A 144,179-nucleotide genomic window follows, 5' to 3' on the forward strand; every position below is an offset into this window, starting at 1 on the left:
CGCGGAAGCCGGTTGTTTGTGGCTTTTTTGAGGCGTGGCAGTAGGCTGCGGTTGGCTGGGTTGAGGCACGGAAAACGGTCGTTTTTGTCCCGTTTGAGGCGCGGAAGCCGGTTGTTTGTGGCTTTTTTGAGGCGTGGCAGTAGGCTGCGGTTGGCTGGGTTGAAGCACGGAAAACGGTCGTTTTTGTCCCGTTTGAGGCGCGGAAGCCGGTTGTTTGTGGCTTTTTTGAGGCGTGGCAGTAGGCTGCGGTTGGCTGGGTTGAGGCACGGAAAACGGTCGTTTTTGTCCCGTTTGAGACGCGGAAGCCGGTTGTTTGTGGCTTTTTTGAGGCGTGGCAGTAGGCTGCGGTTGGCTGGGTTGAGGCACGGAAAACGGTCGTTTTTGTCCCGTTTGAGGCGCGGAAGCCAGTTGTTTGGGGCTTGTTTGAGGCGTGGCAGTAGGCTGCGGTTGGCTGGGTTGAGGCACAGAAAACGGTCGTTTTTGTCCCGTTTGAGGCGCGGAAGCCGGTTGTTTGTGGCTTTTTTGAGGCGTGGCAGTAGGCTGTGGTTGGCTGGGTTGAGGCACGGAAAACGGTCGTTTTTGTCCCGTTTGAGGCGCGGAAGCCGGTTGTTTGTGGCATTTTTGAGGCGTGGCAGTAGGCTGCGGTTGGCTGGGTTGAAGCACGGAAAACGGTCGTTTTTGTCCCGTTTGAGGCGCGGAAGCCGGTTGTTTGTGGCTTTTTTGAGGCGTGGCAGTAGGCTGTGGTTGGCTGGGTTGAGGCACAGAAAACGGTTGTTTTTGTCCCGTTTGAGACGCGGAAGCCGGTTGTTTGGGGCTTGTTTGAGGCGCGGCAGTAGGTTTTGGTTGGCTCGGTTGAGGCACAGAAAATGGTTGTTTTCGTTCAGTTGGGAAACTAAAATTTGTTTGTGGTTGGTTACGTTGAGGCACGTAAGCAGGTTGTTTTCGGCTTTTTTGAGGTGTGGAATTAGGTTGAAGTTGGCCGGGTCGAGGAACGGGAAGCGGTCGTTTTTGTCCAGTTTGAGGCACGGAAGCAGGTTGTTTGGGTCTTGTTTGAGGTACGGTAGGCAATATTTTGGGAGCAGTTTGAGGTACGGAAACAGGTTGTTTGCGGCTTGTTTGGGGCGCGGTTGTATAGGGTGGTTGGCTGGATCGAGACGCGAAAGAAGATTGTTTTTGTCCAGGAGGCGTAGCAGATTTTTCTCTCGGTTGATTAGATTGGGGCAAAGAAGCAGGCTGTCTTGGGCCAGTTTGAGATGATAAATTTGATTGTGGTTGTATAGATGGAGCAACGGAAGACGGAATTATTCGTCCAGTTTGAGGAGCGGTAGATGGTCCGTTTTGTCTTGTTGGTGCAGACGGCGGTTGCTTTTGTTTATTTTTAAAAACTTTAGAAGATACGTTTTGTCCAGTTTGAGGAGCGGAAGACGGTAGTTTTGGTTTAGTTTGAAGAGTGGAAGACTGTTGATTTTTTCCAGGTTGAGGAGTGGAAGACGGTAGGTTTCGTCTAGTTTGAGGAGCGGAAGGTGGTAATATTTTGCTAATTTGAGGCATGAAAGTAGACATATTTTGCACAGTTTGAGGAGCGGAACTTTCTTTTGATCGCCTAGAGCGACGTCTCGAGGGCTGGTTTAGCTCATCCGTTGATTGGTAAGGAGATGTCGCGTTAACTATGGAACTTAAATTCTTGAAATGCAAATCAATTGACGTTATTTCGACGTTGGTGGTGTCGTTGTCCTGGTTTTGGCCGTCCCACAATCCATATCCAGCGAGAAACAGCGAGCTGCAGAGCCAGAAAATGCGCCTCATAAAACATACGCGGAAAATCATTTTTCTCTCAAAGCGAAGTCCGATACTTCAGTAGATTACTTTTTATGACTTTGCGACGATAAGATCTTTTGTTTCTGGTATTGAAAGGCAAGCCCAGTCGTTACACCGAATCTACTGAACATACAAATCTAATATTGATTTTAGAAAGCTTTCTTTCAACGTCCCCAAAGAGCTCTTTGCTGACAGACATTTTAGACAGGTTACGTTATTATACACTATTTAAACAAATTTTTAGTAGGCTTTTACTTGCTGTTACATCAGTTAAAATTTCACGAAGCTTATTCAAACAAAATCACTTTTCAGACATATAAATGGATGTAAATATTTTACCATAAAGACATATTTCAAAATATTAATCCAACATTTTACATAAAATAAATTATAGGCCGAGATAATGTATTGAAAATGGAGAAGTTTAGTAAACCACGTAGAATGGGAATACCAATTTAACTCGAAACATCAGGTAACCCAAGATAACCAAATCAAGAAACAATTAAACAGTTGTGAATTAATTGGGATTCAGCAATTTAAAATGAGAACGGAAATCATACCTGTTTTGAAATAGCAATAAAGCTTTTTGGGATAAAATATTTCGTTTCAAGCAGTCTTAATTTTAAAATTACTCCAAGATTTCTCCAAAAGTCTTTTATCTTTTCATTAAAATTAGTTTTTACTAATTATCTCATAGAAAAACAATGTTAATAGTTAATTGAAAAAAAAAGGTAAAACAGACCTATACCAAAATGCTGTTCAGCGTTCTCGTTTCAGAAAGTTGAATATTTATAAAGACCCTTTTTATAAGTCACATTATTCCTGTTATTAGGGGCCAGATTTCCGAGTTAATGTACCATGAATATGCATTAGCTTCCTATTAATTTCCGAGATTTGTTTTTTTCGAAGTTCTAATCGGAACTAATAAGCACACACCTACACTAATGCCCATTTCTTTAAAATGAAAGCCTTATCTTCGAGGGCAGGATAAAATTAGAAAATTTGGAAAATGAAGATGACGGACTTAGAAAACCCAATACCGTGGAGGAAAAGCATGGAGCCGTAACGTTGCCAGCTCATCGATCTAGCCTCGTGATAGCAACATCTTACTGCAACGGGACTCGTAATGTTATTACACGCTTTCATAGAAAAATTCACCTCGTAGAAACGAGGATAACGTATTGAAAGTGGAGTGATGAGACATTTTTTGTAATTTTTTTTTAAGCTTTGAAGGTACTCACAAGGAGATATCCCGAGGTGTTTCTCTCCGATTTTGTTCAAACTCGGGGGTTAAGTAGACCTTCACGTACCTTGAAAGTTCCTAAAGGGAAAAGTTTCAATGGCCATTCATTCATTTCATGTGGGATGGCGGAGTCGTTTGCACTTTCACCTCGCAACAAGAGGAGCCGGGTTCGATCCCAGCTTGTGGCACTGGGTGAAAACTCGGAACAACCCCTTCTGCGTTGAGTGTGCAAGTTCATTCCACACTAGTTTAAGAGCTTTTCCCCCAAGCTCTTCGGTTTCCCCTTCCACAAAAACTTGTTGAGGTTAATGATAATAGTTAGTGTAGGGAGCTGTCGGCTCGCGTGGCATAAAGGGCTTGCAATCACCCTCCTACGCATTGTCACCCGGCCATCTGAATTAATGGCTTTAAAAGTCGCTTGATGACTTAGGCCTAAGGTGGTGCCTTGGGTATTAGCCTATCTGATTATCGTTATTGTTTGCATGGCAACCAAAAATATTTTTCACAAGTTGTGAAAAACATTTTTGGTTGCCATGGTAAAGCGAATGGCTATTGAAACTTTTCCCTTTAGGAGCTTTCGAGTTCGAACAAAATCGGGGTGAAACACCTCGGGATGTCTCGTTGTTAGTAAATAAATATTTCACGCATTATTATGAATAATCATATATAAAAGAATCCTTAAAAGTTTCCTTTAACGGTTAAATGATGGCGCCACCAATTTCTATCCGTTGTAGCATATGTAACATAATCACTCATAAGTATGCCATAAAAGCATTTTCGTTATTGAAACCTTGTTCACGGGATATGACGTAAATTACGTCACTTACAACTCCGTGACGAAATACGCGTCATCAAATTTAATGATGGGAAACGGAAGTTAGTGAGAATTCCTCGCGCGTTTCTGGCTTTGCCCTTGTCAAGTTTTTGTTATAGTTTTGTTTTGTCAAGTTATAAGCATTTTTGCATTTTTGGGTCCGCTCAATGTATGTTCCGCGTGAAACAAGGTCTCCTTGAATTTTTTTCAATGGAAATATTATACAGAGGCATACTTATAAGTAATTATGTTACATATTTTTGTAGTAAGATGACAAACGTGAAGATTCTTCATAAACGTCTACAAGTGGCATCCCTTTTTACCTCTTCGAGGGGACTTTGTACCCTTGGAGGGGTTATACAACCACCGTGTCAGTCTGTCTGTCTGTCTGTCTGTGGGTCTGTGGGTCTGTCTTTCAGGCCTGCGAACGCGTTCGCATTTGTGTAGCAAAGTGTAATCATTGCGTACGCATTATCTCGAAATCCGCGTTCGCAATGGCTTGGAATTAGGGACCGAAGTCGAAAGATTGGCAAAAACATCGTGTGACGGTGAGCTTTAACGGATACATTTGCGGTTGGGTTGGGTTTGGTTTGGTTGTTGCTTTTCGTTAACGTTCACCGCAGTTTGATTGTATATTTTTTGTAATGTTTATGTGTTGGGTGAGAATGTGGAGTTTGTGTTATGACGGTTGTGTTTGTGGTGTTTGTGTTTTGTATGTATGCGCGTTTTTTCTCCAACTTCTTCTTATTCTTGACTTTTGGGACAGATCGATTGCTGAGTGTTATGGCAACCTCTGAACATCCAATAGCAGGGTTTCCACCAATTGTTCACGATATTCGTCTTAGTGTCAATTTGCGATCGTATCGATCGGGGTTTGAACCCGAGACCTCCTGCTTGACAGGCGGACGTTCTACCACAGAACCACCGACACTTGTTACGCTTCATTGAAAATTAGACCTTCAGCTTTATCGGAAGCGTATTTAATAGAGTACGAAATTTTAGTTTAATTGAAATAGAATTGAAATTGAAATTATTGCATCGAGGAAATTCTAATTTAGCGTTTTCTCTATTGATTAAAAACAAATGCACCACGCAGGTTTCGAACCCAGGTCATTCGGCTTGGCAGTCGAGCGCTCTACCACAGAACCACCGATAGCTGCTTAGCTTCACTGAAAATAAGACACTCATCGTAAGCATAATAGCTAATAAAGTCTTGAATTTTTTTATGAATGAATTTATGAAGGCCTAATCTGGTTTTTTTAGGAATGAAATTATGTTGATTTAATCTTGTTAAAGTCTACATTTTTTACGTATGAAATTTTAAAGGTCAAATCTGGTTTTAAAATAAAAAAAGGATCTGGGTTTCAGGCAAAGTAAGGGTTTTATGTTATTTTTACTGATCGAGATAACGTTGTTTTTTGTCTATTCTTGGGTATTGTTGGTTTTTTAAGCTTATTTTTCGAAATCGTTCAGTTTTAGTGGAACCTTTAAAGTGGTTACATCGTGGCTTAAAGTTAATCCAGTTTCATTATAATAACGTCGAAAATTCGTATGTGTGAATGGTAAGGTGATGCGCTTCTTGATTTTCTATTGCTTGGTTTTGAATTAATTTATTACTCGACTGCGTAATAATATTTTTCTATGAGCTATTTTGATCCTGAAGTCTGATTGATTGGGATATTATTATAAATTTTTTATATTCGTTATTTTTGCTCTGAAGCCTGATAATTTGGGTTATTATTAAATATTTTTCTATGCGTTATTTTTGCTCTGAGCCTGATCGATTGGGTTGTTATTATATATTTTTCTATTGGTCGTTTTGGCTCCAAAGTTTGGTCGATTGGGTTTTTGTATTTTAATTTTTTGATTGTGTTGAGCTTTTGGGCGGTATTGTTGGCTTTAATTATAATTTTTTCGTGTGAAGTGGTTTAAAGAAGGCTTTTTGTGTTGTTATTTCGTAAGCGAGAAAAATACAAATACCCACTGTAGATATATCTTTCATTAAAATTTGCTTCGTATTACATTTAACGGATCAGCTTGTTCTGTAAATAGGGTTATATTCTATATTGTTGTGCATTGTTTTAGTACGTCTAACTCACTGTTGTAACTACTTAATTTATAATATTCTGAATAAATTGAACTCGGTTGTTTCGTCTCAATTATTTTAATTATAATTAAATTGTATACCGTGCGCGATTGAATCGGGATCACGTTTTTAGTAAATAACTCTGAATTGTGGAGATATATCTTTAAGGGTTATCTCGAGAGATTAATATATTTTGGCTTGCCAACTTGTTTCTTTCTCCTCTCACCAATTGTCAACACGTTATTGAAGCGCTGTTTAGGCTCCTTTCGCTTTCTCCATGCTATATACTCGATATTCAAGGAGAGACAAGACTCCTTTCAAACGAGTGATTGTTACGGTAGCGATTGGCTTTTTATCAACTTTTAAAAAACCTCGTACCATGTTATTGTAGCTTCGAAAATGATCCCTGGAAAAATAAAACAATACGTTTCAACGAGACCAAGAACATACTTAGGTGCCTAAGAACATTGAACTGTTAAATTGTCTGCTGCTGCGATGCTCTTATTCTTTTCAAAATGGTCGCGTTATAAAATATACAAGTTGTAAAATTAACATATTTCTTGTTATTGAATGTCTCAGATTCAAATTGCCAGGTATAAACAATAAAAGTTTATTATTCAAACACTTCTTAAAAAGCCTTCAACTAATATTTAGTTCTTAGACACCTAAATACGTTCTTGACGAAACCTATACAACAATGTCGTATTTCGTCGACACGGCACGAAGGGAAGTCGGAACTAGTACAACGCGCCGGATATCCCTAGAGTCGCACTGTCCTGCCTGAACTCGTCTTCCGTATCTTGTACGAATTAATTCAAAGCGAAAACGCTCTAAGTACAAATAATAACATACAGTCACAGACCCTGCTATACGACTCGATAAGAACAAATCTGGGAGAGAAATTTATTCAAGCTTATCACTTCGACCAAAAAGCCACGATTGGTTTCCCCATAAGTAACATAATGGTGTTTATTCAATTTTTTTGGACACTGACATTCTACCCAAACTCCGACTTGGACTCGCACTCGAACTGCGTAGCGTGTTATCATCCTTGGTAGTAGTACATTTCGTCTTGGGTATATTTAGACACTAGGGGGTTCTGTGCTGAGAACTAAACCTAGGTTGCGCAATAGTTCTGAAAACCAGTTCGTTGATAATTTATTCTAATTGAGATACTTATTGTTATTATGTTACTTATGGCTTCAATAAGGCTAAAAAAAAAAGCCGCAATGACGAGCGTCGTCACAAAAATATTTTTCGTTTATCAACTTCGTCTTGTACAAAACTTCAACGCGGGTGAGAAAATTCACGTAAGTGAAAACTAAGGTTTCGACCTAAACGAAATATTTTGCGTCAACTCTCGCCATCACGTCGTTTTTTACACAAATGAAAAACCATTTTGCTGAGAGATTTTCACACGGTGGATTTTACTAAGATAAAGATACGTGATTTCTGCACGCATGGTCTCGTATTCCCCGTATAACGCCAGCAGTATTTGTCTTAGATTACGCAGTGGGCTAAAATTGGAAAGATGATGACCCGGGGGGGGAAGGGGGTGTGATCGATAAAAATAGACGGCCGATCCATCAAAACCACGACAGATTTTTGTTACATAAAAAAGCGAGTGGCAGATCCCCGACCGAAACAGCAAAAAAGGAACTATCTAGAAAAACGTTAGCCCGTCGTCAAGCTTTAAGTTATCGTAGTAAAGGAAGAAGGCTTACTTTTTTAGACCTAAAACCGGTTATTGGTGTAGCCCCTATTCCGAGTTTGAAAGTTTATATCGTCTACTGTGTTTCTTGGCGATGTTTGCCTGGCTCGTTTCGCCCATTTCGTGTTTTTATCCGGCGCTGATTCCAGAAACGGAGGATCAACAATTCAAGATGATTCCTTGAACAGTTCTGGATTAAAGACGGATGTTTGCGCGATAGTGTGCCGACTTTACTGCCTCCTCGCCTTTCATCCGTACTGTAAGGACCCTTTTGTCCCGTTCGAGGGTTTTAGGAAAAGCTTGATGTATAGGGGCCTAATTCGGAAGACGCCGAAAACTCGGTGAAATCTCTTTTAAGAAAATGTATCTTTTAGGAGGGTGTCTTACTTACGGTTTGAAGGAACAGAACGGTAGAGCTATCCATTTCTCTGTGCAGCTATAGTTATTCGCTTGAAACACGCATCTTCACAGGATCCGGTTGATTTTTCAAAAACTTTTTCCGGAAGAAAAAAAGAGTGCAGTACTTTCCAAAACTATTACTTTGGGAAATTGTTGTTATTAAGTGATATTTTACATTTTAAATCGTTAGGTGGAGTAATAAATGATGTAGATATTGATCCGTAAATATTGAGATGTTATTTTATAATTCTGACAAACGAAGAGTTCAAAATTCAAGAGCCAGTAAACCTCATAATTTGGAGAAAAAACAAGCATGCTCATGCGAAACTAAATTGACAAAATAACTAAGCGAATGTATCTTTTAGAGTGTCACCATAAGTCTATAATGATATTCTATAAGTTTGTCACTTTGGGGAATATTTTACTGAGAGCTAGTAGCGGAGTGACGTCATCACATAGAAGGGGTAGGGGGAATACCTATATTGAAAATGTCGATGACCTTGAACCATGTCTTCAAAGTTTATAGATATTTATAAACTATAATTTTTTTTAAATCTAAGAATTATTCGCATCTTTACACTTTTTAAGACCAACTTAGATTTTAAGTATCCATAGAAAGAGCTAAACTTATTTTTTAAATTAGAAAAATATTTAAACAATGCGCCAAATAACATAGCCTAAAAATATATATAACATAGAAGTAGTTGGTTTTAATTTATGGTTTTTAGTATACAAGAATTAGTTAGGATCACAAAACGTATGCAAGTTTTGTCAACGAGTTTAGTCACTTTAACAGGTTCTATGGCCTCCGCAGAATAAAATAAGATTTGTACACCGAAAAATTAGGTATTACAGTATGCCATCGATATAAAATCATCATAAAATACGAACAAAGTAATTTTACATCGATATGAAATTTTGCTAAAAAGCCCACTTTTTTCCCGTTTCGTCCCACTGTGCGCCGCCTAGCAACCGAGTTTAAAATCGAATGAACACTCATCCAAATTTATCTGTGTATAACATCTGAAAGTTTCAGAATAAAAACATTGAAATCCTAAAGTTATCTGCTATTTCCTTACACATTTTAGTTGACAGGTATTAAAGAAGATGGCGCTATTTTTGATAAAAGTGAAGTGTATTGGTATAGTTTTGTTGTATTTGGGACTTCTGCTCAGTATTAGGTGGATACCTTTTGCTTGTTTTGGAACACAAGGTGTACACCTTTTATTCTAAATGAAACTATTTGCTCGTTCTGGTTTGAGATAATTACTCTACACCTTGAACTATTCTTCAAGGTCATAGTACTTTTTACTCCTTCTCAAAAGCGGTAGTAAAGAATTTATCTGCTAAAATGGCCACAGGCAGCCCTTTTAGGAAAATGTTCATACCCTGACTCCACAGAATCTGCGGTAGAATGACGTCATAGGGTACCTGTTCTTAACCTACACCAAAATCCCAGCGCTAGCCAAAAGAATCAACCTATTAGGAGCCATCGGTGTAGGAAAGAGAAAGGTGTGATTTATAAATTAGTTTGCTGCTTCCAATTAGGTTGATTAATGAGATAAAATAACACTTTTACGAATTATTCGACATCTTGAAATATATCTTCACTCTCTATTATACTAACATGAAGTATTTTACTAACATGCAGTATTTTACTAACATGAAGTATTTTACTAACATTAAGTATTTTACTAACATTAAGTATTTTATTAACATTAAGTATTTTACTAACATTAAGTATTTTACTAACATTAAGTATTATACTAACATTAAGTATTTTACTAACATTAAGTATTTTACTAACATTAAGTATTTTACTAACATGAAGTATTTTACTAACATGAAGTATTTTACTAACATTAAGTATTTTATTAACATTAAGTATTTTACTAACATGAAGTATTTTACTAACATTAAGTATTTTACTAACATGAAGTATTTTACTAACATGAAGTATTTTACTAACATTAAGTATTTTACTAACATTAAGTATTATACTAACATTAAGTATTTTACTAACGTTAAGTATTTTACTAACATTAAGTACTATACTAACATTAAGTATTTTACTAACATTAAGTATTTTACTAACATTAAGTATTTTACTAAGATTCAGTATTATACTAACATTAAGTATTTTACTAACATTTACTATTGTACTAACATTAAGTATTATACTAACATTAAGTATTTTACTAACATTAAGTATTTTACTAACATTAAGTATTATACTAACATTAAGTATTTTACTAACATGAAGTATTTTACTAACATGAAGTATTTTACTAACATTAAGTATTATACTAACATTAAGTATTTTACTAACATTAAGTATTTTACTAACATTAAGTATTATACTAACATTAAGTATTTTACTAACATTAAGTATTTTATTAACATTAAGTATTTTACTAACATTAAGTATTTTACTAACATGAAGTATTTTACTAACATTAAGTATTATACTAACATTAAGTATTATACTAACATGAAGTATTTTACTAAAATTAAGTATTATACTAACATTAAGCATTATACTAAAATTAAGTATTATACCAAAATTAAGTATTATACTAACATTAAGTATTTTACTAACGTTAAGTATTTTACTAACATTAAGTACTATACTAACATTAAGTATTTTACTAACATTAAGTATTTTACTAACATTAAGTATTTTACTAACATTCAGTATTATACTAACATTAAGTATTTTACTAACATTTACTATTGTACTAACATTAAGTATTATACTAACATTAAGTATTTTACTAACATTAAGTATTTTATTAACATTAAGTATTTTACTAACATTAAGTATTTTACTAACATTAAGTATTTTACTAACATTAAGTATTATACTAACATTAAGTATTTTACTAACATTAAGTATTTTACTAACATTAAGTATTATACTAACATTAAGTATTATACTAACATGAAGTATTTTACTAAAATTAAGTATTATACTAACATTAAGCATTATACTAAAATTAAGTATTATACCAAAATTAAGTATTTTACTAACTTTAAGTATTATACTAACTTTAAGTATTATACTAACTTTAAGTATTATACTAACATTAAGTATTTTACTAAAATTAAGTATTATACTAACATTAAGCATTATAATAAAATTAAGTATTATACCAAAATTAAGCATTATACTAAAATTAAGTATTATACCAAAATTAAGTATTTTACTAACTTTAAGTATTATACTAACTTTAAGTATTATACTAACTTTAAGTATTATACTAACTTTAAGTATTATACTAACATTAAGTATTTTACTAACATTAAGTATTATACTAACATTAAGTATTTTACTAACATTAAGTATTATACTAACATTAAGTATTTTACTAACATTAAGTATTATACTAACATTAAGTATTTTACTAACATTAAGTATTATACTAACATTAAGTATTTTACTAAAATTAAGTATTATACTAACATTAAGCATTATACTAAAATTAAGTATTATACCAAAATTAAGTATTTTACTAACTTTAAGTATTATACTAACTTTAAGTATTATACTAACTTTAAGTATTATACTAACATTAAGTATTTTACTAAAATTAAGTATTATACTAACATTAAGCATTATACTAAAATTAAGTATTATACCAAAATTAAGTATTTTACTAACTTTAAGTATTATACTAACTTTAAGTATTATACTAACTTTAAGTATTATACTAACTTTAAGTATTATACTAACATTAAGTACTAAATATGTTCTATTGTTTTCATGCTTAATTTAATACCGAAATTTTAGGACACTGACACTCTTGCCAAGTTCCGACTTGGACTCGTAACCAAACATAGTCATATATTTTCGTCGTTGGCCATATTTACATTTAGGCACTATAGGGTCTCGGTGCTGAACGGAACCTTGATTGTTTAAAAACGCTGAAAATTAGTTCGTTGGTAGTTTCAATTTCAATTTATTAATTTACCATAATTTTTGTTTACATTGGTCTTCGCTAATTGTCATACTTATTGGTATAACGTTACTTATGACTACAAGTAATCCTAGGCGAGGGATGGGACAGTGGGCGAAATTAGGAGGAGATTGGAGACATCCCCGGGTGCCTGAAGCCCCCACCTCAGTAACGCTCGATTTGGCTACAGAACATTGCACAAAAGGAAACACAGCGGGGGAGGGCGCTATAGATATCTACGTCATCGACTCAGCGGCCTCCGATTGGTTGGGGCTGGCTCACGACAAAGAGTGGAGCTGGAGGAGGCGGGCGGGCTCACGTGGAGTGCAAAAGCGCGCTCGGACGATGTCAGACACTGCGCTCGCTTCCGAGACCGTTGTCTCTCGCTCTCGATCGCGGCCCAAGAAATAGCAGCCTGATAAGCCACTGAAGAGAGAAATTCGCGAAAGCGGTCAAGTATCGCCTTAAGTACTCCCAGCGCTCACATTTCGCCAACAGCCTTTTCTCGAAAAATAACAAATGCTCTAGACAGCTTGAGTGAAATGCTCAAATCCCCGACTGGACTATTAACCGAGAAAAATTAAATTTGCTCCCTGAACAATTCCATTGTGAAATGAATACAAGCTATCCTGGGATTTCGCGGCTCTCTTGAAACGGTTTTCAATTAGGTAAGTCATAACCCTTTATTTGGTTTGCGTTTGAAACATTTATTAACTTTATTAGCGTTTATAATGTATGATTTATATTTAATAACCTTAATTAAGGTCACGAAGAGTGTTAATAACTATAGTAAATTAATTAATTACGCGGTCAAACTTGAAGTTTCAATGAAAGTGTTTAATTTATCTAATTGGTTCCGTGGGAATAATAGTTAAAAAGTGTAAGAGTGGCGATTTCTACACCAAAGGTTATTCCACAGGTGTTAGTTTCGTTTTTCTACCTGTTAAAAAAGTCGGATATCGGTACATTGCCGCTATGCACGCTCCACTCAAGATGGCGTTAGTAGTATATTCCCCGTACGTTTCACTTCTCCCTGAACACCGATGCAATGCGTGCGGAACACTTCTACAGGCGCCAGTAGACCATATAAATATTAATTATTTACTGTTGTACGTAATATTTTTTTTTAACATTTGGTATTAATAACAAAATTTAATTATAGGAAAATATAGACTATATTTCAAAATTGTTCAGCATTTAGGCTAATCATACATCAATCATACAAATTTATAAATTCAAAATATTCCTTGGCTCGTTATTCAAAATATTTGCAAATTTGTAATATATAATGATTCCCTGGAAAGCTCAATAAACTGAAGATTGAGTTGGCTAACTTTAATTCAATAAGAGCTATAGGTTGAGGCGAGCGACTTGGAGTTGATAAATGGGACAAACAGCTAAGTTCTGTCGAACGACGTATCGACTTCGGAGAGCATGAATAGCTAACAGCGATTTAATAATTCAATTAGCTCCGGGAAAGGGAGGGCACTAGACTGCGTCGAAAAGCCCGGACTTTTCCGAGGATTTCCGATACCTGAAACCTCTCCTCTTCGTCATCGACGCCACCTCCAGGCGTTCTCCTCTGAAACCTTAATGAAGCTAGCTCGCCCCTCGCACTATCTAGAAACATTTAAAGTTGGCAGTGACTAGCGGGAGTGGCAGAGGGTAAACACTGTGGTTTTGGAGTACGATTTATAAAAAGTAATGGAATGACTGCAAGATATCAAAACCATTTGAGTTATCTTAATTGACAAAGTACGTCTACGGAGAACCTCTATACTATAAAAACTTTTAGAGGTGAACGGTAATGGTTAGTGTAGGGAGCTGTTGGCTCGTGTGGCATGAAGGGCTTGTCACCACCCTCCTACGCATTATAACCCGGCCACTTGAATTAAAGGCATTATAAGTCGATAGAGGAATTGGGCCTAAGGTGGTGCCAAGGGTATTAGCCTAGCTGATTATAATAATAATTATTATTATTGTTATTTTGGCGGGAACTTAAGGGGGTGGAATTCCGATAGATTTTAATATCCCCAGGTTAAGGAAAACGCATTTTAAAATATTGACACTTTCCAATATCCTCGGTTCATTTACTTCTGACAATATTAATAATTGAAAATTATAGGTCAAATAGTTCATGGGGGCAGTGGGTTAAATTTTCACTCGCACTATTTCGTGGAGACTTTTCCCCAACGTCATAACGTCGTCTGTTCCGTCGTCTAAGCGGCGTAGCAACCAAGGGGACAATTTCCACTGCTATATTTGTCCCCCCTGAAATATTGTGAATTGGTTTTTACAACCATTATGAAAAAGATAAATTTGTCGTTTAAAACTTTTAACAATAAAGTAAGATTTTTGGTCAAAAATTTTTTTTTCCAAATATTTGTCCACTTTTATAATATCATTTATGTGAGGCTCGCTTCACTCACAATTACCGGTACGCTATAAAATAAATTTTAATAAACAAATGAAAACCGTGTAACGGTAATAGTGAGTATCAAAAATCTTTTAATATTTAACGGGTTAGTTAGAGATAGATAAAATCGAATATGGTTAAAATAAACGTTACCTGAAATGAAACGCTTAGAACTACAAATATACCTAGCCTTAGAAAGTTTCCATAAATCAAGTTAATTCCTTGCATACTTTGAATAGAATTAATAGAACGAGGTCCTCGAAAGTTATTTCAAGCAAACGTCCTTTCTCAAGATCATTCATTTGTTGGTTCCCATCCGCTCGAATGAGAGCTCGATAATTGTCGGACACTGACTCGATCCGATTCAAAATCTATTTGGCATTGCGAGAATAACGGCCGATAGAGCAACATTAACCCGCCAGTGTTTTAGCTTCGATAGGGAGAGAGTGCTTAGGACTTGGCGATTTGGAGACTACGTCGCTACTTGTCCGTGTTTTGGAGAATTTGCCATTCGATCGGAGCCATTTGCTTAATTGCTATCTCGAGTTAAATAAGCGGGTTGAGAAGTGTCCCTTCCATCAACATCTCGTTTAACTAAGTCCCCCCAACTAGCTAAAGTGGGAAATATAATTAGAGTTCTTAAAGTTATAACAAAGGTAAATAAAACCCAATTCCCATTTATAGAGATCTTAATTAAGAGTTTTATTTGGGTCCAAAGAGCTATATTTGGATCTAAAGAGTTATATTGTGATCCAAAGAGCTCTATTTGGGTCTAGAGAGTTACATTTTGATACAAAGAGTTATATTTGGGTCCAAAGAGTTATTTTTGGGTCCAAAGAGTTATATTTTGATCTAAAAAGTTATATTTTGTTCCAAAGATATATACATTTGGGTCCAAAGAGTTATAACTAAGTCCAAAGAGTTATACTTTGTTCCAAATAGTTATATTTTGGTCCAAAGAAAGGATTAGCAGATATCTAACGTCAAGAATGTATTTTATTGCACCGGAAATAGGTCAGCAGAAATGGTCGTGCTTAGCTTAGGTCTTCAGCGACCCTGGATGAACTTGATTTGTATTAGTATACGATCTTTAGTTGACTCTTTAGGAAATAAAATGAGCTATAATCTTGCTGGATTTTAAAAAACGGAGCCTTCTTTAAATACGGTTGAGAAATTAATGATACTTAAACATTTATTAAATGTTTTATTGTTACTTTATCAACGGGGATTTTGTTAATCTTAATTACGTTTTTATCAATTTCAATTTTGAAAATGATGGCTCTTAACAATAAAAGTATATTATCATGTCTTTAAAAAATACTTCATGTGTTGTTTAATTGGCATTTATCTCGTTTTTAATTAACGTTTTTGTGTGTTCGTAAAGAACGTTACAAAAAAATTCATAGTACTAACGTTAAAAGAGTTTTGGTTTTTAAAATACGAAATATTTGTAATCCCCCCTCCTGTCGTGAATACTTAGTTACGGCCTCGGTTATTTAACTAAACCAGGGTAGATCATGCAAATATTACCGCTAGGGGAATTCTTGAAATGAGCAAGTACAGAAATCAACTAAGAGAATACAAGTCGCTTGATGACTTTGACCTAAGGTGGTGCCTTGGATATTAGCCTAGTTTAAAAGTATCGAGTAACTTTGAAAAACAGAAACATTTAAAACTAATGACTTCAAGATCTTTCTTATTCAGAAATTCATTATCATATACTAAGATAGATAAAACTAGCATATAAGTCTCAAATAGGCTAGATATATAGAAGTCTCAAATATTCTAAATATATAGAAGCCTAAAATGTTTTCGATATGTATAAGTCTCAAATATTCTAAATATATAGAAGCCTAAAATGTTTTCGATATGTATAAGTCTCAAATACGCTAGATATATAGAAGTCTCAAATATTGTAAATATATAGAAGTCTCAAATATTGTAAATATATAGAAGTCTCAAATATGCTACATAGAAGTTTCAAGTATGCTACATAGATAGAAGTCTCAAATATGCTACATAGAAGTTTCAAGTATGCTACATAGATAGAAGTCTCAAATATGCTACATAGAAGTTTCAAGTATGCTACATAGATAGAAGTCTCAAATATTCTAAATATATAGAAGCCTCAAATATTTTCGATATGTATAAGTCTCAAATACGCTAGATATATAGAAGTCTCAAATATTGTAAATATATAGAAGTCTCAAATATGCTACATTGAAGTTTCAAGTATGCTACATAGATAGAAGTCTCAAATATTCTAAATATATAGAAGCCTCAAATATTCTAAATATATAGAAGCCTCAAATATTTTCGATATGTATAAGTCTCAAATATGCTAGATATATAGGAGTCTCAAATATGCTACATAGATAGAAGTCTGAAATATGCTAGATATATAGAACTCTCAAATATGCTACATATATAAAAGTTTCAAATATGCCAGATATATAGAAGTCTCAAATATTCTAAATATATAGAAGACTCAAATATGCTAGGTATAAAGAAGCCTCAAATATTTTCGATATGTATAAGTCTCAAATATGCTAGATATATAGGAGTCTCAAATATGCTACATAGATAGAAGTCTCAAATATTCTAGATATATAAAAGTATTAAATGGGCTAGATATAAAGAAGTCTCAAATATGCTAGATATAAAGAAGTCTCAAATATGCTAGATATAAAGAAGTCTCAAATATGCTAGATATAGAAATCTTCCCACAAATCTCAGATTAGGGCCCCTTCTCAACATTTATTACTTTGAGGGATCTGAGACGCCGTTATTTAAGCCAAGTTCTGTTGTAAATCATGAATATAAATACTGTAGTCACGCATAGATATTCTTTGTTAACCTGACGTAATTTGGTTCTCATTTATTTGCCATTTTAATCGTAGAGGAGCACGCAAATTAAATAATTGTCATTTCTTTTTTGGAAAGATGCTCTTTGGAGAAATAAATATATAAATGAGTTTTGTTGAAGATTTTGGCGTTATGCAACGAAAATAAATTTATTTTTCCGTGGAGAAATAATAATGAGTGAAGTGGGATTGGTAGAGAAATGGAAATCGTATAAACTATAAGTTTCGACGATACAAAGCAGAACGTAACTTGGAAATCAGCCCCAAAAATCGGAAGCCAAATAAAGACAAAAGTAGCCCACGGGCAGAAGTGATATAGCCTTTCAATGACTCTCATCGGAGTGAGAGGAAGCCAGTGGAAAATGGTTTGGAAGATCGAGCCGCGTATATCAGGCTGTTACGCATCGCGTGAATGAATTTGACAGCACCCGCTGAAAAATGGACGAGAATGGTTCCGGGGAATTTCGCACTTTCAAGCAAGCACACTCTCCGCTTCACTTCGCCCAGAACCAACCTCCGAAAGTGCGTGAGACTGCGCAAAGGGCACCAGAAGTTGATAGAAACTAACTCAGAGGTGTTTCTTTCTTCGAAGATTTTTGGCAAATATGTTTTCGTTTTGTATTTTTGTATTTACAACCGCCTGAAATCGAGATTAAACCTTGATTTGGAGACCATTATGAAATCTCAAGATTTTCAAATCTAATGCATCTATGGAGATAATTTCTTCTTAGTTCCGGCAGAGTTTTAAATACAATATGTTCATTCTCGGTACAAAGGCTGAAAGCTTCCGCTTAGAAAAACTGAAATCCAAAAGTCATCAGCTATTTCATCACACATTTAGGTGGTAAATATGAAAGCCTATATAATTAACAATTTTCTGGGAGACGTACGAGATTTGATGCATCTCGTTCAACGATATTCTCTTAAATATGGCAAACAAAAATAACTAAATTATCTTGAAACAAATAACCAACTATATTTACTAAAACAACTAAATGAGTTCGAACTAATTAATATCTACATTCTTATGAATAATGAATAATAATTCCAATTTTCGAATCCAACTGGAATCTAGGTCTACATATCCAGTTTGAATCCTGATCTGTTTTGAACCAATAATTTCAATGATAAAATTGGAATAAAATTTAATTTCATACAACGTCACTCGATCAAATATAGCACATTAAGATCTGTAAAATTTTCAATTTAACATTAAAATAATTTTTTTATTCTTAACGAATACTAAATGAAAAAGAACCAAAACATTATCTCTAAACAAACGTCCAACGATATTTAAACAAATTGACCAACAAAATGTTTATAAATTCATATCGCAAATCTTCGCAAAAATACCGCGAACTTCCAAATAGATATTAATAAACTTCTGTGGTTACTCGTATCGGAGAGAGACAGAGAGATTGGGAAGAATTCGTAGATTTTAAAAGAAGCGACGGAACGAGTTAAATGCGCGGAGAAGAAAGCGGATAAGAGAAAAAGTAGTTCGCTTTTAAAAGATATCGGCTCAGGAAGAGAAAAAAGTTAACAAAGCAAAACTAAAAGTTCTTATTTCTCCAAATCCAGCTGGAGGGTGGTCCCGGCCCACTGGGGGGTTGCAGAAAGGATCTCGAAGAATTCGACATGAACTCGATTGGCGAAATAGCGACGGTACTTAAAGGAACTCTAATGCCATTATGAAATAAATTGGCGTTACTTACGACCCCTAAATAAAACACGACGCCATATCTTCCCTCTCGGGCTCTTCTTTCGGGCAGCAAAAGAACACGAAGCCTGGAAATAAATGGCCTTCCAGCCATTTAGAAATGACGGAAATCGGGAACACAGCCTTCGGAGCCGTGCAGAAGTATCGCGAGGAAAAACTGTCTTACATTCCATTGATTTCTCATAGACCGGGGTCCGCGCTATCGGAGGGGGCTGAGTTCGACGGAACCCCTAGACTGACCAAAAGAAATCACCAGTGATCCAGACGCAATCTTAAGTCTACAACGTCCGGCGCGCGCCAAACAATGTCATCTACAATCGTGTCCGAAATGGTCCGAGCGCTTGCGAATTGACGTTCAGCATTCAAATGATTCCAAATCACACCCTGATTAGATTTCAAAATATATTTTAAAATAGGCTAACAAAGAAAATAATTATGTCAATTTGTTTGAAATGGAAAAACCGAAGATCATGGTCACTGCGGTGTGACGTTAAAGTAAAATACTTATTTCAAGTTAGGCAGAATGACTACTTTGCGTTGCTCCTATTTCCCTCCTGCCTAAAATATTAAATCAGGCCCATAATCTCATTGTGTCCTTAAAACCGACGTTTTGGAGATTTTATCTCACTCTGATGCAAGGAAATATTCGACTTACTTGTAACATAGTCGTTTCACTTAAATTTTACTACATTTTAATTTTATGATCAACAACAAGAATTATTTTCAAAATAAAAAGAAGTTTATTATCGGTGTATGTGGCAACAAGGCCTTAACACCATACAAACCTTGTTACATTCAATGTCTTAAAGAAAATGTTAAATTATGAGAAAACAACAAAATTTTATGCGGCATACATGACAGATAAAATAAATATAAAAAAAGACACACATAATCACAAAAACAAAAAACGTATAAAGACATTTTAGCTGCCATGAAAATATCACTCACACCCGAAATAATTGCCAGGTCGCCGATGTGAATTGCAGTCAGAGAATGGTTTCGTCGAAACACCCTTTACGTAAGGCACAGAAAAGCTTATGTCTTATGATCTTATGATGTGACTGGATCCGCGGTCGAAAATCAAATGGTCAACAGTTTGCACCGAAGATTTTTACCGAAACTGTGCTGTAGATGGCGCTAGACGATGCGCGCAGTTACTACTACAGCCCAGGGCCCCCAGCCAGTTTTGGGGCCCCGAAAAGGCCAGCCATACAGCCTCTACTCTAGGGATAACGGATAAGGGTTTAGTTGAGGTTAACGGTAATAGTTAGTGAATTAAAGGCTTCAAAAGTCGATTGATGACTTAGGCCTAAGGTGGTGATTATTATTAGTTGATGAAATATTATTTATGCTCATTTAATGTTATGTATATTTTAGTTACGTTTAAAGTAATTTGACTCATCACCATATCGCGTATCATACGATACTTACAATTTCTAAACCTAACAGCGAGTCACTGTCAGTAAAAATCTTATTTTCAGTAGGCCTATGTTATACTTTTGAAATTAAAAGTTTTGGTTTAATTATTGCGTAGTTGAATTTAGACAACGGACATACAAAGGCTGACCGTTGGGGATCACAAAGGTCTTAAGAAATAATTTAGCCCAAGGCCCCAAAAGGTCTTAACTAGAAATCTCCACTGCGCTGTCTAGCGCCATCTACAGCAGAGTCGCGGCAAAAATCTTCGTCTCGCAACTTCGGCATCAAGCTGTACAAAATGTCAAATATCGTCTGTCTCAGCTTTTCCCGAAGAGTATATAAAAGCGAACGTTCAGATATAGAGAGAGTCAGGAGCCATAAATTTTCATTTTGTTCCTTGGGACGTCTCGTTAGGCTGCTTATATATCTATCTAGAATTTTTTTGTACAAACAAAAAGATAAAGAGCGGTCACGGGCGATTAACTTTACAACAGCACCAGTACAAACCTAATTCAACTCTACTCTGGCAAAATGTGTCCAATCTCTCAGCAATGGCAGGAACGATAATATAAAGATGACTGAAAAGTATTAAAGATAATTACAGCGGAAGTGGGCCCTAAACGATGGAACACTAATGGCGACGAGCCCCGGAAATCTAAAGTGCTTCCATATTTTCCAAGACGTTAATGTATTCGCCGCTTACTCAACAAGTTTTTCCCCGCGTTTTTTCCCAAAAATAAATAACCACCAATTTTATTCCGAATGGCGAATTCCGCATTAACATATGGCCAAGGCGCTTAGGGTTAAGTAGAAAAAGCGTCTTCGAGATTATTTTGGGAAATTTATTCGCTCGTGTTCCACTTGAAACGGTGACCTATGTACACGTACGCGGGTTGAGATATTAGAGAGCTTAAGCCACCTTTCGAAAACGTATAGAGCAAACTTGCATGCAGGTTTATTGCGTACAATTTACAATTTCCCCCGTTCATGTTTCAGATGGTTGAATTAATTTGTCTATCAATACGGGCTTGGTGTTGCTACAATTGTTTCAGATTCAAATATTCATTTTTAGCCACTATTTGATAATTTTAAAATTATATTTTAGAAAAACAAATTTAGTAAATAATTTCCTATCAATAATTAAATTATCTGACCCGAAACCTTGATATTTTAATAAGTTCCTAAAATTATTTTCACTGATTTCCCTTAAGTTAAATTCTCAGGGCAAAGTAACGCGTTGGACCGCTAACAAAATAAGGTCTGTGGAAGAATCCCCTAATGGGGTTCCTAGAATAGCGGAGACCCTGCGAATTTCCCAATCTAAACCCCCATGTAAAGATAAACAGGCCTGATTCCCTGACTTGAAATGGATACCTTAAAAGTAATGGGAAACCGAAGAAATTGGGGAAAACCCCCCTTTAACCAAGGGGGAGATAACTTGCAAACTCAACGACGAAGGAGTAGTTCCGAGTTTTCACCCAGTTCCGCAAACGCCACTCCTCTTGCTGCGAGGTGAAAGTTTTAACCACTTAGTCACCCCAAGATAATGATCTGAATTGTATTGTTTATTTTTTACTTTTCTTTATCTAAGCCTTCCCACCACTAAGCGAATTTACCGATAAACTTTATTATCCTCGCGATTTTATATATAATAATAATTGACCCGTCTCTTTGGACTTTCCGATACCCCAAAACAACGTTTAACTTTAGAGTTAAACTAGAAGTATATGAAAAAGGCTTTCGAGAAAACATAGAGTAGAGGAGAATCTTTAGAAAGCGTTCGATCATAAAATAGTCACGAGTGAGTAGAGTGGTTGGTCGGAGAAAAATTCTCAGATTTGGAACTAATTACGGGGCTGCTTCGATGAAAAATCACTTTTGGAAAATCCTCTCCCTCCAATTTCTTCGGACACCGCTGAAAGGTCGTTGAAGTTCAGAGTCGGGTGGCCGGGCGAAGGCGAGAAGTTTGCCGTAACGAACCTTCATTGAATGGATGAATTGGGACCTAATAAATCATCGCTTCGGGGTACGCCTTCCCCGTTCGCGCCTCGCAGCCAAAGTTCATTGACCCAAAAGGGTTCCCACATTTCGGACACAAAGGCCAGAAAAGGACAGTGTCGCGCTATGAGAATATCGCGAAAGGGAAAGAGCACCGGCAGGATTTCGTCGTGTCCGGTCTGATATTATTTTCGTCTTCGAATGGTGTCTGCTAGGGTCCTCATTGTCCGAATAACTATATTGACCCCCAAACAGTTGAGACGTATGGTGAGGAGAATCATATTGCTATACGAAGTCCAGATAAAGGCTTTCTGGTTTTTTATTTACAATTTTCGGCTACGTCTAATACGTTTTTGCGAAGATTATATTACGCGGTCAATCTGACAACAAAGTTCACGGCCAGATGAATTTAATAAGACGCCGACAAAGCGAAATAATAGAATTTACCTCGGCGAATGTCCGGTTGGATGGTCAGATTGACGAGAAAAAAGAAGCGACCGTCCACGGTCCAAAGATCTCGGATTAAAGAACAACGTCAAATTATGGTCCAAATTGTTTATCACCCGCGTAGACAAAAGGAAGCTTAACTTTATACAATATAGGACCGAATCAAGTACAAAAAAGGTCATTGGCGCCGAAACTCCGGACTCTCAGTCGATTTTATTTTAGAAGAAAAAAACACAGTGGGATTAATCGAACTTTAACGCCGAAAGAAACGAATCAAACTAAGTCAAAAGATTGTATGAAAAATGGTAATATTCGAAGGATTCACTTCGATTTGTGAAGCATCGGTACGCCATTTTTTACCGTTTTTTATCATTTAAGTTTCAGGCGCGGTAGCTTAAAGTTATCTTGATTAGTGAGTTCTAGCCTAATGATCTTTGGGAGCACTTTGGGAGCATTCATTAACTGCAGCGCCGACGCTTTTTTTAGCCTCTCTCGCTATTCTATCAGAGAAATAACTCTTCCATCCCGAAAAAAGAAACCAACTTTCGCATCTTTCTTCATGGCCGAATTTGTTCTAGTGGAAGAAAAAATGTCAGCAGGCCTAATTGTCTTCCTCCCAACTCCACATTTTCCGATTAATTAAAGAGATAATTTAAAGGAGATAGAATTATGACATTATCGACAAATTTTCTCTCCTCCCAAATAATTATCTCCGAAAAATGGGACAAAAATTTTATATTTCCACTCTTTATTTGGTTTTAATTACTGGTACTAAATGACCAAATTGAGTAGATACTAGATTGCGGTGGACTAGTTTACACCTTAATTTAATTAAAATTAAAATTAACTTGGTCTATTTTTGATATATGAACGCCTGTAAAAGTGTTCCACACGCGATACACCGATGTTCAGGGAGAAGCTAGCCTCTATATTTAGCTACGGCAAAAGAACGCGCAAACAGTTCGCCTAACAAAACGAGATTTTAATTAACAAAACTCGGAGGTATTCGAGACTAAAACGGAGAATGGTACCTCGGAGACGTTGTCAGTTCAGTCTAAAGTGAAATGGGCATCTCAGGAGGGAAACGCTTCGAAGAGAAATTACCTCGGCTCCTTTCAGAAAGAAAAGCTCTTCGCGTTATTACAATGAAATCCACCACTGTACTTGACATTTTGCTTACGAGAGAAATATCGAGGAATGTACCCTCCTCTCGGGTTCGCTGGAACTAGCGGGTGAATTAAGAATGTAGCGAAAAAGACAACCTATGTCTACCGGTTCCGGAAACTCAACAGTAAAAGCTGGTCTATTCCCCGGAGATTTCGAGCTTGGATCGTAACAAGCGTACTTGTTCCTTGGTAAATACGTGCCTTCAGTTCGAAGTCCTTCAGCGGTCCAACCTCGTCTAATTCCTTACCGCAGTTGAGCGAGAAAGTTTCTTGGAACGTAACCCCGTTTATTTGGCACATTGGGGTGTAAGCTAAAGGAGAAAATCGGCCCGTCTAGGTCAAATAGTCGGTACCACGTTGAAACCGGGCAGCGATAGCCGCCGTTGAAATGGGCCTAAATAACTGTCAAGGCTAGGTTTCGTTTTACATAACGTATCACCTTTGAGACGTCCCATCAGTGAATAAGATGTTCACTTAGATACTGTCTGGCTTTGATAGTCTCCACAAACCTTGGAATTTTTTTTAACAATTCGAGGAACCCTTCAATTCCCCGTATAAGTCTCAATAAAAAACTCTAGCAAGGGCACGTCAAATTGATTAGAATTCTGGCGAAAATCATAGGTCAGCAACAGTTTTGATCTCCAGTCTCCATACCGACTAGAGGCCTCCAGTCTCCATAGAAATCCTCCGTCTCGGAGACTGAAACTGGAGGCTGGAGCCACCAATGTATGGTCGACCTCACTTTTGGTCTCCAGTCTCCACTGGAAGGTTGGGCCTCCAGTCTCCAGGTTGCCAGTCTCCAGGTCACCAGTCTCCTTCCCGACTAGAGACCTCTAGTCTCCATACCGACTAGAGGCCTCCAGTCTCCATAGAAATCCTCCGTCTCGGAGACTGAAACTGGAGGCTGGAGCCACCAATGTATGGTCGGCCTCACTTTTGGTCTCCAGTCTCCACTGGAAGGTTGGGCCTCCAGTCTCCAGGTTGCCAGTCTCCAGGTCACCAGTCTCCTTCCCGACTAGAGACCTCTAGTCTCCATACGAATCTCAGGTCTCTGGTCTCGGAGACTGAAACTGGATGCCAGAGCCTCCAATGCATGGTCTCCAGTCTCCTGTCCTCCAGTCTCCACTGTAAGGTTGGGCCTCCAGTCTCCATAGAAATCTTAGGTCTCGGAGACTGAAACTGGAGGCTGGAGCCGCCTATGCATGGCCAGCCCCCCTTTTGGGCTCCAGTCTCCTGTCTTCCAGTCTCCACTGGAAGGTTGGTCCTCCAGTCGCCATAGAAATCATAGGTCTTCGGTCTCGGAGGACAGACACTGAAGACTGGAAGGCGGAGCCGCCGAGGTATCGCAAGAATAACAAAATATCTCATCAACTTGACGGTTTTTGAACCGCTAAAATAAAGCCTGTCGTAATTATTCTCGGAAGATTTATAATATTGTTTTCTAGATAGATTGAAACAAGAAATAAAGATGGCCGCCTTTTTGAAACGTAAAGTTTGTAAATTAGGGACCACATTTTTACTTAAAAGTTTACTTTTATTTAATTTTATTAAATATTTTTACTAAAAGCAGTTTTGCATTTATCAAAGTTAATATAGAATTCCGTATGTCCATGTTTGGTTTTCCCCTTTCAGCCCCATCCTCCATTACGGATACCCAAAGAGTGGATGCTAGACTCCCCGCTGAGGGCAGAGGCAATGGCCGACGAGCGGGAGGCAAGTAAGAGGGGTTAAATAAAGGCGCGAAAAAAAGTGTATACCCTATAGATTCAAATTTAGATAACTTTCCGAGTGTCGGTTTGGCAACGAAACGATTGCCTACTTCCGACACGTGATCTTGGAAAAATATGCCTCTTTCGGTTCGGAGTTCCGGCAGGAAGTGGCTAAGCTGACTTCTCACGAGACAGTGATTTCTAATCTAGGGTACTAGGTCTAAATTATCCTTGCTTTTATCAACTGAAGTCGTTTAAGCTAAATCAAAGGCTTAGGGTCAGGTTATAAAAAGGCGTAACGCGGAATTTACGTCATACTCTAGCGAGCAACATGCGCAACTTAAAAACACACTATTTTTTTATTTCTCATCGTTCTGTGCAGATGCTATCGCCATCTACCTACGATATAATACCATAGTCTAAAAAATGATCCAGAAAGGCGGCAATAAATAGTCTTTTGTGTGGTTGATCTCGAGTCGAGCATTCATTAAACCTTTAGCATACGAAAGTACAGGGATTGTCACACTTTTGGTAATTATGTCACTTTTGCTATCATACTATGCCCGTTTAATAGGCGTACTGCAAATGTGGGATCATTTAGTAAAACGGGAAATGTAATTAAAAAATTTTCTTAATTTCTTTCATAGCGACATTTCGAAGCCTCGATTTTTGCCCTTCCCAAGATCACCCCTCACCCTTGGACCCTTTTGATCTTTAGAAAAAGAGGTAGTTCGAAACTTTGGGAGTTGGGACAGTAAAGCTGTCTTTTCCAAGGATTTATTTTTCTTTTCGGAACACTTTGACGCCATTGTCTCTTTTTATTTACTTTTTAGTGTGGCGAATATTTTTAAATTCTCGAAACCATGGCGCGTTATTTTGCAAAGTAAAAAAATGAAATGGAAGGGTCCTTTTTAGGTGGCAAAAAAAGATGCCATATTTTATAAAGAACAATTTTTCGGATGAGGCGTCGGGAAAGCTACGAATCCAGCTCCCGACAGATGCCCGCCTTCATTGCTTTTATGTTACCGGTTTTTACACACAATCCTAAGGATTTGTGTGTATTAGTCTCACGTACAGTGTAGCCGTTGCCGCCGATGCCGCCGATGCCGCCGATGCCGCCGTGTCACGCATACCTCTTCAACGGTTATAACTAGAAGAGTCAATGATATCTCGTTCAAAAGTACATATATTACCATTGATAGCCTTTCATAAAGTTTTCAAATCGGAGCCCAAGAAGTTGGGAATTTGCCCAATTTACTTTTTTCGGTGATTTCCTTTATGTGGTAGATATTTTGTTTAAAATTAGGTCCGATAACGTTAAAAAAAATATTATTGGATAGGTTAGGATTCAGCGGACCTACAACTTCGGTCATATCAGTAAATATTAAATTTAAGTATAGTTTTCAGGGTAATTTACGGGACCCCAATTTTCGTGGTTTTATATTTCCGCCTAAAAATCTACATATTTAAGTCCGATTTTCATGAAAGTTATATTTTTGAATAGCTGTGGTTTACATATAACCTAGAATTGTAAAAACGTTCCTTAAATTTAATTCTAAGTAAGGTTTTTTGGGCAGCGTATACGGACCCCCGCAATTTCCAACATTGTAAATCCGCGTTTTTATAGAGGTCTACGCACCCGTTTCCCTCTGGCGTTTTTCAAGGCCGTTCAGAGTGGGCCGCGCTTTCAACGTATGACCAGAAGTAACAATTAAGTATGACACTGATCTACCTAGTCTTCGGCGTATGACCAGAAGTGTTAAGTGTGACACTCAACGTAACAAATAAGTGTGATCAGAAGTAACAAATAAGTGTGATCCAAAGTAAAAAATAAGTGTGATACGAAGTAACAAATAAGTATGAAACTAATCGAACTAGTCTTTGTCGTATAACCAGAAGAAATAAGTGTGACACTCAACGGCTGACTAGTAACAAATAATTGTTATCAGAAGTAAAAAATAAGAGTTACACTTCAAAGTATGACTAGAAGTAACAAATAAGTGTAAATTTATATATATGTGTGACCGTGGATATATTTTGGTTGTGATAACGGCGCTGCAGGTTGCTGTGAATAGCTCAAACAAACTTAACACATTAGGAGGATTGTGTGTATTCTGACCGACGTACGTCTTGTTAAATATTCAGTTTGAAATAAAAAATTGTGTATGGTTTTGTATTAAACTTTGAATGAGTTGTAAAGTTGTACAACTATCTTTAGACCATAAAAATTGTTATTTGTCTACCACAAAGTTTGAGACTACAAAGAGAGACCCCTCGCGTGCTTTTCAGTAGTACAGAAAAAACACCTCGTAAAGTATCGCCCCCTATCGTTGCAGCAGCGCGAAATGTTTTAATTTTAACACCAGTCAAGGAGCTAGAGAGGTTTCTCAAGTTAGTCGGCGAAGAAACTACTTATAATTCTTCAAAAATTATACAATTTCTAAATTATTTATATTGTTAAACATATTATACATTTCTTAATTTTTCTATTCTTTAAAAATTTTGGATCAATCGAAAAAATGATTTAATTATAATTTACAAAATAAAATTTTTCACTAAGAGTTAAATGCGAGATACTAGCACTTAAAAGCGGTTCCGTTGCAAATTATGAAAATGGCCGTAAGTCGGTTTTAGAAATCTCAACCAATCAAACCATAAACCAAGAATCTAGGGGGACCCACTGTTCCCGATATTTTGACACGGTAGGCGAGGCCTAAATCGAAAGGCTTACTGGTGTACACCAACCGCTAAGGCGACCGTACGTGCGAAAAAGTTAGGTTAGGCTTAGTTCATTAAATTTTTGAAGTTTAGAAATGAAATGGATTCCTGTGAATTTGATAAGAAAAACCTCATCCATACGCATCTTACTGGTTATTTTTACTTAACACAATGGTTAATTACCTTTACTTAAACTTATAAAGAACTAATTTCCAAAATAAAAGGTCTAAAAATTACTAAGCCTAATCATTTAACCGACAAAAACGGCGCCATTTTGTCAAAATTGAAAGTGAACGCTCCATCTTCTCTACGAAACTACGCCGGAAATCGACTTCAGCTTCGCCAAGTTTATCCACATTAAACTAAGATTGACCACGGTTTTCCTATTAACAGTGTTCACGCGTGCTTTTTAAAGTGAGTCCCTTTTGATTCTTGGTCCATGATCAAACACTAGGTCAGACTCACTGCCGAAAACGACATCTATTGAGCCGTCGAGGAACTAGTCTAAGACGCCACTTTCTCGCACTTTCTTTAATTTATCATTATCACGGAAAACATTTATCCCATCGGATTACGCGATAAATAAAATAGCTGTGAGTAGGGCAAAAAATTGAAGCAAATGACCGTCAGGTTGAAAAGTAATCTTAGATGAAAAATCGAAGGTCAAACGATGTTTTTCCTGACAACAACTATCGCTCTGAAAGCCTTATTTTGTACAACATTTTTAAAAGTTTGTAAGCGATCTCGGAAAGTGCGAATTTCCCGTATTTTCGTTAAGGGAATAACAACGCTTAAAGGCCTCTCGAGAAAAATGGAAAAAATATCGAAACGTAAACGACGCGATGCCTTCTATATATATAGGGGTTATCAAGCTGGGAACAGGCCAAATACAGTCCGGCGTTTATGGCGACATCTACATTCGTGAAAACTAACAGTTAAGGAGAAAAAGACAGTTCTATTTAAATATTAATTTAATCCTCAAATTTAATTTAATATCAATTTAATTCTCAACTTTAATCTAATATCAATTTAATTCTCAATTTTAATTTAATATCAATTTAATTCCCAATTTTAATTTGATAACAATTTAATTCTCAATTTTAATTTAATATCAATTTAATTCTCAACTTTAATTTAATATCAATTTAATTCTCAATTTTCATATCATATAAATTTCATTTATTAAATTCTTAATTTTCATATCGTATAAATTTTATTTAATACATTCTTAACTTTCTTATCATATAAATTTTATTTAATACATTCTTCATTTTCTTATCATATAATTTTCATTTATTTAATTCTTAATTTTCATATCATATAAATTTTATTTAATACATTCTTCATTTTCTTATCATATAATTTTCATTTATTTAATTCTTAATTTTCATTTATTTAATTCTTAATTTTCATTTATTTAATTCTTAATTTTCATTTATTTAATTCTTAATTTTCATTTATTTAATTCTTAATTTTCATTTATTTAATTCTTAATTTTCATTTATTTAATTCTTAATTTTCATTTATTTAATTCTTAATTTTCATTTATTTAATTCTTAATTTTCATTTATTTAATTCTTAATTTTCATTTATTTAATTCTTAATTTTCATTTATTTAATTCTTAATTTTCATTTATTTAATTCTTAATTTTCATTTATTTAATTCTTAATTTTCATTTATTTAATTCTTAATTTTCATTTATTTAATTCTTAATTTTCATTTATTTAATTCTTAATTTTAATTTATTTAATTCTTAATTTTCATATCATATAAATTTTAATTAATACATTCTTCATTTTCTTATCATATAATTTTCATTTATTTAATTCTTAATTTTCATTTATTTAATTCTTAATTTTCATTTATTTAATTCTTAATTTTCATTTATTTAATTCTTAATTTTCATTTATTTAATTCTTAATTTTCATTTATTTAATTCTTAATTTTCATTTATTTAATTCTTAATTTTAATTTATTTAATTCTTAATTTTCATATCATATAAATTTTATTTAATACATTCTTCATTTTTTTATCATATAATTTTCATTTATTTAATTCTTAATTTTCATTTATTTAATTCTTAATTTTCATTTATTTAATTCTTAATTTTCATTTATTTAATTCTTAATTTTCATTTATTTAATTCTTAATTTTCATTTATTTAATTCTTAATTTTCATTTATTTAATTCTTAATTTTCATTTATTTAATTCTTAATTTTCATTTATTTAATTCTTAATTTTCATTTATTTAATTCTTAATTTTCATTTATTTAATTCTTAATTTTAATTTAATAATAATTTGAAAATTAATATTAATTTAATTCTTCATTTTAATTTAATAATAATTTGAAATTTAATATTAATTTAATTCTTAATTTTAATTTAATAATATTAATTTGAAATTTAATATTAATTTAATTCTTAATTTTAATTTAATAATAATTTGAAATTTAATATTAATTCAATTCTTAATTTTCATTAAATACTAATTTAAAATTTAATATAAATTTAATTTAATTTTCACTAAATACTAATTTAAAATTTAATATAAATTTACTTTAATTTTTATTTAATATGTAATTCTTAATTTTTATTTAATATGTAATTCTTAATTTTTATTTAATATGTAATTCTTAATTTTCATTAAATACTAATTTAATTTTTATTTAATATGTAATTCTTAATTTTTATTTAATATGTATAATTCTAAATTTTTATTTAATACGTAATTCTTAATTTTCATTAAATACTAATTTAATTTTTATGTAATATGTAATTCTTAATTTTTATTTAATATGTAATTCTAAATTTTTATTTAATATGTAATTCTTAATTTTCATTAAATACTAATTTAATTTTTATGAAATATGTAATTCTTAATTTTCATTAAATACTAATTTAAAATTTAATATAAATTTAATTTAATTTTTATTTAATATGTAATTCTTAATTTTTATTTAATACGTAATTCTTAATTTTCATTAAATACTAATTTAAAATTTAATATAAATTAATTCTTAATTTTCATTAAATACTAATTTAAAAATTAATATAAATTTAATTTAATTTTTATTTAATATGTAATTCTTAATTTTTATTTAATATGTAATTCTAAATTTTTATTTAATATGTAATTCTTAATTTTCATTAAATACTAATTTAATTTTTATGTAATATGTAATTCTTAATTTTTATTTAATATGTAATTCTAAATTTTTATTTAATATGTAATTCTTAATTTTCATTAAATACTAATTTAATTTTTATGTAATATGTAATTCTTAATTTTCATTAAATACTAATTTAAAATTTAATATAAATTTAATTTAATTTTTATTTAATATGTAATTCTTAATTTTTATTTAATATGTAATTCTAAATTTTTATTTAATACGTAATTCTTAATTTTCATTAAATACTAATTTAAAATTTAATATAAATTAATTCTTAATTTTCATTAAATACTAATTTAAAATTTAATATAAATTTAATTTAATTTTTATTTAATATGTAATTCTGAATTTTTATTTAATATGTAATTCTAAATTTTTATTTAAAATGTAATTCTTAATTTTCATTAAATACTAATTTAATTTTTATTTAATATGTAATTCTTAATTTTTATTTAATATGTAATTCTAAATTTTTATTTAATATGTAATTCTAAATTTTTATTTCATATGTAATTCTTAATTTTCATTAAATACTAATTTAAAATTTAATATAAATTAATTCTTAATTTTCATTAAATACTAATTTAAAATTTAATATCAATTAATTCTTAATTTTCATTAAATACTAATTTAAAATTTAATATAAATTAATTCTTAATTTTCATTAAATATTAATTTAAAATTTAATATCAATTTAATTTAATTTTTATTTAATATGTAATTCTTAATTTTTATTTAATATGTAATTCTTAATTTTTATTTAATATGTAATTCTTAATTTTTATTTAATATGTAATTCTTAATTTTTATTTAATATGTAATTATTAATTTTTATTTAATATGTAATTCTTAATTTTTATTTAATATGTAATTCTTAATTTTTATTTAATATGTAATTCTTAATTTTTATTTCATATGTAATTCTTAATTTTTATTTCATATGTAATTCTAAATATTAATATGTAATTCTTAATTTTCATTAAATACTAATTTAATTTTTATTTAATATGTAATTCTAAATTTTTATTAAATATGTAATTCTTAATTTTCATTAAATACTAATTTAATTTTTATTTAATATGTAATTCTCAATTTTTATTTAATATGTAATTCTTAATTTTTATTTAATATGTAATTCTTAATTTTCATCTATTAATAATTTAACTCATAATTTCCATTTAATATTAATTTCACTTTAAATATTCATTTAATATTAATTTAATTATAAAATCACGCCTTGTAAGTTTAGCCTCCAGATGGCAGACAGTGACGAAGCGAAGCGAAAATCCCTCTACATAATATCCCTCTATGCCGTGGGAGGCAGTTTTAGCAAATATCCAAGGGTCATTCTACCTTTAGCAGTAATGTCACCCAAATCTACATTTTTGAAATCTATCCCTTAACCAGAGTATAATTCTGACGCCATCTATGATGCGCCGAACTAAAAAGGAGAAAAAGATCTCAGAGTTCGTCGTTTTCCTTTTGCCGGAAAAAGGAAAGTAGAAAAATTGTGATCCAACAAAATTCTGGCTCGTTTTTTTGCCCGTGAAATATTTTGGCCACGGATTTTTCCACACAATTTTTCTTCTTTTAAAAAGATGCGAAATCCTTCAAATGAGGAAACGACGACTTTTGATAAAAGGAAAGAAACCGAATGGAATAAAGATGGAGTTTACTGATAAAAAACGAATTTTAAACCAGGGCCATCTTTTGCGCAATTTCACCGGATCTAGAGAAATGGTTAAACGTATATATCCAATAAATTCAATGAAATTGAATTTCAATACTTTTATACTTGGTTCGAATGGTTTATGTTGTAGAGCAGTGCCATTTTTATTCACACACGCTGCATATTTTCAAATCCTGGGCTAGTGCTTTTATCAAATAAAATATTCTTCGCCAATACCAGAATTTAAATTTTATATTTCTGTAAATTTATATAACCATTTTAATATTGAAGCGAGGAACTAACTCTGAAAATAAGAACAACAGGATTAAAATAAGGAAATCGATTTCCTTGATTTTTCCAGTTTTCACTATTTTCTAGACATTTCTAGCACTTAATGTTTTTAAATAGCATCTAGTGATTTTATATAGCCCCTATTTTTTACACAGCAAATAATGATTTTTTATATAGCACCTATTTTTTACATAGCAAATAATGATTTTTATTTAGCACCTATTTTTTACATAGCAAATGATGATTTTTTATATAGCACCTATTTTTTACATAGCAAATAATGATTTTTATTTAGCACCTATTTTTTACATAGCAAATGATGATTTTTTATATAGCACCTATTTTTACATAGCAAATAATGATTTTTATTTAGCACCTATTTTTTACATAGCAAATGATGATTTTTTATATAGCACCTATTTTTTACATAGCAAATAATGATTTTTATTTAGCACCTATTTTTTACATAGCAAATGATGATTTTTATTTAGCACCTATTTTTTACATAGCAAATGATGATTTTTTATATAGCACCTATTTTTTACATAGCAAATAATGATTTTTATTTAGCACCTATTTTTTACATAGCAAATGATGATTTTTTATATAGCACCTATTTTTTACATAGCAAATAATGATTTTTATTTAGCACCTATTTTTTACATAGCAAATGATGATTTTTTATATAGCACCTATTTTTTACATAGCAAATAATGATTTTTATTTAGCACCTATTTTTTACATAGCAAATAATGTTTCTACATAGCACCGAATATTTTTTATTGCACCTAATGATTTTAAATAACAAATAATGTTTTTACATAGCACCTAATATTTTTACATATCACCGGATGTGTGATATCCGAAGGTCGATCAAGTACGAATAAAGATATATTTAATGGTGAATGATTACATGGCAGCGGCTTCGACAACCGATTATAACTAAAACTAAAACTAAAACAATTATCAGAAACTAAGAGACGTCTGCTACAAATAAAACAGGGCCGATAATAAGTTATTTATTATTCTGGTTTTTAGAACCTTACAGTTCTCTTTTCTTAAGAAAATGAACGCTTACATCTCTTCGATTAAACGCTTTGGCTTGATGATTCGAGATCAAAGATTATAATGGGTTGGTTCTGGAATCACTGTTGCGACTATGTTTTGGGGCACGTGTTGCTCCGGTGGGTGAACGTTTTGAGCGTCTGTTACAGAGGTGCTTGTAGAAACATCAGGACCCAAATGAGACTTTTGTGTTGTCAGTGTTAGAACCGGTTTGTAAAAACTAATGTTTCGGGTTATATAATAGAGGGATAGTTCATTATCCAGTGGAACCTCCACAAAAACTTTATCTCCAACGCGAAAAGCTGCGATGTTTGACATTGTGATTGCTGTCATGGTATTGCTTCATTTTGACCTTTGATGACTCGTCCATGACTTGCATCTTGACAGAAAGGTTGGTAGGTGGGTGTTTGACACTATCCACTGAAGGAAGCTTACTGCGAAGTTTGCGACCAAACATAACTTCAGATGGAGTGCGGTGTGGGGCGAGACGATAGTCACTTAGAAACTTTTGTAGTTGCTCTTTCCAATTCTGTCCATTGAAATCTGAGATTCGAAGTGATTTGTTTAAAGAGGTCATAAACCGTTCTGAATTTCCGTTGGCTTGGAGTCAAATAGGAGTGATCTTACGGTGTGCTACTACAAGGTTAGATAGATATTCACCAAATCTAAGCGAATTAAATAGCGGACCATTATCGGTCCTTAGTACAGACGGTAGACTAAATATCGAAAATATCAATTAAACGTTGGCGTCGGGGGAGGTTGAGGACACAACTTCGACCACATGATATCTTGACCGTTCATCCATTACAACAAGGAGATATTGACTATTCTTAAATGGTCCAAGATGGTCTGCTGCAAGGTGAGACAAGGTTTCGGTGGGTATAGTGGAGTCATATTAAACGGTTTTTTACGTGTTGAGGCGTCACTGCTAAGCAGGGAATGTACGATCGTACTTCCTATTCGACCAACTGGTCTATCTAGGGAAACCAAACTTTAGTTCTTAGTAGTTGCTTAGTTTTAACTAGGCCTAAATGTCCTTCATGAGGAATCGAAACTACTCGTTGTTGTAGGATTGGCGGTACGTAGATTCGATGGCCCTTTAAAATGACATTGTCCTCAACAGTTAGTTCATGTCAAACTTGTTCCAGTGCCTTTATGATATCCCAGTTGATCTCTCAGTTTAAGTGATCTGTAATCCAGTGGTTCTTCATTAAACAGGAAATCGCGTGTTGAATGGTTTTGTCACTGGTGGATTCTTGGGCAATATCCTCATAGGCAACAGCCTTCGGGATCGCGTGGTAAACCATTCGAACGTGACATTTAGAAGCAGGAGAAAGTCATTTCTGAGATGTTGTAGACTCGGATGACGCGAGAGATAATCTGCAGGATTACATCTGCCCGGTTGATACTCCAAACTTAGATTGTAAGGAGCGAGTCGCAGGTTCCATCGCTCTATCCTCGCGGAAGTCTTCACATGTGGCTTTTCAAGTAATGCCAATAGTGGTAGGTGGTCTGTGACAACCTTAAAGGCAGCTCCATACAGGTATAGATGTAAATGCTCACAGCCCCATACAACGGCTAGCGCTTCTCGTTCTGTTTGAGAATATCTTGTTTCGACGTCTGTGAGTGCTTTGCTTCCAAACGAGATTATGTAGTGGTTACCTTGAGCATCAATCTGTGCTAAGATTGAACCTAAGCGAGTAAGACTAACTAACACAACCGTGTATACAAGTTGTGTTCATTGTTCAATCATATCAGACTGAGACTATGAGACAGCACATCGACTTAATAAAATTTACTTATTAACAAAAGCGAAATAAAATTTATGTGGCTTTAGTGTAGTAAGAACTTTTGGCGGCTAAACGCGTTAGGCGCTTAAACCCTTGGCGAGTAAACGCGTTTAGATTTTACACATGCTTAAAAAAGCGTTTCAAGCTAGCGTTTAGGAAAATATTTAGATTCTAAACGTTTTTTTTTCTGTGTACACAAGCAAGACGTCAGATGCGTTAAGCGATTGGTCAATGTTTTGAATTAAACATCTAATGGTGTGATGAAACACCTCGGCTGCAGAAGACAAGCTAAAGATGAGACGTTTGTTTCTGAACAAGCCTTTGTGAGTGCTGAAGGTCGTGATAGGTCTTGAAGACTCATCCAGCTCCAACTGGTGGTATCTCTAATTGAGATCTAACTTCATAAATAGTGTGGAGCCATTGATCTTGTGAAAGATGTCGTCGATTGTGGGCATCACTTGTCTCTTATTATTGCAGTGTTCGGTACACGCATGTCCACATACACAAATTTATCGTTGTTGTTCTGAGTCTATATCAATACGGTTATAGACGTCAGCGAGATCTCCAGTGAAATCAGTCTTCTTAGGAAGAATAACGATCGAAGAAACACATAGCGTTGGACCAGATACGGGTTCAATTATATAATAACGCCAGAGTTGATCTAATTCCTTGTACAGAGCTCCCCGAAGATGGAACTGGATTCTTCTGTGAGGCTGGGCTACCGGTTTGACAGCAGAGTCGATTGCAAATTTGATTTTGATACCCTAGCTTTACCAATACCTTGGAATAGCTTTGAATGCTTCTGAACAATAGCATTCTGGGTTAGCAAATTAACAGATGCGCCGAGTTGATCAGTATTTAGAAGAACATTCAAATCTCGAAGAGTGCGATATGCAATTAAAGAAGAACGTGGCCTGAGTAGATCCAATAGATGCGGAGACAGTAGATGTGAATTTTCCTAACTAGTAGCTCCAACAGTTTGTGAGACCCATATGGAAAAATGCCCAATTTGGTTGACTCCAATTGTGGTTTATTGATAAGTTGATCGATTCAATAGGTTCACACTAGCACCAGTGTCCAATATCAACTTGACTAGATAAGTGCCTATGTTTACAGTTAGATAAGGTAGAGCATTTGAACTAGGTGGGTTTTGTTCAGTTTCATAACAGTCAATGAGGGTAAAAATAAACTCTGTGGCGGTTACAGAAAAAACTCAAGGGGGGGGGGGGGTGCTAAAAGACATCTTGAGCTATGGGTGTAATAACAAATCATCAAGTCAGGGGGTGGGGCATGTATAACTCGGCCAGATAACCTTGACCAAAGATTGTTACAAAATATTAAACGTAAGGTAAACGCTAACATATATTACACCTCAGAAATTAACTGCAGACATCTCCGTCGCCAATGTGATATATGTAGGTTGATTAAATACGAATAATTATAAAACTTAAAGATATATTTAATGGTCAATGATTACATGTCCGCGTCCTCGACAACCGATTAAAACTAAAACTAAAACTTTTTCAAAAACAAAGAGACGTCTGCTACAGATAAAACAGGGCAGATAATAAAATATTTATGATTCTGGTTTTTAGAAATTTACAGGATGTTTTTAAAAAGCGCCTAATGTTTCTACATAGTACCTAATGTTTTTAAAAAGCGCCTAATGTTTCTACATAGCACCTAATGTTTCTACATAGCACCCAATGTTTTTAAATAGCACCTATTGTTTTAAATAGCACCTAATGTTTTTAAATAGAACCGAATGTTTTTACATAGCACCTAAGCTTTTAATAGTATGTAGTGTTTTTTCATGCATCACAGCACCTACAATTTTAAATAGCATCTAGTGTTTTTACGTAACACCAAATGTTTTTACACAGCACCTAATGTTTATACATAAAACTTAATGTTTTAAAATAACATCTAGTGTTTTTACATAAGACACAGAAGTGGCTCATTGTTAATTTAAATTTCCGGATTATTTTTTTCAAAATAATCCCCTGATATTCCTCTGATTTTTCTGCCAACAAAAATTCCCTGATATTGACCGGATTATTTTTTCAAAATAATTCCCTGATGTTCCTCTGATTTTTCTGTCAACAATCTAATTCCCTGATATTGACCGGATAATTTTTTTCAAAATAATTCCCTGATATTGACCGGATTATTTTTTCAAAATAATTCCCTGATATTGACCGGATTATTTTTTCAAAATAATTCCCTGATATTGACCGGATTATTTTTTCAAAATAATTCCCTGATATTGACCGGATTATTTTTTTAAATTATTCCCTGATATTCCTCTGATTTTTCTGCCCACAATCCAATTCCCTGATATTGACCGGATTATTTTGTCAACAAACTAATTCCGTGATATCCCTCTGACTTTTCTTTCAACAAACTAATACAATATATTCTTCTGATTATTTTGTCAAAAAAATTAATTCCCTGACATTTACCAATTTCCAGATTTGTACCAACACTGTTATTATAAAATAAAAATCGTTGCGAAACGTAATCTGGAACAAGGATAAAAGCAATATTAAGTTTCGATATTTGGTTTTGCCGAGAAACCTGAGATGAGTATTAGAAATACAGGAATTTTAAAGATAAAGCAATAAAAGATTGGCTCGCTCGAGTAAATACGCAATCTCTTCAAACGAAATACTTTTAAGTTATACAATATCACGGGAAGTGGTCCAAACCAGAATTTCTTTTATAGATATATTTCACCGATATTAAAGTTTTGCGGCGTACAAGGCGACTTAATAACGTATCACCACCTTCACGAGTGATATTTTTCGCCGTGTACGAGAGACGATATGAAATAGCGGATATCGCCACTTTCAAGAATCAATTTCCACCGGAAACGAGTTCGAAGTGAGTTCTCCTTTTGGTGGCGGGGAAAGTCGGAAAGACAGATTTAATTAAAATCTGTGAATAAAACCCACCGAATTCCTGCCCTCCAAATAAAGGAAATAAAATTGGCGACCTTTTTCTCGTGTCATTCTAATTAGAAACCAAAGCGACAATCGCATCTTTGTAGGCCTTCTTTTTCAATTTATTTATTTTTCGATTTGAAATTTATTTATATCAATTAATTATTCCGAATATTTTACAATGAGAACTTAGAAGCGGGTTACGAAGGGAAGGAGTTATGTATTACCATAAGTCTATAATATTGTTTCAAAAGTTTGTTACTTTGGGGAATATGGTACTGAGAGCTAGTAACGGAGTGACGTCATCGCCAGAAGAAAATCTCCCCCTAGCGAGGCGCTGTCCAAGATTACGTGTGACGAGTTAGCTAGAGGACGCAAAACGGCGGCGAGGCCCGTAATGCAGTCTGTCTTGTGAATAGCTCTGAGTAAAACTTTTGCGTGTGAAGAATAGGAAGTGTCACACTTATGTAACAATATTGTACAATTATCGTATTACAAATGTGAAAGATATACTGGGTTGGGATATTTTTCTCCTGAAATGTATTTTGAGAAATCAGCGGGAGCTTGCGAAGATACATATTTCAAGCGCATAAAAATTAGAAGTAAAAAGGAAAAGTTAAAATAGATATATATTATGGTATAGTTACTTTAAGTCTTACTGCTATCTAGGAGCAACAAACACAAGGAGAACGCAGCTAGCCTTTAAACACGCTAACGCTGTGTTTTGTACAAATTTCATTGGACGAACTTTTACGCTGAATGTTTTACGGAAAGGGGGAAGACAATTTCTGATTTTTTCCCTTCCGACGGCAGCAGACACTAAAGCGTCTAACCAATGAAAACTGTAAGAAAATCCACGACTTTTGACGGATTGCGTTCTCCTTATGTGGGGTGCTGTGTTTGTTGCTCCTAGCTGCCATGAAGCCCTATAACTTGCCAAGAAAATATTCACGTGAACAGGCAATATTTAAGCAGCAATTAACTAGTGATTCCCGGAAGAAAAGCCACGCCCCTCCTTCCTCCGTCGCTGAATCTTTTTCCGTTTCTCCCGGCCAGGAGGGAAGACACCACAGTAATATTGTAGACTGTCTCTCTCTGTGTAGGCGGGGAATATCTTCCGGGGATCATAAAAACAGAAACTGTAGACCTGATATTAATGTTCCTATTTAGTGATAATGAATATGTCAGAGGTCTATTTTCGCCGTCAAGAGAGGGCGTAAGCAAAAACGTCACTGGCGTGAGATACATCAACGTCAGTTTTAAGGAGCCAAGGAATTATCGTCCCATTTGATGAGCATTTATGGGAGTATGACCTTTAGTTCAGAGTTATATTAAAATTATGGTCTTACTTTAACCAATACTGAGAGGCGTAGATTAAACGTAAGCAAGAATAATAATCAGCTAGGCTAACACCCAAGGCACCTAGAGCTCGGGGAAACGGATAAATTAACAGCCAAAATTTCAATTATTCATAAAAAAATCGATTAACTGTTTATTTATGGATATTATTCGCGACTATTATACGATTTAATATGCAAGTTTTTTTCGGATAATTTTCGGATATGGATATAAAAGTATAATGAACGGAAAATTTCTTATCCGATCGCCGAGCCCTAAAGGCACCACCCTAGGCCCAAGTCATTTAGCGACTTTCAATGCCTTTAATTCAGGTGGCCGGGTTACAATGCGTAGCAGGGTGGTGGCAAGCGCTTCATGCCAAGCGAGTCAATAGCTCCCTACACTTACTATTAATGTTAACATCTACAAGTTTTTATGGAAAAGGGAAACCAAAAAAACTCGAGGGAAAAACCGTTTAGACAGTGCAAATTCAACGCAAAAGTAGTTGTTCCTCTTACTGCGAGGCGTATGTGTTAAGCACTGCACCACCCCACAATACACTTCTGGTATATGGGAATTAACGCGATTTCATTTTTATTCCAAAGTTGAACAATGGATTTGGGTAGAGCGTCTAGGAAATAAACCCAGTTCGAGGATTGTTGGTATCTCTTGTACACGAGCGTTATTTTTTATGGGTCTGCGTCTAGGAGGATGCGAATAAAGGACATTTGTTTTACGACAAGGCTCGGGCTGGTCAACAAAGTTTAGTAGATCCCGGCGCGGGGCTCTTTGATGGTCAGCAGGGGAAACCTCCCCCCCCTGGCTACAAAGAGGCCGAAAACCTCATAATCCGTCCCGCATTTCAAAGGAGGACGTAATATACGACAAATTCTTATCGCTCAAAACGCTGAAACGATCCAGCTCCGGAGGCCTACTAGCCCCTGGTGGAGACTCTTCAACGACAGCACCGATAAATTTCAAGATCTATACCCGCCGTATCCGTAGAAATTATATCAAAAAAGACAAAATTCTGCCGCAACGATGTAAAATAAGAAATCAATACAAATAATCGAATTTTAAAGTTCGAAAATCGGGCTTATCTGACGCGTGTTGCATCAAAACAGTTGTTATCTAATTCGCAGCATTTCGGCTATTCTTGACAGAGCAACTGACCTGCGATGCTATTCTGTAAAAATCTAAAATGACAAAAAAATCATGATTTGTCAAAAATGACAATGCGCGTGTGTAGAAGAGGCTAGTATTGAAATGTCAAACTATCGATAGGATTGGGCAAATTAAAAAAAGTGGCGGTCTGTATTGCCGACGTAAGTGATTTTAATTACCACATGACGTTTATTAAAATGCAGAATACCTAAGTACTGAGATTCGAATCTGTGACACCAGATGGAGTTAAGATTTTTAAGAAAAAAATTGTATTAGTTAATTTTTGGAAATTTCCAAGATCGGTTAAATACAAAAACGTCAGCATGTATATTATCAAAGGCGTAAAGAAAGTGAAGTTTATTCATCGGGTAACAACTCGGAATTTATTCAAGCACATTTTTAACGGCGATTTGGAGGGAAAATGGCTGCAATTAAAGCCTATCTTGAGTCTAAAAAGTTTCCTTTTATTGTTCTGGATGGATACTTTTACTTTTAAGATATATTTCATATATTTCTGTTAAAATTAATTCTTCTGGAGAAAAAAACATATTAAGAGTCTGGTCTATTTCTGACCTTCAAAACCACGCTAGCAAACTATCGGTGATGGACGATAATAGTAAAATAATAATAGAAACGTCCTCGATGAGTAAGAAATCAACTGCGGGGATATTAGATTAGACCTTGCCAGAATTAGACTAAAAATGAGCATCCTTGCGGGGAGATTTACTGGAATCAGATGGGGATTAAATATCAATCCAGTTGGCGTCAGCGGACGTGGTAAAAGCCTTGAGAGATACTCTAAGACTGTCAAAAGAGAGAGAGAGATAGAATTGTAAATTCTTCTCGCGAGTCTTTTCCAAATCCCTCGGCTCAATGTCATCGGCAAACGGATTAAAGAGACTCCCGCTCGTGGCGAAAAAGGATCTGCGGTTACTTCTTATCTCCCACCGCCCATCGGAGACAGACTTCACCAATCCGAGAATGGACACCGTTTAAGGGTTCCGACTGACCTCGATTCCTTAATATCTATTCTAGGGAATTTACAAATAGGCGTCAAAGTCATTTTCAGTAGCGTGTTCCGCTTATTATAGATAACATTTCGCAATACTAGAATTTCCCGATGGGGTGGCGGAGTGGTTAGCACTCTCGGTTCGCAGGCAGATTCCAGCTTGTGAAAACTCGGAACAGCTCCTTCCTCAGTGAGTTTGTAAGCTCTCTCCTCACTGTTTAAAAAGGATTTCTTCCCAGTTCTTCGGTTTCCCCTTCCCATAAAAGCTTGTAAAAGTTAACGGTAATAGTGAGTGGAGGGAGCTTGTGGCACTGGGTGAAAACTCGGAACAACTCCTTCCGCGTTGAGTTTGCAAGATCTATCCACACTGGTCTAAGGGGTTTTCCCCCGAGTTCTTCGGTTTCCCCTTCCATAGAAACTTGTTGAGGTTAACGGTAATAGTTAGTGTTAGGAGCTGTTTACTCGCGTGGCATAAAGGGCTTGCCACCACCCTCCTACGCATTGTAACTCGGGCACCCGAATTAATGGCCTTAAAAATCGCAAGATGACTTAGACCAAAGGTGGTGCCTTGGGTATTATTATTTTTTATTATTTTAAATTAAGATAGACTACTTAAAAAAATATCCTTATGTCCAACCCTGATCGCGGAAGATTTTCGTCTCGATGCGGCTGACGGTTTTTTTGACGTCACTATGTTAACTTAACAACCAACAACGTGAGGGGGGAGCGCGCGCAGAGGGGATGTTTATCTCTCGAGTGATCTTACGATACGCGATACGACAGGATAAGTATTCCAAGTACAGATATGGATTCCTGCATAGGAAAAGTGAGTCTTCACAATGTAACAAAACCTCGTTGACACATAATAATCACCAATCGATTAAGTAGTTCACAAGAATGAACTTGGCGCTGGAATATACCTTCCTGGTAACGAGAGAGATTAATCTTAACAACGGCTAATTTACGCTTGTGGGAAAGGCTTATTAAAAACTTTAAAAGTAGTGACAAATAATAAATATTAGCTTTGAAATTTGAGATAAAAAACACGTAACCTGGTAGTGAATTATTCTATCAAAAACAGATAGGTATAACTTACGTATATACTTTTCACCTATGGAGACGAAGTTTGAAGTGAATTTTCTCGCAGTCGCCATCGAGCCAGAAATTTTATTTTTCCAAGAACGATAAGATTTTCCTCCTAAGGTTTTTGCCGATTGCAATAAGAAGCCTAAAAAATTAAAAAGAAAATGTTTCAGTAATCAGCTTTGCCAGATTAATACAATAATTTTTTCCTTTTTTATCCGCACGGGGGCACTCGAGCATTCAAGGGGAGGATGGGCGGGGGGCACATCGAAGCTTCAGCACTCCCGAGAAATTTTGGCGAAATTCAATTATATGCAGGCAAAATTCTGGTTAAAATAATTATCGCGCTTCTCGCTCGCTTAATCATTCTAATGGAGCGTTTCAAGTCAAAGAGCTCCATCTTGCGCCCACCGCCAACAGCTAATTTCGCTTCAAAGGTACTGATTTCCAATAAAAATTCAAATTCAGAATTGGCTCGCAATCTTGGAATTTTGGGAAATTTAGTTCAAAATATGAAGTTTTGGATATTTAATTAAATAAGAATATAAAGTTTGAAAATTTAATTAAATAAATTACGAATTTTAATAAGGAATATATAGTTTAGAGATTTAATTAAATAAATAAAAAAATTTAATAAAGAATATAAAATTTGGAAATTTAATTAAATAAATTAAAAATTTTAATAAAGAATATAAAATTTGGAAATTTAATTAAATAAATTACGAATTTTAATAAGGAATATATAGTTTAGTAATTTATTTAAATAAATTACACATTTTAATAAAGAATATAAAGTTTAGAAATTTAATTAAATAAATTACAAATTTTAATAAGGAATATGAAGTTTAGAAATTTAATTAAATAAATTACGAATTTTAATAAGGAATATAAACTTAAGAAATTTAATTAAATAAATTTAGAATTTTAATAACGAATATAAAGTTTAGAAATTTAATTAAATAAATTAAAAAATTTTATAAGCAATATAAAGTTTAGAAATTTAATTAAAAAAATTACGAATTTTAATAAGCAATATTAATTTTTTACAAAATTAATTAAAAATATTTCAAAATTTAATTAAATATATAAAGTGTTTGAAATTTCCTTAACAACCAAAGTTTGGGAAATTTAATTAAAATATAAAACTTTTGAAATTTAACTAAAATTAAAATTTTTTTTAAATTTATTAAAATATAAAACTTTAGAAATTTAATTAAAATTTTATAGTTTTGTAAATTTAATTATAAAATATAGTTCTGTAATTTTAATTCAAATATATATAGTGCTGTTAATTTAAAACTAAAATATAAATCTAATTCTAAAAGGAAATGGTTCTGTAAATGTATTTCTAAAAGTGTTCTGTAAATGTAGTTGTAAAATGGTTTCGTAAATTTATTTATAAAATATCTAGTTATGCGAATTTATTATTAAAATATCTAGTTCTATAAAATTTATTCAAAAAATATCTAGTTCTGTTAATTTATTCCTAAAATATCTAGTTCTAAAAATGTATTCCTAAAATATTTAGTTCGGTAAATTTATTCCTAAAATATTTAGTTCGGTAAATTTATTCCCAAAATATTTAGTTCGGTAAATTGAACTCTGAAATATATAGTTCTATGTATGATTTGTAAATTTACTTTAAAACATATATAAACGTGTGTAGTTTAAAAATTCTAAAATACGTATTTTTGGTAATTCAGATTTAACATACATATTTTTGGTAATTCAGATTTAACATACATATTTTTGGTAATTCAGATTTAACATACATATTTTTGGTAATTCAGATTTAACATACATATTTTTGGTAATTTCGATCTGAAAAACATTTTTTTTGGTAATTCAGCTCTAAAATACATTTTTCTGGTAATTCAGATCTAAAATACATTTTTCTGGTAATTCAGATCTAAAATACATTTTTCTGGTAATTCAGATCTAAAATACATTTTTCTGGTAATTCAGATGTAATATATATATATATATATATATATATATTTGGTAATTCAGATCTAAAATACATATTTGTGTTAATTCAGATCTAAAATGTGTAGTTTAGGAAATTCATTAAAAATGTGTAGTTTGGGAAATTCATCGTAAAATGCGTAGTTTGGGAAATTCATCGTAAAATGCGTAGTTTGGGAAATTCAACGTAAAATGCGTAGTTTGGGAAATTCATCGTAAAATGCGTAGTTTGGGAAATTTATCGGAAAATGCGTAGTTTGGGTAATTCCTTTGTAAATTGTTTAGGAAATTCTTTCTAAAATACGTTGTTTCGGAAATTTAATATAAAATGTATAATTTTGGGGGAAAAAAGTGGAGATTCTAAATATAGCGCAAACAACACCGAAATATCTCTATTCCCTCCACTAAACAGCAAACATTTGACTTTCAAATCTTTATTTCTATAATTACATAACGGTAAATAAACATTCGATAACATCCGCCAGGATTCGACTTTAAAACGGCAACCCTCGAGACATTACAAAGCCGTAGTATCCTTCGAAAATAAACCCTTCTCACTACTAAGAAAACAGGCGGAGGATAAAAATGCACCAGAATCTCTCATTTATTGGAAACCCTTACACCGCGCTCGCCAAATTCATATCCTCCAGCGGATATAATTTTGAAGCTAGCCGAGTTAGGAGAGCGCTTTGCAGATAGGGCCTCGCCAAAAGTCAATAAAGAAAAGCCAACGTCCAAGGAGCCCTCCTTTATCAATAAAAGCCGACTCTTGGACGTATAATATATATCTTTTATAATAAGAATAATAAGAATTGCAAATTATACGCCGGAGGGCGACCTTATCCGATTGTTAAGTCAAACGCTTAGGGAGGGGTGCGGGCTACGTATCGTCTTAGGTGCTTACTTAAGCAGCGCCACCGTGTTGGAATTTTCACGTTGCTTGGCGAACCGTTGAAACAGTGCCGGTACCTTTCGGCCCGCGTTTATGCCAATTAGGTTGGCCAATTCTAGAAGAAAGAGCGGTAACCGCTGAAACCTGGCTCTTCTGGCCAACCTGGATGGCAACGAACTCTTGAGCGCCTACGATTCCCTACAAATCAAAGTCAATACGATGGTGCCTATATACCAACCCGTACACTGCCACTGAGAATGCATTCGGTTTAACAAATATGCGGCCGCAACTATATCGTCGGTGTCATGACACCCGGAAGATATGCTCCGCCCACACGGAGAAAGCGAGTCTGTGATCGCGCTGCAGTGTCTTCCCCCCTTACCACTTCAAGGGGGGGAATTAGGCGTGGAAAGGCGGAGGGGCGTGGCTTTTCTTCCTGGAATCACGAGGCGAACAGGCAGCATTCTGCGTCTCCCAAATTGATCCTCGCTGCCAGCGGCTCGGATCAAATTCTACCGTATTCCCGCGAAGATGTTTGAGCTTTTTTAACAGCCTCATTGTGTGAAGATAAATTTACGGCGCTGTAGATTTGAGATCGCCTCGGAAATTTGTCTGTCTGGCACACCATCGATCTGATCGGGACGAATATTTTCCGAGCACGAAGCGAATGCTTTCGATCGAGTTCAAAACTGAAAGGTCGTATAGCTCGGATATCTCGCGCTAACTCGAAGTTCGAGACGCTCCGTATAGTCAATCATTACGGAAGATTATTGGAAAAATTTAAAAAAATTTAAGTTTTGGAAAAGTAATATTTAAAATTATAGTTTTGGAAAATTAATATTTAAAATTATAGTTTTGGAAAATTAACATTTAAAATTATAGTTGTGGAAAACTAATATTTAAAATTATAGTTTTGGAAAATTAATATTTAAAATTATAGTTTTGGAAATTTTATGTTTAAAATTATAGTTTTGGAAAATTTATGTTTAAAGTTATAGTTTTGGAACATTCATAAAATTATGATTTTGGAAAATTATTTAAAATTATAGTTTTGGAACGTTACATTAATTAAAATTATAGTTTTGGAACGTTACATTAATTAAAATTATAGTTTTGGAACGTTACATTAATTAAAATTATAGTTTTGGAACGTTACATTAATTAAAATTATAGTTTTGGAACGTTACATTAATTAAAATTATAGTTTTGGAACGTTACCTTAATTGAAATTATTCTTTGGAAAATTTAATTGAAATTATTCTTTGGAAAATTTAATTGAAATTATTCTTTGGAAAATTTAATTGAAATTATTCTTTGGAAAATTTAATTGAAATTATTCTTTGGAAAATTTAATTGAAATTATTCTTTGGAAAATTTAATTGAAATTATTCTTTGGAAAATTTAATTGAAATTATTCTTTGGAAAATTTAATTGAAATTATTCTTTGGAAAATTTAATTGAAATTATTCTTTGGAAAATTTAATTGAAATTATTCTTTGGAAAATTTAATTGAAATTATTCTTTGGAAAATTTAATTGAAATTATTCTTTGGAAAATTTAATTGAAATTATTCTTTGGAAAATTTAATTGAAATTATTCTTTGGAAAATTTAATTGAAATTATTCTTTGGAAAATTTAATTGAAATTATTCTTTGGAAAATTTAATTGAAATTATTCTTTGGAAAATTTAATTGAAATTATTCTTTGGAAAATTTAATTGAAATTATTCTTTGGAAAATTTAATTGAAAATATAAAATTTTGAAATGTTAATTAAAATTAGAGTTTTGGAAAATTTTATAGAATTAGAGTTTTGGAAAGTTATATAGAATTATAGTTTAAAATTTAATTTAATTTTTAATTTAATTAAATAGATTTTCTGAATTTAATTCAAATACGCTATTTTCGATACTGAATTAGACTCGCTATTTGCTACAATCAACTCTGTTTTTGGGAAAATTATTAAAATTCGGAATTTAATTTTGAAAAAACAAACCAATTAGTTTCAAAATATCATTAGAATCCTTTTATGATACTATGGCAAGAAAATTTCGCAATTTGAGTCGGTAATCAGGGAACTCCCTCTTTTTAAAATATCTAGCGACTTTTAATGAGTTTAATTGTGGTGGCCGGGTTACAAAACGTCGGAGGGTGAAACCTAGGAGCAACAAACACAAGGAGAACGCAGCAATTTTTTTACACGCTAAGGCGGTGTTGTTTACAAATTTCATTGGACGAACCTTTACACTGAACGTGTAATTTTCCCCTTCCGACGGCAGCAGGCGCTAAAGCCTCTAACCAATAAAAAATGTACACAAAAAAATGCATGCCTTTTGACGCGTTGCCTCAAAAGGGTTTTATGGAAAGGGGAAACCGAAGATATCGGGAAAAACCCCTTTAACCAGTATGGAGTGAATTTGCAAACTCAAGGAGTTGCGCCGAGTTTTCAACTAGTGTTGTAAGTCGGAAAAGTTTCGCGGAAAATGAACGAGGCCTTTTTTTTTCGGAAAAGTTTCAGTATTTTTCCGAAAAAAATTAAAAAAGTTTTCATTCCATGATTAGTCTAATATATTGTTGCAAATTTAAAAAAGGGGCTTTATCGCCTCATTTTTTCGAGTTTAAAAGTAAAACTAAACCCTCTAGACTTGCTTTAAACTGATGAACAATGTAACACTATTAATGTTTTGTATTATTTTTACTGATATTAGACATTTTATATCGATAAAAAGTTAAAAACATTAAAAACCCTTAAAAATAATTTGTTTAATTTTTTATTTTTCCGATTTGCGGAAAAGTTTCTGAAAATATTTCCGCATTTTGTTTTTCCGGAAAAATAACAACACTATTTTCAACGTTAAAAATTGATAACAATTTCCCGCTATTAAAAGTAACTAACAAGAAAGGTACCGCAACATTTCCGTTATCGGAAAGCTAGTAGAGTCGATTTGGGAGAAAAGGAAAACTCCGATATATCGACGAGACGAAATCATGATGGACGATACGCAACCTCCGACGTCGATGTTATTCTTTGTGTTCCTCCCGCTACTAACTTTTCCACTCTAAAACCTTCCATTACCGCTTTTTCAATCATCCGGCAGTTTTTCTTTTGTTAAAGAGCAAAAGGGCTGATTTCAGCTGGGGTGCGCCAGGGGGCCATTTTGCAGAAGGGGCGCCACGAAGCGAAACCTAACTTATGGGATAAAAGATAGAAAAACACCCGCGTAGAAAGGAGATCCACTGTTCTCAGTTTGTCGCTCTTTTTCAGTTTATAACTTCAATCCGGAAATTGCTCGTGGATATAAACAACGAGGACGTGAAACGGATCTCCAATAACAAGACGGACAAATTTTCCAAGTTGCGAGTCTAATTTGTTGTCAACGTATCCGCTTAAAAAATCTCAATTTACAGATTGTAAAGACTTCGTCATAGTAATCTCTTTTAATACATCATTTTTTTCAATACGTTGTGGCAGAATAATGAGCATTTAACAACTTCCTTAAATTCTGTGCAACGATTACAGCTAGTACAGCCTTTGGTAGTGCTAAATCGGTAATCGATTACGTAATCACTTTAGTGCAGTCAAAGCAACGGGCTTGTACACCGATTACGGATAGTGGTCGGCCCCTCGCAGAATAACAACGTTGACAAATACAGGGTGTTTCAAAAGTTGATGCAAGGGGGTGAGTTGAGAAGTATGCCTGTTTTCCCCCATTTTCCTACGATGAGTTAAAAGAGCGCCAGAGAGCTTCAAACACGGAAGGAGTAGTTCCGAGTTTTCACCCAGTGCCAGAAGCTGGGATCGAGCCCGGTTCCTCTTGATATAGGAAACACGAAGAGCTGGGATAAGAAGCTCTTAGATCGAAGTTTATGTCATGCAGTTGCGGTCAGATAGCTCCCTAATGCCAACGTTGAAAAGATAGAAGGGAGTGAGTGGCCTGCAGTGATGACTTAATTTCTTTTCCGATGGCAGGAGTAGTTTCTTTCTCATTTTAACCCCCTTTTTTGGTGGAGATTTTCGTTCGGATAAGCTAATGAGTTGCAATCTACGCCGTCGATAGTGAAGTTGTGACGCGTCATTTTAATTATCACTTAAGTATCGCTTGATAGTTGACCCGCTTTCGCCGAATGTGTTTACAAACTTTACATTATACCAAGAACCTATTTAGTTTATTGAGAACGTACGAGTCTACCTTCCGGACTAACATCTAGGAGTAACAAACACAAGGAGAACGCAGCTAGCCTTTAGACACGCTAACGCAGTTTTGTGTACAAATCTCATTAGACGAGCCTCTACGCTGAACGCTTTACGGAAAGGGGGAAGACAATTTCCGAATTTTCCCTTTCCGACGGCAGCAGGCGCTAAAGTGTCTGACCAATGAAAATTGTACGCCAGAATATGCATGACTTTTGACGGGTTGCGTTCTCCTTGTGTGGGGTGCTGTGTTTGTTACTCCTAGCTAACATGATCTACTACCTTAGCTTCTTTCTCTCTCGAAATTGAAACCCTCCAATGTTCAGATTGTACAGATAAGTTTATCTTTTAATTTAATTCGTTCGATTTAAAAATAGTGTGTAGATTCTTTATCGTTGTGTCAATAAAAAATATTTAAAAATAGCTCTCAGACAAATGACGTTGCTATTTCTACTGAAATGCCGATTTTCAGTCACGGTGTCAATTAATAAGTTTTTGGTTGGTTGGTGAAACCGTATACTCGAAAAATAAAACACATAATAAATTTAAAAAATTGATTTTCTTATTGAAGTTGTTGAACCATTTAAAACTGTGTACACAAATTTAATTTAGTTAATTTCTTATTTAAATCGCTGACGTAAGCTATAAAAATAAGTCACTCGTGTGGCTCCACCTATCGCGTATTAATATTGACGGGGTTAAATAAAATCGGGGCAGTACTTCTGGCTTCTCAGTAACATAAATTAGTTTTTTTTAATAAAAAGTAACAGTTCCTTCGTTTTAAATAAGCAATTTGTGAAAACTTCAACAACGTAGGGCAAAATACCTCGCCTATTTTTCATAATGACTTTGAGGTAGTTAAAACTGTAGTTTAACGGATAAAGTGAAAACATTCTGCACGGCAATAAAGACAACGACCAGGGGAATTTAATTTAATGGGAAAAGTTAAAAGAACCCCTCCCCCCCCCTGGCGGGAAAAAAGAGGATTTTTTTTAAATACTCGGAAAGGAGAAAATAGCGTACGTAAAACAAAGAAAACCAAGAGAGCGATATTTTTATCAAAAGCCGCCGCAATCAATAACGAGAGTGGGCGCGTGATGTGGGCTCCTAACAGAGTTGCCAGGTAAAAGGGACGTCTTGCAGCTCAATCGAAAACTTAACTAGCCCAAAAAGCGCCGACCGTCAAAACTGTTTTTTCGAATAAAAGTAAAAATTTTATAGCCAAATTTTCACAAAATAGGTCGGAACATTTTATAGAATTTTAAATAATGGCTTTATAAATAATACCCAAAACAAAATATATATAATTTTAGTTTTTAGCAGAATTGCGGTCTATTATTTTTAACCCTTGGATATCCGCTATCCCCCGCAAAGCGCTTTGAAAATTAGCCCAATCGGGCGGGAAAACCGCTTATCTGTCAACTCTGGCTTCTAATAGGATTTGAGGTCATGGTGCGATCGTGGATATTCTGGACCCCGCTGAAACGGCCACTCGTTCTCGCTTCCGACCGAGAAGCGAGTGCGTTGACCGCCATTATCTCGGACGCGAGAGCCACTAGCTGCACCCGGCGATTATTAATATTAGCACGAGCTGGCCATTTCCCCGCTGAGATAATGAATGAAGATTCCACTCGAAAATAGACAAGGGGAACGCGGGTGGGTCTCCGCTAACGGGCCATTGTCTCTTTTCTTGGAGATTTCACCCGCAAAAACTTCGAAAGAGTTATCGAGGGGTGGATAAAGTTGCCAAAAAAGGACAGAATACTTCGGAATAATGCCAAAATTGGCGAGAGTAACGCGCCCCCTTATAAACTAAATTGACTTTTTAAACTATTTCGTTTGGGAGATGCAAACAATCGGGAAAAATACAAAAATGAAAAATTTTATTTTATGTTTATAGATAAATCCTTTACAAAGTGCGATTTTTATTCATTTTTGTATTGAAAAGCCTATTTAAGTGGGTAGTTCTGCCATATTTGGGTAATTCTGAATTTTAAAACTACCCAAGTAATAATAATAATCAGCTAGGTTAATACCCAAGTCCCCACCTTAGACTCAATTCATCTTGCGACTTTTAATGCCTTTAAACAGGTGGCCGGGTTACAATGCGTAGGAGGGTGGTGGAAAGCCCTTCATGCCACGCGAGCCATCAGCTCCCTATTTTTATAGAAACCAAAGAACTCGGGGTAAAACCCCTTCAGCTAGTGGGGAGATAACTTGCAAGCTCAAAGCAGAAGGAGTGATTCCAGTGCCACAAGCTGGAATCGAACCCGGCTCCTCTTCCTGCGAAGCGAAAGTACTAACCACCGCACCACCCCACCACCGCACCACCCAACCACCGCACCACCCAACCACCGCACCACCCAACCACCGCACCACCCCACCACCGCACCACCCAACCACCGCACCACGGTAGAACTATCCACTAAAATAGACTCTGAGATGAAGGATATTATCGAAGACAGGAACTTCTAAAATCGAAAGACTCAACATCCTTCATCCGGGGTTTTAAGAAAGCGGGCAGCTTGAATAGTAGTTTCAACCGAGGGGCAGATTACTTTGTTACATGGTGTCCTAATAATAATGATTAAAAATTTAATCATGATTTAATCATTTTTAATCTTTGTACATTCAAAGCTACAGATTTAATTTTAATCTAATATAATTTAATCAGGATTTAATCATACGAGGGTGTCCTAATAATCATTGGAGTGAGCTGCCCCTCGGTTTCAAACTACCTCGGAGGTATTCCAAAAACATTTTCATGTACAAGAAAATTCGTTCATACTTTCTATTTCAAGTTGACGAAAAGTTTAAAAAATCTCGTTATTTAAAAAATAAAAATTATCAACTTGATAACAAATCAAGAAAGTAAGTAAGCCAACTACCACTTTTTTACTTACGTAATAAATCGTATCTCTTTTTAATAATCTTATAATCTGTTAGCGTAAGGATAGAACAAGTAAAACTGTTTGAAATACCACTTTCACGGCAAAGAGACAACCCTCAAGGGTATGTAAATAAAAGCCGAGGGAAAGAGAGGGAGAGGCGAGATCCATTTGGTTTTTAATTGGATGAACCATCCGAGAGGAAAGCCAAGAAGACAAAACGGCCACGAGCGCCTAATCTGTTCGGACACTACATCGTCGCGAGCCGTTTCTTTGGGGCGCGTACATCAAGCGAATCCCGAGGCTGTGACCTCCCTTCGAGCCTCCGGTGTCGCCAGGGCCGTCTTTACGTGATTGGGGGCCCCTGGGCAAAGCGATACGCGGGGCCCCTAATAATTCCAGACAATTTCTTAAAGGCCTAGGTTTTTTTCTGCCTGTCCCCCTTTAAATTAACTTATTGGAGCACAAATACCCCGGTGGTAGGCCAACCGCTGAACATGTTGGCCTAATTTAAAGGGGGGCAGGCAGAAGAAAAACTAGGCTTTGAACCTCCAATGCAAAGTCCATCGTCGCCCTAATCTTCAAATATTGGTTCAAATAAAAAAATGCGACGGTCTACACCGTCTATATCACGAAAAGACATGTTTTAGATAGTTTAAAAATTTGTAAAATGTAAATAGACAATACTAATATTTAAAAAATGTGGAAAACAATATTTGTAAGATTCATCTTTTTCACCTTACAAAAGTTGAAAATGGGGCCCTCCAGAATCTTGGGGCCCTAGGGCAGTGCCCTATTTGCCCAATGGGAAAGACGGCACTGGGTGTCGCTGCCATTAAAACGGACGCGAGAAACCTAGACAGACATTTTCTTTCGTGGACGAACGCCGAAGACATTACAGCCTGAAGAAATCTGACGTAAACCTTACCCTTTCCGGAGTAAGCGAACCAACAGTCAAGTTGCCCCCGTTACGAACGAATGCTATTAAGAACGAAGTCTGAGAAGGAGCAGAAACCAAGTGTCCCCGATTATTAGGAAACTAACTGGCAACAGAAAGACGACACTCACCGCGAAAAAATAAAGACCGTAAAGTGTCTTCACATCCCTCTCTCTTTCTAGTTGAATTACAATGGGCCAAATTTCGTGTTAGGGTATTCAGCTAGAGTCTTATTACGGTCGTTAAGAGCGGGGATCTTCGCGCGAAATGCTGTTGAAAACTGGAATTAAGAGGCCATGGATTGTCACGTCTTTTATCCCACTCGCTTTTAAAGTGGAACTCTCGGTGTTCGAGGGACTACACCCAAATTAGGTGGCTTTTTCATTGCCCCCATTAGGAAAATCTTGTTAAAAGAGCGAATCTACGAAACTCCGTTTGGAAGTGAATTACTGAAGACTTTCGCGACACAATTAGCGAAAGGGTTAAATCCCAAGATACGCTTCTTTAAAAGATACGTGCCAAATTACGTTTCAACGAAAGTTGGGCGGTTCACGTTCTCGCGTAATTTTCAGATATCTGAATATAATCAGATCTGGTTTAACTTTTACATTTTCTACATCCAGCAATCTGATCTCAAATTGTATTCGATTCATTATTGCAAATAACGAACCTGCGCGTAAATGCAGATAACTTGATATCTGATCTTTCATCATTACTTTCTCAGTTTAGATACCGCAATTGTTATATGGGAATCGTTCGAAGCGCTAATGAAATTAACTTTATTTATTGAAATGGATTTATACTTAATTTGAAGGACGTATGGCAAATACACGGAAGATTTGATCAGGAGCATAACCAAATAAAAATAAAATTGAATTACTAAATTTAAAAACCATTTTAAAGGATATAAAAAAGGGAAAATAATCACAATTCTCCAAAAAAGGTTTATCGATAATATATAGGTTGGTAACATATTTGTTACAGCTAGGAGCAAAAAACACAAGGAGAACGCAGCTAGCCTTTAAACACGCTAACGAAGGGTTGTGTACGAATTTCATTGGACGAGCGTCACGAGCCTTTACGCTGAACGTTTTACGGGCGGGGGGAGGGGGAGACAATTTCCGAATTTTCCCCTTCCGACGGCAGCAGGCGCTAAATCGTCTAGCCAATGAAAAATGTACACAAGAAAATCCACGACTTTTGACGGGTTGCGTTCTCCTTGTGTGGGGTGTTGTGTTTGTTGCTCCTAGGTTACAGGGTGTTCTAATAATCAAGATTAAAAGTTAAATCACAATAATTTTTAATATTTACGCAGCCAAAGTTAAGAATTGATCATAATCATATTTATCCTAATCATGATTTAATCATACGAGAGTGTTCTAATAATCAAAGACGTGATCGACTAAAATCTTATATTAAAAAAATATCTGCTATAAACAGCGCGACCTTCACCTTGAAAATGATCATCTCGACCTTCAAATTAGCAACATTCAAATTTTAAAATTTGGACACCCTTGATGTATCCGTAGAACCTATGAAACTAAATAATATTTTACTATTTATCACAATTCTATATTGTGGTCAGATTCAGTTTGAAAATTGTCAGTTGAATTGAGAGATCCTACAGAAAGCGATTCTCCAAGTAAAGAGCTTTTAATACTCATAATAAAAGTAAAACATTTTCCTTTTGAAGTCTCAAAATGAAGTTGACTCAAATAGGTTATCTTCAGCGAAATTGAAAGGGAAGAAGCAAAAATAATCGAAACAAAACAACGTCCAGCTTGTTTAAAATAAATCGTTATCGGACTTTTACGAGCCTTTAAAGAATTGAGATTTTAAGGATTTCCACGTTTTTCCGGCTATTTCGCGAGTCCAGCCTCACCCGAAAAAAAAGGAAAAGTGCTCTTGGGCATCTGGAGAGTGGAGACTGGAGAGGCTGGCAATTGCCAGAAATAAGTCAACCGTGCGGGAAATAAGCGTATCCAGAGGAAACATATTTCGCGCTCCAAGTGAGCGCGCTTAACCTGTCGTTAGCTCTCTTTCTCTCGGAAAACCGGCCCAGTCTGTATTCTTCTCCGGATTTTCGGGCGACACAATTTATTGGGTGTGGATTTCCACGTTTTCCCAGGCGTTAAAATAATGGTTCACCACGGTACAACTTCGAGACGTACCACAGTACCCGCTCTCTGACAGCAATTTTGTACATGTATATACACGCTTTCTTTTAACAGGATATAGAGTCGAAAGCTTGATCGGCCTAAATTGGGCCTATTTTAACGTTTGCTTAGTAAACATTTGATACCTTAAGTAATATTATAGATATAAGTATGGAACAGAACGAATTCGGTTAATGATAGTCTGGCGTGGAGTGATTGCGAAATAGGAAGTTTCCGAACAGGAAAATCGTCCCTTCCTACTCTTTCCGTTTGCAAAATAGTTGGTTAGTTTGATGGCGAGAAATACGAGCGTACACTCGTTTTGGTTTGAGATTGGAAAAAATTAACTTCTGAAATTTAGCCAGTGTTTATATTAGTTATTTTTATCTTCCGATTTATTAATTCATCATTATTTTCCAAAAGTAAGCGTTATTTACACTTTTAAAAGAATTTCGATTTTCAATAAGCCTTGGCTGGTGTAACAACTAAATGACGTCAAAGTCACAGATTCTCCCGCTGGCTCACTCTCTGCAGGGGGTAGAAACGTACGCGAAATGCGTTGTCTCATGCGATTCCCTAGTGGGAGAGGTGGAGGTGGAAGTTTAGTCTGAAAAGTTTCAGCGGGTTCGTCTGCTTCGGTATCTGGACCTCGTTCGGGCCTCGGGCTAAAAATGGATCACGCTTATTGTCAAAAGAAACAACCGGAATCTATAAAGCCGAATGGTTAGTATTACAATTTTAATTATCATCGATGTAGTCATAAATTGTTTGTTTTAAATATAATTTCAGGGGTAAACTTTAAAAAACGCTTCAAAATTAATATTTTTGCCCAATGAAGAGATTGAATCTCCTGATTTACCTTTTGTAAAATTTAGTTTTAAATGCTTAATTTCAAATGTTTTTCTATATTTTAAATTCTTTTTAAACAGCTTTGCTTAGAAAAAATTAAGGCAAATCCAATAAAAATGATGACAAATGAAGCATTCCATTACTTGTCCATATTTACAATTGAAGGCACCAACGTATTAATAAACTTCGCTACAATTTCAATTTAACCCAACTTATGATTAAAGATGACTTGTGATAGTTCTTACAACTCTTGAATTGGCAAGATTTTCCCATATTTAGTTTGCACCTTGGTAAAATAAAATAAACCTTAGTTTAATATTATATCTGGTTAATGTAACTAAAAACAAATACCTTTGAAATCCAATCAGTTTTCTACCGAGTTCTTCGATTTCCTCTTTCCATAAAATATGTGGAGGTTAACCGTAATAGTGATTGTAGGGAGCTGTCGGGTCGTGTGGCATGAAGGGCTCATTGTAACCTGGCCACCTGAATTAAAGTCAATAAAATAATTAAATAAAGTCGCTAGATGACTTTTGCCTGAAGTGGGGCCTTGGGTGTTAGCGTAGCTGATTATAATTATTACTATTATTAATATTATTACTTCTGTTCAAGCATCTGATGTGAACTGTCGATAACCCTCGTTAGAATTTGGTTTGGTAACTTTATTGTTGTTTATTGGGGTGGCGGAGTGGTACAATGGGTGAAAACTCGGAACTGCTCCCTCCGCGTTGTGTTTGCAAGTTCTCTCCCCACCGGCTTAAGGGTTTTCCCCCGAGTTCTTCGGTTTCCCCTTCCCATAAAAACTTGTCGAGGATAACGGTAATAGTGAGTGTGGCATGAAGGGTTTGCCACCACCCTCCTACGCATTGTAACCCGGCCACCTGTTTAAAGGAGTTATAAGTCGCTAGATGACTTGGGCCAGGGCCTATAGCTGGTTATTATTATTATTATTTTGGTGCGTCTTGACGCTGTACAAAAGATCTAGAAGTTTCGTCGTTGCAGGGTTCGCCGGGTGTGGGCTCTCAAATGTTCCAGAGTGCTGATTAATGGCGCGGAAAAGAGACCCGTGTCAGCGCACCTAGTTTTAAGAATTACGACTTCTTGCTTGGCCCGGAATTACGTGGACTTTTTAGTCACGCTCTGTGGCACTTTTGAAAAATCCCAGCACGTGATAAGAGGGTTTAATTAAACAAACTTAATTTAAATTAGCGGTTTTGCCGCGTGAGTAAATCGAAAATGGGGACATTTGTCGCGGGATGGTGCGGGTCCAGGGTGTTTCCGCGAGAACGCCCAAAGATTTATGATTGTTTGAAATGGGACGAATTTGCCGAATGTAGTTCGCACGAAATTTATAATTGCTTTAATTTTAATTCATTTTTCATTCGGATTCATTTTTCATTTACAATTCGGTTTGCAGAGCAGCCTTAGAGGGACACGGAAATTCCGCAATTACGTATTTTGGTATAGAATGAAATAGTTGGTTACTAATTTTTAAAGTTGAAATATCATTGATAACGTACGCCACAAACCTTCAGCGACTATAAACTATATGTTATTTGAGTAACGGCTAGGCTCTCAAGTTTCATATGAAAAATAATCACCAATATGACGTAAATTACGTCACTTCTAATTCCATGATGAATGTCTTCAATTTTACAGAAGGGAAACTGAAACCATCATTACCATTTTTGGTGAATTGTTTCTTAATAAGCGTCAGTATTTAACAAAAGTACCATAACGTCTTTTATGAATAAATAACCACGCCGTTATTGTTCATCGGAAAGCGTGCCGAGGGTGGCTTTTAGATTTTACACAGGGACAAAGCAAAGTGTGCCGTTTGTGGCTTTTAGATTTTACAGAGGGACAACGCAAAGTGTGCCGTTTGTGGCTATTAGGTTTTACACAGGGACAAAGCAAAGTGTGCCGTTCCGTTTGTATCTTTTAGATTTTAGACAAGGACAAAGCAAAGTGTGCCGTTTGTGGCTATTAGATTTTAGACAAGGACAAAGCAAATTGTGCCGTTTGTGGCTATTAGGTTTTTCACAGGGACATATCAAAGTGTGCCGTTCCGATTGTGGCTATTAGATTTTAGACAAGAACAAAGCAAATTGTGCCGTTTGTGGCTAATAGGTTTTACACAGGGACGAAGTAAAGTGTGCCGTTTGTGGTTTTTAGATTTTAGACAAGGACAAAGCAAATTGTGCCGTTTGTGGATATTAGGTTTTTCACAGGGACAAAGCAAAGTGTGCTGTTCCGATTGTGGCTATTAGACTTTAGACAAGAACAAAGCAAATTGTGCCGTTTGTGGCTAATAGGTTTTACACAGGGACGAAGTAAAGTGTGCCGTTTGTGGCTATTAGATTTTAGACAAGGACAAAGCAAATTGTGCCGTTTGTGGCTATTAGGTTTTTCACAGGGACAAAGCAAAGTGTGCTGTTCCGATTGTGGCTATTAGACTTTAGACAAGAACAAAGCAAATTGTGCCGTTTGTGGCTAATAGGTTTTACACAGGGACGAAGTAAAGTGTGCCGTTTGTGGTTTTTAGATTTTAGACAAGGACAAAGCAAATTGTGCCGTTTGTGGCTATTAGGTTTTTCACAGGGACAAATCAAAGTGTGCCGTTCCGATTGTGGCTATTAGATTTTAGACAAGAACAAAGCAAACTGTGCCGTTTGTGGCTAATAGGTTTTACACAGGGACGAAGTAAAGTGTGCCGTTTGTGGTTTTTAGATTTTAGACAAGGACAAAGCAAATTGTGCCGTTTGTGGCTATTAGGTTTTTCACAGGGACAAAGCAAAGTGTGCTGTTCCGATTGTGGCTATTAGACTTTAGACAAGAACAAAGCAAATTGTGCCGTTTGTGGCTAATAGGTTTTACACAGGGACGAAGTAAAGTGTGCCGTTTGTGGTTTTTAGATTTTAGACAAGGACAAAGCAAATTGTGCCGTTTGTGGCTATTAGGTTTTTCACAGGGACAAATCAAAGTGTGCCGTTCCGATTGTGGCTATTAGATTTTAGACAAGAACAAAGCAAATTGTGCCGTTTGTGGCTAATAGGTTTTACACAGGGACGAAGTAAAGTGTGCCGTTTGTGGTTTTTAGATTTTAGACAAGGACAAAGCAAATTGTGCCGTTTGTGGCTATTAGGTTTTTCACAGGGACAAAGCAAAGTGTGCTGTTCCGATTGTGGCTATTAGACTTTAGACAAGAACAAAGCAAATTGTGCCGTTTGTGGCTATTAGGTTTTTCACAGGGACAAAGCAAAGTGTGCCGTTTGTGGTTTTTAGATTTTAGCCAGGGACAAAGCAAATTGTGCCCTTCCAAATGGGGATTTGAAAATATAGGACCACAGAATCATTGGAAAAATTCGGCTCAAATTTCACCTAGCTCATCCTCGTTGGTACCTTGTGCCGATTGCAGATACGACCAATCAATTATGGCATTTTCAAACCGTATTTCCGAAATTCAAACGATTCTGTGATCCTTTAAGTAACAGCATTTTGAAAAAAAATTACGATCCCTTTAAGTAAATTACATTTGAAAGGACTATAAACTAATAAACTGTGTAGGAGTGAAAATAGTCCATCCTCAGAAAAATAAGCGTCTCCTATATATATATTTTTTTATTATTCCGTTAGGTGTCGCTGCTGCGGGGCGCTAGAGGATGATGGGAAACGAGACGAGCGAGGTGAGTACTAAGAAACAGATTCGATTGCTGGCTGCACTCTTGGTCTTCTGCCAGCCGGACTCACAACCTCTAACCCGCCATAGCGTCCCAGTATACCCCAGTTGTTGCAATGCCCGCGCGCGATGGCCCGCGAATTCCCGAGGGCCAACAAAAAGGGGCGGGTAACCACTAACTGAATTAGATTCGATTCGTATCTCTTTCGGATGAAGCGAAAAAAGTAAAGTTCTCCAAAAATACAAATAACGCTCCGGGCATCCGATGCTCTGATCCTAATCCAATATTATTTTATATACCTCATCTCGTGCAAGCGAAAGAAGATGGCTTTATAAGGAAGGGTTAGCCAATAGCCTTAAAAACAATCGTTACTAGGACAACGATTAATAAAGAACAGATTGCAGCCTTTTGTAGATTAGTAATTTACGCAACTGATTATGAAGTTAAAATAACTTTAAGGTCAATCTAGTACTTATAGCCGAGGGGAGAGCGAAGGGTCGGACATTCCCAAAAAAAGCGTACGGGATTTCGAAATCTCTATGATTTCGCGATTTCGTCAAAGATTTTTCGCGATTTCGTCAAAGATTTCGCGATTTCGTCGAAGATTTCGCGATTTCGTCGGAGATTTCGCGATTTCGTCGGAGATTTCGCGATTTCGTCAAAGATTTCGCGATTTCATCAGATTTCTCGATTTCGTCAAAGATTTCGCGATTTCGTCGGAGATTTCGCGATTTCATCGGAGATTTCGCGATTTCGTCAGAGATTTTGCGATTTCATCAGATTTCGCGATTTCATCAGATTTCGCGATTTCGTCAAAGATTTCGCGATTTCGTCTGAGATTTCAGGATTTCGTCAAAGATTTCGCGATTTCGTCTGAGATTTCAGGATTTCGTCAAAGATTTCGCGATTTCATCAGAGATTTCGTCAAAGATTTCGGGATTTCATAAGATTTTGCGGTTTCGTCAGAGATTTTGAAATTTGGTCAGAGATTTTGCGATTTCGTCAGGGATTTCGCGATTTCCTCGGAGATTTCTTGCGAAGTGTACGGGATTTTGTACAAATGTCCGACCCCTCGGGGGAGAGTCTTTGTACAATTGGTAACTGATTTTAGAAAATCGTACCGTGATTTTTACTGATTTCCACTTACTTAAGTGACTACCCTGCCTGTTCGTTCGCTTAATTACTTAAGTGAATACCTTCTCCAAGGCTGGTAACTTTTCTAAAAACCGTCGGCCATAGACCCATCAATAGAGCCACGTTCACACGTACCATCGGAAAATTTTTGCCTCGTTTCGATCTCGCTGCGGTTCGTAGCGTTTGGAAATCTGTTTGTTCACACGTTCGATTTCCAGTGATTTCTGAAGAAAATTGGGCACGCGTAGTATAGCCATATAATTAAGAGTTACGCGTTTGAGTAAAGTCTTAAAAATAAAAAATTCACGCACTCAGAAGAAATTTTGCTATTTTTTAAACAAATAGACAAAAAGTTGGAAGACTATTTTCTTCTAAGAAATTAATAAAAATTAGGAGCAAAAAAAACCACGATTTTCGATTTTCTTAAACAAAAAGCTAATTAGGGACATTTGTTCGGCACTTATACATAAAGATATAAAAATTAAAACTACCACTATTGTATGATAAAAATAAGTTTTATTGAATAAAACGACAAAAAGCTAATGGTTCACAAAAACCAACTCGATGACGTCACGAATCGCTGCCAAACTGGTCACTGTTCACACGACGGGATCCAAGCATCCGTTAGGGGAGCGCTCGCAACGTTTCAGAGGGTAGGTGTGAGCGTGGCAGTCCCGCGATTGAAAACGTCTACAAAGATGGGGTATGCTACGCGGAGATGTATTTTTGCACCAATTAGTTTTCTGGTATGATATTAATATCTCAATTAACAGCTAGTGTGTTTATATGTCTTTGCCACGATTATCTGGCTGATTTCGACGAAGGCGGATTTTGTCAATTTATTGGAGCGGAACGAAGGTTCCTTCCTGGGACCGAGCCATCTACGGAACTACCAGCTTTGCTCTTTACCAGACGATCAGGCGGAAAACGACACCCGAAACTCAAACGGTAAGCCGATGGCTACTTGGATATTCAACCGATTTGCAGATCCAGAATGTATTTATGTAAACTTTGGTAAAATATTGACATGATTTTCCACTTTCCCTCCCGCTCCACCTCAGTTTGTTCCTCCCCTTAAGAGTCAATTAAATAGATTTGGTTTTTATTAAGTACAATTTTGTTTTCTTATTTTAATTTGAATAATTTGAGCTCGGTAATATCCTCTCTAAATATAAATTAATTAATTTTTCAACATCTACAGGGTGTTTCAAAAGGTTATGCAAAACAAAAATTTGAAGGAGTTGTAGGGGGTGAGGTGAGAAGTATGCCCGTTTTTGTCCCATTTTCCTACGGTGAGTTAAAAGAGCGCCAGAGAGCTTCCAAGTGTGGCCTACTAGCCCCTGGAAGTAGGTTGCAACATGCGCAAAACCAAGCAGCAGGGACTTTAAATACTTTTTAAGTTACTTTTTTACGCTGGTTACCTCAATTTGTTTACCTATCACACGGACCCAAACCTTAATGTTCGCTTTTCCCTGCTGCTTGGTTTGGCATTGTTGCAGCCTACTTCCAGCGGCTAGGAGGCCACACTTTGAAGCTCTCTGGCGCTCTTTTAACGCATCGTAGGAAAATGGGGAAAAACAGGCATACTTCTAAACTCACCCCCTATAAACACCTTAAAATTGTAACCTTTTGAAACACCCTATATATTAAACCAATACCGATACTTTAAACAATAAAGAACGAAAAATGTAGCTTGTAAGACTAACTATTTCAATACGACTTATAATATTGATTAGTGATATTTGGTCATTATCAATTTGTTTTAATCCTAAATCGATTATTGTTCAATCCGATAAAGAAATACCGTCAAATTTCCCAGTTCTGAAAATCGTACCTTCGTATCGTGAAATTCAAAGCTCCCAGATGCAAATAGTACCTTCGTATCGCGAAATTCCGCCGGAAAACAATCGTATCGAAATATCAGTATCACAAAAACCTAGAATTGAGCATCTCCCTCAAAAACCAAAAAGGGGGTTTTAAAAAAGTGATGGATGAAGTACAGCAGTTAGAAACGCGAAAAAAGAGAGAGAACTTGGAAAAAGAGCGCGAATAAGCTGAATTGGGTGCCGATTTATTTCCCTAAATAGTGTTTTTTCCCCATATCTTTCGGCGCCTTCTTCTCTGACGACGATGTCTCGAAGACTCTTCCCTTTGTCCGCGGACCTTCGACGGCTGGAGTTGTTGGAACGCTACTCCGGCGGGTCAACACACTTTCCTGCCATGTCCCTCCTTCGTTCCAGGCTTCGATCTCAAAAGTAAGTCAATTCCTCTTCCTCTTGCCTTTTTCCCCCCAAGAGAATTTCAGTCCTTTTGTCGGGTGGCTGCTATTTTGGGGTCCGGACCATTTTTCACGGCCCTTCTCGCTCCGTTTCCGGCGTAAACGAAAACATTTGAATTGGTACCGCCGCTATGTAAAGACGCGGAAATAAGTAACGGCACAAATTCCGGATTGAAGTCGCTGGGTTTGGGGACGCGCAAGTTTTTGAAATGACGGTAACAAATTGAGTGTTAAGATTGATTAAAGGGGTGTATGTTTATATGTATATATATATAAAAATCCCCCCTCCACGCGCCTATAGAAGTTATTGAATGCCCGTTTTCAATTGCCAAAAAGGGCGCCTCTATAATGATCCTGTTTTTACCATTCCTCAAAACTCCGTTCTTACGCGATCAATCGATCCGTCATTTCACTTTTTCAAAATACCATTTTTTCTCCCAAATGAAACGGAATACTAAACAGCGTCACCCCAAAAATTACTTTTATCCGATTTCTGAATTTTATTGAAGAAATTTTTACATATTTTTGTGTTTAATTTTTCCAAAAGAAGACTTTATAAAGCAATAGGGAGCATTTTTTTATCGCATCCCAATTTTAAATGTTGAATTCTGAGATTTTCTTCCGATAACCCCCCAAGCACTGACATAAGGAAAAAAAAATTAAAGGACGTACCCTTAAATTGCGGGATTATGCAAAGGATTATTAATTTTAGCCGTTTAATAAAATATAAAATAACTGGAAAATATCTGAAAATGTCGGCAACCATGGCCTAGTGCCCCATAGCAAGCGCGAAAACGGTTCTTACTATCTATCTATCGTTAAAAATAGCCGTAACAGCGACTGCGCTTGTGCGAAGGTATCACCCGGAGCGGCCATGTTTATTAAATAGTGATTGTGCTCCCGCATTTTCTTGGCGGTGATGCCGCTCCGTTTCGAAGGATCGAAAATTAACCTTGAACCTTGAACCTTGAGTTGGCCGCTCCTTGGGGTATCTTCGCACATACGCAGATAGAGTTACGCATTTATTAGAAGAAGTGTGTGAGGTGGATTCCAAGGGGTCCGCCATTTGCAAATTTTGCTTACGCGATTTTTAATCTCAAGGGGACTTCAGGAATCAGAAACTGATTTTGAGATTTCAAAGCACCATTTTTTAGTTTCAAGTAACCCGAACCCAACCCGACCCGAAATGGGTCTAACCCGAACCCGACTCTGACCGACCGACCTGATAAAAAAGTCTAAACCCGACGCGACCCGAACCGACCAGTAACACGAACCCAACCCGACCCGAACCGACCAGTAACACGAACTAAACCCGACCTGACCGATAATGAAAGTCTCAACCTGACCATGCCCCACCCTACAATAAACGTCTCAACAAGACCAGTAACCCGACCCGACCCAATAACAAAGGTCTCAACCCGACCCGACTAGTAACCCGACCCAACTCGACCCGACCCGATAATAAAAGTATCAACCCAACCCGTAACCCGACCGACCCAACCCGACCCGAAACCCGATAAACATTAAAGGTACAACAGGAATTTTTTTTAACAACCATGTTTTTGTTTGAAGAGCTTTTTGCATGACTGATTTTCAGTTACCCACTTCATTTTCTAAAAATAAAGGCCGAGTCTGACTTGGAAAGGAGAAGATGACCAAAAATGTGGGAACTCTTCGAAGTTTATGGTAGTAGATTTTGAAATCGATAAAACGCGTAAAATAATGAACTTACTGTGTGATGTCAGAATGACGTAAAACAGAGGTCCCGAACATCGAGACGGAAAATCGGGTGGGAAAAGCATTCCAAGTTCGCGGTATGGATTCCTGCTCGCCATAATGAGGCTCTTGGAATGTTTCCCACAAAACCAGGGGCTTAAGCAAAGTCATCTTTTTGACTTAGCCCTTCTCCTTTTTGTACCTTCTATTTAAAACTCAAATAAATGGAAATTGAATTGAATTGAATCATCCGCTATAAGCAGACGGTTGCTCTAACATCGTTTACTAGCTGGTTAAGCCTTAAATTCCCAACATCTAAAAATCCAGGATTGTCTAGTTGTCAGACGATTTTATGGAAGTTGCCAGTTTTTTATACAAAAATATTTTAACATTTCTAACCCCAGTTTACAATTTTGTTTAATTGTTCCAATTTCTTCTTTATTATACAATTAAGGGCTAAGGGGGAAAATAGTCGGGTTATAGTCCATCCCGATCCGACCCGATAGGATTTTCAAGTTGATTTCAAGATTTCTAAAATAATTTTTATCTAGAGTGTATTTGATTTTTACGAATAGATCCTCTCCTCCCTTATGAAAATTTTCTGGGGTTTTCTAAAGGAAATTTAAATGTAAATTTTTAAAGAATTCCTTTAGATTATCCTAAAGAATATTTCGGAATATTGGCCCCTTTTTCTTAAGAAAAATATTGGGTTTTCCTATAGAATTTTATAAAGATTTTATCTAGAAATGCCCTTACATTTTTCGAAAGAATATCTTTAGAAATATTAGTGTACACATATTCTGGAATATGAAGAAACGACCAAGGACGTCATATTTAATTTAAATTAACGTGTTAATAAGTGTTTGGAAGTCAAACTCGAAAAAAACTCTTTCTTTGCGATATAAATTGTGTTCTAGAAGGAAATTAACTAGAAAAGCTGCGCAACGTTCAGAAATATTTCACCGTTTTTTGTTTACCTAACTTGTAAAACAATGCAATCAATTCGCATTTTTAGACAATTTCTATCAAATATTCGCAATTGTGTGCAGCAAATATGACCGAAAAACGTATCGATTGGCGAACAGTATAACTAGACTTAAGGTCATAAGGCATACACATGTATTAAAAATTTCAAAGATAATAGACTAACTAAATTTAGAAATAAATTAAAAATAACACAAAATCGTAATTCAGGTGAATTATGAAATACCTTATTTTTTTCTACCAAAAGAAAAAATTAACGCCCTAAAAATATTTTCTAAAGATTTTTCTCAAGTTATCTATAGAAATATTTTACTAAACGTGTAGTAAGAAGTGTCTTTAAAAAATTCTATAGAAATTCTCTAGAATTTTTCACTAGACTTAGAAAACTTTACAACCCCTTAAAGCACTTTATAATGTTCTATAGAAAAACATAGAAAGTTTTCATAAGGGGCTAATGAATATTATTTACTTCCGATCACAAACACCGCATTTATATTTCGTGGAACCTTGGAAGCTCTGATTATATTCATTAATGAAAAAATCACCAAAACGAAAGGTCAACTTCATTAATCTCGAAATTGAACTCGTAACGAGAAATATTCCGAGATTCGAGTCGTGGGCGTATTGGGCGAAAAGGCTCAATTAGGCTGTCTGTTCCGAGAGCTTTTAAAAGGAATCGCGTTGACCCGAAATAGAATGGTAACAGATGCAATCGACGTTTCGAGTTTTCAATTTATTTGAACAAAACTCGATAGGCCTAAATCCCTTTGACGGAATATTAACAACGCTAGATTTATTTAATTAAAACTACAAAATTAATTTAGCGTTACCCCATCTCAACAGAAACTGACGAGAATATAGACCTTTGATATAATTTACTTGAATTATACTTCAGATGATTAATCTAGATCGAACTTAATTCCTTTCAATAACACTATTCCATCAGACTCCTAAATCCATTTGCTCTTTTTGTTTGGCCACAGGAATGGCTCACAAGTATTGCACTCCGGAAGGTACGTGGTACCGACATCCGGACACTAACAAGACCTGGTCTAATTACACGACGTGCATTGACAACGATGACTTACGGGTAAATTAAACTCGCTCATTCTCTAGTCAATTCATTAATATAATTGGAGATAAAAATATAGGGTTAGCGTGGAACATATGGAAGAGGAATAGCATAGAGGGGTGACAGAGTGGTTAGCATTTTCGCCTCGCAGCGAGATGAGACGGGCTCGATCCCAGTTTGCGGCTCCTTCTCCGTAGAGCTTGCAAGTTCTCTCCCCATTAGCTGAAGTGGTTTAACCCTGAGATCTTCGGTTTCGCCTTCCATAAAAACTTGAGATTAACGGTAATAGTTAGTCTGGGGAGCTGTTGGTTCGCGTGGCATGAAGGGCTGGCTACCACCCTCCTACGCGATGTAACCCGGCCACCTGAAGTAAAGGCAATAAAAGTCGCTAGGTGACTTATGCCTAAGGTGGTGCCTTGGGTATTAGCCTAGCGGATTATTATTATCTTTAGTCTGACGCAAACAATACTCTAATTAAAAAATATTCAATGATTACTGGTACACTATAAAATAAATTTTAATAAACAAATTAAAATCGCGTTACATGTTCCAAGATATTGGCGTGTACGCCGCCGTTTTCAAACTCTTCACAAAGTCTATTATGCTGGAACATGTAACCAAACCGATTTTAATTTGTTAGTTAAAATTTATTTTATAGTGTACCGGTAATCGTTGCGTATATTTTTTTAATTAATTATCTTTAGCTTTAAAATATACTTCGAGGTTTTAAACCAAGGGAAGTCAAAACATGTCCGGAAGTTAATAGGCCTAAAGTACGATCGCTACTCCTCTTTTATATTTTCTACGGGGATATAGATGCCTTGGATGGCTAGAAGACTTTGATTAACTATCGCGTTAAGTGAACAGGACATCGCAAAGAGTCCCTTTTTGATGAATGAAAATAAGATTCCTGATCTCCCTCCGCGTGTATTGCAGTTCCGCCAGTCCATCAATAACCTGTACATCATCGGCTACTCTGTCTCCGTCAGCGCCCTGGTTATTTCTTTAGCCATTTTCTGTGCCTTCAGGTAAACACAGCAAATATCTCTCTCCCACCGTATTTCATAGAAGTACAGGGTGTTTCAATACGTTCGAGCACGGATTGGTTTCGGAAAAAAGTATCTTTGTTAATATGAAGAAAATTAGCAATTAACAGAATGACTTAAATAGGTCAAAAATAGGTCTTTGTCAACGGAACATTTTTTAAGACCCTTTGCGCAAATTAATATGGATTCTATAGCAATTTTGACCCATTTTACTATAGTACTCCGTTTACAGGGCCCGGGCCCCGGATAAATATAGGTTTAGTGCCCCAAGAGAGCCGTTACTATTGAAGATAGCTATACTTTTTCGGAGATAAACCCGGGATAAGTGTACCTCTTTTCTTCAAACACGGGCCCCTAGGCTGCACGGGCCCGGTAATTTATTGTCTGGCCTGCCCGTTTACGATTCTATACGTTTTCTATACAGGGTGTTCCAAAGGTTATGTAAAAATTTGAAGGAGTTGTAGGGGTGAGTTGAGAAGTATGCCTGTTTTTTCCCCATTTTTCTACGATGAGTTAAAAGAGCGCCAGAGAGCTTCAAAGTGTGGTCTACAAGCACAAAAACAAGCAGCAGGGACTTTAAATACTGTTTAAGTTTACTCTTTTACGCTGGTTACCTCGATTTGTTTACAAAGTCCTTTTTTACCTATCACGAACCCAAACCTTTATGTTCGCATTTCCCCGCTGCTTGGTTTTGCGCGTGTTGCAGCCTACTTCCAGGGGCTAGTCGGCCACACTTTGAAGCTCTCTGGCGCTCTTTTAACTCATCGTAGGAAAATGGGACAAAAACAGGCATACTTTTCACCCCCTACAACTCCTTAAAATATTCGCATAACTTTTTGAAACACCCTTTATAGAAATGTTGTATAAGATTGTGAAAATAAAATATTTGAGTAAAATGCGCTCTGATCCAGCAAATGTATAATTTCGTGTAAGGCACTAAGCAAATGTTACCAAAGATAGCGAGCTAGACAAACGCGTCAGTTTCAAAACGGGCCAAGTCTTCAATTACGAACAAGAAGAGGCTAATAGCGCCATTAAATTCGCCCGTGACGAGCTCAATTTAATCACAAGTGACGGCGACAAGCGTTATTCGCGTTTTAACAGTTGGCTGACACTATCACGCCACAAAGGCGGGACATTCATTCCACTAATGTTGTATATATATTCAAAACGACCAAATCTCGGGTAATCATTAAATGTCCCGCGGACCATTACAAGATACCGTTCATCATCACGCCCATTAGACGTATATATACGCCACATTTTAAATTTGCCAAGCGATACTATCTCAACGCAGACTCTACCCTTAATGACACCATCGATTTAACTGCCACTTAACCAGTAGAGCCAACTACTCAAAAGGAAAAATCCGCAGACTTTACCCACGCTTTTGGCTAACGTTTTCGGTAGCAGTTAACCGGTTCCACTCGCAGGTCTCTGCGATGTACCCGAATCTACATTCACAAGAATCTCTTCTCCTCGTTCATCGTGAACAACATTATGTGGATCATCTGGTACACGACCATCGTCAAGCGACCCGATGTCCTGGTCCATAGCGCGGTAAGACGACCATTTTAATAAAACCGACCGCCCATTTTTACCCCCTTTTTGCCCCTTCTATTATTAGAAGACTTGTTCGCGACATCGTCTCCTTTAATTGAAATTAAACGTTTTTAAACGGCGAGTCCGTCGACCTCCCAACGGACAATATTTACTTTTCACCCAAGTCTGTATGTTTACCATACAATTAAGCTTATGAATTCGGGACACGTGCACGTTGTACAACCAAACTGCCCAACGTTCTAAAATTTCTACTCCTACCACAAACATTGAGAGAACCATCTAGAGATTATAATTTGTAGCTAAAGCGAAAGGATTGTTTGGTTTACTATTTAGCAAACACGATCATCAGTTGCCATAGACGCGTGTTATAAAGCTTACCTCATTCCAGAGACGGAAATATAAGTGAATGGTTTCTCCAAAAAAAAACTCTTAAATGCTTTTGGGTATTACACGAAAATGAATCCGTTAAGTATCGCCCTCTAACGTAGCTGCAGCGTCAAATATTTTAATTTTATCACCTGAAGATAAGGCAGCTTCTCAGTTTAAAGGGAGTATAACCTTTTCAGGAATTTGGGGCAATACCTAATTACCTCCCCTCATTTTTCTAACCACGTGTTTACGTAGTGTGAAATACAGTGGTATTTAACGAATTATCCCATTAGAAGTATCCCAGCTTTGGTAGTGCTTTAATTTCTTATATCTACTAGAACACCTTTCGTGAATCTAAAACCACGTACCAAATAATTAAGAAATTGTATTTGAATAAATGTACAAACTATAATGAAAATAATTAATTTATAGCTCGGATATTGTTGTTTATATGTTAATTAAGGGTACATTTAAAAATAAACACTAAATATGAAACAATAAAGGTTTCAAGTGAGAAAACCTCTTCATGACGGGCACGCTTCCTCTAATAGAAGAATTGGGGGTTTCTACTATCGTTCTAGACTAGCGCCATGAGCGAGAAAAGAGAGAAGCTAAGGCGCACCCCCACAAACAAGGAGGGTTCTACTCCCTTTAACTCTTTAAGGTGGAAGACTACAGTGGCCATTGTGTACTTTCGCGCTATTTCAAGCTGAACTCTTTCAAATTTGTATTTTAGCTTATAAAATTAATATTTATGTGTAGAACAGCCTCTTGTTTGGTGATTAAAATAATTTTGACAATTTTAAATTTAAAAGTAATTAAGTTATTACGTTTTAGTTCGGACCCCCGGAGCTAAATAAGTTGTACAAGCGCCCAAACTACCCTTTAGTTAGGACCGAATATCTCGTTAACTATTAATATTCGAATTATCAAAAATTATTTTAAGCACTAGAGGAAGGTTCAGCCTAATAAGAAAAATATAATTCAATTACGTAATTGTTAAAACAGAAACGTTCAGCTTGAACGAAAAAGAGGCTTTTACTGTATTCTTCCCCCTTAAAAAATAGTTAATTTACTAGCATATATATGGCTGTTATACAGTCCCCTTTCGTAAGCTTTTGAAGTCTGAACCAATCGGACCTAATATACCAGGTTGGACGAGCTGCCACCACTTGCTTAAAAATTTGGGTTTCTTATATAGTTACTTAAAAAATTTAATTCAAATGGGTTAACGTTTACTTTGACTACTACGATAACAAACATTTCACAATTTCAGCGAACTCTCGCTTCACTTCAATGACGATGTACATTTGTCAGCGCGTTGGTGAAACAATAGCATCCACTTCCTTTCCCTCGACTATCTTGTTTTTTTTTAAGAGAAGGGGGTGTCGTCTAATAAGTTCTTATCATCGGCAGCCTCCATGCATCATCCTGCACATCCTGGTGCAATACTCCCTGGTGTCCAACTACCTCTGGATGTTCTGCGAGGGTCTTTATCTGCACACGCTCTTGGTGGTGGCCTTCGTCAAGGAAGAGCGTCTGATGCTCTGGCTGTACGCCATCGGATGGGGTACGTCTCCAGCGGCGCTCAGATGATCGTTTCTCTTCTCTTTCTCAGTTAGGATAATGGCGACTATGTTTACCATTTCTTTTACTTAGGTCTGCCAGCCCTGCTAACTCTGAGTTACGCCACCGTTAGAGGGACCTCGGATAGCTCCGATATGGCCTAGTAAGACTCTTTCCAGTCTTTCTTCCCTCGACTTAGTAGCAGTTTACTAAAACGCGACTCGGCCTTAGCTTCAATTTAAGACTGAAACTCAGACCCAGTAAAGTTCAAGTGATGATTTCGTTAATGTATGATCGTTGTTTTTCTTCCCTTGTCGAGTTGTTGGATCGAGGAAAGTCCATCAACCTGGATTCTCTCGGGGCCCGTTTGCTTTTCCATGTTGGTAAGTAATCACATTACACGATTACTATCCTTACTAAACCTTTCTATAGACATTTCTATAAAGCGGTTCTATAGAATGTTAGTAGTTTTTTTATTTAAAAATTGAACAAAAACCACGATATTTAAAAGAACACAAGATTATTTATTTAGTAGTTATTGCAATTTACGCTGGTTTCGACAAATTTGGAGATTGTGAGAGGTTAATTGATATTATCGAGAACTTTTGTAGATTTTTGGCATTTTTGTGGCGTTTTGTGGGATTTGTAAAATTCAGGTAGTTTTTACACGTTTTTTAAAAAGTTTGCTCGCTTCGGCAGTTTTTGAACTATTTTGAACGAATTTTTAAGATATTTTGGGCGGATTTTGCGTTTTTTTAATTTTGTGTTTCTTTGAACTATTTTACGTGATTAAATTAATTTTATTTTATTAATATTTTGGCAACTTACAACGATATTTCGAGAAATAGGTTTAAAATTTGACTTGAAAAACAAATATACCAACCCAACCTAAGTAGGTTTAAATTTAAATATAAGGAATTAAACAGTTAATTTATAGTAACTTTGAAACATTAGGGAGATGTAAACTGGGTGACTAAGGAAAACCCCAAATATTTTACCGGAAAAATAGGAAATTTATGGTCAATTAATAGGATTTTAAGGTAGAGATTTTTTGTAAAATTAAAGAAAATATATTTTAATTTATGTTAAAATTACAGACCTATAACCATATGTAACATAATTAATCATAAGTATGCCACTAGCTCTATTTCTTCACTAACGGTTTGTTTCACAGATATTGCGCCATCCGTACCCTACGTAATATTTGACGTCATATTTGAGGTCATATTTGACGTCATCGAATCTCAAATGCCGATAATGTCGTCGTAAAATTAGATCTACGTCTGATAAACCGACGGCCATTATTTTAGTAAAAAACCGGTTTGAACAACCAAAGCTTAGGAGCTAAAATGAGCTACAATATAGTGTCAAGTTCTGTTAATGTAATTTATTTGCAAATTAATGAAATTCTCGGTGACTCACGTTCTAAAATAAATTTGCATTGTCAAATAAAAGAAGCAAGTTTATTGGAAAAAATAGTTGAAATTCAGGTTGAGCTTTTCTGGTGCATCTAAAAGGTTGCAGATTCTTTTGAGCCTAGGCCTAACTCCTCTAGGCTTGATATGGGTTTTAATAACGCTGGTGGAATATACCACTTCGACGACTTGTTCCATTTTCGGTAGGCGATCACTTATTGGTCATTTTCCCCAACCTTTTATTTTTCTAATTTACTCATAATTTAACTTCATCCGCACAAACCGAGCGAGTTTATAAATTTCAATAAAGCCACATTGGGCTGACTAAAATTCCGACGCAAAAAATTCCTTCTCAATTTCGAGGTTTTCCATTGGCTTAAATAAATATGTTAGTAGCAAATAGTGTGACTCCCAAAATTACTAGGATGAATAAAAAGGTTAAAATCTAACGTAGTCCACCTTTTTACTGGTTCGTGGTGAAACAAACCGTTAGTGAAGATTTTTCAATGGAATAAAGGTACAGTGGCATACTTATGAGTAATTATGTTACATATGCTATAACCATAAGGGATTCAATATACTTTTTAGTTTTTGATTGCCGTCTATCTCAAACTACATAATTGCAAATAGGCAAAAGTGTACCTTTTAGGAAATTATAGGAAGTTATAGGAAGACATTGAAAATGTGGAAAAAATTATGAAATATAGGAGCTGTGGTCTATAAATATTTCCCGAAATAATGAAGTTCATTGACCAAACAATAATTGCTAGTCTAGCCATAATATAAATTTCTCATTATGAAAATATTTAATAATCAATAATAATTATAATCAACGAAGCTAATACCAAAGGCAACACCTTAGGCGACTTTTAATGCATTTATCCCAGGTGGCCGGGTTACAATGCGCAGCGTGGTAGAGGCCAGCCCTCCAAGTCAACAAATTCCTACACTAACGATAATACCGTTAATCTCAACAAACCACTAATAATTTTCTATAAAGGGAGTATAACCTTTTCAGGAATTTGGGGCAATACATAATTCCCTCCCTCATTTTTCTAACCACGTGTTATACGTAGTGTGAAATACAGTGGTTTTAGAGGAATTCTCCTACTACAAGTATCCCCGCTTTGGTAGTGCTTTAATTTCTCATATCTACTAGAACGCCTTTCGTGAATCTAAAAAAAGAAATTATATTTGAATAATTATCCAAAATGTTATGAAAATAATTAATTTATAGCTCGGATATTGTTGTTCATATGTTAATTAAGGATGCATTTAAAAAATAAACACTAAATATGAAACAATAAAGGTTTCAAGTGAGAAAACCTCTTCAGCGCGGCACGCTTCCTCTAATACAAGAATTGGGTGTTTCTACTATCGTTCTAGACTAGCGCCATGTGCGAGAAAAGAGAGAAGCTATTTCGCACCCTCCCAAACAAGGAGGGTTCTGCTCCCTTTAAGAGAGCTAACGAATAATTTTCTTCGCAATATTTCGCAGCTCAATCTCTTTTTCCTCATCAATATTGTTCGAGTTCTGGTGACCAAGTTGAGGGCTGTCAATAACACCACCGACTCCAGCCACACCAAGTAAGTTACTCACAAACGATTCTCCAAAGTTTCATCCGTCGAAATATCTAAAAATTTCATTCGTGAAATTCCTTCATGAATTATTAGCGACTGCAATATCAATTAAAACTTGGCACTCAATCCGGGTCTAAGTAAATGGACTTAGAAGGACCTAGACAAATTCCAAACTGTTCCATTAGTAAGCCACATTTTACAAGCGACATTCGCTTAAATAAATTCGAAAGGAAAATAAAGATAAAAAGGCTGAATATTTTAAGAGTCTTTCGTGTAGATAGATCCTAAAAGTCCCCGCTTAATTTGCATGCAAATTATTTAGGAGGGGAGAAACTAGACTCTTCCAACCCCCCTTCTCGTACGCTAATTAATTATTGGAGTCTCTCTAACGTAAGTCGGAATTAGATTCTCTTCCGAGTTTTTTTTAATAGTGTTCACGTTGTAATTTTCGAAAGCCCATTTTAAGACTTCACGTGCCTATAAATATAAAATTGATTTTATAGAAAATGATCAGACTAGAGCAATTTCCTTTTTTAAATTATCTGAATAATAATTGAAGAAAAAACCGTCATACTCGAAAAATTTGGTAAAATCATCAGACGCGGAAAATTAGCTTATATGATCAGACTAGGGGAAAATTTTATGAATTCGTCAGGCGCTGAAAATAGGATAAATTCGTCCGACAGAGGGACGTTTGGTAAAATTATCAGACTCGGAAATTCGGTAAAAATATCAGACTGAGGAAAGTTATAGTAAAATGATTACACTACGAAAAATCTTTCGGTCTCAGGAAAAATCGAGCGGGGAAAATATTGAAAAAATTGCCGACTCGGAAAAAATTTGGTTAAATTATCAGATGGGGGAAAATCGTAAAATTAATCAGAATAGGGGATAATTGTACAAAATAATCAGAATATGGGATAAATGTACAAAATAATCAGACTAGGAAATAATTCCATAACATAATCAGAGTGGGGATAATTATATAAAATAATCAGACTGGGGGATAGCTCCATAAAATTATCAGACTGGGGGATATTTTCATAAAATAATCAGAATAGAGGATAGTTTCATAAAATAATCAGACATGGGGTAATCATATAAATTATCAGACTAGGGGAAATTTTGTGCAAAATAATAAGATTCGGGATCAATTTTACTTCACTATTAAAATGAAGTACAAAATCGGTTCATCGAAGGGTAAGAGGAGGCTTGGTTCTATAAATGATTAGATTATTTTAATTAGTTTCTATTTGAAAGTTATTCAATCTCGAAATTGTCAAAAATATTTATTTATACTATATTTGTATTTGATTTTGATTTGGTTTTTATTTTTCAAACCATTCCGCAGAAAGGCTGTCAGGGCCACTCTGATTCTAATCCCGTTACTGGGCCTCCATTACGTGATCACGCCGTTTCGCCCCGAACCGAGGTCTCCGGGGGAACAACTTTACGAAACAGTGTCGGCGACCGTCACATCTTTCCAGGTACAGAACGACCCTTCAACATACTAACGAAACACGAGTCGATATTTTGGTGTTGAATGTCACGTTTTAGAAAGAGTTCCAGAAATAATCTAACCAATAAGGCTTACGTGTCCCCCCGGAAAGTGGCCTCCACTAGATGGCGCTTCTCCATTTCTCAGCGATAAGAACAATACCAAGCGAATCCGGAAGGCCTTTAAATGTAACACGGGAAAACTCTTTACGACCTGGCCTCTGAAGAAAACTAAAAGAGATGCCACAGTTGAAAGGGCGCGAAACACGACGCAACATTCCAAATTTAGAATTGAGGCGAAGGATGCAACGGGGGGGGGGGATACTTGACTTGACAAATTCAATTTAAAATCTTTTTTTTTAACCTACGCGCCAAATTTATATAACGCGTGTTAGTATTACAATTGGTCCGGCTGTTGTTCGGGTACCACCTATTTCGGGTAAAATATTTGAACCATTGCGAATCTGAAATTTGTCAATATCTTAACCACCTTTTTCTACCCATATTTCTTTCTATCTGTCCTGGGGACCACGACACGGGACAGGGATTTTGCGTCTCCTTGCTTTTCTGCTTCTTTAACGGAGAGGTGAGTGCATTTTCTCCGACAACCTTTCAAAGCTCGGGGTTTTTCGAAAACGCGCCGAATTCCTTTTCGAAGGAAACTAAAAAAACATTTAAATCTTATTTCATTTTTTCTCTTCCGCGATGAAATTTAAAACCAGATTCTGGGTCTGATCCGTCACCGGTGGAAACAGGCGCGTATGGTCCGCCACGAGGACATTCGCTTTTCCAAAGTGTTGGCCACCACCGTCACTGTAAGAACAGGTTCAGACATTTTTACATTCTTTTTTTCACGCAGTCACTCTATTCGCTTTTATTCGAGCTTTTTCTTAATTAGGGGTAATCCTAAATTTGGTATCCTATAAACGGTAAACTTCATAAATTCCCATAAATTTTTATGGGGATGTTTCTTAATTAGGGGTTAACCTAATTTTTGGTAAATTGTAAACGGTTATCTTCATAAATTCCCATACATTTTTTATGGGGATACTTCTTAATTAGAGGTTATCCTAATTTTGGTATCCTATAAACGGTTAACTTCATAAATTCCCATACATTTTTATGGGGATGTTTCTTAATTATTGGTTAACCTAATTTTGGTATACTGTAAACGGTTATCTTCATAAATTCCCATACATTTTTTATGGGGATACTTTTTAATTAGACGTTAACCTAATTTTGGTATCCTGTAAACGGTTATCTTCATAAATTCCCATACATTTTTTATGGGGATGCTTCTTAATTAGGGGTTAACCTAAATTTGGTATCCTATAAACGGAAAACTTCATAAATTATGTAACACACATGGGGGAGAGTTGTACAAAATGTTACACGGGGAGGGGCATACTGAGTATTAGTTACGTAAATTTTGGAGTTTGGGGTCTTGTCAATTATTACAAGGTGGAGAGGGATTTATAAATGTCTAGTTTTTGAGTTAATTAATTTGTAAACGGCCCCTAAACACATCAAAAACTATTTAAATCGTAATTTTTCATATTATGAATTATTCTTATTAGAGGTAAACTAAATGAAACATTTATAGATTTATCGTATAAACGGTATAAAGCATAAGTTAATATCAGTGCACCCGCGATTACACATTTTCTTCATTCGCTGGAGAACATCTTTATCGTTACCGTGACAACAAGGGCTGTGCGAGTAGTGGTTTTAGGCAATCGAATCGGGTATCGAGTACGAATTTTTTTTAATCGAGTCTAGTAATATTGAAGTCGAGTCGAGTAATCGAGTAGTTGATTAAGGGGAAATTTACTCATATTCGAGTCAAGTAATTCACAAAAAACCTCGAGTAATAATTTTAACGAGTCGTGTTATTTTTTTGGTACTCGATAATCAACAAGTATCTTCCAATTACTTATTCGAGGTCGAGTTCGAGTACTCGACCTCAAAAAATGCCGAGTAATCGATGATGATCGAATACTCGCACAGCCCTAGTGACAACCATTAATAACAACGTCATTGTTTAATCTCCCCGGGGGGGGGGATTTCCATTCCTTTCGAGAGGCTAATTTAAATATCGGAGAAAACCCAATTTAAATAATTAAAAGTATCGAAAGTTAGTCGAGCTAAGCTATAGTCGCCAGTCTAAAAGGAAAACCATCTTAACGAAACTTAATTTTTTAATTTGCCGCTGCGCCACAGTGGGACGACGAGCACACGACGTTGTAAGGCCAACCGGAAAAGAAGGTAAGCTCCGTCTCAACTCTTCACGCTTCTCAAACACACTTCACCCACTCTCCCCGCCTTCCTCTTTAGTGTCAGGTAAACTGTTTTATAAATACACGCGTAATTAACTTAAGAAACGTAAGTATGACACTTCTTATTCTACTGACGCTTTTTTTAATGATAATATGTTTTTGCCAATGACCTTATTATGACCTCTATAAATACTGAAAAAGCTATCCGAGCTCTTATTGGTCTTTCGAGGTGTCAGGTATCAATGCCCGAGAAGTCGCTATCGCAAGCCTCTTTTTTTATAGATCAGCCAAGACTTATTGAAAATTGAAAATCTTTCAACAATAAAAATAACGTTTACTTTGGCAAAAATAATGATAAATTCAGTGTTTCAAAAATTCCACTTTTTTGGTAAATAATGGTAATTAATGGTAAATAATGGTAAATAAAGGTAATTAATTGTAAATAATTGTAAATAATCGTAAATAATGATAAGTAATGGTAAATATGGTAAATAATGGTAAATAATGGTAAATAATGTTAAATAATGGTGAATACTGGTAAGTTATGGAAAATTTGGTAAATTATGCTAAATAACGGAAAATAATGTTAAATAATGGAAAATATTGGTTTATATTGTATAGTAATATGTGAAATCCAGAAAACCATTCAAAAAATAAACAAGTCAATTTTAAGAGATCTGAAACTTTATTTTCAGGACTCTACAAGTTTATTCTAATTCTTATAGGTTTTATCTCCTTAAATATAGTTTTAAGTTTTAAATATCTTAAATAATTCATTAAAATATATTATTTAAAATTATCTACCATTATTTACCACCTTTCCCATTTTATACCGTAACGAAATTACCACAATGTTTACCACCTGTTAAATACTTCTTCGGAACGCTGGATAAATTATTGAATACTTATATTTTATTTAAATTACTTATGATAAATATGTTCAAGACGATGCTTATAGCTGTATATTTATAATTAAATTGGATGTGTTTTGGGCGAAAATAAATTTTGTTCGTTAGAGGTTAGTGTATAATCCGCATCTGTATTTTCGTTAAAAAAGGAGGGTTTTAAAGCGCCATCCTTCGGCGCGTTTTTAGGTTGAGGTAGATATTAAATTTTTCTAGGCTGATCCAATATTTGCGGAAGGCCCGAAGGATAGCAAACATATCACCAACGTAGCTCCCCCTACTGCCCAAATCTGGCAACTTTATTTCCGAGCCACGGGCAGGTTCGATTCAATTAACTTTTTTCGATCGCTTCTTCGTACAGCCACAGGAAATAAACGAAAAACAAAAGTTCCCAAGGAAAAATACTTAAAGAAGTGAATCAGTACCCTTACAATTAATTTTAGTTCATGGTATTTAATTAGAAATTAAATAAGGTTGAAATTGGTCAAATACTTGTTAACGATATTAAACATTAAATACTAGGTGTTCCAGAAAAGATTGATTTTTTTTAAAACTTAAAAGAACCACAATATTTCCAGAAAATTATCCTATGAAAGATTAATTTATCTTTCTATCTTAAAAAAAAACATTTCAAGAAATTTATTCAATGAAAGATTAATTTATCTTAAAATCTTTAAAAAAACACACAATATTTTCAAGAAATAAATTCTATGAAAGATTAATTTATCTTAAAATCTTTAAAAAAAAACACCAATATTTTCAAGAAATTTATTCAATGAAAGATTAATTTATCTAAAAACCTAAAAAAAACACAATATTTTCAAGAAAATGGTCAATGTAATAATGAAATCATTCAATCAAAAGTAAACCACTTTAAAAAATTTAAAACAATACAAATCGTCGCTTGAGAATAACTATTAGCAACAATATATAATATATTTATTGCTATAGAAGTATCCATGTAAAATGTAAAAATGAAACATGTACCTTCGCAGGCTCGAGACATATTTAAATGGGCGCGATTTTCCCCGCTAAACCACGGATGTATACACCTCATCACGGGCTTCACGCTTGGAGGAGAGAAGTATTCTGGAGTGGAAAAGTCGGGCGCCACCTGCGGCTTTGTAAAATTCCCATCATGCACTTTTTGGTCGGACGTCATCAAGCCAGAATGATGGCAGATAAAGCTGACGTCCGACCAAAAACCGGGGTAGTCTGGGTAATTCTAACAGCAATAGGCGGGAAAGGACGTTCTTATTACCGCTATGGGATTTTCCACTCCAGAATACTTCTCTTCTCCAAGCTTTTGGATAGTTTTTTGTATTTCTATGGAATATAGAGTTGTGACTCGTGAATTAGCGGAGGAGTATTTTAGTTTCTGAAGATAATTGAAATAGCAGTGTAGAGGTAAATACTAATGTTACATCTTATTGTTTATTAAATTAACAAGTCTTTGAAAAATTTGGCGAAGGCATATGTCTTAGGATTTAATCATATATTTCTTAATTAAGCCTAGGCTTAGCCATTTCGTTTGTTTAGTAAACTTTTTCGCGCTTTAGGAGTAGATGCCCGTTTGTAGCGCCACCTGCATTCTAATTTTAATTATTTAAAATTAAAATATAATTTATAAGTACGAAAACAGTATTTTAAAACAGCAATTTTTGCTTTAGTTATAATTAAATTATACTTACATTTAAAATAATAATAATTAGTACTTTTTATCACAATCAAGGTGGCGCTTGGGGAAGCTATAATTGCAATTGGGATAAAGGCCAGCAGTACTGTACGTAGAGGTCCCCCTTCTTTAGTACGTTCTAACCTGTCTATATAAGCCGCGACAGTGCTCATGAAGAACTTTGATGATAACGATAATATTGAAGACAGTTTGCGAGAATAAAGCTCTAACTGCGGTACTATTCGCCGTCAAAAAGGGCCCGATGAAAATGGTTAAGGCCTAGAGGGTCATAAAGGACCCTTTTATAGCCCAAATTATTTTACCTTCTCCCAGCAGTCGAAAAGCTGGATGTCCCTCTTTTGGAACACATTGAGAGTTATGTCTGCTTTTGGAGACCAAACTAAAATGGGAGAATTCTTTGTTTGTAAGAGACAACCTTAATATTATCACAATAATTTTCTCACGTTAACAGTTTCGCCTTTTAAAACTTTCATTATTATGTTACTGGCGATAAAAGTAATAAAACTTGTGGTTTATAAACATCAATAGAATTTATATGAAATGAAATGAAATTTAACGTGCACAACAACAGTTACGCATCGAACCAACAAGGTTGTACACACAGTGGGTTAAAAATAACAAAACAACGTATTATTTGTGGAGTTTGAAACATTTAGAAATGTAGAACTTAGAGATTAAATATAATTTAAAAATTTTGTTTTTAAATTTCCGTGTATTTACAAGACAATATATCTATATATCGAACCAATGAATTGAAGAAAAATAAAAAATTTTAAAACAGAATAAATGAAGAGTTTAAAATATTTAGAGAGGTTTACATTAATAAAATTATTATTGAACAATTTATATAAATTCGGAATATTTACAAGAGAATATATCTACAGTGTCTGAAAAAAGGTGACACGTTTTCTGCATACGCGAAATTCGAGATATTACGGGTTTGTTAGAGAAGGTCATATTCTGCCTTGCACTACGACTAGGAACGTGAAACATAAGTGATATCGTTTAGTCCATACATTGAGAGTTTAATATGGTTTTTGAAGGAACAAGAGTTCACGATTGCATGAAAAGAAGATAGTACTTAAATTCTTAAAGGTTTATTAAAATTAACTGTACTTTGATATTTTATAACGACTTCATTTTGTAAAAGGCTTAGCGTTTCAGGTTATGTTAGCCTTCTTGGTTTAAGATTTTTCGGAAAATTAGGAAACTTATTTCTTCCAACAAAAAATTATTTAATGAAAATATGGAAAATATTTCCCTATAACCTTAACCCTTTCAAGTGGTTTTACGTAATGCAGGTTTTAAATAGAATTATCATGATTTACACGAAAAAGTAATTTTAAAGATTATTCTTTTGACTGTGATGTTTATTATAATTTTTGTCGGAACAATTTTCTACCTTTAATTATGGTTTTAATAAAAATGAAACTTGACTAACGACCATCCTATTATCTTGACGCCATATTAATAACAAAATTGATTTAAAAATTGCCAAAACGTGTAGTTTGTTTTATTTTGTTAAATAGCTAATAATGTAAAACCTGTTCAAATTACATTTCCAATTTCAACCCTTAATTAATTTATAAATATTATTTAAAATAGACATTTTAATCACACTTCAGCCATCGTGCTAAATACCCAAAAACTGTAATTTTTAATTTCCTTTTGATACGAATTAATTAATCGGCGATATTTAGAAGCATTTATAAGCTAGAGCTTATTTATTTTAGAGTTACTCTACTCAATACAGCATTATACCGATGGAGTCCTTACTCCAACTAGTGGCAGAAAACGTTACTAATCTTTTTTCTTAGTATGTTAAAATCAAAGCGAAGGTGGAAACCAGGGTTGGATTTTTTAAAAATTTAAAAATCTAGTATGGTTAAAACCTGTTGTAACCGGTGGCTTAAACCTGTTAAAACCTTTATTAAAAAATGCTCAAATCGCTTATATCTAGCCCTCATTACTTCGAAAATGCTCAAATTGACCGTTTTAAAAATAACGTTTTTGGGCGTGACAGTACCTTTACATTGTGAGGTATAGCAGACTTATTTACCCGCTTTTATACCCTAACATGGCGGCATATTTTCACGAGCAAAATGAATTTTAAGATCACCGAATTGCTTATATCTAGCTCTAATTACTTACGACAAAAGGTGAAGGTTAAGTTTTAGTTTTTTCAATATTTATAATTCATTTCTCAATATTTTTTTTTATAAAAAAAGTGGTTTTAACCATGGATTTTGGTTTAAACTAGGGTTAATTAACCAAGTCTGGTTGGTTCTTGCCAACACTGGTGGAAACACACCCCCGCGCGTATACCTAAAGTTGAAACCGCAAAACTATGAATGATATTACCTTGACAGACGGAAATACGTTTCAAAATTCAGTTTACAAAGTATGGGGGAGGTAGGGTGTCTAAGCCATCCACCGCAATTTTTGTAATATCGAAAAATGTGTCCCACGATGGCGCCAAATCGGTTGACCGATATAAAACCCGGATATTGAAACGCGCAATGGACGTCACGAGAAAAAAATAGCAGCGGCTTATGATTTCCTTAACCTTACAGGGCGGAAGGCGCCAAACCGGTACAGTCTACGAGACGTACTAACAGCCCTAACCTCTTCGTACCGACCGAAGTGCAGGCCCTAAGCCGGGGAGGGGGACGTTAGGAAGGGAAAAGCTAGATTTAATATTGGCAGCGAAATCTGTTGCCTGGATATTCGACTTGCCTGTCAAACCCACCAACACGTGCTTTCGAAAACTGACAGAATGGCGAGATTTCGTTTTAGGGGCCAGCCAGCCCCCGTCGTCCGGTTTTATCGAGGTCACGGGCGTTTGCGTGCGCCCAAGGGCTAAGACGTTCTTAAGGACGGAACTATCAGAAACATCAAAGGATTTAAAACTAGCCACAACTTTTTACAAATCTTTCGTGTATCCCCAAAAACAGTCTCGACAAAAATTCATTAGCGGAAGTTTTAATTACTTGGTCTACGTACGTTATGTTTACGTAGTACGTAGCTAATTAACTTCGTATAACTCGATTAAAAGATTTCGTAGTTTGAACCAGTTACGAAATCCTTAATATATGGGTATAAAATTTTTATTAAATTTAGGTATCGACAAGCGAAGTTACTTTTTCGTCAAGGAGCACTTGGAAATACCCCTTACCTACTAAATACCTACTAAATAATACAAATACTTCAACCGACTTCATAAGAAACCTTAAAACTATTAAATTTCTTTAAAAATTAAGTTAATTTATTTATTGTTTCATCTTTAGAAAACTAATCATAAATGAGGAAAACCAGTATAAAATTGTTTAAAATAAACGATAACTTGATTTTGTGTCGTAACATTTCAGCTATGGGTTGCCTGATTTAAATTTCGATTTCAATCAAGTTATTTTTTAAATCATTGATTTAAATCGCTTATTAATTACTTCAATGCATTTATGAAAATGTACCTGCATAGGTTCTCTAAAAATTACAATTAATTTTGATTAATTTAAAATTTAGTTTACATTACCGTTGCACTCAAATTATTAACGAATCGGTCAAGAAAAACAGACGTAATAACTTAAAAAATAAAAAAACCAATTAAAATCGCCAAAAATAAAATGATTTATTATGATACATATCTTATTACTAGTAATATAATAATATGATACATATCTTATTACTAGTAATATAATAATATGATACATATCTTATTACTAGTAATATAATAATATGATACATATCTTATTACTAGTAATATAATAATATGATACATATCTTATTACTAGTAATATAATAATATGATACATATCTTATTACTAGTAATATAATAATATAATAAATATCTTATAATTATTAGTAATATAATAATATAATAAATATCTTATAATTATTAGCAATATAATTAGATAATAAATATCTTATAATTATTAGTAATATAATAATATAATAAATATCTTATAATTATTAGTAATGTAATAATATAATAAATATCTTATAATTATTAGTAATGTAATAAATAATAAATATCTTATAATTAATTGTAATATAATAATATCATAAATATCTTATAATTATTGGTAATATAATAATATCATAAATATCTTATAATTATTAGTAATATAATAATATCATAAATATCTTATAATTATTAGTAATATAATAATATAATAAATATCTTATAATTATTAGTAATATAATAATATAATAAATATCTTATAATTATTAGTAATATAATAACATAATAAATATCTTATAATTATTAGTAATATAATAATATAACATTATAAATTATAATTTATAATTCGATGTAAGTTACTTTGAGTGAAAAACCTTGATCATATCTATTTCTTGTATCCTCTGAAAAAGGAACCTCCACAGGTACATGTTTCAAGGAAATAACATTAGCGTGATAGCGAGATTTATACTTATCTTTAAAAGATAAATTGTTTGTGGATTAAGTGAATCGCAACTACTTAGTGTGGGCAATTTTTTACTCGTGAAAATGTGTGTTAGAGGACTCGATACAGTCCATCACACGGAAGCGAAAAGTGCACTCGTCAAAAGACAATTGGCTATATTTCGGTAGTACATAAACAATAAAAATTGACGCTAAGTTGTTTATCCCCTATATAAATAGATCGTTGTTCTGTCTCCCAAAAAAACCCTTATTTTTGCTCGACCATTCTCAGAACAGCGTATTATTGCCAGTATAGAAGCTCAGAATTATTTATCTTCTCCTACAACACTAACACTAAGCCTTGTTTTCTCCCTTCTGCCGTAGGTTTGGCTAAACACAGGGAAAGTCAATGCTTCACGGTAGCTTAACAAGAAGGAAAGATCCAGTAATAAGAGCGAAAACAAAGGAATTCGGAAAACACGTCAGCTAAATCCTTGAAATCCTTTCACGGATAAGTCATAGCGCGATTGACTTAGCTAATGGCGAAAGACAACGCGATGCGATTAACTCTACGGCACCATCTAACGGGTTTAACGAAAGATAATTTAGCCATGACGTAATTCCGATATCCGTTACGCGATTGAGTGGTTACGTATTTAACCACTAGAGCGCGCTGTCACGGGAAAGTTTCGTAGTTTAGAGTTCTTAGCTACGTATAGATAATGGAATGTAATTTACATTTTGTAAAGGTAGTCAGAATTTCATACAGGATACGTAGTCAAAAGCACGATTTTGGCTTTTGTAATATAATCTTCACGCTATACCCCTCCACGAAATACCAGAGTACATTCTCGCCATGATATAAATACGTATATTCTTCCATATGACCCGAATTATTCTCATAAAAATAATTAATTAACGCTTCTTTAAAAACAGCACGATCCGCTCACGACTCAAAAATCATAATATTCTAACCTACATTACACCAAAAAAAAATATCTTTAAAGGCAATATAACCATCGAGGCGTTCTTTACGGAACACCCCAACAATTTTAGCAGCACAAATGAGGGGTTGACAGAAGTATTGGAAGCTGTATTCCCTTTAAACAAATTACAGATTTGTAAATATCTTGGAATTTACGAAGGAGATCTGTAAATCAGACCCTTTCTAACGTGGTCTTTTAAGATAAATTTTCAGCCGAAGTTTGAATAATATGGTACGAAACAAAACTTGATCGTTAATGGACCACGAGCGCGCGATAACTTTATCCTAGTTCATTTAGTCTCATCGCCCTTTAAGAATTTAAATTAAATTAAAGAATTTAATTTTTTACTCGTGATAGATACTTAGAAGAGAGAGAGAGAGAGATATATATATATATAAATATATATATATATATATATATATATATATAGAGAGAGAGAGAACTAGAGCACCTAAAAACGGTATAAGAAAAACTACCATACTTCGATGTACACGCGAATTAAGTATAAAAGTATGTAAAAAAAGTATTACAAAAATGGAAGAATTATTGTATAAATGTTACTATAACCTGTGATCTAAATCATTCGAAAACTATATAATATAAAACAAAATTTTGTAAATAAATTTGATGAAGATATTGTGTATAATTAATTTGTGTAATTAAAATACAGTTTTCGTGAAATGCTGGTTTTTATTTTCCTATATACATATTAACAGAAGTACATAGTATTTATATTGTAATATAAGTATCCATCCCTATACTCTTAACATTATTTCGTTCATAGGCTCCCTCTTTATTTCATCTCAGGCGCCCATTTTCGTAGAAACGTTTATTAATTTGAAATTGATAAAGAGGAATAGGAAAAAAAAGGTGATTTATTTTTAGGCTTTTAGCTTTTCTTTTCATAAAAAATATATTGTCAGGAATATCATCAATTTCACGTACTACCCACTTCCAACGCAATTACAGATGGTCATTTTCCCCTCGGACAAACTGGCCATTAGCTCGAAGTCGACACCAGCTTTGTACACTGCACACTTCACGTTATTGACAACGTTTACTTTCGTTTTGTAAGCGGATTAAACAATCTGTAAATCTTCTCCAATTCATTATTTCAATAAAATAAAATATCCGATAAGATACTTTTTATTTCGTAGAACCAAGAACGTTTTCAGGTTAATAGAGAACATGAGACCACTAGTGCTTCAAACAGCCAACTGATCAGCTTATTCAGATCATAACTATCCGATATCTCAGTTAGGCAGATCAGGTTTATAATTCATATTCCTCTCACCCAGAAATCAAATCTTAAATTGTACCTGATTCATTATCCTAAATACCCCACATGACTTGATCGGTTATAATTAATATTAACAATTTCAGTTTTATATATCAATCCATATCAACCGATATGATAATATCCAAACATAAATGCCGATAATACATTTGGCGGAAAGATACTAGCTTGAATTTTCGGTAAATCGGCGGTGAGAATTTCGAATTTAGTATATTTTCCGTTGAATTCCTAAATGTTCTTGCACGTGTTATATTAATCCATTGTAGAAATGTCTATCGCGCAAATTTCAAAGTGGTCAATAAATTTTTAATGCACATTATTTTTTTAAAACTTCCTTATAGCGTAATATTAGTATTATGCTCCTAAGCAATCATCAAATCACATGTTTATATACGCCAACGTGGTGATCTCGGGGTCTGTTCAATACTTACCCTGGACTCACCAATCGTATTTTTTAGGTATAACTTGTAGCATAAGTAACATAATAAGAATAAGTATGACCATTCCTATTCCCCCAATGCAAATGACAACGTAAACCCATCGTACCGACAACTCTCCGCAAGTATTTGGAAGATGCCCGGAAAATCGACGACGGTCCGCCGGCAGCCTTTTCGACGGACCAGCCAAGGCCTATTGAATATCGAAATGCTTTCAAAAGTGTAAATAACGCTTAATTTTGGAAAATAATGATGACTTATTAAATAGGAAGGTAAAAATAAATATTATAAACACTGGCTCCATTTCAGTAATTAGTTTTTTTGAATTTCAAACCGAAACGTGGGTCTGCTCGTATTTCTCGCCATCAAACTAACCAACTATTTAGCCAACGGAAAGAGTAGGAAGGGACGAGTTTCCTGTTCAGAAACTTCCTATTTCGCAAACACTCCACGACTATCATTAACCGAATCCGTTCTGTTCCATACTTATGTTAATTATGTTACTTATTACAACTGTTTTTAAATCTTATCTATGTTAATTCGTTAATTTTAACTTTGAAATATAATGTAATATTCCAAAATTATAAAACGCGCGCAGGTATACTTAGAAATTCAACCGTAAACAGGCCAATTTCTAAATTCCCGCCGCCAAATTACCGAAAATTAATCCTGATATCTTTCCGCCAAATGTACCAGATATTTGTCCTTTCTTAACCTGCAACTGAGTATAGAACTGCCTATGAACGTAACATAGGTTGCTTTCGCACAGTAGGTGGTTTCTTTTCTCTGGTTCCGGGGATTTCGGAGTTGGGTAAGAAGAGTAATGCTATGACGTCATTTCACTCCGATTCTGTGGTGGAGAATTGTTGGAGTCGGAGTAAAAACGTTTTTCAAAATGGCTGCCAGATAAATTCTGACTAGCAGACGACAGAATCCAATTTACTCCTTTTCAGCTCTTTTTCAGAAAGAGTAGCCCTAATACTCAAGAACCATTTAATAATATATGGGGCGGATAAATTCTCATCCCCAGGAACAGGCGGATAAAACGTTTTATGGTAAAAAGAATACACTTTTAGTCCGGGAACGGGCGAAAAGAAACCACTTAATGTACCGTTTAGTTATCAAATAACAATATTAAATTTAGTTTAGAAACTTATATACTTTAAGGCAAGAAAATGAATCAATTTTAAAAAAAATTATAAATTAATCTAAGAGTATTTGATGAGAATAAATTCAGTAAATGAATCGAATCTACGAACGCGCGCTACAATCGCCAGAGGAATATATAGGAAAGGAATCCATACCTCTACTTGGAATGCTTATCGCGGCAGATTTTCGTCTCGATGTGGCTGACAGTTTTTTTGACGTCACTATGTTAACTTAACAAACAACAACGTGAGAGGGGTTCGCGCGCAGAGGGATTTTTTATCTCGTAGGCGGGGCCAAAGCCGTCAGAGTGATCTTACCATACGCGATACGCCCGGATAAGCATTCCAAGTAGAGGTATGGATTCCTGATATAGGTAAATCGCGCGTGCGCAGAATCTACTATTAAAACAGTGTCTTGTGACGTAAGAGCAACGTATTCTTTTTTTTTTACTTTTTATTCATTTTATTTGATAGAAACCACTATTAATGTCCTTGGTAGTTTGAATTTTCGAATAAAAACCACAATAAAGTAGTGATAGTACCGCGGGCTCCAACATATAGAGTAATTGAACTTCGTAGTTTTGGCTATGGTCGCCATTTTTTGCAAGTTGTTATTTCTCTATGCGAAAAAGCATGGATGACGTCGTGTCACGTGAGACTGCCACTGAGAGAGAGGGAAATACGGCGATCGTAAGAGGGAAATATTATTGGAGGTAAGGTGGAGGGGCGTGGCTTTTCTCCCAGAAATCATAAAACAAAAGTGGAGAATAGACAACGTGGCCATACGTACTATAATTATGGTACAAATACCAAAACTTTGCATCATATTATAAATGGTTGTATTATTTTGAGAGCGTACTATATAGTACCAAAATGTACCATATTTCCAACCTATTGTACTATAATGGTACTATTTTGATATTTCTACTACTAAAATAATAAGAATTTCTTATTAACTATACCTAAAATCGCCGCCTGAAAGCAAAAACCACGTAACTTTATACTAATTAAAAGTATAGTTAAATTTACGTAGTTTTTGCTTTCAGGCGACGAAATATTAAGCCCACGTTCAAGTGTTGCCAGATCACACGATATTCGATTTCATAGAAATCGGAATTTCTAATCGTCGCGCGCGACAAAATTTCAAAAATCGTTCTAGTTAGTTATTCCAATTTCTATGGTCGATATTGACTACATCAACTCCACATAAAGAAACGTCACGAGAACAGTTATCTGCATGTTATGCAACAAACACTTTAAATTAAAAGTAATTAATACTATTTTATATTGGTACCATAATTTCCATTGTCATACTATAATTTCTTACGCTTTGAAGTGGGGTGGCGGTGTGGTTAGCACTTTCGCCTCGCAGCAAGAGCAGTCGGGTTCGATCCCAGCTTGCGGCACTGGGTGAAAACTCGGAACAACTCCTTCTGCGTTGAGTTTGCAAGTTCTCTCCCCACTGGTTCGAGGGGTTTTCCTCCGAGCTCTTCGGTTTCCCCTTCCATAAAAACTTGTTGAGGTTATAGTTAGTGTAGGGAGCTGTTGGCTCGCGTGGCATGCAGGGCTTGCCACCACCCTCCTACGCATTGTCACCCGACTACCAGAATTAAGGGCTTCAAAAGTCGCTTGATGACTTAGGCCTAAGGTGGTGCCTTGGGTATTAACCTAGCTGATTATTATTATTCAGTCAGAAAAGTATGGCAACGCGGAGAATAGAGTAGTAACGCTCTGTAGCTTTGGGCTATGGCCGCCATTTTGAGGGCAGTTTTTTATCTATAGGTAAAAACCTGGGTGACGTTGACATACGTCACGCCGATATTACTCTGTGGAAGAGTCGGAGTGAGAATAGAGCACACTGAAATACTAAATAAAATATAAATAAGAATAAGATTGTTAATTGAGCCAGACAAGAAACAGATCTCGGACATTGTATCGCCCAATCGGCCGACGTTCCCGCCGCCCACAATAATGCGAACGAAAGGAAGAACTAGGAACAGGAAACGAACAAACCAGAGACCGAAAGTGAACCTATAGTCGTGTAGCATCCAGTTATGTGGGTCAATGAAGGGCGAGCGGGAGGTGAAGTTTGCGCGTTCTCATTCTTCCACGTCTTATATATAGGAGCGAGTGATTGTCGGCGTTCCAGCTGTGACACTGAAAGGTTACGAGTAAACCCCTATAGTCGTACGTTGCAACTTCCAAACGTATAAGACGATATTTTCGCAGAATTTAGCCCACTGAGCACGCGTTAAGAGTAATTACCGAACGCGAAGTATCGATAATCTAAAGGCTTCTTTCGCGTGTAGAGTGGCGGAAGACGTCTCAAAACTACGGAGGGGTAACTTTGTTTATCGTTACGGGTGGTCAGGGTGGGCCGGACAAAGGCTTGATCAGCCTTCGTTCCGGTCAGTGGTCACTATATCATTAAAAGAGGAAGTCGGGGTCTTCTTCCTGTACAAGATTACCCCGGATAACCTTTCGGACAATGGCTAACTACGGGGTCGTGTCTCTAATTAACCCAAGAGATATCTCCATATCTGTAATAAATAATAAATTTATATACAATATTACTAAAAAAATTACAAATTAAGACAATCAAATTCTTTTGTACCTTTCGCGGCCTCAAAGCAAAAAACACGTAACATTTTGGTGCTTATTTTGAAAATATTTATTTAATTTAATTTAAACTTAGGGATCGGAGGAAGGGAAAAACTAAACGTATTATTAGTAACATAAATACTTTTAAAGTAAAATTAAAGAGAACTCTTTAAAGCAAAAACGAGTAAATTTTTGTACGTAGTTTGCGCTTTCAAGCGACGATTTGTAAGCGGAACAATTTATGTATATTTCCTTAGTACAAAATTAATTTGCTCAACTCGTAACAAGATCAAATATATTGACTGAGGTCCCCCGGCGCGAAAAGACTTTACAATTTAGCCAACAAACTCGTCATTCCCTCGTTCGCGCCTGGGAATTTCAATTAATATTTTGCAGGACCGCGCGCTTCGACCAAGTAAGTAGGAACTGAGGAAGTTCACGTCCCCAGAATTAGTGGAATTTGGTAAAATTTAATCGTCAAACTGCGCTGTCCTCGCGCGGAGAGAATGGCCCCGAGCGACCAAATAGCGGCGTCGGATCCAAGTTGCTTCATAAAACACGCAATTAAGTTTAATCACAAATGTATAATACAGGGTGTTTCAAAAGGTTATGCAAAAATGTTAAGGAGTTGTAGGGGGTGAGTTGAGAAGTATGCATGTTTTTTCCCTATTTTCCTACGATGAGTGAAAAGAGCGCCAGAGTCCAGAGAGCTTCCAAGTGTGGCCTACTAGCCCCTGGAAGTATGCTGCAACAATCGCAAAACCAAGCAGCGGGGAAATGCGAACATTAAGGTTTGGGTCCGTGTGATAGGTAAAAAAGGACTTTGTAAACAAATCGAGGTAACCAGCGTAAAAAAGTAAACCTAAACAGTATTTAATCATGATGATAGACCGCTATTTCTCAACACTTTCAAACTGCAGCAATGGTGTTCACTTCGGAAGAACTGGCGGATATTCATTTCGTGTATGGACTAGTGGATGGCAATTCTTTGGCTGCTCAACGTCTCTACCAGGAATGGTACCAGAACCGGCACAACCCCGTGCTTCTTGATGCCTACTTCCAGGGGCTAGTAGGCTACACTTTGAAGCTCTCTGGCGCTCTTTTAACTCATCGTAGGAAAATGGGGGAAAAACAGGCATACTTCCCAAATTTTCAATCACCCTGTATATCTCAAAATAATTCAACTTCCCTGCATAATTTTTCTAAATTCGTTTTGGAAGAACAAATATTGCGTAATAAACCATACAGTAATTCTCTAAAAAAATTCTTTTTTTTTTGAAAATACTACGTTATGTAATTTTTACATTGTATACATCCAAAAATGTATTTATTTATAATTATACTCGAAATCAATGTTATCTGATCAATAGATGGCCTTAGTCCTCCTCCGTTTTTAAAGGCGCAATTTTCAAATAAAACCACCTACAGATAAAACATTTTCTCGCAACTTACGGACTTTGCACTCAAGTTCCCGCGTAAAATCTTTTAAAATCGTGATGCCATGAATATTTTTAATGTAAAAGAGGATGTTATTACGAATGACGGTGGTTGAGGTACTTACGTCAGGGTGTTACTTTACATTCAATTTTTAAGTGGTAAAATATGTTTACGAAAATACGAATTTGTTTACAAGCCCTTTCAAGCTTTTACTTCGTATTAGTCGCAGATAATAAATTTCCCCTAACTCTATCTAATAATATTTAACATAGATAACTTTATTTAGCGAACTATATTTCCGGCGGAAACCGAAAAATCCCCGCCTTTGGTAGTAGTCGAACGTTTGAACTGCTCATAAAGAAACAAGACCAGAAAAAAATCATAATTTTGTAAATCATAAAATGCCGAACCAAATAAACTATTAAACAGATTACAAAATGATTAAAAATGATGTAAATGTTGTGAATTTGAATCAACATTTAAAACTTCTTACGTGGTAAAATATAACATTTTGCACAATTTTTAATTTAATTATTAATTTTTTGAACAGAACAGTGTAGAGGAGCCGCAACTGGATTCGACGAAAGAGAAATCAAATACGAGTTTCCGCCTGAGAAGTCGCAATTACCATCTCCCGCGAAACTTTAGCCGATTTTTAGCTTTTCCATTCGACCAAATACCGCAACGCGGACGAAAGTTTTATCCCAGCAGCGAAACTAAATGAAAATCAGGCGTGGAGATGCGACGGGGAGAGGGCACGCATTTATCTCTTCCGAAAGTTGAAATTCACTTCCGACTCCGTTTATATATATACACACATACTTCCGGAGCAAATGTTTCCAGGTTTTTGCTCGCAATAAAACGCAATAAACTTTGTTCAAATTTAAATAATTGAACTTTGTTTATAGGGGGAAACTAACTTTACAGTTGCATTATAAAAATTATAATAATTATTTATACTAATACCCAAAGCACTACCAAGTCAGCTAGTGACTTTTAATACCTTTAATTCAGGTGGCCGGGATGAATTGCGTAGGACGGTGGTGGCCAGCCCTTCGTGCCAAGCGAGCCAACACCTACCTACACTCACTATTACCGTTCACTTATACAAGGTTTTATGGAAAGTGGAAACCGAAGAGCTCGGGAAAAATCCCCTTTAACCAGTGGTTAGAGAACTCAACGCGGATGGAGTTGTTCAGAGTTTTGACCCAGTGCCACAAGCTGGAATGGAACTCGGCTCCTCTTGCAGAGAAAGCAGATTGATTAAATCCTCATTAAATTAGATTAAGTTCGAATCTATAGCTTTGACTGTATAAAGAATAAAAATGATTAAATCGAGGTGAAATTTTTCATCAAAATTATTACCATAATAATCCGCCTTTCGTATACATCGACAAGTATAAAATAGACCTTACCTCAATTTTCAAAATACTTTACGGTAAAACAATACCTGATTATATCTGGAAAATATTGTTTTCAAAACCCTTCTCAGATTTTTCATTTTGACGGAGAAATACACAGCCAGGACGCTGTGTTTGTTTCGTGGTTTGGGGTGAGATTTGTGGCTATTGGAAGCGAGGGGGTAGTCACTCGTAAAATCTTTGTACACCTGATTACTCATTTTCGAAAAACATTCGGTGATTTACACGGATTTCTCATAATAAATCGGTGATTTCCTATGATTTTCTTACTAAAATCTGATTACTTATCGTGACGTAAATGGTTGTTGAATGCCAAAATGCTCCAAAACCGTTTAAAATGAATCAATCAAAATGGCGGCAAGCAGAAATCTTCTACGTGCGCGTTACATTTAGGATACATATCAGGAAAACCTGCTCATGGAACAGGTTAATTTGATACCCTTCCGATACCTATCGTGACGTCACAACCGGAAGAAGCAAAAGACGTTCAACTGTTACGGGTTTTCTGATACATAATCGGGAATGAATCAGAAGGTGGTTGAACTCAGCCAGTGAGACACGGTGTCAGTTTGATTGATGTTGAAGGGGAGGATCATACTCAACTTTCTTATTCTTTCTTTCAATGAATAATAATTAATTAATAGTCAAATAGCAATATTAGAAAAAAGAGTTTTTATGACAGTTTAGTGTACTTTTATTTAAGAGTCGAAAATTAATGAAAATAAAATGCACGAGGCCTACAGAACTGGAAGAAAATCAAGCGATAAACAATTTAAGCTAAATCAACAACGCTCAGTTGCCGTTCGCTTAAACTCATTCAAAATTAAATTGTCCTTAAGGGAGTACATCAAAGTTAGGACAAGTAATTTATCTAATGGAAAAACACTCTCAGGGAATTGAAACTTAAAAATTGAGCATTATAAACATTGCAATTAAGTGATTTCAGCCCCGGAGGAAGACGCGGATGCTAGAGCATTTTTTCCTTTCTTTCAAAGGAAGTTAGTTTACGCACTTTACTGATGGAATACTTTTTCGCTCAAGAGAACGTTGTTCATAAAAAAGAAGATGGAAAAACTATTTTGTACGCTGCCTTTGAGTTAAAAACAAAACGATAGAGGAATTGAGGGGTAAGTTTTCACTAATCACAGTTTGACTTCCTGCAGGGTCCCAGCGGTAAGCGAAGTTTTCACGTGGATCAAAGTACTTCGCAGTTTAGAAACATTCCCAGGAGAGACTTAAGGAGTCTAGCGATGTAAAATATTTACGGCTATTGATAAAAACCCGCTATCGAAATACTTCGACTTCTTCCTTTCATTTGAAACTTCGAAAGTTAAGTTTTATTTTAAATTAACTCAACACAAATCATAGCTAACAATTGAGTAGCTGATTATCGCTCAGATCCAACAAATATTACAATTTAATAATTAAGTTTTGAAACTAAAATTAGAGCAAAATTGAAGTTGAAATGTTGAAATTTGATTAGTGATGGTGGTAAGATATTAAACCATATAGTACCATATAGGCTAAATACTCTAATGACTTGGAACACGGTTTTAAAAACTACGTAAGTAAACAGATAATAATTACATTTCTCAAGGAAAGTACTCGAGGTGTTTATGGCCGATTTTGTTCAAAGTCGGGCATAATGTAGACCTAAATGAGAAATAAAATTTCCCAAAAGGAGACGTTGCAATACCCACTCGATTTGCCATGGCAACCGAAAATGTTTTTGACCACTTAAAACAAAAAAATCTCCATTTAAAAAAGGATGGGATTTTTTCGGTTTCACACCTACGAAAATTTTAAAAAAAAATTAAAATTAAAAACACAAAATGGGTAATTTGGACCACATTTAGGTAAATTTCATCAAGTTTGGATAAATTGGAACATTTTTGGGGTAAAATTGTAAAATATTTTGGGTAAAATAATGAAAAAATCTTATTTTTGTTTTAGGTGGTCAAAACATTTTCGGTTGTTATGGCAAATCGAATGGGTAGTGCAAAGTCTCCTCTTGGGAAATTTTATACCTCTTATAGGTCTAGATTACGCCCGACTTTGAACAAAATCGACAATAAACACCTCCGGTACTCTCCTTGTCAGTTCTCTTCCACCTGTTAAAGGGAGTAAGCATTACCATGGTGGATAAACAAAGTTCACATTTATGTCACCAGGTTTATTGGCACTACTTGTGTTAACAACAAGTCGTAGCGCGGGTCTGCAGACGAGTTTTGGATTTAGTTTATTCCCCCTTTAAATGTTTACCGAGAGACATATCCTGAATGACCTTACATTTTCCATTACCTTCGAACTAAGTCAGAGGTGAAGAAATTGGCGATCTTGAATTTGAAAATTACGATTTCATCGATCAAAATGTCCCACTCGAAAATAAACTAAAATATTATAATAAAAAATACTGCAAAAAGACGATATTTTTAATAAAATATTTGCGCAACCTTGAAATTCATGATTGATAGGTCTAGTTTTGCTTAATTTCACTAAGGTAAGATCAGGTTAGATCAGGTTAGGTTAGTTACTATAAGGCTATATTGATTGTCTTCTACTTGAATAAATAATTATTTTAGCTAATTTTTGGTCATTGAAAATTCGGATCCGTCTTTACATTCAGTCACATGTCTGACGTCATAGTAAGCGCGTGGATATGACGTCAGTCACCCAGGGAGCAAAGATACGTTCAACACACGTGTTTACTGGAAGTTAAGTATACGTAAAAAAACACGTGTCCACCTAAATGTCGTTATTGAACACGTGTGAACTCACGTTCCTACCACGTTGGCTGACACGTTGCAACAAGGCGGATCAGAAAAAATGACCCCAATGACCTATCAAATAAAATATATTTAGTGCTGGGACTTTATTCCGTAACATATTTTTTACGTCATTTATAAGGGTAGATAGTGCTACAGAATGTGAAATGATTTCCATCAATTTGCTAAAAATTTAGAAACATATAATTCGCTTGTTCTAGAACAAAAGGTGTACACCCTTTACGCTAAAATAAACTATTCGCTTGTTCTGAGGGAGATAATTACTCTACGGCCGTCAACTATTCACAAGACCAGAGTAATGGGGTTACTCCTCCTCAAAAGACCAACTGAAAAAACCTTCTGCTATCCAGAATTTATCTGCCAATATGGCCACAGGCAGCCATTTTGGAAAAACGTTTTAACGCCGACTCGAACAATTCGCCTCCACACAATCGTAATAACCAGCTAGGCTAATAACTAAGGCAGGATATGTTTTCTTTTCGTTTAATTTAATTATTATCAGCCGGCTTATATTGTGGCAGATGACATAATGTCATTTATTTTTGAAAATAACGAGCAGCGTAAAAATGCAATGAACGATGAAAATGACTGTGATAGTTTAAATTGGGATGAAACATTTTCGTCAAATATATTTAACCCTTTAATAACCCGGGTTTTTTTTTCATATTTATATAATAAACTCACACCTACTTTAAAATTCTAAAATATCACAAAATTATTATAATATTTAAAGATAATAATGATAAATGAAATCAAAATAGCTATACGAAACGATATTTATGCCCGCGTGACAGACACGACGGATATCAAAACAAACGACTTCAGGCACCACCCAAGTCATCTAGCGACTTGTATTGCCTTTAATTCAGGAGGTCGAGTTACAATGCGTAGGAGGGTGGTGGCCAGCCGTTCATGCAACGCGAGACCACAGACCCCTACAGTGGCGTAGACAAGGGGGGGGTTCCGGGTCCAGACCCCCCCCCTGGACCTACCTTCGACTGTGCTAAATTTCTACCCCTTCTCGACCCCCATTTTAACATTAACAAATTTCGACCCCCCCTTGAAGAATTTCTGGCTACGCCACTGGACCCCAACACTTTACTATTTCCGTTAGTGGTTCCGAGTTTTCAAGCCGGGATCGAACCAGACTCCTCTTGCTGCGAGGCGAAAGTGCTACCCACTCTACCTGATCGATAATAGACCAGTTCAGAATTATAGGAAATGCAGGAATAATGGGACAAATACAGAAAATTGGAAACAAGCTCAGAATTTATTTCACGTTATAAATAAATATTAACGCGCGAAATTTGAAAAAAGCATCTTTATATTTAGATATATTGGTCCAAAAGGGTAATATGTTTTTATAAGAAAGTGGATACGTTGACCAAATTTGACAATTTAGAGCCAAAACAAACGATGTAAAAAAAATAACGAGGTAAGCGTGCTTGGTCATAACTTATCGATAATATGAAAAGGCCGGGAAGGTCTATTAAGACGATGCGGGGATTGGGCGCATCCGCAATGAGCTTGTTAATGAGCTATACCCGAAGAGAAAAGAGTGCCTCCAACTTTCTTAATTAATTGAGCTCCGTTGTTGTTATATTTTTTGCTCTCTCATCAGTGCTGTTCCAATATCTGGCAGCTGTTGCCGATGGATTTCTTTGGAGAGATTATACGCTGCACGTCTCGATACTTAATAACGAGCTATATTGTCCATTATTTAGCAAACCGACCTGCTAAAAAATAACCTCCAAACGTATACAGGCTGTTCCTGATAAGTCTGACGAATATTAGGGGAGGCTGTTCTGGGTATCAAAATGAGTACGCGATTTGATACTAACATATAGGTCTCAGAAAAGTAAAGTAGCAATCCGCGAATAGGTTCGTGACCAGTCTGCTATTCGTATGTCACCGGTCTCCAATCTGCACTGAAAGACGTTGTCTTTGTTCTCCAATCTGCACTGGGAGATATGGTCTCCGGTCTCAAGTCTCCACTGTAAAATATGCTCTTTGGTCTCCAGTATCCACGGGATACTCTGATCTATGGTCTCAAGTCTCCACTGTAAAATATGAACTTCGGCCTCCAATATCCACTGGATATTCTGATCTATGGTCTCCAAGCTGCACTTGAAGATATGGTCTCCGGTCGCAAGTCTCCACTGTAAAATATGGTATCCGGTCTCAAGTCTTCACTGTAAATATGCTCTTCAACTGGAAGATATGGTCTCCGGTCTCAAGTCTCCACTGTATAGAATATACCCTTCGGTCTCCAGTATCCACTGGATATTCTGATTTATGGTCTCCAGTCTCCTCAGGAAGAATGGGTCTATAGTCTTCCACTTCCAACGCTCGATCTAGAGGTGTAATGTTTCCGGATCTCCAGTCTCCACAGTAATCTGGTTCCTAAGGTAGGACATTAGATTTCTATTAATTATTTTATTGGTATTGAAGGGAGTTTCCGGGGTCATTGCGATTTTTGAAATACATGTATAATAGATTAATCTGATCTAATAGATGACCTTACGGCAAAAGTACGAGCGGACGATTTGGTCTCTTCAAAAGTCGTCTTGCAGGGAAATTCTTTCTACCAAAAGCGTGGCATCACATCACATACAGCACTACGTTCGTGTTTAGAAGCGGGAAGGGAAAAAATAGTCCGTAATAGGATCTGAGGGAAACGGCAGAGCGTCGAGAAAGTGGAAACCGTCGGCCTTTTTATACCTAAGGGGCACTACGATCACGTTTCTGATAGTACACGATTCTCAATTGGTGTCATCGTTAGAGCAGGCTCATTTGTCACCGGGAAAAACACATCCTTCCGCAGCGAACAACGACTCCCCCCCCCCCCCAGGCAGTTTTCCTTTTTAGAAAAATCGCGAACCTTCTTGCCGGAGCAATAGCGAACCTTTTGACAAGATATGGCCAAGACTTTTTGTGGATTTCATCTTCGGGGAAGCTGAAAAGCGATGGTGGCCAACACGATAAATGAGCGAGAGCGTCGCGGGAGAGGGAAGCGAAGGGATTCCCCAACTCTCCCAGTACTAGATTCCCCACCGTACTAAAGCCGATAGTGATGGAATGTAGCGCAGTTAAGGTACGGTTTACGTCGTATTTACCAAAGGCGTAGTGTACGGTCATTGTATCGGTTCGTTTTCCGGGGTTTCCTAAACGCGGAAAGTAATCGGAAAACTTTTGACAGGGAGGACATAAATATTTTCAGTCGCCTTCTCCGGTACAATCCGGAACATTCACTTTCCATACATATTTCGTTCCTCTAAAGGATGGATAAAATGATAACGATTGTTCGAATTGGGTAAAGACGTGGTAAGAAAGTTAGTTGGTCGGTGAAGTGACCCAAAGCCGTCCCGAAATCGGAAATATTTTGATCGGGAATTATCCAAAAGCTGCCCAGAAATTCGAAATAGTTTGACCAGGAAATATAACCCAAAGCCGCCCAGAAATTGGAATCAGTTTGACCGGGAATTAACCAAAAGCCGCCCAGGAATTGGAAAAATTTGACCGGGAATTACCCAAAAGCCGCCCAGGAATTGGAAACAGTTTGACCGGAAATTATCCAAAAGCCGCCCAGGAATTGGAAACAGTTTGACCGGAAATTATCCAAAAGCCGCCCCGGAATTGGAAAAATTTTGACCGGGAATTATCCAAAAGCCGCCCAGGAATTGGAAACAGTTTGACCGGGAAATAACCCAAAGCCGGCCGGAAATTGGAAACAGTTTGACCGGGAATTATCCAAAAGCCGCCCAGGAATTGGAAACAGTTTGACCGGGAAATAACCCAAAGCCGCCCAGGAATTGGAAACAGTTTGACCGGGAAATAACCCAAAGCCGCCCAGGAATTGGAAACCGATTAACCGGAAATTAACCCAAAGCCATCCCGAAAGTCAGAAACAGTTTGACCGGAAGTGACTCAAAACTTTCTAGAAATCGAGACTAGTTTGACCGATTACATCAAAACACCGCCTTCTGTTTTCCGAACGCCTGCAAATAAGCCTATGGACCAATGCATACGGACAAACATTCCAGTTAAAGCCTTGCTAAAATATTCACGCAACCCTGCAAAAGGCTTTAAATATATAAACTCAACCAAATCATGAACGAAGAGAGATTCGAAATTCGCTTTGTTTGAAGACGTGGGAAGGAAGTAATATCATACCCAAGAAAACGTACTGTACAGTAAAGGAGGGGGGAAGGGATTCGTATTGACCCTATTCTCATTTTGCCCCGAGTAAAAATAAACGGCTTCATCTATCTGCATTTTTCATAAACTTTCTCCGTTAAGTAGAAAATACGCAATCGCCTAGAATGCGGGGGTGGGGAAAGGGGTTTAAAAAAGGGGGAGGGGCATTTGAAATGGTGATACCAATGGTAAACTGCCAAGGCAAAGGCTTAATAAAAAGAAAAGAGGATTTGCTTCCATTTCTTTTTTTTTTGGGCCGAAAAATGAAAATCCCCGAACGAGGGCGCCGCAGTCGGAGCTCCTCTCAAAAAAGAATGATAGCGTGAAAACCATCCCTGGATCGCTTCTAAGTTATTTTTCTTCTTGATATTATACAGTACTATATGATATAGTTTCGACTTCCGAAGAGGAACTTGTCCGCGCCATACGAATGTAAAAATACGATCCTATTTCTGTATTCGATCAACAGCCTCCGAAGCATTGCTTACATTTTATTTTAAAAGAGGATTTAGAGTATATTTTTTAGTCGGTTCGTAGTGAATACCCGTAGTAAAATAAGCTGGAATTATAGAACTAACGCAAACATTTTTTACTCTTATTTCTAACTTTTAAAAGCATTTTTTAACCTCATATAAGCAATCCTGTATTTATTATTTAAAATTAGCTAAAATTTAGCACGTAAATAATATTTGTTTGATTTACTAAAACTATCCTTGCATAAATGTGATCTCGTGTTGGGAGTAAATTTAGGCCATAATGCCTACGGATAGTTTCAACATAGCCATTCTATACCAAATAGAAATAAATACATTATCAATATAAGGTAAATAAATGATTATAGCGAGCTAGTGGAAATAAAGCTTCACTCGAAAGTTAACTCGAAACGCCAAGAGAGATTTATGTAAATACAATGACAACTTTAAAGTCGGTAAATATTGTCAAGGCGGCATTCTTAGAAGACAGGTGAATGACGTGAACACTCATTTCCAATTCAAATTTTAAACCCTGAGAAAACAACTTCTTATGTTATTTGTATTTTTGGCTACGGTGCGCGTCAATTCTTATTTCAAACGAACACCTGTGACTTTAACATAATCGATATTTCTGTTATAAATAACAGGCTTGTTCGATTTAAATCGCGATTCATATATGTGATTTTTTTTAAATAATTGATATAATTCGCTTATTAGATTTCAACGCATTTATGAAACCGAGAATATATTTATTTAAACTATTGGGTTAATGATTATGTTGAGATGATTTTTAGCGTGGCTCCGAATCCACCCCACGCTCTAGGCTCTAGCGCGTGCCCCCGCAAAGTTTGGAATCCGTCCTGTGAACAGTAACCGTTGGGCGTCCCAGCGTTATGAGCAGAGCCGGCTTGGATAATTTGCCAGTGCACAAGGCCCCGCGGTTCCCAAAAAATTGGGGGCCCCGCGAAATTGGAATTATAGTGAGCACGTTAAAACAATTCAAAATTTCATTGATTTCATATGTTAATAAATATTTAATGCAATATGATTGTGTAGTTTCTTTAACTAAAAAATAGTATTCATTAAAAATCTTCTAAAAAGAGGGGCCCCGATATTGGCTTTCGCACCAGGCCCCGCCAAACACAAAGCCGGCCCTTGTTATGAGCCACGATCACACGACAACTAAAACCCACTAACTAGTTAAATACCTAATTGTGTGGAATCCGATCAAAACAAGTGGCGGAGATGGTACGATTATCGAATAGGGGACATCAATTCCAAATCAATTGAAATTAAGGATTTGTATTAATTTTGGGTTGCTGAAGCCAAAAAAAATTAACACGGACCTCCGGAAATGAGTAGTTGCGGAAATATATAAAAATAAAAAATTCACACTTTTTAGTACAGTGTTTCACAGATTGTAGTTTTATTGTAATTCGTCAGGTATCCTACACAATCGTAATTGCGCATTTTTCATTTCTTTCATAATACGTATAGAATGTACGAGATAAACGTTTTTTAACCACCACGCGGCTTTGGGTGGGTAAAAGATATATTCTATTTTAGAGATAATTTAAGGTTTTTTTGGGAAGCAATAGTTTTTGGTGAAAAAGCAGGACAGTCGAGATTAGGTGAGATTAGTTGAGACGAGTTGAGACGGGTTAGTGTTAGGTTAGGTTAGGTTAATTTTGAATTTCTAAAAAATAATTGTTTTTTATCCCCAAAGCACCTATTTTAACCCCGTCTCGTTTAGTATGTTGTGAAAAACCATTTCGTTGTCGTGTATCCTGCTTTATTTAAAAAAAAAAACAAGCACGCAATAAAGATTAATACTAGTTGCTATGTAAGGCCAGTGCAAGGGGTGATTATTCCTCGTTTCGGTTTGTCTCTCCGTCAGAAAATCGAGAGCTCCTCTAGTCGCAGTCGCGTGTGACGTAGTTGGATCCCTTCTTCGAAGCGCCTACAATCTAGACACAATAATGAGGCGTCTTACAATCTCAAAACCATGTATAAACTATGTCTGTCATTTTAAAAACTTCAATCGTTTTTATAAGAATTTAGGACTATAAGGGAACTTATGGCACACCGTTCAGGACTAAATTCAACCAAAAATATTTATATATTTTTTGTAAATATAAAGGTGTTTTTAAAATATAAAGGCGTTTTTGAAATATAAATTACTTTTCAAAATATAAGGCGAATTCGTCTAAGACATTCGAGGCCAGTTTAAGAAATGTACTACCTACCTGGAAGGTACAAACGCACTATAGTAACACATACCTCACAGTCAGTGGCGTAGACAAGGGGGATTTCCGTGTCACCGCCCCCATTAGGCCTACGTTTGACTGTACTAAATTGTCACCCCTCCTCGACCCCCTTTGACGAATTTCTGACTACGCCACTGCTTACAGCCTACAAGCATAGTTTTTTATGTTTATTTCCTGCAACTATGTATTAGGAGACAGCAAATAAACCAAAACTTTCTCCTACAATGCAGGAAAAATGGAGTACACCCTAAATCATTTCTCCTAAGCATACCAATGGAAAAAGGACAAAACCAGAGACCCTATATTTTAGAAACACCTTTATATTTTAAAAGTGCTTTATATTTTAAAAACGACTTTATTTTAAAAACAGCTTTATATTTAAAAAAATACCCCCATATTTACAAAAAAATCTCTATTTTTTTATTGAGTTTTGTCCTGAACAGCGTGCCATAGGAACTCTTATTTATTTACATCTAAATAATCCAAAGTTTATATTTTCATAAAAACACTTTAATATAGACTAAATCCAAAAATAGTTCTCAAGTACAGAAATATTTATCACACAGGCATGTAAAATGATAAAACACCTTTCAATTAAATTATTAATACTAGTTAAGTGACACCTTTCAATATATTAACGCTTTTAATATTTTATACATTCAGTAACTATATAACGTAATGTGATACCTTTATTATATAAAATTATAGATTTTTACTTTTAAGTATTTTAAAGTATATTAATTATACATATTCAAAATTTACATTAACAATCAACTAGAACTTTAATTACCAATTTTATAATATAACACCTTAAATTTAAAATTTTAACATTAACAGAAATCTATACATTCTTGTTACTTTAGTAAATTTTAAATTTGTACATATTTAAACTTTAAATAACACGCTACTAATACTTTATCACTTTCTTTATACTATATTTCATTTCTTGTTCTTTTTTGAAGGAATGGCAGTGGGTATTCAGAGCCTCTTTGTATTTTGTTCATCAATTCTACTCTCAGATCTCTTGGATAATCTTCTTCATAGAAATGTTCTGAGCAAATCCTTGCATATTTCACATTTATTTTGTCTTGGGAACGTCCGCAAGCGGTTATCCATTTTTGCCTTATAGTTATTTGAGATGGGAATAGATGGTATGACAAATTCTTCTTTCGGGTGACAATTAAGGAATTATTGCACCCGAGAACCGAGCATTTTAATCCGTGCATTACTGTATTATGTTGAGTTCATGACAACTTGACAAGCCTTTATTAACAAAATTCAAAATAACCGCCTTTAAAATATTAAAAGTTAAGCCTCGGCTATAAAATTCATGGTTTAAAATAGTCAAAAATACTATTATTATATAACTATACCATTTAACACTAGTAAAAATGTAATACTATAATGGATCTAATTTATGGGTAAACGATTAATGCTTACCTGAATTTTAATCCACAAAGGAATTTTATAAAAAGGCGGACGCGGGCTGCCGGCCGAAGAGGAATGTTTACAGTCAGCTCTCCCGCTCGGCTGTCTTCCCACCGCGGAGTTTCTGAGTTACGCGACGCCTGTTTATTTTCGTTGTAGATCGTTCGCTGGGATCCAGCTACGTCACACACCGGGAAAAAACCGTGTTTTCCCCCCGTTTTTTTCTCAGCAGATATCTCTATTCCCGACCCCGCGTTATACGCTAACCTTATAATACACAGTATTTTTACCAACCTTGAGGCCAGTGTGAACTTCTTCGAATAAACTATAGCATCGAAACCGTTTTCAATAGTAAGTTTTAAACTCAGTTTTGAGCCGATTTAATCTGTGTGACCGTGGCTTCAGATCGCTTCGGCTGAAGCGCTTTGTCGACCAGTTTGGCAGCGATTCGTGACGTCATCCAGTCGGTTTCTGTCGGTGACATGTTTCCTTCCCCCTTTCGTACCGAAGGAAAATTTGCCCCTATCAATTTAGAGCAAACAAAATTACGAGTAGTAAATAAATTTAATTCTTATGTATTTCATCTTAAGTTTACTTTATCGCTGAACGTAAATTATTGATTATTTTGCCAAAAAAAAAGAAACATAAAACGTTTCAGAATCATTACAATCGAAATCTCGATAAAAAAAATCAGATTTAAATCAAATAAATAGTTTCTTAAAATTTTCTTTAAAAATATAAAAAGAATCAAACTCGATGATAAATAATATAATTTCTGTTATAAATAATAAAAGAGAAACTCTGTCTAAGCCAATTCTCTAAATTGGTTTAAGCTCATTTCGGTGCGTTATAAGAAATAATGTTGATACTCGTGTATCTTTTAGAATGATTGGTTTAATTTGAAGATCTCCAAGAAAAAGAAAGCTTTCAAATTAGGGTTGCCTTTCTAAGTGATGAGATTATATAACAACAAACCCCCTCTTTCAAAGCCCTTCGACTTTAACCCACCCTAAAGGTATCAATTTCCATCTTATACGATATCTAGCAAAACATTAGTGACGCCCTATTACGTAACAAGCCTATAGGCTGATAGATTCTTATTGATGGCACTGGATGCGAGACGTTAAAATTGAGCGACTGATCAACGATTTATTTTGCAATCGATCTATCGTTTCAGCCCCACTTTGGTAAGCCCAGTTTTCAACTTTTGTTTCGTTCACACGCGCTGGGAAAAGTTGTCAAGAATCACTCGAGATATCGCGCCGAAGAAAATTACTCGTGATTCTTAAAAAGTATCGCTTCTACTTCATATTAATAAAGATTTTTAATAGTGTTGTTAATTTTCCGGAAAAATAAAATGCGGAAAATTTTCCGCAAATCAGAAAAATAAAAAATTGATACATAAATTACTTTTTAAAGGTTTTTAATGTTTTTAACTTTTTATCGATATAAAATGTCTAATCAGTAAACATACTACAAAACATTAGTAGTGTTACATTTTTAATCAGTTTAAACTAGTCTAGAGGTTTAGTTTTACTTTTAGATTCGAAAAATGAGGCGGAAATTCAACTTAATTTAAATTTGCAAACAATATATTAGACTAATCATGGAATTAAACCTTTTTTTATTTTTTTGGAAAATACGTAAAATTTTACGGAAAAAAGGCCTCGGTCATTTTCCGACTTACAACACTAGTATTTAACATTAATATTCTCAGTAATTTTGGTATAATCAAAAGGATGTGTATCCAAATTAGATATTTGAAAATAAGCCTCGGTCAGAAAATCCGGCCATTCACACGGAGCAGCTCGTTTTGCAACTCGTGTTGTCCTACAAATTAAAAAAAATGTTGCTTTTACTGCACTCAGCCTTGGTTTCGTGTCGTGTAAACAGTCACCGCTTTGCCGAAGAGTTTGGCGTGACGTCATCGGTCGACTATCGCGTCGTACCATGTGACCCTTCTAAGAAGATAATCAAATATTTTAAAATGGCTGTCTGTTGCAAAGACGAAAATCTATCTAAAGCAATTGGTTTCAAAAATAACTATTATTATGATAGTGACGGAAAGCCTAAGCCAACGTCATAGGTCACCAAGGTCACGCTGAGGTATGACGTCACTAGCCGAGCGTGCGTCGGATAGAAGTGAAACTGGTTTATGGAAATTGTGAACGAGAAATCGAAACGACGGTCGGTGCGCGTTAAATTAAGTACTTTAAAAGTTTCGCAAACCACGTTTTAAATTCGCGGAAACAGAAGCATGGCACCCGAGGAAGAGTATAAATATATTTAACCGTAAACAAAATAAATTTTCGGTCCGGTAGTTTGAATAATCGTTGGTTTGGAGGCGAATAGAGCTAACGAAAATAAAGCGACAGTACGCGATCGGCCAAGCCCAAGAAGAGCCGGCCATTTGTTTCGAAATGATTAATAGCGCCGAGCAAACCAGATAATTATTATTCGAGCCAACCAGATAATTTCGTAGGAGCCTCAGTAGGCCTTAAAGAAAATTCGCCAGCAGGGGGCACTCTGAGTGGCTTATTGGTCTGGTGTATTTTAAAAGGGCGTCGATTATCGGGTGTCAGGGCGTCCGCGGACCCTTAAAAAGGGCTTTCTGGCCAGTCGTCGCGGGGGCCCTCTCATCAGCAACTCTTAGACACGATTGCGATGATGGATGGAAAGATGTATCGGGTGAAACGACGACCGCAGCGCCGTCAAGCGTAATTGCTCCAGGGACCCAGGCGACTTTACCTCGTCTCGGCGGCTTGCGCGAATTGCCAAGTGATCGCGAGACGCCTTCTGGTGGCGAGGAATAAAAATGTAGAAATCGGCCCGTTAAAATGCCAAGTGAATCTCTCGCTCGTTTTGGGCTACTCAATCATAGCGACGTATTCCCGGGATCTGAGTGAACAGGCGAGAACAAGAGGTCGCGAAGGGACATCCTGTCCCTTTCCAGCTAAAGGCGTTAGTAAGTGCAGGGCTACTTCCATTTCACGCTGAAACAGAAACGCAAATTCCTTTGGGATTAAAACCGTGAAATTACAAAGTTTTAGTTGCAATTCGTTGTTTAAAAAATAACTTTGACTTACTAACTCTACGCGTATTAATTAACAGATAAACTGGTGCTAAGTTGTAGTCTATGAAACGTCTAGGTGGATATTTCGAAGTTTTTAGATATATTCGGGTTTTTCCAACTAATTTCCTATGGTATTTTTGGGTTTGCCACTGATTTGCCTTGGTGTTTCCTGGTGTTTCCACTAACTTTACTTGATATTTCCGGGTTGTCCACTGATTTTCCCTGATATATTCGAAGTTCCAGTTGGAATATTTCCAGTTGCAAGAGCTCATATTCTTTTAAGATAACCCCAATAAAAACTGGGACCTCCCGTATTTATTGATCAATTAAAGTTCTTTCCGAAATAGAAGTGGTCCATGCTTAATTTATCTTTCTTATACGATGGTTCGCCACCTACAAACCTTTCGACTGATATTTCACAGACAGTTTGTCAACAATCTAATTCCGTTATCTACCCAGGTTCTTACTAACCGAGCGTATTGTTAGCCCACTCCTCCTTGCAGTATCATTGATGCTTGTCTCTCGATGGAGAACTCTTCATGTCATTGGATGCGCTTAGAAGATTGACTTTATTGAGGGGTTAATCAGTTTTGTACACCGAATACCAGCATATGAAACTGAATACAGCCTTTGGTCAGCTAAGTGGGGTGGCGGAGTGGTTAGCACTTTCGCCTCGCAGCAAGAGGAGCCGGGTTCGATCCCAGCTTGTGGCACTGGGTGAAAACTCGGAACAACTCGTTCCGCGTTGAGTTTGCAAGTTCTCTCCCCGCTGGTTTAAGTCGTTTTCCCCCGAGCTCTTCGGTTTCCCCTTCTATTAAAACTTGTTGAGTTTAACGGTAATAGTTAGTGTAGGGAGCTGTTGGCTCGCGTGGCATGCAGGGCTTGCCACCACCCTCCTACGCATTGTAACCTGGCCACCTGAATTAATGGCTTCAAAAGTCGCTTGATGACTTAGGTGGTGCCTTGGGTATTAGCCTAGCTGATTATTAGTATTATTTATTATTAACTTTAATACAATCTTAATTCCGGACTTGTACACTGATAAGCACCTAGGACTTTATTTAGGCCCAAGTTAGCTATCGACGTTTAATGCCTTAAATTAGGCAGGGTTGGCAAGTTTTAAACAAAATGTTTAAAACAAGTGTTTAAAACACGTTTAAAACAAATATTTTAAACAAACACCAATTTGTTTTAAACGTTTTAAACTATCTGTTTTAAACATGTTTTTTATAAGGTACATTTTAATTTTTTTTGTAAGATTTTGGTTATTCAATATGAGGGAAAAGGTAGAAAAAACCATTCCAAGGCTCTAAGAAAGGTAAATTGTATTGATAACGGGTAGTTTGATTTTAAGATTCTCTGAAAAGAGCGACTGAAAGGGCTCGATATGATTTCCTAAATTTCCTACCAGTGCAAAAATCCTACGAACGCATTGAATTTTGTCTTTTTGTTTAAATAGAATGTATATAGCTGCCAATATACATCTATTTGGGACACTACCTATGTACGAGATAAAAGTAGAGTTGCTATTTAGTCGGGTTGTGCCGGGTTTTAAGAAACAAGAAACACGGACGGTCTGGACAGATCGGGCTAAAACCGACTAGGCAGCACTCCTAGATAAAAATCAAGGGATTTCGGTCCCCTTTCTCGATTTTTTTGAAATTTTATGATGTGATGGAAGTTTTAAGATTATAGAGGTATCTAAGTTCTTATTTTTATAACATAGTTTATTTGTGATGATTTATGACTGCAAACGTGCACATTTCAATAAACCAAAACTAAAAACCACGTGTGGATAACTAGCTATTTTCCCTTTTCTTAGTACTATGGGACGGAAAATTCCAGGAGGATAGCTATATTAAAAACCCTACTACAGGTTAGGTAGTATTTGCATGGGTCATCAAAAACCCAAAGGCCGTCAATGGTTGGTCAACAACGCTTAGGGGAATTCTTGGCTCGTTTAAATAAGCGTGTACTCTTTGGTTCTTCTCCCTGTGAGTTTATTTATAATACCATAAGTGGCATAATTACCCTAAGTGTGCGTATAGTAGCCTTAACCACAGAAAATATTCAATTATAGCTTGTTCTAACCAGACCAAAGAAACGTAGGACTCACGAATTCCGTTCAAGTACCCTATATGGTATTTTTAATGCTCGCGCCGCAGACGCCGCTTCGCAAACACAAAAATGACGTCATTTACGTCACTTTCGTTAAAAAAGGTATAATTGAAAAATTCATCTTATTGACACACTTAGGGTAATTATGCCACTTATGATAATACGTTTAATGATACCTAGGAGCAAGGATCCTAGATGATACGTAATATTTCTTTAAATGAGTTTACTCGTGAGTCTGATTCCATTCATAAGTATAATGAATAGTTTAAAACGTGTTTTAAACATAGTTTTTTATTGTTTATTATGTGTTTTTTATTGTTTGATTTAAAAACAGTTAAAAACAATGAATCTTGTTTAAAACAATAAAAAACATTGTTTTTGTTCTTTTTGAAAAAAACAAGGATTTTGCCAACCCTGAAATTAGGTGGCCGGATTACAATTCGTAGGAGGATGGTGACAAGCCCTGCACGCCACGTGAACCAACAGCTCCCTACACTCACTATTATCGTTAACCTCAACGCGTTTATATAGAAAGGGGAGAGAGTTTTCACCCAGTTCCACATGCTGTGATCGAACCTGGCTCCTCTCGCTACGAGGAGAAAGTGCTAACCACTCCGCCACCCCAGCGTCCGATGCTACCGACATCCAAAAATGTAAGCTCTCATTAGTCATCGAGAAACCCGATTCCATCCTTCCTTAAGGAAGCCTCGAAGCGTTCTTTATTTTGACCTATTAAAGTGTATATCCGGACAGCAACGCGGAGATATTGGTATGCGAGCGCCAAATTTATGGCCAATTCGATATGCTCCACTCAACTCCGAACTTCTCTTTTTTGTCCCTCAAAGATTACACTCTTCGCCGCCGCGAAAAAGAATCCGTTTTGGTCATTGACACCGCTAAAAAGGAGACCACTAAAAAAGAACCCTTCTTTTTGACCCAAAAATATACTTTCTAAAATTTATTCAAATTGTCCTCAGATAATTTTATTGGTATTTCGCCGGTTTTAATTTAAATTTTAATTCTTGAAAATTATTCTCCCAATCTTGGTTAAAGTTGGTTTCTCCCGGGGCTTCCGAGTAAGGCGTGTGAAACACTTTTACAGGCGTCTGACCAATTATTTCATCTACCGAGTATTAAATAAAATACGACTTAGTACGAATATTACGGTCAAACTTATTGAATTGAAAGTTATGCTGAATATTTAAAAAGCGTAATAAATTCTAACTAATTCTAAATCTACGGATTTAAATTAAATTCTAAAGGGCTGGTTCAATTAGTTACCTAACTTTTAACCACGTAGAACACATAATGAACTAAAATTAATTTAAATGTCATAAAACCGTTGATGCTCGATGAAATATTGACCACATTTTATGACTCTTTTTCATAACAAATTGATTAATAATTTCCGTGCATCGGCAGTGTAAACTAAAATTTAAATTAATCTTAATTAAATTTAAATATTATTTGTAATTTAGTTAGCTCTGAACTGTTATTGCTACAGCAAAATTATTTTCAGAAATACATTGAAGTATCAGAGGTGATCGGTGGTCTGAGTTTGATTACGTAATCAGGGAGTACCAAGAATACCGAGGAGATTACGCAAAGATTAAAATTACGCGAAGATTAAGATTACGCGAAGATTAAGATTACGCAAAGATTAAAATTACGCGAAGATTAAGATTACGCGAAGATTAAAATTACGCGAAGATTAAGATTACGCGAAGATTAAGATTACGCGAAGATTAAGATTACGCGAAGATTAAGATTACACGAAGATTAAGATTACGCGAAGAGTAGTGGCAGTACGAATATGAAGAACTGTGCACCGAGATAACGCGAGAAGTACTGAGATCAGGCGAAGAGTACGCGGCGTAAGTCTTGATTACGCTAATAATAATCGGAGTACGTCTTGATTACGCTAATAATAGTCGGAGTAAGTCTTGATTACGCTAATAATAATCAGAGTACGTCTTGATTACGCTAATAATAATCGGAGTACGTCTTGATTACACTAATAATAATCGGAGTACACCGAGATCAGGCGAAGAGTACGCGAAGTATATTGAGATTAGATTACGCGAAGAGTACACGGAGTATACCGAAATTACGCGAAGAGTACACGGAGTATACCGAAATTACGCGAAGAGTACACGGAGTATACAGAAATTACGCGAAGAGTACGCTGATTACGCCGAAGTTTAAGTGAAGAGTACGCGGAGTATGCCGAAATTACACGGATTAGGCATCTAACGTTGATAATACGTCATTCAGTTCTTATTAAGACCTTCGAAGGTAAGTTAAATCAATGATTTCGCCGTTGAAAATACGAAGTAGCCAATGTTTGAATTGAGCAAAGCCAGTTTCAGAGCGACCGCACAATTTTGAAATCAGTTTAAACTTTCCAAAGTGAAGGGATGGACAATCATTTCTCACCCCAACTGTCAAAAACAGGCGAGCAGCGCCCCCCTAAAACAAGCGGCCAACTAATGAATAGATGAAAAGGGAAAACGGGGGGAGGTCCAGAGAGATAAATCGGCCTAAACGCGTACCACGGCCCCCCTCAGACCAGGCCATCCTATATTCTATCATCCGCTATTTCAACTCCTCTGTTTCCCTTTTTAGCAAACGAGAAAATGAATCTAGAGCGGCGACACCTGTTGGGAAACGGAAATTTAGCGGCGAGAGTGGCTTTTGATCCGGAAAGGAAACGAGGATGCCTTTCCGAAAGGAAGACGACGACTGTAAGGATGGCCGCTTGTTGCGCCATCTTCTGGCTCATTCAGCCGTTAAATTCTTACTTGACGGTATATTTTAGGCGTTTCTTTTTAGAGTGAAAAGGCTTTAGAATCGGGCGAGGTTATTAATCGGACACTGTGTACCATTCATCCGGCCACTTCCGTGTTGATGGAACATTTTCATAACCGTCATTCGGTGTACGCGACCGTGTTCTGGCGACAGCTAATGTCACCGACTCCCGAGTGTACACAATGCGAGAGAAATGCTGATAAGGCTCTTTAATTAACTAAGCTCCGGAGTGGCCCGGCACGCGGATAGATGGAAGCGTGCTTGTTATAAGCGATACTTAAAGGGAATATAACCCGCAGTATGTTTGTCGCCCTTAATTATTACCAATATTAGCCGATCCCTTCTATGGCGCTGCGTAGTGGATTGTTGCGAAGGTAATCGACCAAATTGTTGGGGTATTAAGAAAATTACGCTTTTCAGGTTATACTACAATACCTGATTCCAATTACCAGAATTGTACATTAGGAAAACGATACAATTATTTACTTTTGGGCTCCCGTACCAAATAAACAATTCAATAATTATTATTATTTAACCAAATATCAGATAATTTTCTTGTTTATTCTAAACAAACGCAGTGTGTTACTTATTCGTTTTATTGTATTTAAAGATAAATAATTAAATTAGCTTAATTCTAAATAATAATAATAAAATAATCATCATCACCATCAGCTAGGCTAATACTGAGGGCAGTACCTAAGGGACAAGTCAGCTAGCGACTTTTAATGCCTGTAAATCAGGAGGCCGGTTTATATTGCGTAGGCGGGTAGTGGCAAGCCCTTTAAGCCACACGAGTCAACAGCTCCCTACACTCACTATTGCCACCGTTAAACTCAGTAGGATTTTATGGGAAGGGGAACAAATATAATTTTTATATTATCTCTAATTATAGAGTTGTAAGTCGGAAAATGTTGCGTGGAAAGTTCCCCACTTGGAAAATTTCCGGAAAATTACCGAGACCTTTTTTCCGGAAAAAAAAGGTTTTCATTCCATAATTAGCCTTATATGGTTCGCCAATTTAAATTACGCGGATTTTTTGTCTAATTTTTTAAAATCCAAGTGTAAAGCTAAACCTCTAGACTATTCTAGAATAAAAACCCTTAATATATGTTTAAATTTTTAATTTTTCCCATAAAATGATCATTTAATTTTGCGTAATCATTGGATGTGTACGAAAGGTATTAAATTTTAAAAATTGGAGCCAAATTTCTCCAACAAAAGCGTTTGTGTGGCCAATACGTTGTGAGCATATTAGAGAGTTTCAGCAAAACCCATTTCTATAGGCCTTTACGCCTATTGGTAGACGTTCGCGTAAACGCCTAGAAATGGGTTTGCTGAAGCTCTCTATTTTCTCCATGCGCACGAAGCAAATAGACCATTCTATAAAATCCGAGCTAAACCGGTCAAAGCTTTGTCAAAGACTTTAAGGATATTGCTATAGGACTGGCAACTTTCATTATTCTTTCGTTTTAAGAATTTGGCTTATGTTCCGTCCCTATTCGGGCTAGACATTACATTTAATTAGCTTGATCGACCAGCCAACCCGTGTTGCATGTTTGCCAGATAAAAGATAATAAAGAGACGCCCTCGTTCATGAAAAATTGGGCCAAACCTTCAACCTCTCTATGCACCAAAGTAAATAAACACAGAAGTAGTATTTTATAGAATGGTCTATTGGTTTTTAAATGTAGGCTCGCGTGAATAGGCCTTTAGGCTGCCTTATGGGGATGAAAGGCACTGTTGACGTCACAAGCTGCAGATAAAGGGAGAAGAGGATGCACGTGTGGCTCCGTCTGGCGCTATAAGAGAGACGGGAGCTACAACTCGATATCGTGTGACGTAGAACGCACCTGCGCAGTTCGAGGTTTTCCTCGAGACTGACGCGTTAGGGGCAAATAGGGCGTTATAGGCAATTCTCGAACGGAAATAGGAGGAGCTAGAGACTCGTTCTGGGCGCGAAAGGGGTTAATTTCAGATGATCGCCAGCCAGATTCCGTAATAAAACCACCTTTTACTGACCCTAGAAGTGAATCTTGATACAAGCCTACAACTCTCTCTCTATAAGTTAACTTAAAGGGAATATAACCTGCAAAGCCATCTTTATGGAAGACCCCTTCAATATTTCAAATTTCCCTGCACAGTGGCGCCAAACATTTCTAATGCCAAAGGCAAGAGCGGCCAAAGCTGCAAGCGTTGGTGTTCCACACCAAATACCTGAGGTTATATTCCCTTTAATAGCTTCCCAGAGAGCCCAAACCGATGAGCGATAAAAGGGAAGACTTTGCCAGGCCAGGCGCTCCGGGCCGTGTTCTATACCTGGTCGCGTCTTATCCACTCAAGAGTCTCGATCGCCACGAACGATAACTTTTAAAGGCTTATAAAACCACCCTTCGTAATAAACTTAAAACTTCGTCGCTCCAATCAGCATGTGCTTAAATGGGCTTATAAAATCTGCATTGCGTTCCCAATTTCGCAAGACTCGTAACTATATTGGAAAAGCGCAATTGATTCTACGAATATAGTTAAAACCAGAAGATTTGAGAAAAGTATCCCTATACTGAAAATGGCATTCTATTACGACTGTGCGAGTAGTAGTTTTAGGCAATCGAATCAGTTATCGAGTATAAATTTATTTTCATCGAGTATTCGAGTCGAGTAATATTGAATTACGTAAAAAGGTATGCAAATCGTAGGTATAATCACGATAAATCAGTTTAACCGGAATATTGTGAGAAATCACTGGAAATCACTGTGCTGAAAGGGTTTTTTCCTTTGGCAAAGATGTTTGAATTCGAATCAACAGTCAATACCCGACAAAATTTGCTTACGTGATTTCGAATCTTAAAGTGATCTCAGAAATCACAAACTGATTTTGGCATTTCAGAGCACGATTTTTGTGTTGAGTTGTGGTTATATTAGGTTTTTTTTTTTCTAGAGTGTACGGGATTTGCCCGAATGTCGGAGCCCTTAAGTCAATAACATTGTCCATAAAACCGAATAAAAACCCGCGAGGAACAAGCTAGCGAAGAGAATGACGTAATAGTGTTAGACAATTTAATTCTAGGAAATCAGGGAACGGTAAGAAAGGATGGGATATCAATGCAAAGAACGTAAACGGGAAAAACCCATTCCGCGGAAGGCGTCGTTTAAAAATCGCGACGACAGACTCGTTGGCCTGTGAGGAAGCGCCCAAATAAATTGGACTCTCTTGTAAAAGCGGAGTTCTCGGGGACACCAGACCGAGTAGAATCGTGTAATTAAGAACAGCCTCCACTAACAAGAGAAGTTGGCAGAGCTACCCACCCCCGAGAAGTCGTTATCTCGCCATTAACATACCACTCGGGTTTATGGGAAATTTCAAAAGTCAACCTTCGGAGCTTAGGGCTTGGCGCTGATTAGTTATACCACGAATGAATATGTGGTCGTTGCTATATGCCTAGAACCTCTGATTTGTGGAAGATTTTCCCCATCTACAGGGACAGATAGAACCGGAACATCTTTCCCCCTTACCGGAAGAAAGATTACGCGTTGAAAGGTGCAGGGGCGTGGTTTTTCATCCGGAAATCAATAAGCGAACAGCTGTCCATGTATTGACTTTGACATGAATATATTTTGGCCCCTTCAGATCGACACTCATATGACAAGGAAGAAAATCCTTTCACGGGGGAATTGCCATTAGAGGTCGTTTTTTAAATACCCGAATTCTCGCAAGAGGGCGACAACAGTCTAAAGCGTCGAAACTTGTAGAGGTTAACGGTAATTCAGTGAGTGTAGGGAGCTGTTGGCTCGCGTGGCATGAAGGGCTTGCCAACACCCTCCTACGCGTTGTAACCCGGCCACCTGTTTAAAGGCATTATAAGTCGCTAGATGACTTGGGCCTAAGGTGGTGCCTTGGGTATTAATCTAGCTGATTATTGTTATTATTATTATAAAAGGTTTAAATTGGCGCCATGTAGTATATATAAAAGCAATGATATTAAACCGCTGTAGGGCTTCGCTCTAAACGTTTGTTTCCCTGTCATAGATTTGAGAATCGGTCTATTGAACTTTGCCTTTTTAAAAAATACCCCGATCACTGAATAATTACACCTGGTAACCCTTCAGAGATATTGTCCAAAAATAGGTATAAGAAATTTGGCTAAATATACAGTGTGATCCAATTGTATCGGAACAGACTTTATAATCTTACAGTGTAGCCGTTGCCGCCGATGCTGCCGATGCCGCCGTGTAGCGCATATCTCTTCAACGGTTAGGGCTAGAAGAGTCAATGATATCTCGTTCGAATGTACATACATCGCCATTGATAGCCTTTTATAAAGTTTTCAAATCGGAGCCCTAGAAGTTGGGCATTTTCCCAATTTACTATTTTCGGTGGTTTCGCTTTATGTGGTAGACATTTTATTTAAAATTAAGTCCGATAACGTTAAAAAAATATTATTGGAGAGGTTAGGATTCAGCGGACCTACAACTTCGGTTATATGAGTAAATATTAAATTTAAGTATAGTTTGCAGGGTAATTTACGGGACCCAAATTTTCGTGGTTTTATATTCTCGCCTAAAATATACATACAGTTCCTTAATTTAAGTCCGATTTTCATGAAAGTTATATTTTTGAATAGCTGTGGTTTACATATAACCTAGAGTTGCAAATACGTTCCTTAATTTTAATTCTAAAAAAGGTTTTTTGGGCAGCGTATACGGACCCGCGCAATTTCCAACATTGTAAATCCGCGTGTTTATAAAGGTCTACGCGCCCGTTTCCCTCTGGCGTTTTTCAAGGCCGTTCAGAGTGGGCCGCGCTTTCAACGTATGACCAGAAGTAACAATTAAGTATGACACTGATCTACCAAGTCTTCGGCGTATGACCAGAAGTAATAAGTTTGACACTCAACGTAACAAATAAGTGTGATCAGAAGTAACAAATATGTGTGATCAGAAGTAACAAATAAGTGTGATCCAAAGTAACAAATAAGTGTGATAAGAAGTAACAAATAAGTATGAAACTAATCGAACTAGTCTTTGTCGTATAACCAGAAGAAATAAGTGTGACACTCAACGGCTGACTAGTAGTAACAAATAATTGTTATCAGAAGTAAAAAATTTGAGTTACACTGATCGAAGGAATCTTCGATGCTTTCAAAGTATGACTAGAAGTAACAAATAAGTGTAAATACAATTATGTGTGACCGTGGATATATATTGGCTGTGAATTGTGATACCGGCGTTGCAGGTTGCTGTGAATAGCTCAAACAAACTTAACACATTAGAAGGGTTGTGTGTATTCTGACCGTCGTACGTCTTGTTATTTATAAGTGACGGAAACTCTGAATTAATTTGTAAATTATTTTGTAAGTTAATATGTAAATTTTTTTTGTAAATTAATTTGTCATTTTTTTGTAAGTTTAATTTGTAAGTTTTAATTCGTAAGTTAATTTAAAAGTTAATTTGTTAATTATTTTGTAAATTATTTTGTAAGTTAATATGTAAATTAATTTGCAAATTAATATGTTAACTAATTTGTAATTTAATTTTAAAATGAATTTAAAAATGTAATTTAAAAAATCGGAAAATATTTTATGGATTTATATATTTTTATATTTTATTTATTGTTTTCACCAATAGGTAGAACACTAAAATAATAACCAACGAAAACGATGTAGAGAATATAGCGAAACTTAAAAATCAAGTTGGTTCAGTCATAAATTAGTTTTGGATCGAATCTAAAATGTTTTTTGGAATATTTCAAAACCGAAACACCCTGTAAAAATCGCTCCATTCAAAATTTGAGTAAAGCGCTCACAATATAAAATTAGCACGGATCGCACTCTAAATTATAATATCAGAAATAACAAAAAACGTTTCGCAATATATAGAGAAAAGCGAGAGACGCGAAAGGCAGCGAGAGGGTACAGTCAGGGAACGGAGTCGGAAGTAGGGCAGCGTTCCCATCGGCCGGAGTCAATTTCCAGCAGACTCCCGCAGCGGGGAACGAGCAATTTCTTTTATTCATCGACGTGGAGGAGGCCCCGTTTCTTCCGGATAATATTGGGTTACCATTTGGGGCCCCTTTTTCTTTCAGCGGCTCTTTCTTCTCCAAGGAAAGTAATCCCTTCAGAGAGCGGAATACCTTCCTTTCAGGCCGCCGTATTATTTACCAACGTTTCCTCTTATGTCGGGGCTCAAATTTAAATCTAATTTAATCCGAACTCTCGAGCTAAATTGGAAGGAAATGAGATACGTTATACTCCCGAGAGTAAAACTACGAAAAAAACACCAGGATTAGGTATACTTTTCCCGTGATGTCATCATATCCATAATTTTATTATTATCTTTCTCTTAGTCGAGGTCATTGGAACAAGAATTAAAATTAAAATGAATTAAATTAATACCATATGTAATCCGGATACAGAATTATAGGAAGAATTTAGCCTCTCTTGTTGAATGATGACTGATAGAAATAGTTTTGTAAGTTGGAAAATTTTCCGTATTTTTCAGAAAAAAATTAAAAAAAGTTTTATTTCCATGATTAGTCTAATATTGTTTGCAAATTTAAATAAACCGGCATTTTTTCGAATCTAAAAGTAAAACTAAACCTCTAGACTAGCTTTAAACTGATTAACAATGTAACACTATTAATGTTTTGTAGTATGTTTACTGTTATTAGACATTTTATATCTATAAAAATGTTAAAAACATTAAAAACCCTTAAAAACTAATTTATGTTTCAATTTTTTATTTTTCCGATTTGCGGAAAATTTTCTATATAGAAATCTTTGTCCCATTATCTACAATATGAATATTTTTTTCCACGAAATCGAAGCATCTATTTTGATTAATTATTATCAATTAATTAATAATTAAGCTTGAAGATACGACGTTATGACGTAAGGGAAGTAAGACTTCACCCATACTTTCGGAATCGATCTATCTTGTCGTATTATTCAAAGAAATGCGGCTTCATTGCGTTTACGGCACAAGCTCCAATCAAAAATCACAATTTAGAACGGAGACATAAACCGATATCCAATCTTAAAATAACTTGTTTAGTATCTACGAAATAAAAGTATCGAAAAATTTGCCCTAATAAAATAAAATATCAGTCAGAGCCCGTGATGAAGGGGTCAAAATGCCCACAACAATTAACTAACGAGTAATTAACCTAAAACTTTCCCAGGGAACAAATATATCACGTTGGATCGTCTCCTTACCGTCATAATAGTAAATATAATATATTATTACCTCGATTCTTCTAACAAGGTTCAGTTTTGTGCATTTCTCATCTTTATCTTGAATCGAAACGGGTCAAGTACTTTAGTTCTCCTTACCTATAGCATATTTTGTATTTTTCGTGTTTTTATTTAATTTTCTGAAACTTAGCTCTGCATTTATAATGCCACCTCAGTTTTGAAACTTTACTTTCTAAGCGTAGACTTTACCTGATTAGTTAAATCTTGGACGAATAATTACTGCACCCGAGATCAAATGGCGTGCTTGGTGCTTTTACGGCAGGGCCGTTTGTAGCGCCGTAGTGTAGAGTATTGGAAAGATTTCTATCCAAATACTAAACACGTGCCCAATATTAGCAGACGACGTTAGGCCTAGCGTTCTTAGCTCGTCACTGTCGTCAAAGCTTACACCTTTATCTTCATTTCGACTAGGCATTTTTAAATTTATAATTTATTTAAACCTTCACACAAACTTTATATGCAAAAACATTAAAGCGAACTTCCTATTTAAATAAATTAAATCATTACCCTTTCAAATATATTCCAATACAAGTATTACTGAATAATCTAAAGCCTATTAAAATTCCAAAATCCTCACTTCTATTAAAAACAGCTTAGCAGACGACGGAATGCGTGTCATCTGAAATTTTTACGCACGTGTTTTGCATTTGGATAGAAATATTTCGCGATTCTCTCGGTAGGAGCGCTGACGGGCGATGCAAATTGTGGAACTGGGGAATTTGCTTAGGTTCCGAGTCCAGTAATTATTAGTTCAAGGTTAAATCGAAAACACAAATTCCTACCAAAACCACCACTAGAATCCAATCTAAGCTAACAACAAGAGACGCGTCTTCCCAGTCGTTAAGCTCCATCTATCTCCAACAGTGTTGCAAAAATGCCATTTTTGTCGAATATTGCTCATACAACTGGTAAATAATGGTAAATAAAGGTTTATACTGTATAACAGGAATCCATACCTCTACTTGGAATGCTTATCCTGTCGTATCGCGTATGGTAAGATCACTCTGATGGCTTTGGCCCCGCTAACGAGAGAAAAATCCCCTCTGCGCGCGATCCCCTGTCACGTTGTTGTTTGTGAAGTTAACATAGTGACGTCAAAAAACCGTCATCCACATCGAGACGCAAATCTGTCGCGATAAGTATTCCAAGTAGAAGTATGGATTCCTGTGTATAAAAATATGCGAAATCAAGAAAATCATTAAAAAATGAATATATAAACTTTAGAAGATCTTAAACTGTAAATTAATTACTCTACACGTCTCATATAAATCTTAAAGGTTTTACCTCCTTAAATTTAAGATTATTATTATTATTATTATTATTACTATTATTATTAAGTTTTAATACTGTCAACAATAATACTGCATAGGCAAGCCATTCGTGCGACGCGAGTCAACAGCTCCCTACACTTACTATTAACGTTGACCCCCATGAGTTTTAATGGAAAAGGGAAACGTGAGAACTCCGGGGAAAAAACATAGCCTTAACCATTGATTACACGGGAGAAGGTGTTGGGGCGTGGTTTCCATTTGGAAATCGATTCTATAATTTCTAATATATGCAAATTACGTTGTAGACAAGAGCCTTATAGAAACTAAAAAAATTTTATGGTCTGCTAGAGAAAATACCGGAACATAAATAAATATATAGCGAAAATATAAGCTAGAATAGAATTAATCTGCTTTTCGAGTGTTGCTCTATTTATTTCTTAAGGCCTATTCGCATTAGCAAACATTTCTTCCCAAGTTTCTTGGCGAGCTTTGTTTTCGATCGACAGTGGGTCAAACTGGATTATCGTTTTGTCAATTGTAGGGATGCACCGATATGGGTACAGCCAATAAAACAGCCGGCCGCTCTATCGGCTATTCGTTGCCGATTATATCGGCGGTAATATCGGCCGATTTTAACAAAGTTATCTATCATAACAGTAGTATACATATGATCAAATCATTGTAAAAGATGGTTCAATACACTGTCAAACCATTTTATCCTAATTTTTTATTAAAAGAAGTTTGCAAGAGCATATCCGAACATGTTTCTTTTCATTATACGTGATACATTTTTCTATCACAAATCCAATATCGTTAGTTTTTATTTGTTTACACTCGTAACCCACTGTCTAAAAAAAGGTATGATTTATTTTCTGAAGTCTGGCGTACGCGGCGCGGTCAATCACATAAAATATTATCTTTCGTTATTTTATCGAGAATTTTCTTATTTTTAAATGTTTTTCTGGAAATAGTTGTCTAATATCGCTATCGGCCAATTTCGGCATCGCTTAAGCCGATATTGGCCGATAGCGATATTAGAAAAATAGGTCGATATATCGGTGCATCCCTAGTCAATTAACCGACATTATTTAACTGAGATTTACCCCATCCCCCGCAAGGGAGGGATTTCCTAATAAAACGTTACATTTTCCATCTCACGCTCCTACAAGACGCGCTGATATTTCTCTCGTTAAGCGCCGCAAGGGCGTATTTAAGGGGGGGTTGGGGGTTCAACCCCCCCCACCCGAAATGCTTATGACGGGGGGGGGGGGGGTTCCCTTATAAAAATCGGTGAAACTTCCGTCAGCACCCCCCCTTGAAATTTTCCCTCGAAACCCCCCCTGAAATAAAATCCTGGATACGCCCTTGAAGCGCCGTATAAAATGACTCGTGATTCTTAAAATAATACCCCTATTACCAAAAGTTACTTCAATCTATAATAATAAAGGTATTCGTTATTAGTATTTTGGTTAAATTTTGTTCAATCAAGAGGATGTATACGAAAATTATTAGATTTAAATGTTCGAAGCTAAGCGTTTGTGTGATCAACATGAGCATTGGCGCACGGAGCAACTAGGTTTGCGACTCGCGTTGGCCAACAATATTGTTTTCGAATATGTTGAATGTTGAATCGTGTGAATACGGCCTTTGGTCGTTGGGAACCCGGTGGATTAGGAATAGAGATACGCGGCCCTACAAAGCGCGCGCTGAATAAAAGTAAGACAAACATACGCGTGGGCAAATACCTCTAAGCGAAAAGAACTCTTCGCTGGGGTCATGAAAATCCCGGGATGGATGCTCTGCGGAGAAGAGACACGCGGGGATTAGGAAGGAAGGACCCAAACGGCGGGCTTTGGGGATTTTCAGCTCCCCTGTGTCTAGGCCCGCCCGTGATAATTGCTTTTTTCACCTCGTCTCATTACGCTCCTGTGGCGTGGGAATTTGCGCCTGCAGTTTGTAGTCCGCGACTACGAAAATCGGATGGGTATACATCATAGTAGCTATAATTTAAACAATGAAGACTCTATAAGAAAATGCTTAAAGGTAGCGCGTCAACGACTTTAGACTTCGTTTACTCTTACGTCTAGTCCGTAGACGTAGAAAATACATCGCCTTTTTAACTTCAATATTTATAACTAATATACGTTGATAAATATTTGATATAGCAGCCAACGTTTGCAATGTAAAGCCTTTGTTTTCTAGGGCATTGTAGATGCTATGTCAAGACGTTGCCTGCGCTCAACCAATCTGGTCACAAGGTTCTCTCGTAGCTGAACCCCGTTGCCTAGGTAACAAAGTGGTTTCAACTTTCAAGATTCAAAACGAGCGAAAAATATGGCCCCGTAAAGAGTGCCCATAGTGGAATTATAACAATCTGGTTTCTTTAAAGAAGTTAAATTCTTAGAATTTAAGAAAGGGAAAGGTGATGAGATATTTCATTAATTTGAATGGTTTTAATATCAAGTCTTGTTTGGTCTCAATTTAAAAGGTGAAGCTTATAAAGTACTGGATAAGGCGGCCCTGCCCTTGCCCCCCCCCCCTCCCATACGCTGCCACTAGCCAGAATAGGAAATCTAGCAGTTCATACAAAGATTAACAATAATAATTTAATTTTTTGAAATAAAATAATAAGAATTTTTATATTTTTCCTCGCAGGGTCAGTTGAGTTCAAGTTTTTGTCTTACGTTTCGCGATCGGAAGGAAGACAATGAAAAAGAAAATTCGCCTCTCCTAATGAGAATAATTAATCATATCAAATGAGTTTCCAGGCGCCTCCCCTCGCAGCCAATACATGTATACAATCTACACGGGCCTAGTGTAAGGATCGACAAAAATGCGAGAGAAGTAACCGAACATTAATTAAATTCTTCCTTCTTATACAGTAAACCCGGAAGCGAAAATCCAAATACAAAAACCACTTCGATGAAACACAAACAAATAAGTTCTATCATTATGAAATGGCTGCTTTTAGAAATAGCCGTTATGAAAAATATTTCATACATTTCTTATAGGAAAATATCCTTATAGCTCTGTACTGCTAAACGCTACCTTCGTACACAAAACCACGTATCTCGTACTTTTATACCCAGAATGTATTTATTTATAATTACAAGTGTTAGAAAAAATTACTATGTTAAGACGATTTATAGTGTTGCGCCCAATCCTCCTGCTCTAACAGTAATCACCTTCCCCCTAAGAAATCAACTTGGCATCTCATTGATTCCTTAAATCCAACGTTTTTCGACGTCAAACCATCCTAGTATCTAAAAAGTAGAGTAGTCCATAATTAAAAGGGATAATATAGCTAAAGCCTAAACAAATTTGAAGAAATTAAAAAACTTACCAATAACTCGTACTAATAGGTCTTCGAGCAAACAAAAAGACGCGAATCTCGGATCAAATAGATCTTCGAGTAATAAACTACAGAAAAACTAAATAAAATAGCTTTCCGTTGCTATGCAACGCGTTTTGAAATTTTTAATGTTTAGGCTTAGTTTTTCTTTTTGATATAACAGTCGCCAGCCAAATTTCCCGCACGGTACTGATGAGTTCCAAATAGAACGAAACCGGTCCACCGTTGGAATTTCTGGCAATTTTATTTAGTTTTTATATAGTTTATTACTCGAAGATCTATTTGATCCGAGATTCACGTCTTTTTGTTTGCTCGAAGACCTATTGGTACGAGTTATTAGTAAGTTTTTTAATTTCTTCAAATTTGTTTAGGCTTTAGCTATATTATCCCTTTTAATTATGGACTACTCTACTTTTTCGCGTATTTTATCATCCTTCGCACAGTCCATAGGTGGTTTCTTCTAATTCAGCCTAGTATCTCCTTGGTTCTTTAAATCTGACTTTTTCCGTCGCCTCAAAAAAATCAAATCAGCCCCGTATCTCATTGGTTCCTTAAATTTAACGTTTTCCGACGCGTCAAAAAAATCAAATCAGCCCGGTATCTCATTGGTTCCCTAAATCTGACGTTTTCCGACGCCTCAAAAAATTAACTCAGCCCCATATCTCATTGGTTCCTTAAATATAACGTTTTCCGATGCCTCAAAAAATCAAATCAGTCCCGTATCTCATTGGTTCCCTAAATCTGACGTTTTCAGACGCCTCAAAAAATCAAATCAGACCCGTATCTCATTGGTTCCCTAAATATGACGTTATCCGACGCATTAAAAAATCAAACCAGCCTAGTGTCTCATTGGTTCCCTAAATCTGACGTTTTCCGATGCCTCAAAACATCCAATCAGCCCCGTATCTCATTGGTTCCCAAAAACTGAAGTATTCCGACGCCTCAAAAAATCAAACCCGCCTAGTGTCTCATTGGTTCCATAAATCTGACGTTTTCCGACGACTCAAAAAATTCACTCAGCCCCGTATCTCATTGGTTCCTTAAATATAACGTTTTCCGACGCGTCAAAAAAATCAAATCAGCCCGGTATCTCATTAGTTCCCAAAATCTGAAGTATTCCGATGCCTAAAAAAATCAAACCAGCCTACTGTCTCATTAATTCCCTAAATCTGACGTTTGCCGACGCCCTAAAAAATCCAATCAGCCCCGTATCTCATTGGTTCCCAAAATCTGAAGTATTCCGACGCCTCAAAAAATCAAACCCGCCTAGTGTCTCATTGGTTCCCTAAATCTGACGTTTTCCGACGCCTCAAAAAATTAACTCAGCCCCATATCTCATTGGTTCCTTAAATATAACGTTTTCCGACGCGTCAAAAAAATTAAATCAGCCCCGTATCTCATTGGTTCCCAAAATCTGAAGTATTCCGACACCTAATAAAATCAAACCAGCCTAGTGTCTCATTGGTTCCCAAAATCTGACGTTGTCGACCATGATGGCTACAGATATATATGCTTATTAAAATTGACTAAATAAAACATTCTTGTTATTATTATTCCGTTGTTATTAAAACTGATAATTATCAGATTTTATATTTATATGAGTATAGATAATTACCTTCTGGTTTATACCAGAAATATTTAAATTTGCGAACATTTTAGTTTCAAATATATCTTTTTCCTATTCGCATACAAAAGTTTCAATAGGTGGCGCGCGCGCCGCGTTGGAATTTGAAAATGTGGGGGAAACAATCTGAGCACTCCATAGAGAGACACGGTATTTTGAAGTCGGATAAACGCATTTTCGGCCTGTTATTCTAAATTTTAAGAGCTAAATCGGTTGTTAAACTAATTTAATGATCGAAAGTTTGAAAATATTGAAAAATAGTTAAATATTGTTCGGTACCTGGTCGTTAAAATCCACGCGCCAATGGAAGGCGTAAGATTTCACTTGTTTCATCTCTAGGAACATTGACAACAAAACATTCATCACTTTTTTTAGAATAAATAAGAAAGTTACATTTTTCTAAGCCTAAAATAACCAGATTTAATTGAATTTGTCCTTCGAAGTTTTGGTTTTAGAATAAAGTTTTAATCCTCAGTTTTCTTTATAAAATGAATATCACCACTCATTTCATCATTTGTCTTGAAAACACCAATTACTGGACATTTCACTTAAATTAAAATGTCCGAAACAACTCCATCAGGAGAGCTTGCAAGATTCGGGTGCTCTGGGTGTATTACCAATCCTATCTTCGTTACCTCCTGATTAAACATTTTCTCTTAAGAAGTTATCGCATTAAGTTAATTTTCAACCCCATATTTGGTGTCTGCATTTCCTTTGAACTTTGAATTTATTAAATTTTCTATTTTATCTGTGGGATCTTTCTGGTAGGTGTAAAGTTCGTAAAATTGACTAGCAGTTATTCTTTGAGACGCTCTTCTTTCCATTGGCTGTTACACTGTACAGTTGTTTAGTTGAAATAGAAATTTTGGTAGATACGAATTTGATAAAAATGTTTTAAGTTTTCGGGAAGTTCATTTAAATATCGAGCATAATTTTCTTTTATAGTATTGCCAATTATTTCACATTTAATCATACGGGTTAGATACTCCTTAGTGTAGTTATCATGATTGTTTTCGCTGCTCTGTGGTGGACTTCGAATAAAAAGAGGATTGACTAGTTGCGTCAGACTTTGGGGAAAACATGTTTGTGCCGTGTGGAATTTAGGTAATTAACCCTCCTGTAGACAGTTTACTCGGTTGTCAATGAACTGAATTATTTGTGGTAGAGTCGGAGTAACTTGTACAAAACCTTAATACAGAAATTAAGTATTAGTTCTAATTAGCATATTTCGCTACTCTTAATATATATATAATACACCTGATAATTCTCTCCACTTCTGCTTCTGTCATTTCTGCCATACCTTACTAATATAACGCGTAACTAATTTTAAAGTTTCAAGTTTCTTTTAACACTTGAAACTTTAAAATTAAAAAATACACGTTGCATAGTTGGAAATTTTTAAATTTAAATAATTTTCGAGGGGATAACCACTTTCTGTAATCAGTGTACCAATTTTCTTAAATAATTACGTAATCACCTTGTACTCAATTTTCGGTAAGCGTAATCATTAAGTAGTCGCTGTATTCGCTTTGTACTCTCTCTGTAATCATCAAGTACTCGCTGTGCTAGCTCTGTAGTCGCTTTAATCGTTGTAATCCCCCACTATGCAATGGCTGAATCCAATGTAATCGCTATGTAATCACATTGTACTCCCTGTAATCCCTGTGTAATCACTTGGAATTGGTTGTAATACTTTTGTATTAGCCGTATCCAAATTATCAGAATATTTTCAATGTGAATAACTGAACTCTTCTCCGTGAAAGAGATTCCGTTTTCGGGTGAAGATTTTAAACTTCGACCAGCTGAGTTTGACGGAGAAGAAAGCTGTATGGCTAATTACGCGAATATCCGTCCGTCGTGCTTATTTACTCTCAAGCGCTCATACATCGACTAAAATTCTAGGTAAACACGTCTCATAATTATCCACATATAGTCGTTTGTCAATTTCTTTCTATTTATTTCGATTATTAGTGGCTAATAATTTGTTTAAATCTAAGAACTATCTCGAGATAAAACGGTTGCCCATTGAATAAATTCCCTTTAGGATTTTTCAGGTTACATGAAGGTCTACCAATGCCCCGAGTTTGAACAACATCGGTGGGTTACACTTCGGGATGTCTCCTTGTCAGTGTAATCTATCTAAAACGGCTGTACTCGCTCTATATTCGCTTGTACTCGCTGTAATCGCTCTGAATTAGCCTGTACTCGCTGTAATCGCGCTGTAATAGCTCTGTACTCGCTGTAATCGCGCTGTAATAGCTCTGTACTCGCTGTAATCGCGCTGTAATAGCTCTGTACTCGCTGTAATCGCGCTGTAATAGCTCTGTACTCGCTGTAATCGCGCTGTAATAGCTCTGTACTCGCTGTAATAGCTCTGTACTCGCTGTAATCGCGCTGTAAAAGCTCTGTACTCGCTGTAATAGCTCTGTACTCGCTGCAATCGCGCTGTAATAGCTCTGTACTCGTTGTAATCGCGCTGTAATAGCTCTGTACTCGCTGTAATCGCGCTGTAATAGCTCTGTACTCGCTGTAATTGGGCTGTAATAGCTCTGTACTCGCTGTAATCGCACTGTAATAGCTCTGTACTCTCTGTAATCTCTCTGAATTAGCCTGTACTCGCTGTAATCGCGCTGTAATAGCTCTGTACTCGCTGTAATAGCTCTGTACTCGCTGTAATCGCGCTGTAATCGCGCTGTAAAAGCTCTGTACTCGCTGTAATCGCGCTGTAATAGCTCTGTACTCGCTGCAATCGCGCTGTAATAGCTCTGTACTCGTTGTAATCGCGCTGTAATAGCTCTGTACTCGCTGTAATCGCGCTGTAATAGCTCTGTACTCGCTGCAATCGCGCTGTAATAGCTCTGTACTCGTTGTAATCGCGCTGTAATAGCTCTGTACTCGCTGTAATCGCGCTGTAATAGCTCTGTACTCGTTGTAATTGGGCTGTAATAGCTCTGTACTCGCTGTAATCGCACTGTAATAGCTCTGTACTCTCTGTAATCTCTCTGAATTAGCCTGTACTCGCTGTAATCGCGCTGTAATAGCTCTGTACTCGCTGTAATAGCTCTGTACTCGCTGTAATCGCGCTGTAATCGCGCTGTAAAAGCTCTGTACTCGCTGTAATCGCGCTGTAATAGCTCTGTACTCGCTGCAATCGCGCTGTAATAGCTCTGTACTCGTTGTAATCGCGCTGTAATAGCTCTGTACTCGCTGTAATCGCGCTGTAATAGCTCTGTACTCGCTGCAATCGCGCTGTAATAGCTCTGTACTCGTTGTAATCGCGCTGTAATAGCTCTGTACTCGCTGTAATCGCGCTGTAATAGCTCTGTACTCGTTGTAATTGGGCTGTAATAGCTCTGTACTCGCTGTAATCGCACTGTAATAGCTCTGTACTCTCTGTAATCTCTCTGAATTAGCCTGTACTCGCTGTAATCGCGCTGTAATAGCTCTGTACTCGCTGTAATCGCGCTGTAATAGCTCTGTACTCGCTGTAATCGCGCATAATAGCTCTGTACTCGCTGTAATTGGGCTGTAATAGCTCTGTACTCGCTGAAATCACCGAAATCGACCGAATTTCCGTTTCACTCTCGCCCCTCGATAATTTTAATCAAAATTTATTTTTGTGATAACCTAATTTAGGAATGGATCGCGTTTTCCATTTGATTGCTCGAGTTTCGTTCCGAATCTGTCTCGGACGTCATAGATCTCGCCCCGATTGACTAAAGTAAAAACCGCAAATGGAACTTTCCATAAACATATTCCCGCGCTTTTTGTTTTTATTGTGCTAGTAATTTGAATTTTCGCGTCTTGGTCTTCCATTTTGCAAAAAAAAAACAACCTAAAAGGAACACGCAAAAACTTTCTCCGGTCTCTATCCGTTGATTTGTCAACATCGGCAGATCGGTTTTGGACGATCTCGGATCACCCGAGAACGGTAAATGGAACACGCGAAACTTGATCGGAGCAGATACGATAACGCAAATGGAACATAAAATGTTGATCAGAGCGATCTAGAGCGCTCGAGAGCAGTCAAATGGAAAACGCTTTAAGTTAGAGTAATAATATTGGTGAGTAGGTTCCCGTTGAGTTTTAGAAGGACGTAAAAAATATATATAAGCCTATTGACTAGATAAAATATGGAAATAAGTAAATTTAAAAAATTCGGAAAACTTAAGTTAAGAATACATGGTTTGACAATCCCCCTATGTCTCGAAGACTCACTTTCCCTACGTCATAACGTCGTCTGTTCCGTCGTCTTTCCTCACAACGGTATGACGTTGAGGAAGTGACTCTACACAATATAAGAGGAAAAGGGAAATTTCATCCATTGACTTTGTAATCAATCTATTCAACATATATAATTCATTTAAAAATATAGCAAATAAAATAATTAATTTAAACGATAAATTTAGGCGTAATCGATGTACAAACTTGTAGGTTTTACTGTACTAAAGTGATTACAGATTCAGCCTTGCCAGAGGCTGTATTAAGTTTCATCATGGACAAAGAATCTCACTGTTCCCGATATTTTGACCCGGTAGGCGTGGCCTAAATCGGAAGGCTTACTGAGGTACATCAGCCGCTTTGAAGCGCCTCAAGAATTCTGTACGTGCGATCATGTTAGGTTAGGCTTCGTTAGTTAAATTTTTAAGTTTAGAAATGAATTGGGTTCCAGTAAATTTGATTAAAAAAACCTCAGCCATATGCGGCTTACTGGTTATTTTTACTTAACAAAATGTTTAATTACCATTTTTTAAACCTTTAAAGAACCAATTTAAAAAAAAGTTCAAAACTTACTATATAAGATTCAGCTTTTAACCGTTAACAACGGCGCCATTTTGTAAAAACTGAACGTTAATGCACCAGCTTCTCTACGAAACTACGCCGAAAATCGACTTTAGCGACGCCAAGTTTATCCACATTGAACTAAAATTAACCGTGATTTTCTTACTCCCAATATTGACGTGTGCTTTTTAAATCCTGAACAGTGAGTCCCCTTAGATTCTTGGTCCACGGTTTCATACACTTGTCAGCGAAATATTATACACTTTCAGCTTTAAACATTCCCCGTTAGTAGTCTTCCAAAAATCGATTGATTCGCTAGTTGCGCGCCATGATCCATAATCTTGACGGCAATATAGTTTCAAAGCGACCTAACTGAATTTTCCGAAAGAGACGAAGATAAAATTAACCCTGATATCAAATAAGCGCGAGATTTACGAGGCTTGGAAAATAAATTGAATCCGATATGACTGAATGATCCCTCAAAAGGAATGGTCAGCTAAAGCTTCTCAGCGATATCAAAAGCTTTTAGAAAAGTTGGCCCTAACATTTCCAAGACGCCCATAAACGAAAGAGCAACATCACTCATTACGAAATATCTCGAAAGAGTTCAGAAAGATACGGAGACAAAATACGAACAAAAGTATAGAGCACATAAATTTTTGGTATCAACAATAGCGAGTAGACGTATTTTTACTCATACCCGGTTAATGCCATTAATATCCAAAGAAACTCAACTGAAATTAAAGGTACACTGTACCAAGAACCAAAAACGTATTCGGGTAAAGTGCGATTTCGTGAGCCTGTGTCTTCCCCCCCTTACTGGGAGCTAGGAGCAATAAACACAGCACCTCGCACAGACCTGACAAATTACCGGGGCCCGTACAAGCTTTGGGGCCCCGCGTTTGAGCCCTTCTGCTATACTTCTTCCGCGAAACATTGTTAATTAGAAAAATAAGGTAGCTCTTTGGGGCCCGATAGTATTGTTTTGCCAGGGCCCGGGCCCGCTCTCGGCGGCCCTACCCACACAAGGAGAACGCAACCCGTCAAAAGTCGTGCATTTTCTCGCGTACATTTTTCATTCATTAGACACTTTAGCGCCTGCTGCCGTCGGAAGGGGGAAATTCGGAAATTGTCTTCCCCCGCCCGTAAAACGTTCAGCGTAAAGGTGCGTCCAATGAAATTTGTACACAACACTACGATAGCGTGTTTTAAGGCTAGCTGCGTTCTCCTAGCAGGGAGAAAGTGGAAAAGATAACACGAGGACAGGCGGAGAGGCGTGGTTTATCTTGCAGGAATCACGAGAGAGACCGTCTTCGATCTCCCCTAACCCCTACCAGTAGAAAGGCGTTGATGACAGAAGGGCGTGGTTTTCTTCCGGGGTATCAGTAGGCGGACATGATGCTGACCACATTCTCCACCCACCCGAATACATTCTAGTCGTTACGTAATATATCACAGGTTTTTCGTTTTGTTTAAGTTTGAACCGTAACGGAATTCTGGTGAATTGCCGGCGTTTCGTAGAATCACAGTCAAAACATAAATCGTGAATTATACCAGCGCGCTGAGAAATAAAAACTTTATCGAATGGAAGTCCGAGTTACATTTGTAAAATAAACAATAAAAACGTAGGTCAACGTGGCGAAAGAACAGAAAATCAAGAAAGATGGTTTACCGACATTACGTTTCTGATCCCCTCGAGGCTTATATAGGGCTCTCAAATAAAATAAATGCCATATTTTTGATCCGAGAGAGGGAAAAGAGAGATTAATGATTGAAAAACATTTGGGGATGTCCGGCTCCATCCTGAGAGCCATTAGCCACCGGAGGGAAAGGCCGTCGTTACGCCGCTATGAGGAATATCGGGGTACTTAAGTAATGTTTTCCGAATTTGAAGAACTTACAAATATTAGAGAACGAACAAAGTGACAACCGCAGCAGGCTCCTCCTTTGTTTCGCTCTTTTTAGAGAGTCGTTTTCGCGTTCGAAATATCCTGATCGACTAATAGACGACCAGAAACAACTCACCAAAGCTAATATAAGACTCCACACCCATCCACGGGGTGGTTTGATTTAAATAAGTGATTAAAATAGTGATTTTAATTATTTATTTAAATTAGTAATTAAATAAGTGATTAAAATAGCGATTTTAAATATTTATTTAAATTAGTAATTAAATAAGTGATTAAAATAGTGATTTTAATTATTTATTTAAATTAGTAATTAAATAAGTGATTAAAATAGCGATTTTAAATATTTATTTAAATTAGTAATTAAATAAGTGATTAAAATAGCGATTTTAAATATTTATTTAAATTAGTAAATAAAATATGTGATTAAAATTGCGATTTTAATTATTTATTTAAATTAGTAATTAAATATGTGATTAAAATTGTGATTTTAATTATTTATTTAAATTAGTAATTAAATGAGTGAATATAATCTTGATTGAAATAAGTGATTTAAATTATTAATTAAATAAGTGAATAAAATCTTGATTGAAATAAGTGATTTAAATTAGTAATTAAATAAGTGAATAAAATCTTGATTTAAAAAAGTGATTAAAATTGCGGTTTAAAAAAGTGAATAAAATCTTGATTGAAATAAGTGATTTAAATTAGTAATTAAATAAGTGAATAAAATCTTGATTGAAATAAGTGATTTAAATTGCGGTTTAAAAAGTGATAAAAATCGTGATTTAAATAAGTGATTAAATTAGTGTTCAAATTAGTTAATAAAATCGCGATTTCAATTAGTGATCAGAATCGCGATATAAATTAGTGATTGAAATAGTGATTAAAATCGCGATTTAAATTAGTGATCAAATTAGTGATTAAAATCGCAATTTAAATTAGTGATCAAATAAGTGATTAAAATCGCGATTTAAATTAGTGGATAAAATCGCGATTTCAATTAGTGATTAAATTAGTGGTTAAAATCGCGATATCAATAATTGATTAAAATAGTGATTAACATATCAATTTAAATTAGTGTTTAAGCCGCCATTACAATTAGTGATTAAAATTGACATTTATATAAGTGAATAAAATCGACATTTAATAATAATCAGCTAGGCCAATACCACGCGAGCCAACAGCTCCCTACACTAACTATTACCGTTAAACTCAACAAGTTTTAATAGAAGGGGAAACCGAAGAGCTCGGGGGAAAACGACTTAAATCAGTGGGGAGAGAACTTGCAAACTCAACGCAGAAGGAGTAGTTCCGAGTTTTCACCCAGTGCCGCAAGCCGGGATCGAACCCGGCTCCTCTTGCTGCGAGGCGAAAGTGCTAACCACTCCGCCACCCACAATAAATTAGTAAATAAAATAGATATTTAAATTAGTGAATAAAATCGCTATTTCAATTATTGATTGAATTAGTGATTGCAATAGCGATTTAAATTAGTGATTGAAATACAGATTTACATTTTCGATTTAATTGGGGATTAAAATCTCAATTTAAATTAGTTATTAAAATTGCAATTTTTGAAAAACATCGATTAGTATGCCTAGCATGTCTATTAAGAACAAATTTAATTACCAGCTATTAAATTTAATTAATATTAATTTATATTTTTGTTTACCAATTAACTCAAATTATTGATCAGTAGGTCAAAAATAGCTTAAATGTTTAAAAATCAATAAAATTAAATAAACTAAAATAAAATAAAAAAAACAATGAAAATCCGATTTAAAACAAATAAATCGATAAAAATCCGATTTAAACCAAATAAATAAAATAAAAAATCCGATTAAAACCAAATAAATAAATAAAAATTCAATTCAAACCAAATAAATCAATAAAAATTAAGGTTACACCCAATAAATCAATAAAAATTAAGGTTACACCCAATAAATCAATAAAAATTAAGGTTACACCCAATAAATCAATAAAAATTAAGGTTACACCCAATAAATCAATAAAAATTAAGGTTACACCCAATAAATCAATAAACATCCGGTTTAAACCAAATAAATCAATAAAAATCCGGTTTAAACCAAATAAATCAATAAAAATCCGATTTAAACCAAGTAAATCCATAAAAATCCGATTTAAACCAAATAAATAAAATAAAAAATCCGATTAAAACCAAATAAATAAATGAAAATTAAGGTTAAACCAAATAAATCAATAAAAATCAGGTTTAAACCAAATAAATCAATAGAAATCCGATTTAAACCAAGTAAATCTATAAAAATCTGCTTTAAACAAAATAAATCAATGCTTTAAATTAAAAAGGGAAAAAAAACCAACAATCTGCCCCAGCCATTAGCTTCTGTACCATAAACACGAAAGTCTATTTTCTAAAAGTCTGCTCCTTAAACTCGTTTCGATACCTGTCAGAACGTCGCACGTCCACCTTACTATAATTTCGGTAAATGGATGTTTCATTATTGAAAGAAAAATAGGTCCTTATATTACCAAATAATTTAGAAAACTAGAGTTGAACATTTTCCGGAAAAATAAAATGCGGAAATTGTTTTCGCAATTCAGAAAAATAAAAAATTTACACATAAATAACTTTTTAATGTTTTTAACTTTTTATCGATATAAAACGTCTAATAACAGTAAACATTAATAATGTTACTTTGTTAATCAGTTTAAAGCTAGTCTAGAGGTTTCGTTTTACTTTTAGATTCGAAAGAATTATTTGAAAATGCCGCTTTATTTAAATTTGCAAACAATATTAGACTAATCATGGAATTAAAACTTTTTTTATTTAATTTTTAAATTTTCCGACTTACAACACTACAAAAAACTATATATGGCGCTACAAACTGCTATACGTGACCCTGGTATAAGTTGTTCATATAGTAGGAACTTAAATTAACTCATTCTTTGCAACATTAAGTATCACTTCAAACAAAATATAAACATTAAAAATTTTTTCATAAACATTAAATATTTTTTCATAAACATTAAATATTATTTCATAAACACTAAATATTATTTCATAAACATTAAATATTATTTCATAAACACTAAATATTATTTCATAAACATTAAATATTATTTCATAAACATTAAATAGTATCTCATAAACGTTAAATATTATTTCATAAACACTAAATATTATATAATAAATACTAAATATTATTTCATAAACATTAAATATTCTTTCATTAACATTAAATATTATTTCATAAACATTAAACATTATCTCATAAACATTAAATATTCTTTCATTAACATTAAATAATATTTCATAAACATTAAATATTATTTCATAAACATGAAATATTATTTCATAAACACTAAATATTATTTCATAAACATTAAATATTATTTCATAAACATTAAATATTATTTCATAAACACTAAATATTATTTCATAAACATTAAATATTCTTTCATAAACATTAAATATTATTTCATAAACATTAAATATTCTTTCATTAACATTAAATAATATTTCCTAAACATTAAATATTCTTTCATTAACATTAAATAATATTTCCTAAACATTAAATATTCTTTCATTAACATTAAATAATATTTCCTAAACATTAAATATTATTTCATAAACATTAAATATTATCTCATAAACATTAAATATTATTTCATTAACATTAAATAATATTTCATAAACATTAAATATTATTTCATAAACTTTAAATATTATTTCATAAACATTAAATAATATTTCATAAACATTAAATATTATTTCATAAACATTAAATATTCTTTCATTAACATTAAATAATATTTCATAAACATTAAATATTATTTCATAAACATTAAATATTCTTTCATTAACATTAAATAATATTTCATAAACATTAAATATTATTTCATAAACATTATATATTCTTTCATTAACATTAAATAATATTTCGTAAACATTAAATATTATTTCATAAACATGAAATATTATTTCATAAACACTAAATATTATTTCATAAACATTAAATATTATTTCATAAACATTAAATATTATTTCATAAACACTAAATATTATTTCATAAACATTAAATATTATTTCATAAACACTAAATATTATTTCATAAACATTAAATATTCTTTCATAAACATTAAATATTATTTCATAAACATTAAATATTCTTTCATTAACATTAAATAATATTTCATAAACATTAAATATTATTTCATAAACATGAAATATTATTTCATTAACACTAAATATTATTTCATAAACATTAAATATTATTTCATAAACATTAAATATTATTTCATAAACACTAAATATTATTTCATAAACATTAAATATTCTTTCATAAACATTAAATATTCTTTCATAAACATTAAATATTCTTTCATTAACATTAAATAATATTTCCTAAACATTAAATATTCTTTCATTAACATTAAATAATATTTCCTAAACATTAAATATTATTTCATAAACATTAAATATTATCTCATAAACATTAAATATTCTTTCATTAACATTAAATAATATTTCATAAACATTAAATATTATTTCATAAACATTAAATATTATTTCATAAACATTAAATAATATTTCATAAACATTAAATATTATTTCATAAACATTAAATATTCTTTCATTAACATTAAATAATATTTCATAAACATTAAATATTATTTCATAAACATTAAATATTCTTTCATTAACATTAAATAATATTTCATAAACATTAAATATTATTTCATAAACATTTTATATTCTTTCATTAACATTAAATAATATTTCGTAAACATTAAATATTATTTCATAAACATTAAATATTATCTCATAAACATTAAATATTATTTCATAAACACTAAATATTATACAATAAATACTAAATATTATTTCATAAACATTAAATAATATTTCATAAACATTAAATATTATTTCATAAACATTAAATATTATTTCATAAACATTAAATAATATTTCATAAACATTAAATATTATTTCATAAACATTAAATATTCTTTCATTAACATTAAATAATATTTCATAAACATTAAATATTATTTCATAAACATTAAATATTCTTTCATTAACATTAAATATTATTTCATTAACATTAAATAATATTTCATAAACATTAAATATTATTTCATAAACATTATATATTCTTTCATTAACATTAAATAATATTTCATAAACATTAAATATTATTTCATAAACATTAAATATTCTTTCATTAACATTAAATAATATTTCATAAACATTAAATATTATTTCATAAACATTAAATATTCTTTCATTAACATTAAATATTCTTTCATTAACATTAAATAATATTTCATAAACATTAAATATTATTTCATAAACATTATATATTCTTTCATTAACATTAAATAATATTTCATAAACATTAAATATTATTTCATAAACATTATATATTCTTTCATTAACATTAAATAATATTTCATAAACATTAAATATTATTTCATAAACATTAAATATTATCTCATAAACATTAAATATTATTTCATAAACACTAAATATTATATAATAAATACTAAATATTATTTCATAAACATTAAATATTATCTCATAAACATTAAATATTATTTCATAAACACTAAATATTATATAATAAACACTAAATATTATTTCATAAACATTAAATATTATTTCATAAACATTAAATAATATTTCATAAACATTAAATATTATTTCATAAACATTAAATATTCTTTCATTAACATTAAATAATATTTCATAAACATTAAATATTATTTCATAAACATGAAATATTATTTCATAAACACTAAATATTATTTCATAAACATTAAATATTATTTCATAAACATTAAATATTATTTCATAAACACTAAATATTATTTCATAAACATTAAATATTCTTTCATAAACATTAAATATTCTTTCATAAACATTAAATATTCTTTCATTAACATTAAATAATATTTCCTAAACATTAAATATTCTTTCATTAACATTAAATAATATTTCCTAAACATTAAATATTATTTCATAAACATTAAATATTATCTCATAAACATTAAATATTCTTTCATTAACATTAAATAATATTTCATAAACATTAAATATTATTTCATAAACATTAAATATTATTTCATAAACATTAAATAATATTTCATAAACATTAAATATTATTTCATAAACATTAAATATTCTTTCATTAACATTAAATAATATTTCATAAACATTAAATATTATTTCATAAACATTAAATATTCTTTCATTAACATTAAATAATATTTCATAAACATTAAATATTCTTTCATTAACATTAAATAATATTTCATAAACATTAAATATTATTTCATAAACATTATATATTCTTTCATTAACATTAAATAATATTTCGTAAACATTAAATATTATTTCATAAACATTAAATATTATCTCATAAACATTAAATATTATTTCATAAACACTAAATATTATATAATAAATACTAAATATTATTTCATAAACATTAAATAATATTTCATAAACATTAAATATTATTTCATAAACATTAAATATTATTTCATAAACATTAAATAATATTTCATAAACATTAAATATTATTTCATAAACATTAAATATTCTTTCATTAACATTAAATAATATTTCATAAACATTAAATATTATTTCATAAACATTAAATATTATTTCATTAACATTAAATATTCTTTCATTAACATTAAATAATATTTCATAAACATTAAATATTATTTCATAAACATTATATATTCTTTCATTAACATTAAATAATATTTCATAAACATTAAATATTATTTCATAAACATTAAATATTATTTCATAAACATTAAATATTCTTTCATTAACATTAAATATTCTTTCATTAACATTAAATAATATTTCATAAACATTAAATATTATTTCATAAACATTATATATTCTTTCATTAACATTAAATATTATTTCATAAACATTATATATTCTTTCATTAACATTAAATATTATTTCATAAACATTATATATTCTTTCATTAACATTAAATATTATCTCATAAACATTAAATATTATTTCATAAACACTAAATATTATATAATAAATACTAAATATTATTTCATAAACATTAAATATTATCTCATAAACATTAAATATTATTTCATAAACACTAAATATTATATAATAAACACTAAATATTATTTCATAAACATTAAATATTATTTCATAAACATTAAATATTTTTTCATAAACATTAAATATTATTTCATAAACATTAAATATTCTTTCATTAACATTAAATAATATTTCATAAACATTAAATATTATTTCATAAACATTAAATATTATCTCATAAACATTAAATATTCTTTCATTAACATTAAATAATATTTCATAAACACTAAATATTATTTCATAAACATTAAATATTATTTCATAAACATTAAATATTCTTTCATTAACATTAAATAATATTTCATAAACATTAAATATTCTTTCATAAACATTAAATAGTATTTCATAAACATTAAATATTCTTTCATTAACATTAAATACTATTTCATAAACATTAAATATTATTTCATAAACATTAAATATTCTTTCATTAACATTAAATAATATTTCATAAACATTAAATATTATTTCATAAACATTAAATATTCTTTCATTAACATTAAATAATATTTCATAAACATTAAATATTATTTCATAAACATTAAATATTCTTTCATTAACATTAAATATTCTTTCATTAACATTAAATAATATTTCATAAACATTAAATATTATTTCATAAACATTAAATATTCTTTCATTAACATTAAATAATATTTCATAAACATTAAATATTATTTCATTAACATTAAATATTCTTTTATTAACATTAAATAATATTTCATAAACATTAAATATTATTTCATAAACACTAAATATTATTTCATAAACATTAAATATTATTTCATAAACATTAAATAGTATCTCATAAACGTTAAATATTATTTCATAAACACTAAATATTATATAATAAATACTAAATATTATTTCATAAACATTAAATATTCTTTCATTAACATTAAATATTATTTCATAAACATTAAACATTATCTCATAAACATTAAATATTCTTTCATTAACATTAAATAATATTTCATAAACATTAAATATTATTTCATAAACATTAAATATTATTTCATAAACATTAAATATTCTTTCATAAACATTAAATATTATTTCATAAACATTAAATATTATTTCATAAACACTAAATATTATTTCATAAACATTAAATATTCTTTCATTAACATTAAATAATATTTCCTAAACATTAAATATTCTTTCATTAACATTAAATAATATTTCCTAAACATTAAATATTATTTCATAAACATTAAATATTATCTCATAAACATTAAATATTCTTTCATTAACATTAAATAATATTTCATAAACATTAAATATTATTTCATAAACATTAAATATTATTTCATAAACAT

At 35.0% G+C, this 144,179-nt stretch overlaps 1 protein-coding gene across 2 annotated transcripts; it reads left to right on the forward strand.

Moving 5' to 3' along the window:
• Window positions 1-12,434: 12,434 nt before the first annotated feature.
• Window positions 12,435-88,356, forward strand: LOC149925334 (calcitonin gene-related peptide type 1 receptor-like). 2 transcript variants are annotated; one of them, XM_090160042.1, is made up of 16 exons: window positions 12,435-12,695; window positions 61,525-61,574; window positions 63,527-63,650; window positions 64,844-64,957; window positions 68,664-68,770; window positions 69,689-69,780; window positions 71,232-71,358; window positions 73,147-73,300; window positions 73,390-73,459; window positions 73,616-73,679; window positions 76,210-76,298; window positions 77,644-77,779; window positions 78,334-78,375; window positions 78,512-78,614; window positions 80,010-80,054; window positions 87,453-88,356. In XM_090160042.1, exons 2-16 carry the CDS (start codon window positions 61,551-61,553, stop codon window positions 87,494-87,496), a joined length of 1,335 nt encoding a protein of 444 aa, XP_090016168.1. In that variant the 5' UTR covers window positions 12,435-12,695; window positions 61,525-61,550; the 3' UTR covers window positions 87,497-88,356. The 2 variants fall into 2 exon arrangements, with proteins under 2 accessions (XP_090016168.1, XP_090016169.1); XM_090160043.1 differs by lacking the exons at window positions 12,435-12,695; window positions 61,525-61,574 and adding an exon at window positions 63,394-63,422.
• Window positions 88,357-144,179: the final 55,823 nt, after the last annotated feature.

The sequence above is a fragment of the Leiobunum rupestre genome, chromosome 10, assembly GCF_980474605.1.
Source record: "Leiobunum rupestre chromosome 10, qqLeiRupe1.1.hap1, whole genome shotgun sequence".
In the NCBI taxonomy this organism is placed as follows: domain Eukaryota; kingdom Metazoa; phylum Arthropoda; class Arachnida; order Opiliones; family Sclerosomatidae; genus Leiobunum; species Leiobunum rupestre.

Excerpts from the sequence above, each read along its gene's own strand:
- LOC149925334 (XM_090160042.1), top strand. The coding sequence starts at position 61,551 with ATGATGGGAAACGAGACGAGCGAG. Across the intron at positions 64,958-68,663 it reads TCCAGGCTTCGATCTCAAAA|GAATGGCTCACAAGTATTGC; the intron begins GTAAGTCAATTC and ends GTTTGGCCACAG. Across the intron at positions 73,680-76,209 it reads CCGTTTGCTTTTCCATGTTG|CTCAATCTCTTTTTCCTCAT; the intron begins GTAAGTAATCAC and ends AATATTTCGCAG.